At 39.5% G+C, this 103,773-nt stretch overlaps 4 protein-coding genes across 4 annotated transcripts; 1 reads left to right on the top strand and 3 right to left on the bottom strand.

Annotated features, from left to right (window-relative positions):
• Positions 1 to 26,049: 26,049 nt before the first annotated feature.
• Positions 26,050 to 29,583, bottom strand: foxi3a (forkhead box I3a). The gene is made up of 2 exons (XM_057821309.1): positions 27,557 to 29,583; positions 26,050 to 26,725 (listed from the first exon to the last, which is right to left on the bottom strand). The coding sequence occupies exons 1-2, from the start codon at positions 27,966 to 27,968 to the stop codon at positions 26,169 to 26,171; spliced, it is 969 nt and encodes a 322-aa protein (XP_057677292.1). The 5' UTR covers positions 27,969 to 29,583; the 3' UTR covers positions 26,050 to 26,168.
• Positions 29,584 to 31,051: 1,468 nt separating this feature from the next.
• lcp2a (lymphocyte cytosolic protein 2a) lies at positions 31,052 to 76,842 on the bottom strand. The gene is made up of 31 exons (XM_057821308.1): positions 76,555 to 76,842; positions 76,391 to 76,453; positions 76,247 to 76,293; positions 75,092 to 75,157; positions 73,238 to 73,266; positions 73,130 to 73,164; positions 72,870 to 73,047; positions 72,722 to 72,798; positions 66,391 to 66,448; positions 66,254 to 66,319; positions 66,172 to 66,191; positions 66,084 to 66,103; positions 65,927 to 66,009; positions 59,752 to 59,827; positions 59,534 to 59,577; positions 58,760 to 58,794; positions 58,497 to 58,650; positions 58,346 to 58,434; positions 51,235 to 51,280; positions 49,110 to 49,166; positions 49,008 to 49,027; positions 47,503 to 47,522; positions 47,253 to 47,369; positions 47,152 to 47,170; positions 47,063 to 47,078; positions 44,792 to 44,870; positions 44,463 to 44,515; positions 38,453 to 38,505; positions 38,279 to 38,353; positions 33,393 to 33,542; positions 31,052 to 33,323 (listed from the first exon to the last, which is right to left on the bottom strand). Exons 1-31 carry the CDS (start codon positions 76,630 to 76,632, stop codon positions 33,180 to 33,182), a joined length of 2,067 nt encoding a protein of 688 aa, XP_057677291.1. The 5' UTR covers positions 76,633 to 76,842; the 3' UTR covers positions 31,052 to 33,179.
• Positions 76,843 to 80,899: 4,057 nt separating this feature from the next.
• On the bottom strand, positions 80,900 to 88,087 carry zmat2 (zinc finger, matrin-type 2). Its single transcript, XM_057821041.1, has 6 exons — positions 88,057 to 88,087; positions 83,266 to 83,365; positions 81,924 to 82,047; positions 81,776 to 81,849; positions 81,489 to 81,634; positions 80,900 to 81,427 (listed from the first exon to the last, which is right to left on the bottom strand). The coding sequence occupies exons 1-6, from the start codon at positions 88,072 to 88,074 to the stop codon at positions 81,284 to 81,286; spliced, it is 606 nt and encodes a 201-aa protein (XP_057677024.1). The 5' UTR covers positions 88,075 to 88,087; the 3' UTR covers positions 80,900 to 81,283.
• A 941-nt stretch (positions 88,088 to 89,028) lies between these two features.
• slbp2 (stem-loop binding protein 2) lies at positions 89,029 to 100,740 on the top strand. Its single transcript, XM_057821363.1, has 9 exons — positions 89,029 to 89,152; positions 92,332 to 92,487; positions 92,555 to 92,635; positions 92,713 to 92,790; positions 92,862 to 93,002; positions 98,233 to 98,406; positions 98,501 to 98,657; positions 100,018 to 100,144; positions 100,211 to 100,740. The coding sequence occupies exons 1-9, from the start codon at positions 89,052 to 89,054 to the stop codon at positions 100,273 to 100,275; spliced, it is 1,080 nt and encodes a 359-aa protein (XP_057677346.1). The 5' UTR covers positions 89,029 to 89,051; the 3' UTR covers positions 100,276 to 100,740.
• Positions 100,741 to 103,773: the final 3,033 nt, after the last annotated feature.

Below are 103,773 nucleotides of genomic sequence, written 5' to 3'. Positions count from 1 at the left end.
ACCTACGTTCCTACCCTCACCTATGGTCACGAGCTGTGGGTCGTGACCGAAAGAACAAGATCTCGGATACAAGCGGCCGAAATGAGTTTCCTCCGCAGGGTGTCCGGGCTCTCCCTTAGAGATAGGGTGAGAAGCTCGGTCATCCGGGAGGGGCTTGGTGTCGAGCCGCTACTCCTCCGCGTTGAGAGGAGCCAGTTGAGGTGGCTCGGGCATTTGGTTCGGATGCCTCCTGGACGCCTCCCTGGAGAGGTGTTCCGGGCATGTCCCACCGACAGGAGGCCCCGGGGTCGACCCAGGACACGCTGGAGAGACTATGTCGCTCGGCTGGCCTGGGAACGCCTTGGAATCCCGCCGGAGGAGCTGGCTGAAATGGCTGGGGAGAGGGAAGTCTGGACTTCCCTGCTAAAGCTGCTGCCCCCGCGACCCGACCCCGGACTAAGCGGAAGATAATGGATGGATGGATGGAATATTTATATGTGTGTATATATATATATATATACATATATATACATATATATATACATACACATATATATATCGTCATCGTAAATACATTCGGGCGATATTAAATATATATCGCCCATTAACGTGCATTAACGCATACATATATATATATATATATATATATATATATATATATATATATATATATATATATATATATATATATATATGCCACTGCTGGCCAAAAGTATTGGCAGCCCTGCAAATCTGTCAGATAATGTTCAATTTCTCCCAGAAAATAATTGCAATTACAAATGCTTTGGTAGTATAATCTTCATTTATTTTGCTTGCAATGAAAAAACACGAAAGAGAATGGAAAAAAATTCAATCATTATCATTTTACACAAAACTCCAAAAATGGGCCAGACATAAGTAATGGCACCCTTTGGAAAAAGCATGTGATGCTTCTCTAATTTGTGTAATTAACAGCACCTGTTACTTACCTGTTGCACATAACCGGTGGTGGGAATAACTAAATCACACTTGCAGCAAGTTAAAATGTATTAAAGTTGACTCAACCACGGTCTTGTGTCCTTGTGTGTACAACATTGAACATGGAGAAACTAAAGAAGACCAAAGAACTGTTTGAGGACTGGAGAAGCAAAACTGTGACGAAGCATGGGCATCTCAAGGCTAAAAGTCCATCTCCAAAAACCTGAATGTTCCTGTGCCTGTCATTAATAACTGTAAAGCCCATGGCACTGTGGCTAACCTCCCTAGATGTGGACGGATAAGAAAAATTGACAAGAAGATTGTGCGGATGGTGGATAAACCTCAACTAACATCCAAACAAGTTCAAGCTGTCCTGCAGTCCATTGGCGTCTGAATGAAAGGGGACTCTGTGGTAGGATAACCAGGAAGACTCCACTTCTGACCCAGAGACATAAAAAAGCCAGGTTGGAGTTTGCCAAAATTTACCTGAGACAGCCAAGGCATCAACATAGAGTTTACAGGGGAAAAAAACGAGGCCTTCAAAGAAAAAAACACGGCCCCCAAAGTCAAACATGGCGGAGGTTCCCTGATGTTTTGGGGTTGCTTTGTTGCCTCTGGCACTGGACGTTTGACCATGTGCATGGCATTATTTAGTCTGAAGACTACCAACAAATTTTGCAGCATAATGTTGGGCCCACTGTGAGAAAGCTGGGTCTACCTCAGAGGTCATGGGTCTTTTAGCTGGACAATGACGCAAAACACTCTTCAAAAAGCACTAGAGAATGGTTTGAGAGAAAGCACTAGAAACTTCTAAAGTGGCCAGCAATGAGTCTAGACCTAAATCACATAGAACACCTGTGGAGAGATCTGAAAATGGCCGTTTGGAGAAGGCACCCTTTAAATGTCAGGACCTGAAGTAGTTGGCCAAAGAAGAATGGTCTAAAATTCCAGCAGAGCATTGTAAGAAACTCATTGATGGATACCGGAAGCGGTTGTTCGCAGTCATTTTGTCTAAAGGTTGTGCTACCAAGTATAAGGCTAAGGGTGCCAATACTTTTGTCCTGCCCATTTTTGGAGTTTTGTCTAAAATGATAATGATTAAAAAAAAAAAAAAATCATTCTCTTTTGTGTTTTCTCATTGCAAGCGAAACAAATGAAGATATTGCTACCACTGCATTTGTAATTGCAATAATTTTCTGGAAGAAATTGAGCATTATCTAAAAGAATTGCACGGGTGCCAATACTTTTGGCCAGCAATGTATATTTTACTATTACCAAAATTAATCACTTGCCCTAAACTTTTCTTGAATGGCGTATCCAAAAACTTTATGTGATTTAAAAAAATAAATAAATCAAAACAACTAGAGCAAAGATAGAAGAGGAAAGAGATTCAGAGCCTCACCTGCATATTGAAAAATATATCTATATATATATTAGGAGTGTGACGGTACACACAACTCACACTTCAGTACGTATCTTGGTACAGGGGTCACGGTTTGATGCGTTTTCAGTATAACAGGAAAAAACAAACAGGCTTTTTCTCACAGCATTTGAAAGTTAATGTTTGTATACCATTACACTCTTATACAGGTGAAATTTTAAAAAATGTAAAAAGGGTGATCTGTTTTTTTTTTTGCAATGGAAAAGACAGTTCAATTCAATCAGTTAAAAGATAAAGATATTTGATGTGAAAGACTTAATAGAATGGATCATGTAATAACTTGTAAAACATGAAAAGTAACGTCAGCTACTTTGCTGAGTAAATACTTCCTCCTATGTTGAGGTAACTGAGTTACTAACTCAATTACTTTTTGGTAGAAGCAGTGCTAGGTGCCGGAACGCAAAGTACATATGACAGGGCAGGGATGACGAGACAGGCACAGGTCCCAGAACATACGTAGAAAATGGTGCTGAAAACAACACGCAAATGCCCACTTGCCATGCTGTGAGACATACAAGCCTCAATTTCAGATAATATCAATGGTATAAATGTTACAACAATTTACAATTATTTAGGCTATCCTCTGCATAGCATGGGCAATTGCCCAAATAACCACAGGTGGGATTTACAGTACACAGTCAGCAATTAGTTTCTCAACAGGTCTAACTTGTAAAACATAAAAAAAAAAAATCTGACATTACAATAAATAACACAAACCCATTCTTTTGCGAGTTTCATCCCCCCCGTCTTCTCTGGCCTCAAAGTTCCCACTGCCTTACAAATTGTGCAGTCCAAACCTCAATTTCCCATCAGGGTACTGGCCTGTTGCTTCGGCTGTTGTTGGTCCTCCTGGAAGACTGCTGGCACTGTAGCTGGCCCCCACTCCAGAACCTGACCAGCAGCTGCCACAGTAGCAGCCTCCTGCCCCGGCTTGGCTGGCTGTCCGTGAACCTGGCTAGCTGCTGCGGCGCTAGCCTCATGCTGCACCCGTTAGCATCCTCGCTGCATCTGCTCTCATCGCCGGTTGTTGCTTTTCTGACTCGTTTTGAACAGTCTTCCTTCTTTTTGAAAAAGGACCGTAAATGCAACTGTCTGTTGAGCATGTTGAAATACAGTTTGATCCGTTTGGTTGCTGTTTTTTTTTTTTTTTAATGTCAGGTTTGTTGGTCCATATTTCCAGTGAATCAACAAATCTCCGACTCTTTCAAATGACGTTAAGTTTTTATAAACAACATTGTTACCGGCATCCCCAAGGGGCCGCTGTCCCGTTTCAGTGTGACCGGCATTGCCAGTTTGGTGTAGAAGAAGAAGTGGGCGAGCGTAAGGGGGAGAGAGAGGGAGAGTTGGACAGAAGCGTGTTGTTGACTTGCTAACTGTCCCCCGCTGGTTTTTGTATAGTTAATTAAGTCTCCATGCAACGGCCATCTGAGGCGTCTCTGAGTTTTTATACACTACACCACATCCCCGAAGGAAGAACCGGACATCGGAGCGACGACGAACGAGCCACCGAAATCGCCGGTCCACCTATAATTATTATTTTCTATACACGAGAGGTGCCAAATCTGCCCAAATAAGTCCTGGAACACAGGGAAGCCAAAATCAAGAGGTGCCGGATCTTGTTCCGGCAGGATCCGGCACAAATTAACCCCTGGGGAGAAGTAATTTGTAACTGTAACTAATTACTTTTTAAAAGTACGATTAACAACACTGGTTGTGGTACACCTGAATTGGTTGTCATCATATTTTCACAATAGCAGTATTATATCTGAAAAATTGCTCAAGTGCAATGAAAATAAACATGCCCAAAATATGAGCAAAGACCAACACGTGTGGAAGTCAGCAGAGCAAACGAGCTAAAATATTAGCCTGAAGTCGGCGCTCTATTTACACAAAAACATGGAATACTCTTAAATATTAAAATTAGATTTGGATACAGTCTGACAAACTACGCGCACAATAAGCAAAATCAAGGCTTTTAAATACTGACCGCATGAACACACTTAATTTGTACGTAAATGCGAATGAAGCGGCCAAGTGACTCTCATTTGAATTAGCGGTCAACTTGATGACATTTGATTGATGATTTTAGTGTTTCCCACATTTTGCTTATAAAAAGCCTCATTAGAAGAGTGAAAGTTCATTTTTCTGAGCCGAACGCACTTGTCCTCTATCCCAACCGCAGCATTCGAGGATTGCCAATCTGCAGGCGGCGCCTATATCCGCGTGCGAGCGCATTGTTGTCCAATCTGTGCGTTTGTGCACGCTTGATATCATACCGTACAAGGGAGGTGCTGGGAGGCTGCAGGCCATAATCTTGATATTCCTTTCACGCTCTCACACACGCACACATGGCTTATTTCTCGGTGAGTCTTTGTCAGCACAATTTCAAATTAATTGCAGAAAAGCCTGTTTACCACACTGGTACTTATGCACAAACACACACTTACACACAGCGTTATACATTCATTAAGACACAAATGGCTTTTTGGAAGCAATGAATGGAGCATGCAGAGAGGGAAAAATTCTCCACAAATGCATTTCTTGTATTTCTTAATGACTTTCGTCATGGATTTTTTTGTGTGTGTATTAAACTGAAATTCTTTCATTACGAAATGATGTCTTCTTCTGATGAAGCATTGTGGAATGCCTATCCAGAAAAGTTTTGTCCCTGTCCTAGTTTCTATTGTTCTTTTTTTGGGGGGGTTAGGGTTAGTTTTTTTTTTTTTTTTTTTTAAATTCACATTACTAGAGTTCAGATGGTGTGTAATATTGGGAGATATAGGGGCCTATTTTTAAAAATTTTAAATTCCAATATTTTCAAAACAAAAGCCGCTAGCGACCTAAAACCAAAAGAGGCACCTCTCTTCGGCATATATGAGTCTCCATGAGCAGCGACATCAAAAAATTCGAAGTTGTTCCCAAATAAAATCCTGATGAATTCTTTTTTTTTTTTTTTTTTTTTTTTTATAAAAGTGTAACAAAACTTAAAATACAGTGCTGGCCAAAAGTGTTGGCACCCCTGCAATTCTGTCAGAAAATGCTCAATTTCTCCCAGAAAATGATTGCAATTACAAATGCTTTGGTAGTAATATCTTCATTTATTTTGCATGCAATGAAAAAACACAAAAAAGCATGGGGGAAAAATTAAATATAATTATAATAATTATAAATAATAATTATACAAATAATAATTATAATAATAATAATATAATATATTAAAAAAAAACTCCAAATATGGGCCAGACAAAAGTATTGGCACCCTTTGATAAAATCACTTGATGCTTCTTTAAATTGTGCACATAACAGGTGGTGGCAATAACTAAATGACACATGCGGCCAGTTAAAATGGATTAAAGTTGACTCAACCTCTGTCCTGTGTCCTTGTGTGTACCACAGTGAGCACAGAGAAAAGAAAGAAGACTAAAGAACTGTCTGAGGACTTGAGAAGCAATCTCAAGGCTCCAAGTCCATCTCCAAAGACCTGAATGTTTCTGTGTCTACCGTGCGCAGTGTCATCAAGAAGTGTAAAGCCCATGGCACTGTGGCTAACCTCCCTAGATGTGGAGGGAAAAGAAAAATTGATAAGAGACGAAACGAAAGATTGTACGGATGGTGGATAAAGAACCTCAACTAACATCCAAACAAGTTCAAGCTGTCCTGCAGTCCGAGGGTACAACAGTGTCAACTCGTACTATCCATCGGCGTCTGAATGAAAAGGGACTCTATGGTAGGATACCCGGGAAGAACCCACCTCTGACCCAGAGACATAAAACGGCCAGGCTGGAGTTTGCCAAAACCTACCTGAAAAGGCCAAAAACGTTCTGGAAGAATGTTCTCTGGTCAGATGAGACAAAAGTAGAGCTTTTTGGGAAAAGGCACCAACATAGAGCTTACAAGGGAAAAAACGAGGCCCTCAAAGAAAAGAACACAGTCCCCACAGTCAAACATAGCGGAGGTTCCCTGATTTTTTTGGGGTTGCTTTGCTGCCACTGACACTTGACTGCCTGACCGTGTGCATGGCATTATGAAGTCTGAAGACTACCAACAAATTTTGCAGCATAATGTAGGGACCAGTGTGAGAAAGCTGGGTCTCCCTCAGAGGTCATGGGTCTTCCAGCAGGACAATGACCCAAAACACACTTCAAAAAGCAACATTCAAAAGTCAGGACCTTAAGTAGTTGGCCAAAGAAGAATGGTCTAAAATTCCAGCAGAGCATTGTAAGAAACTCATTGATGGAAGTTTTGTACTAGTTTTGTTTTGTACATGAAGTTTTTTGTATGGGCGCAGATATGTCTAAATTTTATGTAAAAATTATTACCAAAAAACGGCCAGTTGGCCGAAAATTACCTGATCATTTGAATGTGAACTTACGCTACTGTGTATAGATACAATGCGGCGGCCATCACAAAACAAAAAACTTTTTAAGTTGAAAATTATTGTAAATAAATGTGTATATCCTGCAATTTCTATAGACATGAACATAGAATAGTCTCGATTCTTGGTGAAAAGAAAAAAAAAAACGGGCAGTTATTATTCATTTTACGTAAATATTTCGAGCTGAAGTTATGCCAATTTTTTCCATGCATTTTTTTCACAACGTTCCAAAGTGCATGCACGTGTCTATTTTATCTAATAATTACCTTGAATCCTCGACCAAATCATTCTTGAGACACTCCTGCCTGCTAGTATGCAGTAAAACTTTCATCCTCTTTCCACCTAGATTCGACATTTGAACGCAGCGTGTGTATGGGTTTATCACAGTGAAAGCCAAATGCTCTGCCTGGGTTGGCCCCCAAGGGGAAGGTGTGGTGCAATGTTTGTAGGAGCTGTCTTGTCAACTGATGGCGAAGTCAATGACCAATCGGCTAGCTATCCAGATTGAGAAATCATTACACCTGCGACTGGTACCATTAGCATGTAGCATGATTACGCGAGGGCCATCTAGGTTTTACTTCGATTTTCACGCAATACTTTTGGCCAAAAATGTTGCACTTTTTTGTTGCATTTGGAGTGGGAGGGCTAATTCGTGAGTCAACTATCACGTTGCTGTTTTCACACTTTTCTCAACGCTCTTCCCATTATCAGTTTTCCATTCGCCGCCTCTACTAAGCAGCATTGCCACATGATATTGCTTTTCTTCACAATGTCAAGTGCATCAGATAGCGTGTGAAGTGTGGACAGCGTCTCCAAATTCCACGAGGAAAAAAAGCTGCAAGGCACATAAATATGTTCAGGCAGAGCCGCAGTGCAACACTCGTGCAAACACAGTATGGCGAGTCCACTCGCTTCCAGTACAGTAAACAATGCCGTGCTTTGACTGCCGCTCGTCAAACAATTTCAATTTCAAACTTAGCTTCCTAAAAGTCTAAAAACAGTTGAACGAAGCAAGTGCTATTCATTTTTTTTTACCTTTTTAAAGCAGAATACTGAAAAAAATCACGCTGTCCACCATTTGTTTCTATTGTCAGAACCACCAATTCCATAATTATTGCTCCGATCGATCGTGCGCCAACCCTCAGGCCCTGTGATATATACACGCAAGTTTGCATGACACACAAGTTAACGTGAACAAAAGGCCACATGTGATTGCACCCACACAAGATGAACAATGCGGTTCCTAAGCAACTGATTCCGGCTGTGTGGGTTTAATGCGTGGACACACTGTGGAACGCTGCGGGGATCCTTTCGCCCAGCCGTGGGAGCAAAACATTGCCTAAAAGACCCCCCCGGTGAACTGTGTTAAAGGCTGATTAGGTGATGTGGGAGGAACTCACAGGGAGATGTTGTTGCTTTTAAACAAGAGGCTCGGGAGAGCTTCACGATGAGTCAAGTGGAGATGTTGACTTTGAGAATGGAGTACTTTTGGAATTTCTCGCATTTCTGCATAAAATCACCATCAAATGTGATCTGATCTTTCTCAAAATCACACAGATGAAAAACAGTGTCTGCTTTAACTACAACCACCCAAACATTTATATGTTTTCAAAATTTAATGAGGATAGTATGCAAACAATGACAGAAGGAGGAAGAATAAGTAAGTGAACCATCACGTTTAATATTTTGTGCCCCCCACTTTTGGAGCAATAACTTCAACCAGTCGCTTCCTGTAGCTGCAGATCAGTCTGGCACTTTGATCAGGCCTAATCTTAGCCGATTTTTCTCTACAAAACTGCTGTAGTTAAGTCAGATTCCTGGCATGAATCACTGTCTTTAGGTCATGACACAGCATCTCAATTGGGTTCAAGTCTGGACTTTGACTTGGCCACTCCAGAAAAGTGTATTTTGTTCTTCTGAAACCATTCTAAAGTTGATTTACTTCTGTGTTTTGGACTATTCTCTTGCTGAAGTATTCATCCTCTTTTTAGCTTCAACTGTCTGACAGACGGCCTCAGGTTTTCCTGCAAAACATCCGAAAAAACGTTTGAATTCATACACCCATTAGTGATTGCAAGTTGTCCAGGCCCTGAGGTAGCAAAACAGCCCCAAATCATGATGCTCCATCCACCATGCTTCACGGTGGTGGTGAGGTGTTGATGTTGGTGAGTTGTTCCATTTTTCCTCCACACATGACGTTGTGTGTTTCTCCCAAACAATTCAACTTTGGTTCCATCAGTCCACACAATATCTTGCCAAAATTTCTGTGGAGTGTCCAAGTGCCTTTTTTTGATCGTTAAACGTTTTTTTTTTAGACAGCAGTGGCTTCCTCCATGCAGCCCTCCAATGAACACCATTCTTGGCTATAGTCTTACCTATAGTTGATGTGTGCACATAGGTATTGGACTGTGCCAGTGATTTCTGTACGTCTTTAGCAGACATTCAGTTTTTTTTTTTTTTACCTTTCTGAGTATTCTGCGCTGACACTTGGGCTTCTCTTTGGTGGATGGCCACTCCTTGGGAGAGAAGCAACAGTGCCAAACTCTCTCCATTTGTAGACAACTTCTCTGACTGTCGAGTGATGAACATCCAGTCTTTAAGGATGGGTTTTTATCCTTTCCCAGCTTTATACAAATCAACAATCCTTGATCGCAGGTCTTCAGACAGCTCTTTTGACCGAACCATGATGCACATCAGACAATGCTTCTCATCAAGACATTTCTTACCAGGTGTGTGTTTTATAGTGGGCAGGGCAGCTTTAAACCACTCATCAGTAATTGGGCACACACCTGACTTAAATTGTTTGGTAAAAATTGGTTTCAATTGCTTTTTAAGTCTCTTTAGACAAAGGGTTCACTTACTTATTTTCCCCCCTTCTGTCACTGTTTGCATGATATCCTCATTAAATTATGAAAACCTATAAATGTTTGGGTGGTTTTAGTTAAAGCAGACATTATTTTTACATTTGTGTGATTTTGACAAAGATCAGATCACATTTGATAGTGATTTTATTCAAAAATGTGAGAAATTACAAAAAGTTCAGATACTTTTTCATACCACTGTATCATTTATTAGCATTGTTTATTTCATGTCATTAAATGAAAACCCCCAAAATTGCGGGCACAGAGTCTGATTTTAACACTAATTTTGTTTTAAAGCTATAATGCTATTTCAAAAATGAACAACTGCTGCCATTGAAGGCAGATTGACATCCAGTGCATTCGCCTCTTCCAGTCAAAATGCATTGGATGTCTATCCCCGTCAATGGCACTAAAAGATGATCAGTAAAAGACAGCCATCGCGGTTAAGATGATTTAACAAGAAACAGCAATCAGTAACTAAAACAGCTTTAAAAGGGCATTTTATGCCTTATATGGGTATGTTCAATGCAAATTGTCTCAGAAACCAGATTAAACAAAATCCCAAAGGTTTTAGTAAATGATCAGCAAAAACAGTTTCTGATAAAATAGGGATTTGTTCAGATTTATATCTCAGGAACTTTTTTCTCGCCCTGAAAAATAGAAAACTTCCCTTTTAATTTCATGTCTTTTCAGATTTTTGGTCCATCTTCTATTAAAAAACATAAGCATCCTTGTTGTTCTTTTTTTTTTTTTTTTTTTTTTTAACTTTCCTGGCCATATTTTTCATGGAACCCAAGATTGAAGATGGCTCGCTTTTAGTGGCCATTTTCATCCGAGAAGTAGATGCAATTTAACTCTCAGCTAATCCTGACTGTGTGCCCAGGCTTCAGAGGCCCATTACTGCCCTCTTCAGGAATAGTTAAAGACACACATTGTGATGCTGGTTTGCTTCCCACAGTCATTTTCTTACTAACGTCGACCTCTCCTTCTGGTCCGAGTCATTGGTTGGCAGGTGCGTTAGACAGCGAGCAGGTGTTATCTGAGTGGAAAACTACAAGGGAGGCACCGGGTGGGAACAAGGGGAGGGGGTCTGTTCGGTTACTGGTTGGGTCGGATGAGGTTTCACGTTAAGTGGCAGCATGGGGGTCACTGCTCTTCAAGCTGTCACCGTACCAGCATGACCACGTCACGTTCCGTCGATAACAATAACACACCGTCACTTTCTTCCATCCATACCTTTAAGCAGAAATCAGTTTTATTTGTCGGCTTCCGTACACAAAAATGAGTTTAAAACAGCAGTGAGGCCTAGCGCAATAGAATTTGCGGTTCCAAGTATTAGTCTTCAATTAAACGTGACAGCCCTATTACGTATGAGTATAAAAAAGGGCGATCACTGTCCCCGAAATGGATGCCCGAAAATGTCATCACTCTTTCCCTTCTTAACACATCAAGTTATCGTAAAATTCCTTTTCTGACCTTCGTGACCTTTGACTCCATGACCCCAAAATGTAATCACCGCTTAAATTTCATATTACAAACATATCCTGCATGCAGTGTTGTTTTTGACAGCCCTTTTAATTTTCGTCTTAGTCTTTTGGACGAAAATACTTATTAGTTGCTACTGAATGAAATAAATTTAAACAATCTGGTGCACACCAGATAGTATGAGGTGCGCACTAGAAACATTCTGATGCACATCAGATAGTATGTGGTGCGTGCTAGAAACTATGTGGTGCACACTAGAAACAATCTGGTGCGCACTGGAGACAATGGTGGGCACCAGATAGTGTATGGTGCGCACCGGTGCGCAACAGATTGTTCCCAGTGCGTTCCGAGACAATGTAATGGTGACGATGTGCAAGTTATGCAGTAGTATCTTTATAGATGAGTCCAAGATTGAAGTAAATCCTGTAAAGGGATCCTTGGCTACTTCGCGCTTCAAACCTCACGCCCTCAATCCATCACAGACCCCCCCCCCAAAAAATAAATAAATAAATGCAGTATTTTATAGAGCTGTCCCGATCTGATCACGTTGTCTCACACTTTCGCTCCTGCCGCTTTTCTTGGTCAGGCTGGAGTTTATTCTTAAAGTTAACGATGATTGAAAAACGTTAAGGTTTGATCTTGCCATAGACGCTTGTGAGCCAAAACTTCAAAGCGCCGCATATGTCAATCATCGTTTAACTTGTTAAACAGTTGCTGTGGCAACTCATTGTGTGTAAGTGAGCAGCTTGAGCGGCTTTGAGTGGACTCACTTAATGAAACATTTAATAAAGAAAAGCATTTTTCTACTTGATTTTTGTTCTAAAAACAATAATTCGGTGGGTCAGTAAGATGTTTAAAACTTTTCATAATTATAAAATTTGAAGTGTTCAGAAACCATTTATTTATATATATTTTCATAAAAGTTTTTTTTTTATTATACTTTGGGAAAATAAGTGAAAAAAACATGTCTTATATGTATCTCTTTCCAATGCTAAATCTGAATAAATACATTGAACACACACACACACACACACACAATTTAAAGGGACATCAACAGAAATAAAATAAAAACTTAAACAATCTGGTGCACACCAGATAGTCTGTGTTGCACGCTAGAAACTATCTGGTGCGCACCACATAGTATGTAGTGCGCACCAATTTTACAGACAAAAACATTTTTAGTAATCATAGACTAATCGTCGACTGGTGCGCACCAGAAACAATCTGGTGTCCACCAGATAGTCTGTGGTGCCCACCAATTGTACAGACAAAAACATTTTTAGTAATTATAGACTAATCGTTGACTAGTGCGCACCAGAAACAATCTGGTGTCCACCAGATAGTCTGTGGTGCGCACTAGAAACTATCTGGTGCGCATGACATAGTATGTAGTGCACACCACAGACTATCTGGTGCACACTAGATTGTTGCTGGTGTGCACCAGATAGTTTCTAGTGCGCACCACAGACCATTGGTTGTGCACCAGATTGTTTTTGGTGCGCACCACATAGAATGTAGTGCGCACCACAGACACCAGATAGTCTGTGTTGCACGCTAGAAACTATCTGGTGCGCACCACATAGTATGTAGTGCGCACCAATTTTACAGACAAAATTTTTTTTTAGTAATCATAGACTAATCCTCGACTGGTGCGCACCAGAAACAATCTGGCGTCCACCCGATAGTCTGTGGTGCGCACTAGAAACTATCTGCTGTACACCATATAGTATGTAGTGCGCACAACAGACTATCTGGTGCACACCAGAGTGTTTCTGGTGCGTACCAGATAGTTTCTAGTCCGCACCACACACTATCTGGTGTACACCAAATTGTTTCTGGTGCGCACCAGATACAGTGCCCTCCATAATTATTGGCACCCCTGAAAAAGATGTGTTTTTTAGCTTCTAATATTTTTTTATTCAAATAATATGGGACCTTAATGGAAAAAAAGAGAAAAATCCAACCTTCAATACAAGTGCATTTATTCAGTGGGGAAAAAATTCCATATAAAGAAAAAATTATTTGACATCAAATAATGTGTGTCACAATTATTAGCACCCCTGGTGTTAATACTTTGTACAACCCCCTTTTGCCAACAAAACAAGGTCTGGGGACTGAGATGGCCATGGGAGGAGCTTGATTTTGTGTCTGGTGAACCATTTCTGTGTAGATTTGGCCATATGTTTAGGGTCATTGTCTTGCTGAAAGACCCAGTGACGATCCATCTTCAGCTTTCGGGCAGAGGGCAACATATTTTGATTTAAAATGTCCTGGTATTTCAAAGCATTCATGATGCCGTGCACCCTAACAAGGTTCCCAGGGCCTTTGGAAGCGAAACAGCCCCACAGCATCACTGACCCACCCCCATACTTCACAGTGGGTATGAGGTGCTTTTCAGCATGCGCATCTTTCGTGGCACGCCAGACCCACTTAGAGTGTTTGTTGCCAAAAAGTTCAATCTTGGTCTGAATGTGAATGAGGTCTTGGTGAATGAATGCACCTGTATTGAAGGTTGGATTTTTCTCTTTCTTTCCATTAAGGTCCCATATTATTTGAATTAAAAAAAAAAATTAGAAGCTAAAAAACACATCTTTTTCAGGAGTGCCAATAATTATGGAGGGCACTGTAGTTTCTAGTGCGCACTACATACTAACTGGTGAGCACCAGATAGTTTCTAGTGCGCATTAGTAAAAATGTTTTTGTCTGTAAAATTAAAAAGTTTTATAATATTAAAAATCATTAAATCAAGGTTTCCAACAATTTCGAACAAACAGACAAGCATCCGTTGTAGCCGACTTCATGATATCACACACTCAGCAGGAAAACAGTATATTATTTTCAATTAATTCAACCCAACTAGATGCCATGAACCGTATGTAAAAAAAAAAACAACAAAAAAAGAGAATTTAAGAAGACGCTCGTCACGCTAAATGTTAATTGTCAACGCAAATGCTATGCTAATGCGATGAGTAGGGATGGGAATCGAAATCCGATTCCAATTCGGAACCGGAGTGTTTCGAGGCCTCGACATCAAAATGAAAAAGCCTTAACGATCCCTTTAACGATTCCTAAAGACGCGTATTGCGTCGTGACGTGTCTTGTTGTCCAGACGCATCAAACTAGCATGGCGCCAAGAACCACTCGCTCCAAAGTTGGACTACACTTCACCAGGAAAGAGTGTGAAAATGAAAGGTTACGACGGGTAAGCATGAGCATTGCAGCCATAAACATAACAATGACAGCACGTAGGTTCAAACGGTCGAAAGTGTGTCTTCACTTCACGAGGAAAAATTACAACAAAGCGACTTGCAGTCATTGCAAGGTGGAGATAACTGCATCGGGAGGGAATAGACTGCACTGTCCTCACCGAGACAGCTATACAGCTAGCTAAACTCCGAAATGACGATACAGAAGACGTTGGGAAATTTGCTGACTTTATTCAACCATCACTTGAAGAGTGAAACTAAAAATAGAAATGAAACAAATCAATTTCGTCCCCAATAACAAACAGGTTTGCATCAACGTAAATCAGCGATGATTAGCTGCTAATAACAGTATGGTTAGCATTCGTTCGCTAGCATTAGCACATCGTTCAAACCACTACACAACTGGATTTAAGTGTCCGATCGCGAGTGGAAATACAACAACAACAACACAAAAGATTATACATACAGGCGTTGCCTCTGTAGATATTAACATTAACAAAGAACGTAGGCTCATAGAAGTGTTTCCCTCTCTCACTTCGCTCGTTCACTCGCTTGGATGCGGCATTTCTTCGGGTGCCCAAACTGCGGCCCGCGGCCCAAATACGGCCCGCCTCCACATTTGGTCCGGCCATTTTGAAATTTTTTTTTTCTCAATCGTGTTATTTATTTCCTGGCCTTTTTCCTTGAAGAATTCAGAGAGGGTTATTTGGTTATTATCTATTTAATTAATAGTGTTTTTATTATTAATTATTATTATTATCATTATTATTATTATTATTATAAAGAATCCAGAAAGGGTTATTTGATTGTGGCTTTCTGAAAAACAATAATTTTTTACATTTATGCACTTCTGCAATCGTCACACTTTTTCTGTTACAAACTGACCCCGGCCCCTCATCAGAGAAGGGAAAAGTTATGTGGCCCTCACAGGAAAACGTTTGGGGACCCCTGCTTTAACACATATTGCCAAAGGCAGAACAAAAACCTATCTGCCAATATATACCAATATTTTTTATTTCTATTAGATAAATGTTTCAGTAAAATGTTACACATTCTTGTGTATTTGCCACTTATTGCCACAGTTAACATTGAGGCTTTGGGCCTCTTTTGATGTTGTTGTGAGTTTGTAAGGTTGTGAGTTCTGATTAAACAAACTCGATGCCAATCAAAACGTTTGTTGTTCTTTTTCCCCAAATTAGAATCGATAAGAGAATCGATAAAGAATCGAAGCGTTAAGCAAGATCGATAATGGAATCGGAATCGTAAAAATCCTATCAATTCCCATCCCTAGCAATGAGTTACATTTAGTGTGTGAGGATCACTCAACACAGACCTTTAAAGGCTAAAGCAACATTGCATAATCTCTCTCGCCGAGATTTGAAAAAAAATCTTACCGTGTGTTTCAAACCACCGATGAGCACTGCTACAAAGCAGGCTGACGTGCTTCATGTACAATATGAAAATATCGGGCATTGTTAACATATGTTTAAACTAAGTCACATTTTCGTCTCCAGACGAAAAGTGGCATTTGCCTCGTTATGTTTTAGTCTCCCAAGATACGTTTTTAGCTCGTCGTTGTTAAAAAAAAAATTGTTGTCAACGAAACATTTTTGTTATCGTCATCGTTGACGAAAACAACAATGGCTGCAATTTTGACAGTATCATCTTGAACATAAATTGGAAAGTAATCCCTTTATTCATTCTTGTGTTATCTTGAACCCCCCAAAAAACATGAAATTAAGCGAACACCTAACCTAAGGTTCACTTAGTTTTCACCTACTGGTGGGGGATAATAAAAAATAATCCAAGAGTGCTCGTTTCAGTGTGTGCAGTTGCTGCAAGTCTCAACAACTTACGCGTGACATTATGCAAATGCGCGCCTGCCAGCCAACATTCTGTCGGTTAGCAGGTCGACCGCACACATTGCAATCCTGCCCCTGCCCTGCAGGGATCCTCCTCGTTTCTAATCTACATCTTTATATACATAATGATTGAAGTCATTACTGACCTTTTTTTCAATTTATTGCACCAATTTCTCTCAACAAAGCAGTTATATTACATGTTTAATTGAAAGTTAAACGCGTGCGTGTGTGTTTGTTGTTGCATAAACAATTTAATGATGTGATTTTAGTGAAACTACATGATTGACGTGAGCACTTTTAACCCTTTACAGGTCAGTGATTAGCAGCCATTGACGCCACTAGACTTCCAAGAGTTAAACTTGAAATTTTCCAAGGTGGGAGTTTGTTCATCAGGCATTTAGAAATGAATTTAATTACAATGTAACTCATTAAAAGAAGACTATAAGGGAATATTACTGACGGGGAATTAAGTCACAGACCATGTTGCGTGGTGGTGGACCTAAGGGGGTCCCGGAGGCGCGACAAACGCACGCGGGCCGTAAACAAGACGCCACACTCTGCCGATTGTGTTGTAAACACTTGTCGTCTCTCGGCCGTATTGATCTTCTGATAGTATCAGCGCGTCTGCGTGTGCCGCCTGTTTACGCACACGCCCACATCAATGGACGACGTGATGACTAAACACTCGGCGTGGAGACACGCGCTCCCGCCGGGGCCATTGGCGACACATGCCAAAACGGGATGCGGATTCACTATCAAATACACGATCATGATGTGGCCCATCATTCTGTGACTACTGCCACATTTCGAGCACTAAAATTCATGTGACGTGTGAGGACAACATAGAAAAAGACACATTTTGTGGATTAAAAAAAAAGGCATATACAGTGGGGCAAATAAGTATTTAGTCAACCACTATTTGTGCAAGTTCTCCCACTTGAAAATATTAGAGAGGCTTTTAATTGTCAGCATGGGTAAACCTCAACCATGAGAGACAGAATGTGGAAAAAAAACAGAAAATCACATTGTTTGATTTTTAAAGAATTTATTTGCAAATCATGGTGGAAAATAAGTATTTGGTTAATACCAAAAGTTCATCTCATTACTTTGTTATGTACCCTTTGTTGGCAATAACGGAGGCTAAACGTTTTCTGTAACTCTTCACAAGCTTTTCACACACTGTTGCTGGTATTTTGGCCCATTCCTCCATGCAGATCTCCTCTAGAGCAGTGATGTTTTGGGGGTGTCGTTGGGCAACACGGACTTTCAACTCCCTCCACAGATTTTCTATGGGGTTGAGATCAGGAGAATGGCTAGGCCACTCCAGGACCTTGAAATGCTTGTTACGAAGCCACTCCTTTGTTGCCCTGGCTGTGTGTTTGGGATCATTGTCATGCTGAAAGACCCAGCCACGTCTCATCTTCAATGCCCTTGCTGATGGAAGGAGATTTTCACTCAAAATCTCTCGATACATGGCCCCATTCATTCTTTCCTTTACACAGATCAGTCGTCCTGGTCCCTTTGCAGAAAAACAGCCCCAAAGCATGATGTTTCCACCCCCATGCTTCACAGTGGGTATGGTGCAATTCAGTATTCTTTTTCCTCCAAACAAGAGAACCTGCGTTTCTAACAAAAGGTTCCAGTTTAGTTTCATCTGACTATAACACATTCTCCCAATCCTCTTCTGGATAATCCAAATACTCTCTAGCGAACCGCAGACGGGCCTGGACGTGTACTTTCTTCAGCAGGGGGACACGTCTGACAGTGCAGGATTTGAGTCCCTGGCGGCGCATTGTGTTACTGATAGTAGCCTTTGTTACTGTGGTCCTAGCTCTCTGTAAGTCATTTACGAGGTGCCCCCGTGTGGATCTGGGATTTTTGCTCACCATTCTTGTTATCATTTTGACGCCATGGGGTGGGGAGGGACTTGAAAGTCAGTGTTGCCCAACGACAGCCCCAAAACATCACTGCTCTAGAGGAGATCTGCATGGAGGAATGGGCCAAAATACCAGCAACAGTGTGTGAAAAGCTTTGGCCTCCGTTATTGCTAACAAAGCGTACATAACAAAGTATTGAGATAACACAGTCCCTAAAAACTGATTTCCTCGTTGCCAGCAGATAGATTAAACGACATTTCTGTTTCCAGCGGCTGCGTGTGTCATGTTTGTGTGTGTTCTCAGCTTTTTTTTTCTTTACTCAGCACCTGATTGAGCCAGACTGACGGGGTAACGCAACACACCTGTGCTTGATTAGGAAAGCTCAATATTTAAGGAAGCCTGTCACCATCTGCTAGTGTCGGACTATTGCTTGCTACCTGCCTTGCTTACCGCTGCGTTCTCATCGTCGTCCTTGGTGCTTCCCGACATTCTACGGTCGTGGTCTGGTTTGATCATTTTTACGTTTGTGGTCTTTTGTACTTTGTAGTTAGAATTTTGTACTCTGTTATATTCGCGCCTTCTAGCGTGCTCTCTTAGTTACACTTTGTTATACTCGCGTTTTCTTGCGTGCTCTCTTAGGCTACGTTCATACTACAGGTCTTAATGCACGAATCCGATTTTTTCGTGTTTTTCCGACTCGAGTGAGGCATTAACTTGACGGTCTGAACGTGACAAGTCGCATAGAACTGGACCATTTCAAATCCGATCTGGGTCACTTTCGTATGTGGTTCAAATCCGATCTGGGCCACATTTTTCCAGACTGTTGCGGCGGTCTGTACTGTCCAGTCTCTCAAATCGGAATTCATGCAGCAATTATGTCATCAAAAAACGAGCGAGACGCCGCTTTAGCGGTGCAGCTGTGCGTTATTAGCGCCTAGCTTGCCTTGAACACGGCTTTTTAGGAAGGGTCAGACTTGACAACAGTCATAAAATAAAAATAAAAATGGGTTGAGGATAAGCCTGAGAAGGATCTGTTTTCTGTCTGCTCCATATAAGCAATATTTCAACATTGCTTACCCGGCCGAGAGTCGGGGCGGACTGCCCGTATGTGTGTGACATGCACAGACAGTGCGTGCATGCTATCGATCCATATACTTTGAATATAAGCCTAAACTGGGATTATTTATGTCTGTTATTTGTGTCCTCTTTTTAAAAAGCTAAATATATTATCCCTGGAATGACGGATGACAGCCAGCATGTGTGGTCATTTGTTTTGATGCTTCTGCGCATGCGGGTCGTCTTGCTCAGCGCGTGTCGGACTGCGAATTAGTGCGCATGCGTAATACTTGAATGGTCTCAATGGACAAAGGCAGTCTGAACGGGCACGCCAAAAAACAGATATGACAAAAAAATAGGATTCGTGCATTAAGACCTGTAGTATGAACGTAGCCTTAGTTGTACTTTGTTATACTCGCGTTTTCTAGCGTGCTCTCTTAGTTGTACTTTGTTATACTCGCGTTTTCTAGCGTGCTCCCTTTGTTGTGCTTATTAAAAACAAACATTCACTCTACCTGATCTTCTGGTCTGTGTTTGGGATCCACATCAACGGCTTGCCGTTCATAACAGCGTGAAGGATGAATAGTATGAGTATGGTATAGTATAGTATGAGTTATTGAATCCAGTTATGACTAAACAATAGCATATGACGATGTTGAAAATATGGAACGTTTGCTTTTGTACCGTATTCCCCCGCTGCCACCCCCCACTGGCGAGTTCGGTTGAGAGGGTCACGCCAGCGCGTGACAGCTGGGCCAATGTTAATTCTTTAGTGTCCTTATAAGCTGTCAGCCTCCCTTTTATTTATTTATTTATTTGTCACCTCAGACAAAACTTTTTGTCTCTTTTGTTGCTCTGCCATCTTTGCAGAATTCACACTAAAGCATTCGCGTTGACTTCCGTCTATATAATGAATGGGGAAAGGAAGAAGTGACGTATGCCGTAAAGCAGTCAGTAGTTTTTTTTGTGTGTCAGGTTTCCTGCCACCCTCCTCAAAGTTAATTAGTGCTGGTGAAGGCGATACAGACCCCGAGGGCGAAGGTTTGCATAGGGACGGTAGGGACATAACACTACCAACTTTTCAGGATGCTGAAATTGTCCCCACCAACTTTTAAGCAACCTTATTTTCATTATATAATGAGTTCAGTAATATAGGTAATTTAGATTGTCTCCCCATATGTGGTAAGGATAGACTTAACCCTACCATTATTAAGTGAATTATTTTCATTATGTTAAGAATGACATTTACCCAGGTGTGAAAGTGGCTAGAATTTCTTGCCGGAACTGCCCGACGTGAAGGTCGCCACGGAGCCAGAAATGTTATTAATTTTTTCTTTCTTTTTTTTTTTGTGGGGGGGGGGGGGGGGGGGGGGTCAAACCTCTTAAACTACTGAAATGCAAAGAAAATTGTTTTAGCACAGTTATTTCTATAACGCATACAAAAACGTATTTTTATTCAAAATTGTATTTTTTCAATTATTTGCAAAATAAAATCCAACAAAAACAGCAATAACCCCAACCTCCATCTCGTAATTTTTATAATCCCTAATTTCCTCACATATTAAATGACAAATCTCAATTTTAACTACTTTTTTTAAATAATAAAGATATAAGTAACATACATTCAGAAAAATAAGTACAAATGACTTATATTATGCAGAGTGAAATGGAATATATTTTGAAGATCGCGCAAACATTTACTTTTTTTTTTAAATCATAAGAAAATGAATAAGTAGCCTAACATAAATGGACAAATATGTCCAAAGTGCACATTGACAGCTAAGATGTTTTGAACCTCCCCGTCAGAGCAAATAAAAATAAATATGATAAATAAGCCTCCTCAACTCTTTCGTTGCTCTTAAAGATTTGATCCATTTTATGTCGCATTGCCCTTTTTTTGTCGCATCAATTCAACCTTTTTTTAAATTTTATTTTATTTTTTGCTGTTCCGGAAACATGCACATTTGAACCAATCAGAACTATCTCTGCTGATCACATGTCAGTATGAATGGATAAATGAGTCTAGGCGTTTTGCTTTGCTGCGTGCATTCGCACATTGACGTGACTCATCATCGTCAGACTCAGATAACTGCAACAGCTGGGGAAACCTCCATGCCGTCCGTGGGATAAAATAAAGAATAAATATTGGTGGAAACGGGTAACGCTACACAAGCTATTATGCTTGCTGTTAACACTTGTGTATGTAAATCTGATGTTGGTAGATTTTTTTTCTTCTTGGAGATGTAATGCATGTGTGGCAGCTTAGCATTTTTAAATTTGTAATTTAAAAAAAAATTTTTTACATAGCATTTTGACAATTACCGTCGTATTTTAGGAATCAAAGAACCGTGTACCGGAACCTGAATCTTATACCAGAACTGCATTCTGGCCCTGAATCTTATACCGGAACTGCGTTCTGGCCCTGAATCTTATACCGGAACTGCGTTCCTGACCGTTCTGGCCCACTTTCACCCCTGCATTTACGCCTTTTCACTTACTGAATGTGATGGTCCACTTTTTCCCCCTCAAACACACGTTTGATTGGCTGATGACTTGCATTTATTTAAAATGTATTGGGAGGAGGTCATGGAGGTCATGCTGTTATATCGTCCCTACCAATGTTGAAACCAAACCTACGCCCTTGACAGACCCCCTCAAAATATGAAAGAGGTGTCATTCAACTAGTTGTCAGTCGACATATCATCACAAATGTTATGAAGATATTTGATGAAGGTTGAAAAGTTACCTAGCGCTGCTTTAAAAGCAGGATAAAAGGAGTAAAAAAATCAAGAGGTCAAGTTAGAACAGAGCTAAGGATCACGGAAAGAGTGAACAGGTGTGTTTTGAGTCAGGATTTGAAAAGTGAGAGGGTAGATATGCAGCGAAGATCAGGGGGTAGGGAGTTCCAGAGCTGGGGAGCACAGGGACTAAAAGCTCTGGAACCCAAGGTGGTGAGACGAACACGAGGTACTGAAAGGTGGAGGATAGAGGAAGAGCGAAGTGAACGGGGGGGACGGTAAATACGGAGGAGATTGCATAGGTAGGGTGGGGCGGGGCCATGAAGTGCTTTGAAGGTAATAAGGGCAATCTAGTTGTTAATTCTTTGTCATTATTATTTTTTAAAATTTATTTATTAATTGTCATCATCTTCGGTATCATTGACAGTTACAAGATGTGATATGATTAACCCGAGAGAGAAAGAACCGAAGAAAGACATGGGCTGACGGGAGAAGCATATGCTTATCAAGTCCCGTCCCCTGCAGCCAAGGACGCACAATCAAAACATGGTAAAGTAGGCATTATACATTGCATTACATGAGCACATGGATTTTCTTCCCAAAAGTTCTTGATTTGCCATAACACTTAGATACATGGGCGTTGGTTCGATGTAGGTCGCATTGTTGAAAAAAATTCTCTCCAGTGAACTCAGAGACCAATTTCGCAACTCCATTGTATACAGATGTTACAGTTCATAACAGTGGGCAGCATGCACATATGAGCAGTTAATATTCTGCTATTAGTATGCTAATATTCTGTTAACTGGGAGCCATTGAAGTTGACGGAGGATGGGGGTGATATGGTGTGAAGTGGGGGGTGCAAGTGATGGGGCGTGCTGCTGGGTTTTGTAGGAGTTGCAGTTTCTGGAGGGACTTATTTAGGGAAACTGAAGAGCAGTGAGTTACAGTAGTCAAGCCGGGAGGTGATTAGACTACAAACAAGAGTGGAAGTGGTTTGAAGAGTGAGAGACGGGAAGAGGCGAGAAATATTACGAAGGTGGAAGTAGGCTGATCTGATGATGTCGCTGATATGGGAGCAGAAGGAGTGCGTGCTGTCGAGGATAACACCCAGACTCTTAACACTCTACTTAGAAGAGTTATTAGGGGTCATATCCAGAGTGAATTTCTATTTTTCTGTTGTAATTTTAATCTAATTATGTTTTTATTGACTTTACATTAATTATCAATTTAATTCATTCATAAAAAAATCATAAAAATACATACATACAGTAAACAATGTAAAATATTAAAAAACAACAATTATTAAAAATACAAAATTATATTATTTATATTTATTATATAATTGAAGTATTCATATAGAAGGAGTTATGGCTGCAGCTATCGATTATTTTTAGTAGTCGATTAATCCTTCATATAGTTAGTTCGAATAATCTAGTAATCGGATTAGGAACATTTAATGTGTTGCAAAATAATTTTTAGGAGATGTAAAACAAAGGCTTGCTAAGATCGCACTTTCAAAAGAGCATTAATGGGAACCCAAAATAACTTTCCCTAGTGTTTCTTCAAGCAATGCAGGACTGCACTTTCATTTAAAAATAAATTCAGATACCTGAGTCTAGCCTCAAACAGTATAAATAAATAAATAAATAAATGAGGATGCAAGTACAAAAAAAGAACAACTGACTAACTTGCATCGCAAAAGTCCGCTAGCTTAAATGCTACAAAATGCTAATGATTTTTTTTTACAATACTCATAACAAATCGTTCAAACACATATTCCCACAAAAAATGCTAAATATACCTATAAACTAAATTAAGAATGCTAAAAAAACAAAACAAAAAAACAAACACATTAGCTCCAGCAAAAACTTACAACCTTATGTTGGTCTTAACAGGGAGCGGCTGGATCCAGCCATGTCAGCTGAGTTATTTCATATTAACTGTTGCCACTTAAGGGCAGTGCATCCACTCAAATCAATACAATTAAATGCAAACACTTTCAAAACAAACCATTACAATGCCACTCCTAACTAAACGAATACTCGAAGCAGCAAAATTAGATTTGAAGCTTTTTTCTAATCAAATTACAGTGATCCCTCGCTACTTTGTGCTTCAAACTTCGCGCTCTCAGCCTATCGCGGATTTTTTTTCCAATTGAAAAAAAAATGCAGATGAGCTGTCCCGAGGATCGCGCAGTCTCCCTCTCACTCCCTCCCTCTCCCTGCGCTGTGTTTGTCAGGCAGGCAGTGCACGTGCACTAGACTTATTAAAGTTAATGATGATTGACAGATGAATGTGTTTGATCTTGCCAGGGTCGCGTACTTCTGAAGCACCGCATCGTTTAACTTCGTTAAACAGTTGCTGTGGCAACTCATTGTGTGTGAGCAGCTTCGAGCGGATTTGAGTAGACTCACTCAGTGAAGCATTTAATAAAGCCAAGCATTTTTCTACTACTACTTTATTCTTGTTTAAAAATAATTCGGTAGGACAGTAACACATTTAAAACTTATCATAATTATTACATTTGAAGTGCTTAAAAAACATTTATTAAAATATACTGTATATTATGTATACCGTAGTTTTCGGACTATAAGTCGCAGTTTTTTTCATAGTTTGGCTGGGAGTGCGATTTATACCCAGGAGCGACTCATGTCTGAAATTATTAACACATTATGATATCATTTCACATGTTATTTTGGTGTTTTGGAGTGACACTGATGGTTTGGTAAACTTGTTAGCATGTTCTTTATGCTATAGTTATCTGAATAGCTCTTAATAGCTATGGCCCCATTCGCGTCCTGCCTTTGGCAATGTGTGTTCAATTATATTATTGACTTTTTTATATTGAAGTGCATGCTTTTAGTTTGTGGTGCTTTCACGCCCAGGCGGGGGCGCACTCGCACTTCTTTACGCGAAGAAGAGCGCTCACACCCAAGAAGAAAACGGACAGCTACGCAGCGTCTCTGAGCGAGTGGGCAAGAGAGAGAGAGAGACACGGCTGCGAATCTACGTTCATTGTTTATGCTTGTAAAATATCTCTACAGAGGCAACGCCTGTGTGTATCATCTTTTCTGTTGCTGTTGTGTGTTTTCCCCCCGCGATCGGACACTTAGAGCCAGTTGTGTGGTTGTTTGAACGACGTGCTAATGCTAGCGAACGCATGCTGACTGTTTGTGTTAGCATTTATTTACGTTGATGCGAACCTATTTGGTATCGAGTACGAAATTGATTCAGCTAATTATACCGACGTCCAGCATCGTCATTTTGGAGTTTAGCTCCCTGTATAGCCAGGACCGAGCCGTAGCGTTCTGGTGAGGACAGCATAGTCACATTTCGTTGTTCATGCATCATGTAACATCATACTGTACACTTATTCAGCATGTTGTTCTCTATTGTATTTTTATATTTAATAGCCTTTCAAGATGACATATCTGTTCTATGTGTTGAATTTAATCAAGTAAATTTCCCCCCAAAATGCGACTTATACTCCAGTGCGACTTATATATTTTTTTATCCTCTTTGTTGGGCATTTTATGGCTAGTGCGACTTATACTCAGGTGCGACTTGTCCGAAAAATACGGTACATATTTTTTTTTAATTACACGTTGGGGGAAAAAATGTGAAAAAACATGTGTGATATGTATCTCTTTCCATGCTAAATCTGAATAAATATATTGAGCACAAAAAAAAAAAAAAAAAAGTATTTTTTTCCGGGAGGGAGGGGTGCGCTACTTTGCGGGTCTGGTCCCCATTAACCACGAAAAACGTGGGATCACTGTACTCAAGTTAATCAATTAATCGTTGCAGTACTCGATGTCGTATACCAAATGTTAATATTTTGGCCAACATGACCAAATCACAGGGTTTATTGGGTTTATCTGTTATTAGGTTTTTCTTTTTTTAATAATGAAAAATAGTCACTTGCCCTCTAAAGGGTTAATACGTTAGTATCAATGAACCACAAGTAGTTCTAATGTGTTTTATCCCATTTGCAAATGAATAACTGGAAAACACGTGATTATACGGTATATATAGTTCTTTATTTTTTATTCCCCCCCAAAAACTTTTACATACAAACTCATGAGCTGCCATTGATGATAATAGACATCCTGTCCATTTAAACTTGGAGGGCTGGCAGCGGATGAACACTCATTCGCTGCCAACCCTCCAAGTTTAAATGGATTGGACATCTACAAGTGGTAACTCATTTAAATTCACAGCAAAATGAATGGACGTCTATCATCGTCAAATAGTAAATAGTAAAAAAACACCCAAAAAACCCCAAATAATAAATAGAGCATTCACGCCGTGATAACAGACATTTGAATGTATCAGAAGGATGTCAGAGTCTGCTGGAAACCCAGCGAGTCCAGCGGCAACTCCTCCGTGAGTCCTCCTAAGATGTTAGCCTGGAAGGGGTCCCTCTGCCCCAACTGCTCCTCCTGGAACTCCAAGAAAGGAGCGCATGTCGTCTCTAGGTCGGCGTAGAGCGACGATGGGGAGAAGTGAGGAGGGCTTGACTGAGAAGGGAAAAACACGCCGGGAGCCTCACGAGAAGAGCTACAGTTGTCCCACTGAGGCACCACAGCTCCTGGAGAGTAGACAAACCCCTGAGGAGGAAGGGGAGGAGCAAGCAGAGAGGACTCATCCGGGACCTGCGTGAACACAGTCTGAGAGGAGCTACGCCAGTCAGGCGTGGCAAGAAACTCCAGACCGCATTGGCCTCCGAGACACGTGGGGCTGGGCTCGGATGATGAGTCGGACGAGGAGCCGCGACGTTTCTTAGAAGATGTCACGGTGTCTGTTTTCCTCTTCCTCTTGCGGCAGAAGTTACCGTTGTCGAACATCTTGTCGCAGTTTGGGTCCAGAGTCCAGAAGTTTCCTTTACCTGCAACACAAAACATGATGATCAATTTGCAAAGAGTTCAAATTTTCCATTTGCAACGGTGTGTAAAGCACCTCTCTCTATTCAACTACCCTCAGTTCCTAGTTCATTCCATGAAATGCCCATAGTTCCCTGCTTCTGGAGGTACGACTCACAATGGTATGATTTCTTCTTCACATTATCTGTTGGTTTTCAATGCTACCGAACCAAGGGACGCTTGTACTGGAAGAAGACTTGTATTGTCAGTATGGGACTTTTCAGTAAATGGCCTTCTTTTGTCATTCAAAGTACTCAAAGATCTTTTGCCTCAGACTCTTCAATAATCTACTGAGGACCTAGCTCTAGGAGTAATTTCAGGTTCAAAGGCACTTGGGTATGCTCTCAGGATCTTTCATCATCAGGGTCTTTCTTTGTGAGGATCAGGATCACTCTCAAGATCAGAAACACTTTCTAAGGATCAGGATCTCTCTCTCAGGATCAGGATCTCTACCTCTGAGGATCATAATTGTTTTCAGGATCAGGATCTCTCTCTGAGGATCAGGATCAAGATCAAGATCTCTCTCTCAGGATAGCTTTCACATGATCAGGACATTCCTCATTGAGGATCAGGATTGCTTCTTCAGGACTTTCCCTATCAACATCAAAACCTTTGTTTTTCTGACTTTTACTGTTAATATTGCGACTGTGGTGGACAATTACATCCAATCCATTTCAACTGAATTCCAACAAATGTTCATTCACCTTCAGCCTTCCAAATTCAAATGGATTGGACATCTAGCGCTGTCAATCGCAGCCAATTGCAGCCAATGAGTTAAATTCAGTTCCAAAACTCACCAGGATTGTTCTCCTCACGAGGCACCTTCCGGAAGCAGTCGTTGAGAGACAAGTTGTGCCGGATGGAGTTCTGCCAGCCAGCTTTGTTGCGGCTATAGAAAGGGAAGTGCTCCGTAACGTACTGGTAGATCTGACTCAGGGTCAGCCTCTGCAACGGCGCGCTCTGGATGGCCATGGCGATGAGGGCCGAGTAGGAGTACGGTGGACGGGCCTGACCCAACGGGATCTCCGTGGAGTACCAAGGCCCCCCGGGGATGTAGGGACCTTGTAGATTGTAGTAGGCTCCTCCAGAGTTGAGGTCTGGCGGTGAGGAACGGCTGTGCTCGGGTGGAGGCGGTGGACTGTATAGGCTGAAGTCACCCAGGGACGGAAGCTCGCAGTTGGGTGGGCCGCAAGGGACAAAGGACGCCATGATGATTCTGTTGAACACCTGTCTACAAGGTTTCCTCACCTGCACTTATACTCAAAGGCACTGCCCACATGTAAGCTGATTGGCTGATCGGACACACACGCACACACACACGCAAGCACACACCTAGTGCTTGTTTTGAATAAGGGCAGCTTGAATTCCTGCCCAGGGGCAGACGTCAATAACTGATTGGATCTCTTTTTACAGTTTCAGTCGTTACTCATTCATCATTTTCTTTTTTAACACTTCACACTTCACACCCTCTAAGATTAACATAATCATTCAATCAAGAGTTGACACTTTTAATAGCTTTTTCATGAGTGTGACAAAGCTCACAACATAGACGTTCACTCAGTTCCATTATTTAAACTTTCATATATTTTTTCTGAAGCGTTCTCAAAGTAAATTACCTCATTGGCTGCCAGGAAAATAGGACAGTGAATTTAAATGAGGTTGAGTCACGCGGACGTCTAATCCATTTGAACTGGAGCCCCCACAGTTCAAATAGATTGGACGTCTATAGCCGTGAATGGCACACATAAAAAGAGAAACAGACAAACAACTACAGTATTGTACTGATAACAAAACTGAAGATTGGACTAACCCCTAAATCCCTGCGCACTGACGCGTGACCAGTGCAGGACTGTAAATCTACAGACAAAACTGATGCTCTGCCGTCTTATCAGTTCATGTTCACACCTGCGACACTGTGACGGGGGCTGTCTCGCACTCTTTTTCGGGGTCCCTGACGAGCCAATGACATGGTGCGCGTCTGCGTCAGTTGGCGACAGAATTCAATCTGCAGCCGACGTAGACAAAACATGACGGGCTGAGCTGTAACTGATCACTTGAATTATACGGGTGGCAACGATGAAAACTAAACTGTGTGACTGGTCGCTTTTTTTTGTTTTTCTGCCTAATTTCTGAAAACTATTTCTGCTCATGCTGTTTAATACCTTCGCTTGTAGGTGAAACCTGTAGGACGACTACAGAACAAATAAAGGTGCTATCGAATTTGCAGGATATGTTTGTAATATAACACTCAAGAGGCGATTCAATTTTGGGGTAATGAGGTCAAAGGTCAGAGAGGTCAGAAAACGGATTTCTGGTAACACAATTCTTGTGTGGTTCACAGGTGATAGGACATTTCCTAGCAATGATATAGAAATTTTTGTTTTGAAAATGTTTTGGGACATGTTTTATTTGACATGTGTGTGGATTTGTCTATGATTTTAAAATGGATGGATTAATATGGGCACAACTCTTAAAATGTGTCTTAGGTGTCTAATAACACTGGTTAACGAGAATTTGTTGCATTGAAGCAAACAGTTGTTCTTATGTAATTCTAGGGCGCTGAATTCAGATCTAACCTTAGTTTTTTTCTTAACGTCTATTTTTTGCAAATGAAGATTTCATTTTTTGTGCAATTCAAAATTATTGCAAACTCATATTTTTATAAAAGCGGGTAAATAGCTGGCGAGTAAAAATAGCCCATAAGTAACAATATGCAGCAAAATAATACAGTGGTATGAAAAAAGTATCCGAACCTTTTGGAATTTTTCACATTTCTGCAAAAAATCACCATCAAATGTTATCTGATCTTTGTCAAAATCACACAGATGAAAAAAACAGTGTCTACCTTAACTAAAAGCACCCAAATATTTATAGGTTTTCATTATAAAGAGGGTAGCATGCAAACGATGACAGAAGGGGGGAAAAATAAGCAAGTGAACCCTCTGCCTAAGGAGACTTAAAGATCAATTGAAACCAATTTTTTAACCAAACAATTTAAGTCAGGTGTGTGCCCAATTACTGATGAGTGGTTTAAAGCTGCCCTGCCCACAATATAAAAACACACCTGGTAAGAATTGTCTTGATGAGAAGCATTGTCTGATGTGCATCATGGCTTGGTCAAAAGAGCTGTCTGAAAACCTGCGATCTCGGTTGTTGATTTGTACAAAGCTGGGAAAGGATACAAAACCATCTCTAAAAGTCTGGATGTTCATCAATTGACAGTCAGAGAAGTTGACTACAAACGGAGAGTTTGGTACTGTTGCTTCACTTCCAAGGAGTGGCCGTCCAGCAAAGATGATGCCAAGAGTTTAGCGCAGAATTCTCAGAGAGGTAAAAAAGAACCCTTGAGTGTCTGCTAAAGACTTACTGAAATCACAGAAGTCCAATATCTATGTGCAATATGTATTTTCAATATCTACATGGGAGGACTCCACGGAGGAATCCACTGCTGTCTAAAGAAAACATTGTTGCTCGTTTAATGTTTGCAAAAAGGCACTTGGACACTCCACAGAGGTTTTGACAAAGTATTTTGTAGACTGATGAAATCAAAGTTCAATTAATTGGGAATAGCACACAACGTGTGGAGGAAAAATGTAACAGCTCACCAACATCAACACCTCATCCCCACAGTGAAGCATGGTGGAGGGAGCATCATGATTTGAGGCTGTTTTGCTTACTCAGCACCAGGACAACTTGCAGTCATTAATGGAAGAATGAATTCAAAAGTTTATCAGGATGTTTTGCAAGAAAACCTGAGGCCGTGTGTCAGACAGTTGAAGCTAAAAAGAGGATGGATGCTGCAACAAGAAAATGATCCAAAACACAGAAGCAAATCAACTTCAGAATGGTTTCAGAAGAACAAAATACACGTTCTGGAGTGGCCAAGTCAAAGTCCAGACTTGAACCCTATTGAGATGCTGTGGCATGACCTAAAGACAGCGATTCATGCTAGAGATCCCAGGAATCTGACTGAACTACAGCAATTTTGTAGAGAAGAATGGGCCAAGATTCGTCCTGATCGATGTGCTAGACTGATCTGCAGCTACAGGAAGTGTCTGGTTATTGCTAAGTTATTGCTGCCAAAGGGGAGGGGGGGGCACAAAATACTTCACTTACTTATTTTTCCCCCTTCTGTCATTGTTTGCATACTATCCTAATTAAAATATGAAAATCTATAAATGTTTGGGTGGTTTCAGTTAAAGCAGACACTGTTTTTTTATCTGTGTGTTTTTGACAAAGATCAGATCACATTTGATGGTGATTTTATGCAGAAATGTGAGAAATTCCAAAAGGTTCAGATACTTTTTCATACCACTGTACCTACTATGCTATGTTTTAGAAACCTGCAGACACAGGAGACCAACTAAAGGGACAATGCCACATGTGCTTTACTACACTGCTGCAAAAATCCCCCAGTATGTGAAAATCAGTCAACTATGATAATGTTGACAACCATTCTGAAAAATGTGTAGAACAATGCAAAAGACTAAAAACTGGTATTGGTTGAAAATACTGTATTGTATTAAGGCCCAACTAAAAGCCTTACATTTTCTCAAAAGCCAACAGTGCACCTTATATAGTGGGACCTCGACATACGATCCTTTCAACATCCGACTTAAAATTGGACTCGTCATTCGTCTTGACACATGACGACATGCTAGAAATACGACGATTTACAACAGTGTCGCTATTTCATTGTTTTCCTGCAAGACGGCAGCACGCAAGATTTCCTTGGGAGAGAAATCAACATGGGTCCCAAGCAGTGTTGTTAATAACGGCATTAGAGTATAACTGCGTTACTAATAACGCCATAACCTGCCGAGCAAACCTAAGTAACTTTTTATCTAAAATACTCCTAAATCGGCAAAATCTTGACTTGAATCTTTAAATGATGAAAGTTTTAAAACCGTCACACAAATGGCGTTATTTTGCTTGCAATGAAAAAACACAAAAGAGAATGGAAAAAAAAAAAAAATCATTATCTTTTTTACAATAAAACTCCAAAAATTGGCCGGACAAAAGTATTGGCACCCTTTGAAAAATCATGTTATGCTTCTCTAATTTGTGTAATTAACAGTACCTGTTACTTACCTGTGGTGGCAATAACTAAATCACACTTGCAGCTAGTAAAAACGGATTAAAGTTGACTCAACCTCTGTCCTGTGTCCACCACATTGAGCATGGAGAAAGACCAAAGAACTGTCTGAGAACTTGAGAAGCAAAATTGTGAGAAAGCATGGGCAATCTCAAATTGACGAGAGATTTCAACGAAAGATTACAATTTCAAGCTGTCTTGCAGTCCGAGGGTACAACAGTGTCAAGTGTCCTACTATCCGTTGGCGTCTGAATGAAAAGGGACTCTATGGTAGGATACCCAGGAAGACCCCACTTCTGATCCAGAGACATAAAAAAAGCCAGCCCAGAGTTTGCCAAAACTAACCTGAGAAAGCCAAAAACGTTTTGGAAGAGTGTTCTCTGGTCAGACGAGACAAAAGTAGACCTTTTTGGGAAAAGGCATCAACATGGAGTTTACAGGGAAAAAAAACGAGGCCTTCAAAGAAAAGAACACGGTCCCCACAGTCAAACATGGCGGCGGTTCCCTGATGTTTTGGGGTTGCTTTGCTGCCTCTGGGACTGGACTGCTTGACCTTGTGCATGGCATTATGAAGTCTGACGACTACCAACAAATTTTGCAATTTATTTTTCATTCTCTTTTGTGTTTTTTCATTGCAAGCAAAATAAATGAAGATATTACTACCAAAGCATTTGTAATTGCATCGATTTTCTGAGAGAAATTGAGCATTATTTGACAGATATATAGGGGTGCCAGTACTTTTGGCCAGCACTGTATACAGTACTTGAAAAGTTTGAAATAAGCCATTCATTGAAGTTTTGCCTTTACACTCTGATGCGTCGTATATTGTAGAAAATACGGTATATGAATAATCTGTATGAAAGACCACTAAAATAAGAAAATCCAAAATCCTAGTTGTATGAAAACGAAACCACGCAGAAAAATCTGATGGTGGATTTTATATCAGCGATCAGAAATAGTAAATAATCAGTTAAAACATATTCATGCAACTGAAAATTGTTTACCAGTGTAATAATAGTTGTAAATGTTCTAACATTGTAATTACAATATTGTCTTTTTTTTAAAATTCATTGACTGCCATTGACGGCAACAGACGTCCAATCCATTTGAAAAGGGAGCCCTCCCACTTCAAATGGATCGGACGTCTCCTAATGATAAACTCATTAAATTCATAGTAGAAGTATGATTGGACGCTACATTTTTGGGCGTCTATCATCAAAAAATAAAATCATAATGATTACAAAGAGACGGCTTGTTTCCCAGGAAAAATAAGGCAACAATTGAACCAATTTGGACCAGCATGAGTCCAAAGTATTTGGAAGGTCTCACAGGCTTTCGGTCATGTAAATTCCCGCTGGCTCCGACAGCAGACACTGATTCTGTTGGCCCGAGGAGCGGTTCTTGGCATCAATGAGCAGTAGATGACACTGGGAGTGATATTTGATGATGTCACACACTGAGGGGAAGGACTACACACACATACAAGTTACATTTTAATTTCATATTATGGTCATTTTTACGATCATCGTTGGCTTTACCTCCTGGGCCTTTAGTCCTGTCCCGAGTTGAAATTTTTTATCCTTGTGGCGGATTTGAATGTTGAAAACTTTGTTGTTGAAGAGGACCATCAGGGTGTACGGCTGGTTGGACTGCTTTTGCGAACTGTCCCGCACTAGGTACGCCCCGTCCTACGCGCACACATACACAGACAAGTCTATGTAGAGCACAGGAGTCAAACTTGACGTCTGGTGGTCAATTTTATGACTTCATGTTTCTTGCTAAAATAAAATATACAGTGATTCCTCGTTTTTCACGGTTAACAGGTATCAGAACCCGCTGCGGTAAGTGAAAAACCGCAAACTAGCGGCCCCCCACACCCCCATGATAAATAAATGGTTTTTAAGCACTTCAAGTGTAATTATAATACATATTAAACATGTTACTGTCCCACCGAATTATTTGTAAACAAGAATAAAGTAGAAAAATGCTTGTCTTTATTAAATGCTTCATTGAGTAAGTCCACTCCAATCTGCCCAAGCTGCTCACTTACACACAATGAGTTGCCACAGCAACTGTTTAACAAGATAAACGATGATTGACACATGCAGCGCTTTGAAGTTTTGGGTCTCTGGCAAGATCAAACCTTAATGTCTGTCAATCATTGTTAACTTCAATAAGCAACTACAGTGCACTGCCAGGCCAAGAAAAACAGCAGGAGGGAGAGGGAGACTACGTGATCGGATCGGGACAGCGCATACGTATTTATTTATTTTTTTAAAAAATTTTATTGAAGGGAAAAAAAATCTGCTATGGATCACTGTGTGTATATGTATATATATATATATATATATTTTTTTTTTGTCGTCTTTGAGATTTGCCCCTGATTGAGAAAAATGTTAAATTACTATTATTTTTTAAACCCTGTGGTCATATGTACAGTATCATATTTAATACATGAATTTTGGGCAAGGTATACATAACTTTATATACCATAAAGATAAAAATTTATGAGAAATTATATTTGACATTTTTTTTTACTTTCTTAGTTCTGCGGGAATATTAAAGATGAATTCTAATTATTCGGCTTGAAAGTGTTAAATTTTGGAAAAAAAATACAGTTTTTTTCACCCTTTTTTAAATATTAAAAACAAAAAAAATGTCTCCTCTTTTTATTAAAATGTGAATCAATTCAAAACTAAAATAAAAAGGAAAAAATAAACATTTGAAAAAATGAAACGCAAATATTAAACTTTTCCTTTAATTGAAATACAATAAACTTAAAAGCTAAATTGAAAAGGATATTTAGTGAATTTTCCCCGTTTTGTTTTTCCTACTCAAAAAAATTTCGATTGAAAAATTAAAAAAAATATATAAGATGTTTGCTACTTAGAAGATCAAAAAAGAGGTTTTACAAAATTTTTAGGTCAAAGCTGTCTCGACTATCAAAACAGGTGTCGAGTCAGTCGATCGTGAATTAGTCCATTGAAAATGACCTGGTTTTAAAAAAGAACACAAATGAGTGAATACAATGGAAAGACAATTCAATATACATGCTCTATGACTATAAGTAGCAATACAAAGTAGTCATGACTAGCGTTGGGCATCGATAGGATCCGAGACTAACACTCCGATTCTCCTGGAATTGTTTGAATTGATTTATTCCGATGCCCTGACCGCCGACCGGAAAAAATAGCTGACGAACACTACAAAGAAGAAGCCACATGTGGTTTGTGTTTGTGCATTTCAACTTGATTTCAATTGTAGACACTGTGCGGCGGCGCTCAAAGGTTTGGCTCAACTTCACAAAGAAAAATGACCAGTCAGCTCAGTGCAGTATTTGCAACGCAAGCTACAGTGCCTTGCAAAAGTATTCGGCCCCCTTGAACCTTGCAACCTTTCGCCACATTTCAGGCTTCAAACATAAAGATATAAAATTTTAATTTTTTGTCAAGAATCAACAACAAGTGGGACACAATCTTGAAGTGGAACAAAATTTATTGGATAATTTAAACTTTTTTAACAAATAAAAAACTGAAAAGTGGGGCGTGCAATATTATTCGGCCCCCTTGCGTTAATACTTTGTAGCGCCACCTTTTGCTCCAATTGCAGCTGCAAGTCGCTTGGGGTATGTTTCTATCAGTTTTGCACATCGAGAGACTGACATTCTTGCCCATTCTTCCTTGCAAAACAGCTCGAGCTCAGTGAGGTTGGATGGAGAGTGTTTGTGAACAGCAGTCTTCAGCTCTTTCCACAGATTGGATTCAGGTCTGGACTTTGACTTGGCCATTCTAACACCTGGATACGTTTATTTTTGAACCATTTCATTGTAGATTTGGCTTTATTTTTTGGATCATTGTCCTGTTGGAAGATAAATCTCCGTCCCAGTCTCAGGTCTTGTGCAGATACCAACAGGTTTTCTTCCAGAATGTTCCTGTATTTGGCTGCATCCATCTTCCCGTCAATTTTAACCATCTTCCCTGTCCCTGCTGAAGAAAAGCAGGCCCAAACCTTGATGCTGCCACCACCATGTTTGACAGTGGGGATGGTGTGTTCAGGGTGATGAGCTGTGTTGCTTTTACGCCAAACATATCGTTTTGCATTGTGGCCAAAAAGTTCAATTTTGGTTTCATCTGACCAGAGCACCTTCTTCCACATGTTTGGTGTGTCTCCCAGGTGGCTTGTGGCAAACTTTAAACGAGACTTTTTATGGATATCTTTGAGAAATGGCTTTCTTCTTGCCACTCTTCCATAAAGGCCAGATTTGTGCAGTGTACGACTGATTGTTGTCCTATGGACAGACTCTCCCACCTCAGCTGTAGATCTCTGCAGTTCATCCAGAGTGATCATGGGCCTCTTGGCTGCATCTCTGATCAGTTTTCTCCTTGTCTGAGAAGAAAGTTTGGAAGGACGGCCGGGTCTTGGTAGATTTGCAGTGGTCTGATGCTCCTTCCATTTCAATATGATGGCTTGCACAGTGCTCCTTGAGATGTTTAAAGCTTGGGAAATCTTTTTGTATCCAAATCCGGCTTTAAACTTCTCCACAACAGTATCTCGGACCTGCCTGGTGTGTTCCTTGGTTTTCATAATGCCCTCTGCACTTTAAACAGAACCCTGAGACTATCACAGAGCAGGTGCATTTATACGGAGACTTGATTACACACATGGGATTCTATTTATCATCATTGGTCATTTAGGACAACATTGGATCATTCAGAGATCCTCACTGAACTTCTGGAGTGAGTTTGCTGCACTGAAAGTAAAGGGGCCGAATAATATTGCACGCCCCACTTTTCAGTTTTTTATTTGTTAAAAAAGTTTAAATTATCCAATAAATGTTGTTCCACTTCACGATTGTGTCCCACTTGTTGTTGATTCTTGACAAAAAAATAAAATTTCATATCTTTATGTTTGAAGCCTGAAATGTGGCGAAAGGTTGCAAGATTCAAGGGGGCCGAATACTTTTGCAAGGCACTGTATATCATGCAAATGTGGCTGCATGACCAATATCATTAAACACTTCCGGCTTCATGGAATGCTAGTGCCGAGTAGTGCATAGCTAAGTACCGCGATTTTGACACGCTATGCCAGTCCTCTAACCAGTCAGAACCAGATAAGAAAACCAATAAATTACATCTGTCTTCTGCTGCCCCCGCGACCTGTCCCCGGATTAAAAGGTAGATGATGGATGGATGGGATCGTACGAGAATAAGTCGTGTTATTACGTCGGGCTAATGTAGCTATATAAGCAGCTGCCTACTTTACGTAGCGTGTTGCCGCCTCCGTTAAAATCAACAGTATTATAACTATCTTGCGTTTTAGAATCGGTTTTACAAATAAGAAAATCCTTATTATTTTGCCTCATCTACATCAAATTATAATCAATAGAAGAATTTATACTAATGCTCCGTTGTAGCTCCCAGCTACATGTATGTTTACATGTATGTAAAGTGTGTAGCGGCTCCCAGCTACCTTACCCCTACGTAACATTTGCAACTTTTTCTCTTAGCAATAGTTCTACTAATCTCGTAGTCCTTTTTAAAAAATTATTAATTTGACCCTAATACTCTGTCGTATCAACGTGCATCATTAAGGTTTTTTTCACGTACTTCACTACAGTGATACGTGACATTTATTCATCTACTCTGCTGTGTGTATCAGCCACCAGCTGTTTGGTCTGAGGAGGACCCTGCTGCATGGTGGTGGAATGAAAGAAAGACTTATCTTTTGCTGTCAGATCTCGCTTTCTCATATTGATGCATTCAGGCTTCATCAACACCCAGTGAACGTGTGTTCTCCACTGCAGGAGACTATCTGTCCAGAACGCTCAAGCTTACTGCCTGAGAAGGCATTAATGATCGTTTTCCTCAACAAAAACTGTTTCTAATTTCAGACTGTACCCACTGCAAATCTGGACTGGGTTTTACAAATTGTTTTTTTGTTTGTTTGATATTCTGTACTAGGTTAGCCCATTACTGGGCGCTCAATAACTCTTAAAAATACCTGTAGAATATGACACTCTAATACATAAGCAAAAGAATATGTGTAAATGTTTTCTCTGTGAACTTTTGAAAGTGCACTCCCGTGTAAAAAAACACTTCATGATATTCAAGTTCAAGGACAGATATTTATATTCAAGTTTAAAAGCCTGTTAGAAATTCATAGCCAAGTTAGTTGAAAGTTCATTTTATTAAAAAAAAAAAAAAAAAAAAAAAAAAATCGAGAATTTAAGACATGAATATCATCTATGCAATTTTTTTCACCCTGCTTGTTAAAAGAATCGGAACCGGAACCGTTAAAATTCAAACGATGCCCAATCCTTGTCATGACATTATTTACCAAGGGGTCACCCTGTAAGGAAGGGTAACATTGGAAATACAAGCGAACAAATGCTTTTTATGGCAAGTTGTGTATGTGTGTGTATTACCTTGCTGACTTGTTTCAAGTAACTTTCAGCTTGGCCCCTGCTCATTTTACCAACATACCAGCGAGGGTCCATGCCCTAGACGTGTCACAGTTTCTTTTTTAAAATTGGATTGCTTGACTATTATTTATTTAAAAAATGCTATTCTTAAAATATAATGTAAATGAGTAAGCTTACCTGTTTGGATGGAGGGTTTTGTGGTGGAGGACGAAAGCGGTTGCTACTGTTATCTGCACACACAAACATGTTCACACAAAGATGATGCCCACGCAATATTTGTAGTTTTTCTTCCTGGAGAAGGGTGACCTCTAGTGGTCGCATAACCAAATTGGCAAAAAAGTGGACGCATTTGTTTGAGATTATGTTTTAATGACTCATTCGCCACAATCAAGCAAGGGCGAAGGTTTGGTCTCAATATTGGTAGGGACGATATAACAGCATAACCTGCATCTACACTTTTTGCTGGGAACGGGACATTAATAAGACCTTTGGTTAGGGCTGCATTTCTCACGAATATGAATCTAATTAATTGATAGGCTAAATGATCAATGTAAAATAAATCTGTATTGATTTAAACTAACTTTCACATTGCAAATTTATAACGTCTTAATCTGATAATTTTTTCTTAAATCTCGTCGAATAATTTTTTCTATCTTGCTTTGAGTGTTAAAAACTAGTTAAGGGATTAATACGTCAGATTATTCCATTTAAATCAAGTAAATATTACTATTTGTTCTTATTGAGCCCATACATCTTAAAGTTGGTCCTTTTTAACCTGAATCCAGAAAAACTTGCTTTCAAATAATGTTCTGAACAATATCTATTCATGATTTAAAAACATTTCCGACAAGCTTTTTTTTTTTTTTAAGATTAAATATACTTTTTGCTTAAAATAACTCTTAAGTTTATTTTCAGCTAGCTATTTTTCTTATTTCAAGAAATCGAAGTGAGTAAAATTTACTTGATGCACTGGCCGATCATTTCACTTATTTCTCGTAGATTTACACTGAAAACAAAGGAATTGAACCTAGTTTTATGGAGGTGTGTTTTTGCGGTGCATATGTGTTGGTTCAGGTGATACATGGTTCGAGTCAAACCTTTGTTTTCAAAAACTACTAGAGAAACATTTGGAAAACTTCCAAAATAAATGTCTGGATTTTAGTGTCAAATTTAAATTGCAATATTTGAACATAACTTAAATCATATTAAAATACACAATAAATACAAACCTGTTAATAATCTCTTAACTATCCATGAATGCAAAAAATAAAACATTTGTCTTAAGACCACTCAGCAATGTCTGTCTAAATAAATAAATAAATTAAATATAACTGAAAAATCCTCTTAGTGTCTAACAAAAATAAATAAGAATGGAGCATTCCTTCAGGTAAAACACTATTGGTTTTGTCCACCAGTTTAACAAAAAAATGACAGCTTCTTTGGGCTGCTTCAAGACCACATAAATAAAATAAAATGAAAATGGGTTGGTTCACTACATTTCTCACAGTTTAATTAACGCTAACATTAGAAAACACATACAGTAGGATATTTCTCTCAAAGCAGCTTCCTACTCGAGTTCGGGAAATTTACAGTGATTAATCATGTTATGCTAACTCTGATGCAGGTCGGGCTTTTAGTAGCATAATTAATGGTGTGTTCCCCACCTCCACAACATTGACATCTTTTTACATTAATTACAGTGGCTGCTGCTAGCGGAAAAAAACTAATATTCCTTGTCTTCGAAGGGAGCGGAGGATGTGGCATGTTGTATTTGTGTCAAGGCTGGGATTGCATGTGTGTGTGTGTGTGTGTGTGCATTTGATAGGGAAAAAAATGGACTGGCACATTCAGCAAGTGAAAAGGTGTCAATGAAAGTCTGAACATAATGAAAGTAATTATCTTAATAATGTTGACCCTACCATCATTAAGTGAATTACTTTCAACTAGGGCTGTCAAAATTATCGCGTTAACGGGCGTTAATTTTTGAAAAAAAAAAAAAATTAATCACGTTAGAATATTTGACGCAATTAACGCACAAATGCCCTGCTCAAACATATTACAATGACAGCACAGTGAAACGTGTACTTGTGTTTTTCGGAGTTTTGGCTCCCTCTGCTGGCGCTTGGGTGCGACTGATTTTATAGGCTTCAGCACCACCCCATGAGCATTGTGTAAGTAATTATTGACATCAACAATGGCGGGCTAGTAGTTTATTTTTTGATTGAAAATTTTAAAAAAATGTATTAAAACAAAAACATGAAGAGAGGTTTTAATATAAACTTTCTATAACTTGTACTAACAGTTATCGTTTAAGAACTACAAGTCTTTCTATCCATGGATCGCTTGACAGAATGTTAATAATGGCAATGCCATCTTGTTGATTTATTGTAATAACAAAGAAATACAGTACTTATATACCGTATGTTGAATGGATATATCCATCTTGTGTCTTATCTTTCCATTCCAACAATAATTTACAGAAAAATATGGCATATTTTATAGATGGTTTGAATTGCGATGAATTGTGATTAATTACGATTAATTAATTTTAATTAACTCGATTAAAAATTTTAATCGTTTGACACCCCTACTTTCAACACAAAGTCATGTACCGTATATTTCAGACTATATGGCTACGTTCATACTACAGGTCTTAATGCACGAATCCGATTTTTTCATGTTTTTCCGACTCGAGTGAGGCATTAACTTGACGGTCTGAATGTGACAAGTCGCATAGAACTGGACCATTTCAAATCCGATCTGGGTCACTTTCGTATGTGGTTCAAATCCGATCTGGGCCACATTTTTCCAGACTGTTGCGGCGGTCTGTACTGTCCACTCTCCCAAATCGGATTTCATGCAGCAATTACGTCATCAAATAGCGAGAGAGACGCTTACCGGTGCTGCTGTGCGTTATTAGCGCCTAACTTGCAGTGAGCACGGCTTTTGGGGAAGGGCTGGGCTTGACAACAGTCATAAAAAATAAAAATGGGTTGAGGATAAACCTGAGAATGCTCAGTTTTCTCTCTGCTCCAAGTGAGCAATATTTCAACATTGCCTACACGGCCGAGAGTCGGGACAAACTGCGCGTACGTGTGTGACATGCAGGGACAGTGCGTGCATGCTATCGATCCATATAAACTTTGAATATAAGCCTAAACGGGGATTATTTATGTCTGTTATTTGTGTCCTCCTTTTGAAAAGCAAAATATGATATCCCTGGAATGACGGATGACGTGTGTCATTTGTTTTGATGCTTCTGCGCATGCGGGTCTTCATGCTCAGCGCGTGTCGGACTCCGAATTAGTGCGCATGCGTAATACTTGAAAGGTCTCAATGGACATAGTCAGTCTGAACGGGCACGCCAAAAAAACGGATTTGACAAAAAATCGGATTCGTGCATTAAGACCTGTAGTATGAACGTAGCCTAAGTCAGTTTTTTCCCCATAGTTTGACCAGGGCTGCGACTAATACTCTAGAGAGATTTATGTTTGAAATTATTATTAACACATTATTATTTCATTTCACATGATATTTTCACATTAAACCGCAAGAGGGTGTTCAAGGCCTGTGTTTCAATATTGGTGGTAACTTATAAAAACAAATAAAACAGTCAAGAAGGGCTTAAAAAATGTTACCGAAAAGAAAATCATACTCTGCAGATTAAAAACTGCAAGTAGTGAAATATGCATCCGAAACTGGTAATCGAGCAGCCGAAAGAAAGTTTGGAGTTAGCGAGAAAGGGACTGGCGAAATGCGGAAGTTCTCTACTTTATTCTCATTTTCAATTGCCTTTCAAGATGACATGTTCTGTTGTTATCATATAAAATGTCACCAAAAAATGCCACTTAGATACCGTAATTTTCAGACTATAAGACGCACCCAACGCACCAAATTTGACACGAAAACAGCATTTGTTCGCAGATAAGGTGCACTGGACTATAAGCCGCAGCTGTCCTCACTGTATTATGGGATGTTTACACCAAAAGATATTAACTGGTAATGCTATATTTGACAGCGGTATCATAAGACTGTCATAAGTTCAAATGAACCACCGTGAAGCTTGAAAGCAATTGGCTGCAAAGCTTCATTGCTTCAAGAAGCTTCATTTGGCCATCACTGGGGTACCCTTGGGGTAGACATTTAACCTCTGCTACCACCTGCTGTCAACACTGTTGTTTTCCAACATGCCTCCTAACATGCATTGCAGCGTTACAGGTGTAAATTGAATTCAAACTCCTGTTCTGTGCAAATTATTTCTTTAGTTACAGTTATTTCATTAATTGCTAGTTATGGTATTTGGTAACAATTTATTTGACAGTGGCGCCATAAGACTGTCATAAGATGATCACATGACACTTTGTGTCATCTGGCAAATTTTCTGTTTTGAATGGATGTAAAGATCCAAGCTGGACATACAGTTGTGGTCAAAAGTTTACATACACAATTGTGAAGAACATAACGTCATGGCTCTCTTGAGTTTCCAGTTATTTCTACAACTCAAATTTTTCTCCGATAGAGTGATTGGAACAGATACTTCTTTGTTACAAAAAACATTCATGACGTTTGGTTCTTTTATGACTTTATTATGGGTTAACAGAAAAAGTGATCAAATCTGCTGGGTCAAAAAAATACATACAGCAACACGAATTAGCAATTTCTTGTGAGTGATTATTGACTTGAACAATCATTGACTTGAACAAGTCAGGAAAGTCACTTGGAGCCATTTCAAAGCAGCTGCAGGTCCCAAGAGCAACAGTGCAAACAATTGTTTGTAAGTATATAGTGCATGGCACTGTTTTGTCACTGCCACGATCAGGAAGAAAATGCAAGCTATCACCTGCTGCTGAGAGAAAATTGGTCAGGAGGGTGAAGATTCAACCGAGAAGCACCAAAAAGCAGATCTGCCAAGAATTAGAAGCTGCTGGAACACAGGTGTCAGTGGCCACAGTCAAGCGTATTTTGCATCTCCATGGACTGAGAGGCTGCCGTGCAAGAGGGAAGCCCTTGCTCCAAAAGCGACACCTTAAGGCTCGACTGAAGTTTGCTGCTGATCACATGGACAAAGATAAGACCTTCTGGAGGAAAGTTCTGTGGTCAGACGATACAAAAATCTAGCTGTTTGGCCACAATGCCCAGCAATATGTTTGGAGGATGGAGGAGAAAAGGTGAGGCCTTTAACCCTAAGTACACCATGCCTACCGTCAAGCACGGTGGTGGTAGTATTATGCTGTGGGGCTGTTTTGCTGCCAATGGAACTGGTGCTTTACAGAGAGTAAATGGGATAATGAAGAAGGAGGATTACCTTCAAATTCTTCAAGGTAACCTAACGTCATCAGCCCGAAGATTGGGTCTTGGGCGCAGTTGGGTGTTCCAACAGGACAATGACCCCAAACACACATCAAAAGTGGTAATGGAATGGCTAAATCAGGCTAGAATTAAGGTTTTCGAATGGCCTTCCCAAAGTCCTGACTTAAACTTGTGGACAAATCAGAAGAAACAAGTCCATGTCAGAAAGTCATCAAATTTAACTGGACTGCACCAATTCTGTCAAGAGGAGTGGTCAAAGATTCAACCAGAAGCTTGCCAGAAGCTTGTGGATGGCTACCAAAAGCGCCTAATTGAAGTGAAAATGGCCAAGGGACATGTTACCAAATATTAGCGCTGCTGTATGTATATTTTTGACCCAGCAGATTTGATCACTTTTTTCTGTTCACCCATAATAAAGTCATAAAAGAACCAAACTTCATGAATGTTTTTTGTGACAAAGAAGTATCTGTTCCAATCACTCTATCGGAGAAAAATCAGAGTTGTAGAAATAACTGGAAACTCAAGAGAGTCATGACATTATGTTCTTCACAAGTGTATGTAAACTTTTGACCACAACTGTATATCGAGTGTGACATAATTCATAAGGTCATTAATGCCCATGGTAGTGTCATGTATCAAATACGACAGTCTTATGGCACTCTTATGACACCGCTGTCAAAGAAAGTGTACCTATTAACCCAAATAAATCAACAAATAAGCCTCTCTGGACTGTAAACTGCAGGTTTCAAAATGAAGGAAAAAAGTAGCGGCTTATAGTCCGAAAATTACGGTATGTTTTTTTCCCTCTTCATTACACGTTGTTGGGCTGGTGAGACTTATAGTCAGAAAAATACGGTACATATTTTTGTTGTCTTACCGGGATGAGTATTAAGAGGCAGCGACCCAAAAGGAGTGGCACCAGGAGGTAAACTGTTAAATAGCAAACAAAACAAACACAATTAAAGTAATACTAAATGAAAAACAAAGTCTACATACCACTGTTAGGCTACGTAAAAGGCTGTCAATAATTGACTAATCACATTCAAATTCACATTAAATTCAGAATTCCAAAAGGTACAGTTTGTTTGCTACGAAGGTCAAATTTATGGTGAAAAAGGATTTGAAATGACTTATCTCGGTATCATATTTGTACAAAACAAAACCTAGCGTTTGATTTTTTTTCTACCCACTGTCAAGTCACGCTACCTGTCTCCATGGCGACTGGGAGGTGCCGAGTGTGGCGCCAGATTTTTGTGGCGCAGCGGGAACGTGTTGTGTTTGGGTGCTGTAAGAGAAGATCAAGTTTTTAATATTTTATTTTGGAGCAAAAAAAAAATTAATATACTGTATAACTTTTAACCCTTTATAGGACCTAATAACTTTTTAGTGTTGTAAGCGGAGATTTTATCTTATTTTCTAGTTCATCAAAATTGTATTTACACGTTATAAATTTGTCAATGTACTTATTAATAAAACAATGAAAAATACAACAATTACTCATAGAAAATAGTACAGTAGAATAATAATTTTAAAATAATCATACAGTGCTACCTCCACATACGATCCTTTCGACATCCGAAGTAAAATTTATCTCGACATATGACGACATGCTCGAAATATGATGATTTATGACAGCATGACAATTTCATTGGTTTCTTGCCAGACGGACGCAGTCTTCTGTCAAAATTTTCACCCTTATACGAGGGGCATTCAAAAAGTAATGCACTCAAGTGCATTGCTCGTACAGGATTTTACCAATCTTGTTTATATTTGGCACAAACATGATAGGACACACCTTTTTGCGATGTTTATATGTGTTTTTCTTATTTTCTGATTTTTAAAGCTTAAACTAGCTTCCAAAATGGCTGGCCCTCTTGAAGTTCATCAAAAACAAAGAGCTGTAATCGAATTCCTTGTTGCAGAGGGAGAAACCCCTCTGAGGATTCGCAACCGGCTGGGAAATGTCTACAAGGATGATACCATAGACTATTGTATTGTAAAAAGATGGGTACAGCGATTTAAAAACGGTACTGAAGACCATGAAGAGGTGGGTAAAGCCAGCATAGCTGATAAGCCCCTTAGTGGTTGCTCGTTCACCTCTGACGAGCTTCAAGAGGGGCAGCCATTTTGGAAGCTAGTTTAAGCTTTAAAAATCTGAAAATAAGAAAAACACATATAACAATCGCAAAAAGGTGTGTCCTATCATATTTGTGCCAAATATGAACAGGATTGGTAAAATCCTGCACGGGCAATGCACTTGAGTGCATTGCTTTTTGAATGCCCCTCGTAATATTCTGCTCTCAAAGCTTTTGTGGCGGTAAATTATCACTTTTTTACACTTAGTTGGACTCTCAATGTTATCCAAAGGTGCTAAATAAACAAGTTGTATCATAAACCTCAATGTGCAACATGAATATAGCATAAATGCTTAACGGCACGGCGAAGACGTTAACAGTGAGAAAGCGGCATGCAGTTGAGTTGTGTGCAGATGGCACGTGGCAAGATGTGTCTGAGGATAACTTTTCTTCATGTCCGTCCATGATCAAACGTAAATAAATATACCTTTCTTTATAGTATGTTTGTAGTGTTCACTTTGGAACCGCTATTTGCGGCCACTTTTAACAATAGGCGCATGCGCAGAATCGCAAAGTTGCCATTTCTGATGGGGTGAAAAATCTGACAGAACAACGGTGTATTTTCTTGCGAGAGAAATCAACACTGGCCCAAGAAGGTTAGTGCAAGTGGTGAAATAAGAAAAAAAGGTGGTGTTTACCATTGAAATTAAGATGGAAAAAATTAAGATGGAAATGATAGAAAAATATGAGCGTGGTGTGCGCGTCGGTGAACTGGAATATGTCTACGAACTCGACGGTCCTCCTCCGTTCCCCAATCTTAGGGTTAGGGGAAGTTAGGTGAGTAAGTTAAGGTGACAATTATTATAATTTTAACATTGACAAGGAAGTCGCCAGCTTCGTCAAGTTTTTAATCATTTATTTCATAACTTGTGCAACACAACATGGCTACTATCTGCCGTAGCCGAAAGAGAAAGTAAAAAAGTCCCACTATTCCGCTCAGTCACACGGCGCATTCAGGAACAGCATACAAAACACAATCGCCACATGAGAACCCGATTTGTGACATCACCATTATTATCATTATTCCGATTTGTATTTATATTTTATTTATTTTGCTATGTGTAATTGCTATTTGTATTTGTACCTGCAGTATTTATTAAGGATTCAGCGTAGGTTTTTGGGCTCTGAAACGAATGAATCGAATTATAATGTATTCTAATGGGAAAATCCCACTCGACATGCGATCATTTCGACTTACAAACCAGGTTCTGGAATGAATTAAATTTGTATGTACAGGTACCACTGTATAAATGTTTTTCAAATCAAACTATTTAGGTGCCTAATAAAGGGTTAATATATAATTTGAAAAAGTTTGATTTGCTAGAGAATGAAAAATTCTCACCGTCACTGTTTGTTTGCTAGACGGAGGAAATAAGATGATTAAAATACTTGTCATGTAGTATTTTTTAAAAATTAAAAATAAAAACGTACCCCTCTCGTTCCTTCAAACCTGTGACCAAAATTTAGCAAAGAAAAAAAAATTGGTATCATCCAAAATTGGACTGATTATGAACGAGTGGATGTCGAGCTACCTGTTTGGAAGAGAAGGCGTGACGGAAGAGTTGCTTCTACTGACACTGACCGACGAGGGAGGCGGGCCTCCGAGATGCCTGGGCCTGGCGGGGGGTTCCGGAGCGTCCGCCGGAGGCCTGAGGGCAAATACGCTCATCAGCCTGACACATTTCCGACCTCAGGATGAACTCTTATCACATGCTGAGTGACGACCATGGAGTCATTTTTACTTCCTGCTTTCAAGTGCGGCTTTTTATGTGTGTGTGTTACCTTCGAGAGGGTGCAGGCGGCTGTAACATACAAAAAAAAAAGCCTGATCATGTACCGGTAGTTACGTAACTCACTTGCTGCCAATGATGGTGATAGACATACAATCGGGTGTAGGTTTGCCCAGGGACGATAGGGACAGAACACTACCAACTTTTCAGGATGCTCAAATTGTCGCTACCAACTTTTAAGCAATCTAATTTGCATTATATAATGAATTCAGTTATATAGGTAATTTAGATTGTCTTCCCATATGTTGTAAGAATAGAACTGACCCTAGCATTATTAAGTTAATTATTTTCATTATTTTTTGAATATATTATTTTATATATTCAATATCTTCACACTCACATTTACCCCTTTTCACTTGCTGAATGTGACAGTCCATTTTTCCCCTCTCAAACACATTTGATTGGCTGATGACTTTACCCCCCCTCCCCCCCACCACCACACACACATGCGCACTCGCAGCCCTGACAGAAATACAACATGTCGACAATATGCCGCCTCCTCCGCCCCTTCAAAGAGGAGATGGATATTCTAAGTTTTTTTTCGCCCAGCAGCAGCCACTGTAAGTAATGTAAAAAGACGTCAATTTTGTGGAGGGGCCGGTGGGGGGGGGCGGAACACCACTAATTTTGAAGCTGAAAGTCTGATCTGCATCAGAGTTAGCATAACATTAAACTGTGTGAACTGGCTAACCTGCATAACTCGCGTAGGAAGCTGTTTAGAGAGAAGTGTCCTCTTATATGTGTTTTTGACTGTTAACGTTAATTGAACTGTGAGAAATGTGAACCGAGGTTTATACCCTTCTCCCCCATTTTCATTTCATTTTATTTATGTGGTCTTAAAGCAGCCCAAAGGAGCTTTATTATTTTTTTAGTTTGGCTGTGCTTGTGGGTAAAAGCAGTAACCTGAAGGAAGGCTCCATTTTTATTTATTTTTGTTATTCCCTGACTAAGACGTTTTTCAGTTACATCTAATTTCTTTATTTAGACAATGTTGAGTGGTCTTAAGACAAATGTGTTTTTTTTTTTTTTTGTATTCCTGGATAGTTAGAAGATTATGAGCAAATTTGTATTTATTGTGTATGTTAATATTATTTATGTTCAAATATTGCAATTTAAATTTGCAAATAAAATCCAGACATTTATTCTGGAACTTTTCAAAATGTTTCTTTAGTAGTTTTTGAAGCAAAGGTTTGACTTGAACTGTGTATCATCTGAACCAATACATATTAAAGTTCGTAAATACAGTCAATACAGATTTATTTTGCATTGATCATTCAGCCTATCAATTAATTAGATTCATATTCGTGAGAAACGTAGCCCTCACCCCCATTCACCCAATCTGTTTGGTCTTATTGATGTCCTGTCCCCAGCAAAAAGTATACATGCAGGTTATGCTGTTATATCATCCGTTATATTGTTCATTTGTCCCTCCCAGTCCAAATGGATTGGACGTCTATCCCCGTCAATGGCGGCCAAAGAACTTTAACCAACACTCACCCTCTCTTCAGTGTTGGTACCTAAAAACGAAAGACAAAAATGATGTTTAACGTAAAATCAATTTAACTCGAGCAAGAAATCATCTTGCTGGCTGCAAAATACCGCGAATGGGAGACATGTTTCGACCCGGTTTGTTGCCACGGAAGATTTGAGGGGGCCCTTGAAGCACAAAAGAATAAAAATAGAACATTCAGGACGTGTATGATAAAGGGTGACACAAAAAACGGGAACTTTGTAGCACTCCAATACAAAAACCAAGAATGATGGAAGAAAAAATATTTATTGACAGTACAGGTAGTCCCCAGGTTAGGAACGAGTTCCATTCCTAAACTGGCGACATAACCAGAATTTCCGCGTAAGTCGGAATTAACTCTTTAAAAGTCCAAAATAACAACCCAAAAAGTCCAAAAGTATTGTATTTTGTTTAACGATGAAGAATTTTTTGGTCAACATCAGGCTGTTAGTTGTTTCAGCTAATATATATTTGTGTATGGATTTGTAATTAAGTTTAGAGCTACAGTTTTAGGATTTACAGTGGGGACAACAAGTATTTGATACACTGCCAATGGGAAAACCCATTGGCAGTGTATCAAATACTTGTTCTCCCTACTGTATGTGTGAGTGATTTGCTATGAGAATTGTAAATATAAACACGTTAGCATACGTAGCATTTAAGACAGAGGACGCTTGTTTGGCAAATTAGGCTAATTTTATCTACTAAATTTACATATTGATCAGACTAGATGGACGTTTGAACACCACTTGTTTTGTGTCATGTGTTTTATTGTTAAAATGCGTGTCATTTTGAACATAAGTGTGCATATGTGTGTTACAGCTTTACAAATTGTCAAAAATGAATGAAGTAAAACACTTCAAAAAGCACAATTGCTTTGTTTGCTGTCTGTAAAGCTGAACAACTTCACGTTTAGTGAGGACAGAACACATCATATTAATAAAGTAAAGTAAAAAACAAGATACTGTGGGGTACAATAAGGTACTGTTTATACGACTAAAAAATAAAAACTAGGGCTGTCAAACGATTAAAATTTTTAATCGAGTTAATCACAGCTTAAAAATTAATTAATCGTAATTAATCGCAATTCAAACCATTTATAAAATATGCTATATTTTTCTGTAAATTATTGTTGGAATGGAAAGATAAGACACAAGACGGATGTATACATTTAACATACTGTACATAAGTACTGTACTGTACTGTACTGTATTTCTTTATTATAACAATAAAGCAACAAGATGGCATTAACATTAACATTCTGTTAAAGCGATCCATGGATAGAAAGACTTAGTTCTAAAAAGATAAATGTCAGTACAAGTTATAGAAATTTTATATTAAAACCCCTCTTAATGTTTTCGTTTTAATAAAATTTGTAAAAATTTCAATCAAAAAAATAAACTAGTAGCTCGCCATTGTTGATATCAATAATTACACAATGCTCATGGTGCTTGAACCCATAAAATCAGTCGCACCAAAGCGCCAGCAGAGGGAGACAAAAACACAAGTAACAAGTGGACATGACACTGTGCTGTCATTTTAATCTGTTTGAGCGGGGCATGTGCGTTAATTGCGTCAAATATTTTAACGTGATTAATTGAACAAAAATAATTACCGCCCGTTAACGTGATAATTTTGACAGCCCTAATAAAAACGACTGGAGACAAAATGCTGGACGAGACTCCGGCGTCGTAAAGTCGAAATCGCGCAAGTGAAGTACGTCGTAATTGAAACTTAAAAAACATCCCATTTAAGAAACAATAATGGAATTTTCATTCGTTTCAAAATTAAGTCCTTAAAAGGTATCCTCCTGTACGAATGTATTCTCAAAATCTGCTGTGGACCACTGTTAAAAAAATGGGAATTTTTAAAGTGCAGACATGAGCAAGTGCATTGCAACATGGTGACCTAAATACTCTGAAACGTCAGTAACCATAGTGAATTTAGGATAAAATTCATAGTCAGTCAATGAGGAATCTCAAGAGTAGATTTGAAGAATGTATTTGTTCAGGAGAAAGCCATTTAAAGGACATGGATTTTTTTTTTTCAATAAAAATTCTGTAATTGTTTCCTAAATGACATGTTTTAAGGTTTCAATTACCATAAATATTTTTTTTTCTTCCATCAATTTTGGTTTTATTGGATTGTTAAAAAGTTGCCATTTTTTGGGGGTCACGCTGTATAATGATTGTTTTTTGAGCAATCACTACTCACGTTTCCCTGGCAGCGGAGGATCTCGACCGGATGGAGACTCACTCGGCTACAAAATACACAAAAGATTAGTGCTGATTGATTATTATTACCATTTAAAAAAAAAAAAATCTGTATTATTGAAATCATAAATGGAGGTGGGGGGATTAGGTCGATCAGCTGCGTCTTATTTAATCGGCCAAACATGGTCGAGTTTCAAATTGACCTTACTTTAGCAGACAGCTAACAGTCCCTTACAAAGTGTCCAATGTTGATGGTTTTTAAGCAGTTTATTACAAACATGTTGCGCTAAACTGTAACAGTAAACACAAACATCATGAAAATTACACATACTGTGCATTAAAACACATAATACGTGACATTTTTTAAACATCCACTATCTTAATGCTAATATACAATAGAAGAGGCCATTCCCACACTAACAGAAATGATCACAATTTTCTTATTTAACTTTCAAATGTAAAATGGAGTGTCACATAGAACAAAACAAATATAGGCCTATGAAAATAAAGCCCTATTATTACCACATTTTACATCATAATATTAAGAGATTAAAGTCATAATACTTTTTATTTTTTTACCTGTTGAGTTCAGCGGTGTAAACACAGAGAATAGGATTGTGAGTGTCCTTATTGTCTGAACAGTCTTAATGGATCACGAGTTTGATATACAGTGATCCCTCATTTTCCGTGGCTAATGGGGACCAGGACCCGCCGCAATAAGTGAAAAAACGAAAAGTAGCGCCTCCCACCCATTTTTTTTGTGTTCTAGGTATTTATTCAGATTTATCATTGGAAAGAGATACATGTGACTTCTTTTTTTCACTTTTTTCATAATTAAAAAAAACTTTTATGTATATTACCTTCCCACCGAAGTATTTTAAACAAGAATAAAGTAGAAAAAATGCTTGTCTTTATTAAATGCTTCATTGAGTGAGTCCACTCAAATCCACTCAAGCTGCTCACTAACACACAATAAGTTGCCAAAGCAACTGTTTAACAAGTTAAACGATGAATGATGCATGCAGCGCTTTAAAGTTTTGGCTTTCAAGCATCTCTGGCAAGATAAATCTTAACGTCTGTCAACCATTGTTAACTTTAATAAGCAACTTCAGTGCACTGCCTGACAAAGAAAAGCAGCAGGAGGGAGAGTGAGACTGATCGGATCGGGACAGCTCATTTGTATTTTTTTTTTTTTTTAAACTGGGAAAAAAATCCGCGATGGACTCAGGACGCAAAGTTTAAAGGGTGAAGTAGCTAGAGATCACTGTACTCTCATTTTGGTTGGTCTTTATGTTTTATTTACGAAGAGAATGCAGCGAACAGGAATGGGTTGTGGGGGAACAAAAAGGAAGGAAGCTTACAGAAGAGAAGAAAAAACAACAACAAGAAATACACTATGGAGCATACACAATTCAGCAATGTGAGATGCGGAACCCTGTAAATGTGGATATGTTGACATCCTATTCTATGCTACCTGATCACTAATCCTGGCGCCGACAATCTCTCTACTTGAGTGTGTCTAATTGCAACCAGTCATGATTGAACCCACTCTTTCATGTCATAGCCCTGCAGAAAATGGGAAATTCTGTGCGAGGGTGCCCCAGCAAAGTTGTAATACTATGAGAAGAACATCATAATTTTAAGAGATTAAAACTTTATATACTTACATACACAGAAAATTACGAGACATAGCGCCACGGCACTGAAAGATGAGCAATCACTTCCATCATGCTATCATAGACAATGATGCATACCTATTAAGTTGTGGAAAATCAAAATAGGGAGATTTTTTTCCCACGCCCGACCTTGCGCGCACGTGACAAAGATAAAACATGCATATCGGAGTCTAATTTTACATTTTATTGTGTATTGAACCTTCATATGAATACAATGAGCACAGTGAATGATTAAAACGTTTTTTAATCACGCATCATAATCGTTATCACCAGTGTTGGGCATGTTACTTTAAAAAAAGTAATTAGTTATAGTTACTCACTACTTCTTCCAAAAAGTAACTGAGTTAGTAACTGAATTACTCAATAGTAAAAGTAACTAGTTACCAGGGAAAGTAACTATTTCCGTTACTTTAAAAAGAAGTTGTCGTATGTCAAAGAATTTGAAATTTTCTGAGCAGTATTCGAGTCAGTTGAATAGAGAAAAACAGACAGGTAGTTGTGTTATAGAACCTTGTAATATTTATTGCACCTCACCAGCAACAGATTTATCCTACACTTGAAGTGCAACAAAAATAAACAGATTTGAATTGCTTACCACAGATGTCGACAAAAGCTTTGCCCCTTGACATAAATTACACTTTACATGCATGTTCTTTCCTTTAATTTCGACCAACTTTAAATAGTGTTTCTATCTCCACCTCGTAAAGGACAAATTTTCCTCTGAATAATCTGCCATCATATCCCTCTGCATCTGTTTTGCGTGTGTGTGTTTGCCGCATGTGCATTTCCGGTTTGTGTGTGAAAACACCGGCTCAAGTACAGTACGTGCGCTATTAGGCTCGAGCGTGTACGTCACAGCATGGGGGATCACGTGAGATTTGACAACAACGCAGCCATATTGGAAGCAGGTCTGGCTCGCGGGACATTAAACCTCAACTTGCCAGTTCGATAAAGAGACAAACTCGTTACTAAGGCGAAGAACAGATATGTGATCAAGCTTAAGGATGTGAACAATGTTGACCTTTACGAGCAAGCCGAAGACAAATGGAGTAAAGATGTCGACGGGCTTCCACAATTACGCAAAATGGACATTCTGCTGTATTTATTATTTGGTGTATGTTACTAAACTCATCAGCGATTCCGAAATTACAAATCGCTACAAAACTACGAACAGTTTTGCTGCGGATGGGTGCAGGACCTGCACATTATGTCCGTATCAAATGGCAACTCCATCGTTCTTGCAAAGGTAGGCTATGTGTGTTTACTATTTTCATTGCCATGAACCTGAACGCACCCCAAGTCTTGGATGACAAATAAACAGAGCAGAGTAGACTCGCTAAGGCTGGTAGTTTCTTCAATTCATTCAAAGTAAGTAACGCACTGCTTTTGACCGTCAGTAACGGTAACGGCATTGTAACGCGGAAACGGAAAAAAATAATTAGTTAGATTACTAAGGGTGTCAACAATAATCGATGTGGCGATGCATCCCGATGCGGGGCAGGGACGATTCGATTCGATGCGGGCAACACGCTGAATCGATTCAGCGCATTTTAAAATATATAAGTACTTTAAAGAATCTTCCCTGCGCAATTCCGGTGATGCAATGGATTTGGTTTCCCCATTTGTATTGTTATTCTCATGTTTACCTGTAGAGAGAGCTACTTTACATTCAAAGCAAGCCCGTAGAGGTTCGATCGGCCTAAAAAATTCCAGCCCAACCCGACACGGCCCGCTGGGATTGAAGCCCGACCGGCCAGATCAATTAACTATAGATTTGCATACCTGAGCCGAGTGATGCGGAAAAAAAAAACGCAGCAGCAGCAGCAATCTATTTTCATTTCTTCTTCAAGTTTTCTTACTGTTTAAATAGTCTACATATTTTTATAAGAGTTATAAAAGCATTTACACAACGAAATAACGCTGGGAAAGTTTAATATAAAAAAAAAACACGGTTTTGCAGACACACAGAGGAGAAGATTCGAAACGATCACATTTGCCTTTGTGTGCATAAATAAAAGTGTCTTTCCTAACAAATTCTCAGTTGGCAGACAAAAAACGCAAGTTTACTCAATATTTAAATAGTCTACATATTTTTAAGAGATTTATAAAAGCATTTACTCAACGAAATAACGCTGGGAAAGTTTAATATAAAAAAAAAACACGGTTTTGCAGACACACAGAGGAGAAGATTCGAAAGGATCACATTTGCCTTTGTGTGCATAAATAAAAGTGTCTTTCCTAACAAATTCTCAGTTGGCAGACAAAAAACGCAAGTTTACTCAATATTTAAATAGTCTACATATTTTTAAGAGATTTATAAAAGCATTTACTCAACAAAATAACGCTGGGAAAGTTTAATATAAAAAAAACACGGTTTTGCAGACACACAGAGGAGAAGATTCAAAAGGATCACATTTGCCTTTGTGTGCATAAATAAAAGTGTCTTTCGTAACGAATTCTCAGTTGGCAGGAAAAAAACGCAAGTTTACTCAATATTTAAATAGTCTACATATTTTTATGAGAATTATAAAAGCATTCACACAACGAAATAACGGGAGGAGAAGAAGAAAAAGAGGGCTGCGCCACAGCCCTCTGCGCATTTTCCGGCGCGGCGGCCCGACCCGACCCACCGAAACGTGAATGCTTAACATTTCGGGTCGGGTCGGGTCGGGTCGGGTCGGGTTCGGGCACAAGATCTAACCTCTATGCAGGGGGGACGAGGAACCCAAATCCGCTTCCTCACCGGAGTAACGTCACAGACAAGCGCAGTTGTAATCGAGAGAGCAGAGAGATAGGACATAACATAACAGTGGCTGAAACGGAGAAAGCGGGAGCGAGAAATATTATAGATATAAGATAGGCTAGGCCTACATTTGACTTTTGTTCTACATTGCAATTTAGTTGTTTTGTTTGCAACTGAACTGATCCCTGGATTGATATTGCGATAAAGATGCTGCTGCACTACAATATTTTCTTTGTCGTTTTCTTTAATATTTACTTGAATATTTTTATTGATGGGTCGTTGTGACTAAAATACAGTGACTGTTATTACTGATTTTGCACAGGAGTTCAGATGTTGCACTGTGTGAAAGGCTGCTACTGTGTGTAAAAAAAAAAGAGAAAGCCCTGGTCTCATTCAAAGCACTAATTAAATGCTGTGATCTGATTTTTTTTTTTTTTTTTTTAAATATATATGAAAATATACTATTTTCATTTGACTTCAACCAGGAGCAACACAACACAACGCAACACAAGAGCCAATAAAAAGTTGTTTAATGTCTGTCCGCTTGTGTTGGCTCATGATTCACGAAAAATATGCTTTGCTTTAGAATTTTAATGCATCCCAGGCTTTAATGCATCGCAATGCATTGCCGAATCGAACCGAATCGAATCGTGACCCTCTTAATCGAATCAAATCAAATCGAATCGAATCGTGGCCCTCCGAATCGTAATCAAATCGAATCGTGAGGGCAGTGTCGATGCACACCTCTATAGATTACCCCGTTACTGAAAAAATAACGCCGTTATGTAACCGCGTTATTCCCAACACTGGTTATTACATAATCTTTCTTACTAGTTCTGCTCTTTGAAATAGTTCCATGTGGCTGTCTTTGCTTTCTGAGCCAACTCACAAGAAATTTTGTAATTATAACAGTCACTGTCTATGTTGAACTTTGTGGCCAGTAGAGCACAGACTGTTTCATTTGACAGATTTGATCGGTAGCTGGTATGAATCTTTTTTACCATAGAGAATGCCCTCTCACTGTCACTGTTGTAAGTGTTATCGTGCTTCATTTTATTTGCCGACTGAACTCTTGTACTATCCATGTGCTGTGATGTTTTTGCATGCTTCGTCAAATCGTTTTTTCCTCCACTACTAACCGATATATGCACACAGCACAGTGAGCAAAAAGCAAATGTCACTCCTCCATCCTTTTGCCAAGCTGCTTGATATTTTTATTCATATTTTATCTTCTTTTTGCATTGCTTTTCATCAGCCATCATGCTCGTCTGCCACTTCGACAATAAATGAAGTCACGTGGGAATATGCATGTCTCGCGGGCAGATCTTTCACTCTCAGACACAATTTTTCCGGTTTGTGAATAGAATCTTTGCCCCCAAAAAATGTCAGATTAAGTTGAGAACTACAGTAATTTTTTTTTTTTTTTTTTTTAAATTGAGAGATTTTACTGGTAAATCGGGAGGCGGGAAAATTAGTAAATAATCGGGAAATTCCCGACCAAATCGGGAGACTTAATTGGCGTGATGGTGGGAAATTATTTAAACTCTTTTTTTTTTTTTTTTTTTTTAAATCAACTTTAGAGTGTTTTTAAGGTGCTGTATTTTTGTATTTTTTCTTGTATTTTTAGTTTTTATGAACATTTTATTAATGTATCGATTTGTTTATTTATTACAGTGATCCCTCATTTTCCGCGGTTAACGGGGACCAGAACCCACCGCGATAAATGAAAAACCGCGAAGTACCCCCCCCCCCCCCACCCAAAAAAAATGATTCATTTTTTTTTTGGTTCAATGTATTTATTTAGGTTTAGCATTGGACAGAGATACTTATAAGACATGTTTTTCACTTTTTTTCCAAAGTATAATAATAAAAAAAACTTGTAGTGGAAAACCATTTACCATATATATATATATTTTTTTTTAATAAATGTTTTTAAATACTTCAAATGTAATAATTATGGTAAATTTTAAACATGTTACTGTTCCACTGAACTATTTTAAACAATAATAAAATAGAAAAATGCTTATCTTTATTAAATGCTTGATTGAGTGAGTCCACTCAAATCCGCTCAAGCTGCTCATTTATACACAATGAGTTGCAACAGCAACTGTTCAACAAGTTAAACGATGACTGACGTATGCGGCACTTTGAAGTTTCGACTTCCATGCTTCTCTGGCCACATCAAACCTTAATGTCTGTCAATCATCGTCAACTTTAATAAACAACTCCAGTGCACTGAATGATCAAGAAAAGCAGCAGGAGCTAGAGTGAGAGACTACATGATTGGATCGGGACAGCTCTATAAAATACTGCATTTATCTATTTATTTTAATTGAAAAAAAAAAAAATCTGCGAATGACTGAGGGCGCAGTTTGAAGCGCGAAGTAGCAAGGGATCACTGTATGATACATAAAAATAACAATTAAAAAAATACAATAAATGTTAAAATTTAAAGAAAAATGTAGGAATGATTACTATTATAATATGTGTTAAGAATTTTTATATTACCAAAAACGGTCACTTGCCCTATAAAGGGTTAAAATGCCCACTTAAACCTTAATAGCAAACTTTATCTGAATTTTACAGCCTTGATTTTTAGACTTTTTTTTTATGCACGCACTCATGGTGCACATGCCAAACAAATTTCATGCTTTGAAATGTTCACATATTTAAATTTCGTATTTGAATCTTACCAAGCGAGGCGCAAGGGTTGGAAGTGGAGAAACTGGTGGGCGAGGACTCACTGCTGGTGGTGGGCCTCTGCAGTCCCTGTCCCTATTGTCTAATGGGGAGGCACATCACCCAAAATAGACTTGTACCTTATAAAGGGTTAACACATCCTACCGATGTAATCGCCATCTCCGCATGGCAGAGCCGGAAACAGCTTGTGAGGCAGGTCCTCCGAGGGTTCCGTGGGAGGCGGTTCGTAACTCCCATCGTCATTCGGCGCCTCGTCCTCATCGCTGATGCTTTGATTCTCGTAGTCGTCGTCATCATCCTGAAACGGTTTGAACCAGATGCATTCGAAGTAAAAGTCCAAATTGTTTGCATACTTGACGTTTGGGTAACTCTTATGTCCTTGAATTGAATATTATAAATAGACTCACAAACTCGTCATCATCCCAGCCTTCAATATCAGGAGCTGCCAGAAAAGAAAACAGTTTGCAAAATATGTTACACAACTAGAAGATTTAGAAATTGCATGGGGGTGCTTTGCTATGCTGATCGATAAACACCCATGGGTCACTTCCTGTTGATTTTAGGGCATTTTTAGGTCACTTTCTATTATTTTGGGTCAGTTCCTGATGATTTTGGGGCATTCATGGGACACTTGCTGTACATTTTGGTCACCCCCTGTTAATTTTAGGGCTTTTCTGGCTCACTTTAGTCATTTTAGACTACTTTCTATTGATTTTAGAGCAATTCTGGGAAGTGTTTAGTCAAAAATAAGGTTTTTGTAGGTAGTGTATGTGCCATTGGAAATGAATGTGGCCATTGAAAACATTTTGTCAAATTTCGGTGTAAACATACTTTGGAACCACACTTTTTGTTTTTAACAAAAAAATGGCATATAACTTTTCAACGCCTTGAATTTGTGAATTTTGGGATCCGCAAATTATGTGAATGGGACAAAAATGTTAGGACAAGTAGCGTTTCAAAATTTGAAATTGTACATTTTTACCACTGAAAACAAATGGGGCTCTTTTTATCCCAAAACGCATATTTGTGGCGTAACATGAACGTTAGGGGCGGAATCGGAAGAGTCTTTGTCACGGGAATGGAACATTTAAAGGTTTTCAAGCTGTGTGGCATGCCGAAAAAGTTGACTGGGAAAAATGTGATTAATTTATCATTTACAATAGTGAATAAACTATTCTTACCAGAGGAGACAGTGAAAGGCTGTGATCCAACGCTAGGAGGCAAACTGTCAAATAGGAAATAAAAAAGTTAATCTTAATTGGCTGCCATTGATCACTAAATGTCCAATCTAAATTCACAGTAGAGGATGATTAGCTGTCACGTGATTTAAATAAATAATATATGATAAATGAATATCATCATCAGTGGCATTGAAAGAGTTCAAATCATGTTTTTTCACCTGTCTGCAGGGCGCCTTGGAGGTTTGGGGCGGGGAGGCAGAGTCTTATTGAAGGGGAAGGTGTTGAATTTTGATGCTTGAAAGAATGGAAAAAAGAAAGTTTATTTTCAGTAAATCAATTTTAAATTAATTTTAAGCATTAATTTAAAGCAGTTAATAAATTATTAGTTGATTTTTTACAATTTTTATCCCAGACAGTTGTTTTAGGTGGTTTCGTTTACCTGACATGTTTCGGAGGCTACTTCCGCCTTCATCAGAGTGTCACTCATTTTGGTTTGTCGCGTCTTTATCAGCTGATGGATGAAGGCTTGATTCACCTGTCAGATTTGAAAGGCGAGTCACGCCTTCTGCTGACCTTTCACTCTTTCAGGATGCTGGCCCAGGTAGTAGAGAGCATGTAAGCCCCCTCGTCCCTGTTGATGGTCCTTGGGCCCCGCTTGCTAATTTCAATGGCCTCCCTGATGCAGCGCTGATGTTTGTTTTCTTCGGTGCGGATGACCCTGGCCTTTTCCCAGTCCATAATGTGATTTTCCCTTTTGCAGTGGTAGGTGATGGCTGACTTGTAGTGTTCCTGTTGTGCTTGTTCTTTTATTGCCCCTGTTTGTCTTATTGCAGTCTCCTACTCACATTCCTTCTTGTGTTCTGTTTTTCTCGTAATAAAGCTCCTTCCTGTCTCCGACGAAGAAAACAATCAGCGCTGGATCAGGGAGGCCATTGAAATCCGCATGCGGGGCCCGAGGACCATCAACAGGGACGACGAGGCTTACATACTCTCTACTACCTGGAACAGCATCCTGGAAGAGCGAATGGTCAGCAGAGGGCGTGACTACCCTGGCAAATCTGACAGGGGAGTCGCGCCTTCATCCATCAGCTGATAAAGATTCATCACACCAACATCAGTGACACTCTGATGAAGGTGGATGTAGTCGCCGAAACATGTCAGGTAAATAACACATCCTAAAATAATTGTCTGGGATAAAAGAAAAAAACTTAACTAATCTAAAAGTAGGGACAAAATGAATTCAGTACAGCAATTAATAAATTATTACCCTTCAATTTACAATGTCTTTTTACAGCATGAGAGCAAGCTCATAATTTCAAAGGATTTGCTAACTTTTCACTACCTAAATTTCATATGACTCGTAAAGGATGTGTCTGTATGTGGAGTAAAACTCTGGAACAGTCTGGATTTACAATATAAGCAGTGCCAAAGTATTCAGAGATGCAAATTCTTTTATAAACATCAGGTACGACCACAATATACAGAAAGAGGGTTCTAAATGTCTTAGGTATAAAACATTTAATTATATTGCTAATATTACAATGTATCGTGTATATTGTAAATATATATACAGTGAGGAGCAGAAGTATTTGCACTCCTTGTGATTTTGCAAGTTCACCCATTTAGAAAATAGGTAGAGGTCTGAAATTTCAATTATAGATGTATTTCCACTCAAAGAGACATAATCTAATAAAATCCAGAAATCACACTGTATAATTTTTAGGGCTGTCAAACGATTACAATTTTTAATCGAGTTAATTACAGCTTAAAAATTAATTAATTGTAATTAATCGCAATTCAAACCATCTATAAAATATGCCATATTTTTCTGTTAATTAGTGTTGGAATGGAAAGATAAGACACAAGATGGATATATACATTCAACATACGGTACATAAGTACTGTATTTGTTTATTGTAACAGTAAATCAACAAAATGGCATTATTAACATTCTGTTAAAGCGATCCATGGATAGAAAGACTTGCAGTTCTTAAAAGATAAATGTTAGCACAAGTTATAGAAATTTTATATTAAAACCCCTCTTAATGTTTTCGTTTTAATAAAATTTGTAAAATTTTCAATAAAAAAATAAACTAGTAGCTCGCCATTGTTGATGTCAATAATTACACAATGATCCTGTGGTGCTGAAACCCATAAAATCAGTCGCACCGAAGTGCCAGCAGAGGGCGGCAAAAGACCGAAAAACACAAGTAACAAGTGTGACACTGTGCTGTCATTTTATTCTGTTTGAGCGGGGGCATGTGCGTTAAATGCGTCAAAAATTTTAACGTGATTAATTTTTAAAAAATTAATTACCGCCCGTTAACGCAATAATTTTGACAGCCCTATTAATATTTTAAATAATGTATTTGTAATTGACTGGGGTTCATAAGTATTTGTACCCCTGAGAATCAGCAATAATTATGATACTTAAAGAGTTGTCAGTCCACCTTAAAAAAACAGTCCCCCTTTTACCCCTTTACCCGCCACCAGTTTGAGCTCAATATTGTCACGTGTGCACCCCAGAGCTTTCCAAAGACACCAGGGAAAAAATGTTGAGCTCCACAAAGCTGGAAAAGGCTATAGGACAATTGGAAAGCATCTTGGTAAGAATATAAATCAACAGTTGCAGCAATTGTTAGAAAATGGAAAAGGCTAAACATGACTGAGTATCTACCTCGGACTGGGGCTCCCCATAAAATCTCTCCTCGTGGGGCATCATTTGGTGAGAATACATCAACAGTTGCAGCAATTGTTAGAAAATAGAAGAGGCTATACATGACTGATAATCTACCTCGGACTCAGGCTCCATGTAAAATCTCTCCTCGTGGGGCATCACTCATGATGAGAAAAGCGAGAGCTCAGCCTAGAACTACACAGCAGGAGCTGGTCAATGACCTGAAGAGAGCTGGATGCACAGTTTCAAAGGCAAGTGTCAGTAGAACACTACAGTGCAATGGTTTAAAATCATGCATTGCTCAGAAGGTTGAAGCCATTACATGTAAAGGCCCGTCTGATGTTTGCCAGGGACCATCTGAATAATGCAGAGTGGTCATGAGAGAAAGTCATGTGGTCAGATGAGACCAAAGTAAACCTTTTTGGTGCAAACTTTACTCGTTGTGGGTTGAGGAAAAAGAAGGATGTGTACAATCCCAAGAACACCATCCCCACTGCGAAGTATAGGGGTGGAAACCTCATGCTTTGGGGCTGCTTTCGGCAAAGGGGACAGGACGACTGTACAGTATAAAGAAGAGGTAAATGGTGAAATGTATCGTCAGAATTTGAGCCACAGCAGCCAATTGAGCCAATGCAGATTCTTGACTACTGACACCTTGTCCAATGCAGATTCTTGACTCTTGACAAGGTGATGATGCTGGAACATTGGTTTGGTGCCTTTCCAGTGAGATATACAAAGATGACTGCCTGAAGAAAACAACAAAATTCCCTCAGTCTTTGATGATATGGGGCTGCATGTCAGGCAAAAGCATTGGGGAGATGGATGTGGTTAAATCTTCAATAAATGCACAAGTTTACATTGAAATTTTAGACAGCTTTCTTATCCCTTGAATTGAAAATATGATTTTCAATTTCCAAGTTGACAATGTACCATGCCACAGAGCTAAAACTGTTAAAGCATTCCTTGGAGAAAGACTCATCCCGTCAATGTCATGGCCTGCAAATAGCCCAGATCTCAACCCTATTGAAAACCTGTGGTGGAAATTGAAAGAAATGGTCCACAGCAAGGCTCCGACCTGCAAGGATGATCTGGCAACTGCAATCAAAGAGAGTTGGCACCAAATTGATGAAGAATAGTCATCAAGTCCATGCCTCAGAGACTGCAAGCTGTCACAAAAGCCAGAGGTGGTGATACGAAATACTAGAGATGTGTTTTGATTGTTATTTCTTTGTTTGTTTCTCATGATTCCATATTTCTTTCCTCAGAATGGAGTGATTCCGTATATATTTCCCTGTACTTGCTCTATAAAAGTAACATTTACTGACCATAATGTTTTTTATTCATTTCTTTTAGTGTTTCTGAATGCCAAAGAGTTGCACTTTTGAACAAATTCTTTTTTTTTTCCCAAGCTTTTTATCTGAGTTTGTTCAACATGATAAAATGTCTGAGTGAGTGCTCGTCCGAGACTGGTGATTCCATACTTTTTGCTAGGGATTGTAGAATGGGTTGCCTTCATTATAAGGCTTATATAAGAGTTATAATGAAGGCCAAATTTTTTGTGGCTCCAGACATATTTGTTTTTTTGATCCAGTATGGCTCTTTCAACATTTTGAGTTGCTGACCCCTGCAATATAGCCTTGAGTATAGGGCTAGCAAAGAGAAGCTCTGATGCTGGAGACAAACCCCTTGGTGTAGGCTCCCAAATCTTGTCTTTTAATGCACAGTTAGGACAAAGTAATGGGTGGTCCTGTCGCCCCAGGGGTTGCTTCCATCTGGCAGCAGGTCCACAAATAACATTGGATAATGAATAATACACACCTCAACAACAATGGATGTCACTATGAGTACCAGTTAAGCTGTTACTATACAGTGGGGCAAATAAGTATTTAGTCAACCACTAATTGTGCAAGTTCTCCCACTTGAAAATATTAGAGAGGCCTGTAATTGTCGACATGGGTAAACCTCCACCATGAGAGACAGAATGTGGAAAACCCCCCAGAAAATCACATTGTTTGATTTTTAAAGAATTTATTTGCAAATCATGGTGGAAAAAAGTATTTGCTCAATACCAAAAGTTAATCTCAATACTTTATTATGTACCCTTTGTTGGTAATAACAGAGGCCAAACGTTTTCTATAATTCTTCACAAGCTTTTCACGCACCGTTGCTGGTATTTTGGCCCCTTCCTCCATGCAAATCTCCTCTAGAGCAGTGATGTTTTGGGGCTGTCGTTGGGCAACACGGACTTTCAACTCCCTCCACAGATTTTCTATGGGGTCGAGATCTGGAGACTGGCTAGGTCACTCCAGGACCTTGAAATGCCACTCCTTTGTTGCCCTGGCTGTGTGTTTTGGATCATTGTCATGTTGAAAGACCCAGCCACTCAAAATCTCTCGATACATGGCCCCATTAATTCTTTCCTTTACACAGATCAGTCGTCCTGGTCCCTTTGCAGAAAAACAGCCCTTCCACTTGCTTCATAGTGGGTATGGTGTTCTTCGGATGCAATTCAGTATTCTTTCTCCTCCATACACGAGAACCTGTGTTAAAAGTTCTATTTTGGTTTCATCTGACCATAACACATTCTCCCAGTCCTCTTCTAGATCATCCAAATGCTCTCTAGCGAACCGCAGACCGGCCTGGACGTGTACTGGCTTCGGCAGGGGGACACGTCTGGCAGTGCAGGATTTGAGTCCCTGGCGGCGCATTGTGTTACTGATAGTAGCGTTTGTTACTGTGGTCCCAGCCCTCTGTAGGTCATTCACTAGGTCCCCCCGTGTGGTTCTGGGATTTTTGCTCACCGTTCTTGTTATCATTTTGACGCCACGGGGTGAGATCTTGCATGGAGCCCCAGATCGAGGAAGATTATCAGTGGTCTTGTATGTCTTCCATTTTCTAATAATTGTTCCCACAGTTGATTTCTTTACACCAAGCGATTTACCTATTGCAGATTCAGTCTTCCCAGCCTGGTGCAGGTCTTCAATTTTGTCTCTGGTGTCCTTCGACAGCTCTTTGGTCTTGGCCGTAGTTAGGAGTGTGACTGATTGATGTTGTGGACAGGTGTCTTTTATACCGATAATGAGTTAAAACAGGTGCCATTAATACAGGTAACGGGCGGAGCCTCGTTAGACCTCGTTAGACGAAGTTAAACCTCTTTGACAGCCAGGATTCTTGCTTGTTTGTAGGTGACCAAATACTTATTTTCCACTCTAATTTGGAAATCAATTCTTTAAAAATCAAACAATGTGATTTTCTGTTTTTTTTTCCACATTCTGTCTCTCATGGTTGAGGTTTACCCATGTTGACAATTACAGACCTCTCTAATCTAGGAGGAGAACTTGCACAATTATTGGTTGACTAAATACTTATTTGCCCCACTGTATATATACAGTATTTGACTATTCAATGTACGATCAGTATATGAGGACGGTGGCGATGACAGTGATGATGGCGGTGGTAGTGATGGTAATGATGGCGATGATGATGACGATATTGAGAAGTGACTGTATACTAATGGAAACTTTAATGAGTAAATAGGTGGTGGGACCCAAAAAAGGCTTGGCTTCTTCCCACCCCTTTATTACATATGTATGTGTTTTGCTATTATTTTGTTATAATCATGATTACTAATATTATTGTGTTTTTCCCCGCTTGTTGTTGTATTTCCTCGTTACAGCTCGAAATCAATAAATGAACTTGGAATGACATTTTCTCACTATCATTGTTTGAAGGCCTGACAGAGGAGTTGCTTCTGCCGATGGAGGTTGAGGAGGAAGGAGGTGGGACCAGAGGTTTGGACCTGCCGAGATGAGCCAGGACAACGTTAACCAAGACTATGTAAGATGGCGTTTGTGAGTTTATGTGTGAGCTTACCTTTGCGAGGGTACACTTGGCTGGAACACACAGTCAATAATAATTTACACACAAGTCTAATTGATATATATTATACAAATACACTCACCTTCTCTGCTAAATTGGGACCTGTGAAGAGGAAAAGAAAATCTCAAGTTTTTATGTACAGTAGGAAATAACAAGAAGTTTACCTCGAATAGGAGAGGAATTGCGGCCCGGCTTGTTGCTGCGGAAGATTTTCGGCGGTCCCGGAAGCACTGAAAATCCCAACATGATGCAATTATGATGAATTCTGATACAAGAAATGATGATTTGAAATTTTACTTACACTTCTCGGAACATCGTCTAGAAAATTGTGGTGAGCGCTCTCGACTAGGATTTACTGCCTGAGCAAACACACCAAAATATATTCAATCAATCTGTGAGTGCCTCATTGATTGCCATCAAATAATTGATTATCATCATATTTCAAATAGTGGAAGTGAATGTTTCTGAAGTGGCCGTTTATTCACAACACTGTAAAAAAAATTAAACGTCCTATTAGTCATGCTTACTAAAAAGTTTAAGTATTAAAAGTTTTTTTTGGACTATAAGTCGCACTAGCGAAAAAATGCACGAAGAGTGGAAAAAACATAAACAGTACAAGTTGCACTCGAGTATAAGTCGAATTTTGGGGAGGTCATTTTATTTAATCACAGACCAAGCACAAATATTATACATGATAGTTGTAGTAAAGAAGAGAACAAAGTGCAAAATAAGTTAACATATTAACAGTTATTCAGATAAAGATAAAACAAACTCCCGATCTCACTCCAAACCACTACCAAATTGATTCAAGCAGTGTTGTTTTTGACAGCCATTTTAATTTCCGTCTTAGTCTTAGTCTTTTGGATGATAATACTTATTAATTCTTGGTTATATTTTAGACATCTCAAAATGGGTTTGGCTTCTAGTTTATGTTGACGAAAAGCCAAGACTAATTTCGTCTAGTTTTAGTCGATGTTTACAAAGTTATGTTTTCATCTGTAAAATAAATTATAAAATATACCAAAAAAAAAAAAAATGTACAGATAGATAAAGGTTTCCAACTATTTCAAATGAACATTGACAGACAAGCACATATTGTAGTATCTACAAGTGCAACGCCAACTTGGTGATAATACTCACTCAGCAGGAAAACAGTACATTATTTGCAATTGATTAAACCAGTGCTTCTCAATTATTTTCTGTTACGCCCCCCCAAGGAAGACGTAAATGTTTCGCGCCCCCCCCAACTCTCTGCCGCCACTGTAAATAGTATCATTCGTCTATATTACTATTATAAGTACGCCTCAGCCTAACATTGTGTCCTTTTTTTTCTATTAAAGAAAAAAAGTAACATAGATCAACTTATAATAAAGTATAACTTTTTTAACATTGTGTTGCTTGTAACAGAAAAGACTTAATGCGCATCAATTTGCCTGAAGTTAAAAAAAAAAAAAAAGTCACATCCAAACTGTAAAAATACACTCAAGGTACATTTTTGACCATTTGATACTGAAAAATAAAATGTAATAAAATCAGTAAATAATAACAAATTCAAATTGATTAGAAACATTTACTCTTCAGGACAACATGCCAAAAAATTTGACCGAAAAAAAACAAAACTGAATAGAAGGGGGGAAAAAGGTCTCTGGACAGAAGGAAAGTTTTTATTTTCGCTGATTCACCACAGTGCTCACTGGTTTACTGATATAACACTGACAAAGCGGGACGATTGTGACAATTGGCAATATTCGGCACATTTTCGCTGAAAAACAATCAAGCGGCCTATCAATGAGATTGAGGTCTAATGTCTTTAAATGGCGTCTTAACTGATTCGGCTTCTCCGCTATAATCATTTTTAGACTCAGTAAACAGTGGTCTTTCCTCATTTCCCACTATATTAAAAGTCAAAGGCAAACGGCCCGAAAAAAGCGCATTCTCGGCGGCCGAGGGAGAACCGTAGGTGAGGGCGGTGGTCGTGACGATCCCAAGCCGAAAACGGCACTTCTCGGCCGGACACGTGAGAAAGACAGTGGGTCGCTGTGTGAGTCCAGCTCTGCATGAGTCTCTTCCGTGTGCTCTTGCTTACTTCAAAAATACTGCACGCACTTTGAAAATGAGAGCGCCACTGCCACCCACGGAGTGGATGTGCAAGTACACTTTATTCTAGTACGGCAAAAAAAAAAAAAAAAAGCATGTTCCCCGAGGTCACTCGCGCCCCCCCTGGCATCGCTCTGCGCCCCCCTGGGGGGGCGCGCCCCACCATTTGAGAAGTACTGGATTAAACCCACTTGGGCGCCACGAACTGTATGTAAAAGAGGTTGTCCAAAAGTTTAAGAGGATGCTTGCCTTTAGCATTAGCCTAATGTGAATGCTATGTTAACGCTACAAGTTACATTTAGTGTGTGGTGATCACTCAGCACTGACCTTTAAAGTGTCTGTGACACGAAAAAGCATGTTTATTTCATAATACACGCGGTATTTTATGCCCCTGAATGATATGGGCCGCTTGGATGTGTGTGGAAGCGATCGCTATTTTTATTTAGTTTTTTGAATCCCGCGCCATGAAAATGAGTGACTTCCGGCTTCGGTCTTGCATTGAGGAGGAGGGCGCTGTGACATGTACGGTAGAAGACGTCCTCTTCACGCTACAGTGTACTGTTGTGTATGAGGACGAAGGATTCAGCTGATTTTGTGGATTAATACGTTTATTTTTCGCATCACGCCAGCCAAACGGCTGCAGAAAAATCATTCTGTATGAGGGAGAGGCGTATGCACCTTTTGGGAGTTTCAAAAGGTTCCCATTCACCGTGGATATTTACTGTGGGACCAATGGACTTATGAGGAAGTGAGTAAACATCTTGTTTTGTATTATGTCAAATACGAATACAGCGATTACAAAGTAAACACTACAAACTTCCTTTAAATGAAGGACTACTTACGTTTGATCATTGATAGGCATGTAAAAAGCTCTCCTAATGCTAATTAGCAGCAGCACGTTAGCTGCACAACAAATCCAGCCACCCTCCTCCGGGGAATGAACTGTAAATTGCTCTCCGCCGGGCGGTTTGCCGATCCACTAAAACAATCGACAACCGGGTCGTCATGTCAAATAATCCAGGATAGTTATGTTTGATTTTCCACTTCGAAGACTTTGAAACATCACTCGGTTCGGGTTAGCATGTCGGCTAGCTGTCATGGCTTCTGGTTTGTTTACATTTTCCGAAGCCGGGGAAGGGAAATGACATATGTCCGATTTAGGTGTCATAAAATATCGTTCGGGAGGTGCGACAGTAAAGGTGAAGTCGACATTTTTGACCATTATGGAGTAATTTTGCCATGTCGTCCTGAATAAATGCATTTTTATTATTTCATATTCCATTCAGCACAAGACTGTTATTTGTCATGAACATGCCATTTATTTAGCAATTGGGGAAAATACTTGGATAAAAAGAATATCCTGTAAAAATATTGAAGTAAAGAGACAGAAACAATGACATTTTGCCGCTCTCTTCGTCGCGTTTTCCTCATTGTGAATAGTTCCCCCTCGATGGGCTGACTGGTCCTTCTCAAGCCATTTATATAGCTATTGGGGAAAATACTTGGATAAAAAGAATATCCTGTAAAAATATTGAAGTAAAGAGACAGAAACAATGACATTTTGCGGCTCTCTTCGTCGCGTTTTCCTCGTTCTGAATAATTCCCCCTCAATGGGCTGAATAGTAAAACTGATGAGCCCAGTCTACCGCTGACGTCATCCACCTGTTGGGGACGCTAAAGCCCTATAATGGTAGGCGTGGCTAACCGGCAGATTAAAAAACTAATTTCTCGTCATCTGTGCTTTTCTAAATTGTTGTATATAGTCGAATCGTCTCAAAATATGATTCTAATTCACATAATAATGCCATTTAAGACTTTTTTTCTCGTGTCATATGCTCTTTAAAGGCTAAAGCAACATTGCATATTCTCTCTGGCCAAGATAAGAAAATAAATCTTAACTGTGTGTGCCTGGAGAGTAAAGAGGACACTGCACTGGTGAGCGGGGGGAGGGAGGGCGCAGCACGTCACATGAGTGACAAATAGACACTGCTAGGATGCAGGCTAACTACACATAAAATGTCACACATTGTGAACATGTGACGGGAACTATTGCATATTTTCGTCTCGTTCTCGTCTTGTCAGACAAAAACTGGCATTAGGCTCGATATGTTTTATTCTCCCAAAACTTGATTCTAGTTCGTTATCATCTCATCATGAAAAAAGTGTTCATTCAACATTTCGTTATTGTCATCGTTGACGAAAACAACACTGCATTGGAGTCTTCATTTTTAGAATCATTTCGAATTCGATTCAATTTCGAAGAACTGCACCAAATTGAAGACAAGGGCATACCTCGAGTATAAGTACATTGATCCCTCGCTACATCGCTTAAAATTGCGGATTTTTTTCAATTAACAAAAATAAATAAATAAAGACAAATTAGCTGTCCCGAGCCAATCCCGTCATCTCACTCTCCCTCCTGCTGCTCTTGTTGGTCAGGCAGTGCACTGGAATTGCTTCTTAAAGTTAACGATGATTGACTGACGTTAAGGTTTGATCTTGCCACAGATGCTTGGAAGCCGAAACTTCAAGCGCCACATGCGTCTATCTTCATTTAACTTGTTAAACAGTTGCTGTGGCAACACATTGTGTGTAAGTGAGCAGCTTTAGCGATTTGAGTGGACTCATTCAATTAAGCATTTAATAAAGACATTTAATAAAGCATTTTTTTACTTTAGACTTGCTTAAAAATAATTCGGTGGGACAGTAACATGTTTAAAACTTACTAATACTAATTATTACATTTGAAGTGCTTAAACCCCATTTATTAAATAGTTTAAAAAACGTTTTTTTTAAAGTGAAAAAAACATGTCTAATATGTATCTATATCAAATGCTTAATCTGAAAACATCAAACACAAAAAAATATATATTTCTTTTCTTCTGGTGCTACTTCGTGGTTTTTCACATATCGTGGCGGGTTCTGGTTCCCATTAACCGTGAAAAATGAGGGATCACATATCAATATATAAATCGCACCTGACGGGTCAGAATCGACCTTCACCGCGCAACGCCTTTAAGGAGGGGGCCGCTGTCCAGTCAATCGCTGAGTAAAAACATGCAGAATTTTAACACGCCGGATTTAAAAAGTACGAAAGCTGTTCCGCATACAAACAGGAAGGTTTGTCTCAGGAGTGATTTGTTCGAGAATTCAAGGTAATTGAAATATTTTTCGTACCATACATGTATTTTGAAATGTTGTGAAAAAAATCAATGGAAGAATGGGAACCGCTCCGGCATTGGCGTCATTCATCGACATATGCTCTTTCAACAAAAAATCGAGACTGTTTGACGTTCATATCTATAAAGAATTCAGGCATTTAAGCATTTATTCACAAGAATTTTCAACGGAAAAAGCTCTGTTTACAAATGGCGGCCGCCACATTGACTAACAGACTAGCATCATTCTTCAACATAGTTACATAAAATAAATGCTAACTACCAGTTTTTTTCCCCTTTTAACAAAAAATGAAAACTGTTTTACATTCATATCTATTCATTCACAAGAATTTTCAGTGGAAAAAGATCTTTGTGATTCCACTCAGTCAGCTTTGACAGCCACGCCAACAATGCAGGCCCCCTATTAATCGTCCCGGCGCCCCGTGTCCCATCAATAATTATGAAGTCTATGCCTGACTATAAGTTGCAGGCAAAGCCATACTATGAAAAAAAAGTGCGACTTACAGTTCGGAAAATATGGTAGTCATTCTACCTAAAAAAATTAAGTAGATGTAATTCGAATTCTTGATGTGTTTAACAATATATTTTTAGAACCTTGGATGCCATTTTACCAGTTTTGCACACCAAGCTTCACCCTCCCACCAATACATTTATCACTAGTAGACATTCATTACATTTGAAACGGGAGGCTGACCCCCCACTTCAAAGTGATTGGACATCTAGTTCCGTCAATGGCACCCAATGAGTTGAAAAATAAAATTGTTCTTCCTCTGGCCAAGATGCACCCTCACACCAATTAGTTTACCACTATTAGATACCCAATCCATTTGAAGTGCGAATGCGAACCCTCCCACTTCCAATGGATTGGACGTCTATGGCTATCAACGGCAGACAATGAGTTAGGCAGTGTCTGACCTGAACATGAGAGCAATTACTTCAGTCCATGGAGTATGCAGTAATATTGCAGTAGTATTTAGAAAATGTATCCCATGTTTTTTTCAAAAAACGTATCGTTATTCAGTGCGCTTCTCAGCATACAGTATGTGCCCCCGACACGTCACAGAGATTCCTTTTATACTGTAATACCAGACCCACAGGAAGTGCACACTATGGCAACAGCAGTGTGACATAAATATGTTACAGGTACTGTATCGGCATCTGCTGATACCACACAGGAATGGGTATCGGGAGCCATAAAATAGTTTTGGTGCAACACTATTACTACGACTTCAACTTAATTTTCAGTTTTTTTAGTCTTTCATCTAAACATGAAAATTCAAAATCAGTTGACCTGACATTTCAATTTTTGTGAACTTTTTTTTTTCCCTAATACTGTACCACTACTTATATACTCACTGATAGTGATGGTACAGGTGGGCGCGGACAAACAGCAGGGGGCGCATCCCTGGACGACTCGCTTTTATTCCTCGTGTCTGCAAGGTGACAGTAGATTGGCGGACTTGTAGATGTAATGTTTGTCACTTCGGTCGACCTCAAATATTACCGATGTATTGGCTGTCTTTGAGGTTGACTGCATCGCGCAGCTTGTGCGCCAATAAATCCCCCGGCCGTTCCGAGGGGGGCAGTTCGTAATGCCGGATCACGTCGTCGTCAGGTTTCTCGTAATCGCTGTTGTTGCTGTCCTCGTCATCGGGGTTCTCGTAATCGTTGGCGTCATCGTCCTAAAATGCGACAAAAAGGATTTAAAGACGATTCTGTAAGGATGGTTTAGCTGCAACTTTGGCGTAAAAAACATGAACTTACAGAATGATTGTCACCTGAACTTTGAACATCACAAACTGGCGAAAACAGAAGATTATTTGCAGCAGGAAAAATCCAAACATGTTGCATTTACGAGATGATTAAACGTACCTGGTTCATGAAATTTAGGCGTCATGCTTCTGTGATGGAGATAAATAACATTCAGTTTATTTGCTTTAGTCATAAAATCAAAATAATTTGGAATAACAGTAACAATAGCACATGTTCGACAAATATAGGGATTTCCCGATCCGATCACGTGATCGGAAATCAGTCCGATCGCGCCATTATTCAGAGGATCGGAATCGGGACAAAAGGATCGGGTTTTTAATTTTTTTTTAGTTTTTCTGCTTCATGCTCGTACAGCCTCTCACACTCCCTCCTGCTGCTTTTCTTGGTCACCAGTGCAGCTGGTGTTTGGTACTTTTAGTACGTTTAGTTACTTTGAGTGAGTACTTTGAGTTAACGATGACTGACAGGTTTGTAGCTTTGATCTGGCGAGTAAAGGCTCGGTAGCCAAATGTGTTAATCATCCTTTAGTCAATCTTCGTTGTCGAGAGGCTGCTCTTGTTAGCGTGAGCGTCAAAGGGTGAGTGGACTCGCTCATGAATTATATGAATGTTAATGAGAGTGATTAAAGTATGGCGTTAAAGGTGAAAGTGTGGAGCTTTGGCAATATACTGTATATTGCAATGTTAATTTTTTTTCTAATATCGTTCGGACGTAGTTTCTAATTTTTAAAAACTTTTTAATGGCTAAAAAGTAACAAAATAATCCAGAAATACAATGCCATTGCCAAAAGATATAAAAATATATTTTTTTACTCTGCAATACAGTAAAAAGTACAATAATGTAACATGTTTGGAACGTTTGTTCAAATAAAAACAAAAACAAAAAAAACCTTTTTGGAATATAAGCCACTACTTTTTCCCTTCGTTTTGAATCCTGCGGCTTATAGACCAGTGCGGTTTATTTGCTGATTTATTAGGGTTAATAGGCAACACATGCCTCCTAGCATCCATTGCAGCGTTTCAGATGTAAATAACAATCAAAATTCATGTTCTGTGCTAATTATTTGTTCAGTTACTGTTCCAATTGTTTCATTAAGACTGTCATAAGACCATCATAATTATGACAGATATGACACTGCCATGAGCATGAATGAATGCTTATTACAGATGTGATTTTAAACTCCATTTATGTCCAGTTTGGATATTTTACATCCATTCAAAAGTGAGATAATTTGCCGGATAACACTAAATTACATTTTTATAAGCATTCATTAATGCTCATGACAGTGTCATGTCATAGTTATGATTGTCTAACGACAGTCTTATGGCGCCAATGTCAAATAAAGTGTAATAAAGTGTTGCCAAATACCATAAGTAGCAATTAATGAAACAACTGGAACAGTAACTGAATAAATAATGATCACAGAACATGAATTTTGATTATTATTTAGATCTGTGGTGCTGCAATGCATGCTAGGAGGCAGGTTTCACAACAACGGTTTTGACAGCAGGTTGCAGAAGAGGTTGAATGTCTCCCCAAAGGGAGCAGTGATTTCCAAATGAAGCTTCTTGAAGCAATAAAGCTTTGCAGACAATTCGTTCGAAGCTTCATGGTGGTTCATTTGGTCTTACGACGGTCGTATAATGCCGCTGTCAAATAAAACGTAACCGGTTAATATCTTTTGGTGTAAATATCTCATAATACAGTGAGGACAGCGGCAGCTTATTTATTAACAACTGCCGTTTTCGTGTCACATTTGGTGGGTGGTGGCTTATAGTCAGGTGCGCCATTATAGTGCGAAAACTACAGTACTCTTTCTTTTTTGGTATCGGAGTGGGACTGGATATCGGCAGCCTCTCAAAATCAAGTGACTCGGACACGTGTGCAAAACTATGCAATTGAGACATCTCTAGTCAAATTTATTTATATTTTTACCACAAAACAAGGACTTACATTTTACCAAACAGGCCTCGTTTTTCTTCGTTTTTGCTGATGTCAGCACTCAGTTTGAAAATCATACTGTAAAAGCACACAAACACAGTTTACAATGTCCATTTTACCATACCATATGGCGGAAAACACTCAGGTGACTTGAAGTACCGCTCTGAGACCCCCAATTTGGCCAACTTTTAAAATTGTCCGATATGCATGTGTGACACATCATTGTAAAGCTTAAAATTTTTAATTTTCTGGGGGGGAAAAATTTTGAACAGGAGGGCATATTTTAAAAAACATTTTTTTAAACAGCAAAACGTTTACTGGAGGTGAGAGCACGCGAGAGCATAATTAAAGACACCATGATTTTAACGAGATGTTATCGCGTACTTACCTCTTTTCGATCCAAAAATTCCATGTAGCATGTATCACAGAGTGTCAAGACACAGCTGTGAATGGGTACAGCCGGATTTTTGGGGGATTTTATGGGTGAAACATGGTACTATAACAACGATGCAGAAATCGCAGACATCGAGGAGTAATCGAGATTTTCATTTCCATATATTTACCCTATTAAACGTTTTTTTTCCAATTGTTATTTGTCTGGATTGATTATTTATCATCTAAAATATTGGGGAAAATGCGACAGTAACGGAAAAAAATATAATTAAGCGATAGTTATGAGGTAGATATCCATGACGTTTTACAGACACTAATTGTTTCATTGTGCCATAATTTGTTTAAAAGTTAAAAATATGCGAGTGAATTATTTTTTTAAGTCGTTTTTTTTTTTCCTAAACGAAATATGACGAAATGACAGACATTTTGAATAATCAATATAATTAATTACCTTCGCTTTATTGCTGGGTTGAAACAAAAGCGGTTGTGCGACGTCTGTAAACGGGGGTTTCCAGGGTAAAACGGAAAAATAAAAAATAGTTCGGGGGCTTAATGCGCCATGAATCTGCTATGGCAGCATATAGACGTATTGCTGTATCAAACACAACAGTTCTTTTGGCTTAAAATACAGCAGTTTATTATAAGGAGGGGTGCAAGAGCAGAAACTGCGTTTTCAGTCTTGTCTGTGTTTTCCGCCACATATATTTTTTACAGCAAATGTATGAAGTGCTGCCCCCTTAAGGGAAATGCAAATATTTCGTTAAGTGCGCTTACGGTGTTAGAAGTTTAGGGAATTTCAGCAGGTCATTCTCACTCAAGTTCTGCAAACAGAAAACATTCCTTTGTTGTCAGCCCTTCCATTTCAAATGGATCGGACGTCTATCACGTTTTATCTACTTGCGTACAACAAAAACTCACCACAAATCGCTTTCCGTTGATGGAGTTCTTCAAAACAGTTCTATCACAGTCTGACAGATTCATCTGCAACACACGCATCGATTCAGTCTTTTTTTCGGCTTGAGTTTCCATTTTTTTTAACAAGTTTGTTGCGCGTTATACACATCTTAAAAATCGAGTCTGACCTTCCTCAGGTAGTCGGCCAGTTGCTGAGGGCTCCACTCCATGACCTCAGACCGAGATGGCATTCGGCCGCCGCTCATCCTGCGTGTCCCCCCTTTACCGCAGAAGCCTTTCAGTTACGCTTTTTCAGTGGTTCCTCTTTCAGGCCGGTCTAAACTAGACTTTCATCCAGTGTTTGGACCTTTTAAGGCGGGAGAAAAACGATCATGTCAAAGTGGAACCAAGATGGCTTCCTTTCTTCTTCCTGTCTCTTTAGCTCCGTACGCTTGTCGAGGTCTCGCTCTCTATTTCTTAACCTCAGAGGAAGTGACAGAGAAGAGGGGAGACGAAAACGGCGTCTTCCTTCTTCACCACAAAGCGGAACAGCCAGTGGGTGACTGATGGCACTGAGTCAGCGACACGAGGGACATTTTAGACTCGTTTCCATTTAGAGTTCTGAGAATTTTCAGTTCTTCCTTCCAAATGTGTCTGAAGTGAATTCCCAAATTTTTGCAGTATAGCATTTGCACGGATTCGATCCTCCTTAATTTGCTGAAGATCGCGATTATTCGCCAAAGAAAATGTATTACTTTGGCGCCATCAGGTGGAATCTTCGTGTCAGTTTTCGTTCATTGTCGGCATTATTTTCAGTTATGTGAGTGTGTGGGGTGAATGCACCATGCTTGCCACTCGGGTTGTCCCGACTCCCAATCACATATTTTTGCAACTGTTTTCGATTCACAGTCACTAGATTTTAAGGATCTGCCAATATCGAGTTCTGATCCGATACCTCCGTAATGTATTGAGGGGGAAAAAAAGCACATCTAAATAAAAGCTAATTGCATATTATAAAAATTATCACTCAACCATGATGCTATCTTTCCCGTTAGCTTACCACGACAGCAAGCATATCATTCTTCTACAGGCGGTGTTAACATTTTTTTGTTTCCTTTGACATCTTGTTGCTTTGTAGACCTTAGAAATTAAAAATTATACTAAATAAATACAGTGATCCCTCACTACTTTGCGCTCCAAACTTTGGGCCCTCAGTCCATCGCGGATTTTTTTTTTCAATTAAAAAATAAAATAAAATACAGATGAGCTGTCCCAAGCCCATCGCGTAGCCTCTCTCCCTGCTTTGTTGGTCAGGCAGTGAGTGCACTGGAGTTGCTTATTAAAGTTAACAATGATTGTGTAGATATGCAGTATATTTCCATTTTTTCCACACAAGTACATATATCTGTTCATTTCACATCATTTTTTTTTTGTTTTGTTTAATGAATGTATATATCTTAGGTGATTAATGCTTCCTTTTTGTCCCTGAATTGTGTGTCATCTCCTGTGTCATCTGCCGTTTGTTAAGATAATTAAAGAACATGTAAAAAGGAAAAATCTTTTCCTTAAATTGACAGACGTTTAATGTTTGATTTTGCCAGAGAAGCAAACTTCAAAGCGCCACATCATGCAGTGCACTGGAGTTGCTTTTTAAAGTTAACGATGATTGACAGACATTAAGGTTTGATTTGGCGAGAGAAGCATGGAAGTCGAAACTTCAAAGTGCTGCATACGTCAATAATCGTTTAACGTGTTACACAGTTGCTGTGGCAAATCATTGTGTGTGAGCAGCCTGAGCGGATTTGAGGGGACTCACTCAATAAAGCATGTAATAAAGCCAAGCATTTTTCTGCTTGATTCTTGTTTAAAAATAATTCGGTGGGACAGTAACATGTTATCATAATTATTAAATTTGAAGTGCTTAAAAACCATTTATCTATGCATTTATAAAAAAATAAAAATAAAAAAAATTACGTAAAATTTATAGTTTGGGAAAAATCTCTTATATACAGTGGGGCAAATAAGTATTTAGTCAACCACAATTGGTGGTTGACTAAATACAAGTTGTCCTACTTGAAAAGATTAGCGAGGCCTGTAATTGTCAACATGGGTAAACCTCAACCATGAGAGACAGAATGTGAAAAAAAAAACAGAAAATCACATTGTTTGATTTTTAAAGAATTTATTTCCAAATTAGATTGGAAAATAAGTATTTGGTCACCTACAAATAAGCAAGATTTCTGGCTGTCAAAGAGGTCTAATTTCTAACGAGGTCTAACGAGGTCCGATGAGACTTCAATCGTTACCTGTATTAATGGCACCTGTTTTAACTCATTATGGGTACAAAAGATACCTGTCCACAACCTCAGTCAGTCACACTCCAAACTCCACTGTGGACTAAACCAAAGAGCTGTCGAAGGACATCACAAACAAAATTGTAGAAAATGATAACAAGAACGGTGAGCAAAAATCCCAGAACCACACGGGGGGACCTAGTGAATGGCCCACAGAGAGCTGGGGCCACAGTAACAAAGGCTACTATCAGTAACACAACGCGCCGCCAGGGACTCAAATCCTGCACTGCCAGATGTGTCCCCCAGCTGAAGCCAGTACACGTCCAGGCCCGTCTGCGGTTTGCTAGAGAGCAATTGGATGATCCAGAAGAGGGCTGGGAGAATATGTTATGGTCAGATGAAACCAAAATAGAACTTTTTGGTAGAAACACAGGTTCTCGTGTTTGGAGGGGAAAGAATACTGAATTGCATCCGAAGAACACCATACCCACTGTGAAGCATGGGGGTTGAAACAACATGCTTTGGGGCTGTTTTTCTGCAAAGGGACCAGGATGACTGATCTGTGTAAAGGAAAGAATGAATGGGGCCATGTATCGAGACATTTTGAGTGAAAATCTCCTTCCATCAGCAAGGGCATTGAAGATGAGACGTGGCTGGGTCTTTCAGCAGGACAATGATCCCAAACACACAGCCAGGGCAACAAAGGAGTGGCTTTGTATATAGCATTTCAAGGTCCTGGAGTGGCCTAGCCAGTCTCCAGATCTCAACCCCATAGAAAACCTGTGGAGTGAGTTGAAAGTCCGTGTTGCCCAACAACAGCCCCAGAACATCACTGCTCTAGAGGGGCAGATCCCCTCTAGAGCAGTGATGGAGCATGAAGGAATGGCCTTCGTTAGTGCCAACAAAGGGTAGATAACAAACTATTGAGATGAACTTTTGGTATTGCCAAATACTTATTTTCCACCATTATTTGCAAATACATTTTTTTTTAAAAATCAAACAATGTGATTTTCTGTTTTTTTTTTCACATTCTGTCTCTCATGGTTGAGGTTTACCCATGTTGACAATTACAGGCCTCTTCAATATTTTCATGTGGGAGAACTTGCACAATTAGTTGTTGACTAAATACTTATTTGCCCCACTGTATATATATATATAAATATATATATTTATTTCTTATATATCTCTTTCCAATGCTAAATCTGAATAAAGACATTGAACACACACACACAAAAAAAATTTTTTTTGGGTGGGGGGGGGGGGGGGGCGCTACTTTGCGGTTTTCACTTATCACAGCGGGTTCAGGTACCTATTAACCAAGAAAAACGAGGGATCACTGTACATCTTAAAAACCTGATTTTTTCCCCATCGGAATCCCTGCAAAATGATGTGATCGGGGCAGTCAAAAAAAAAAAAAAAGAACAGTATTTTTCAGCTTGCAGCTATTGTATTCTACTTTGAAATTACAATTTACCTGTATGGTACTTTGTGTGTCGTGTTTAAAGTCTAAAACGGTTTATATTTGTTGAAATTTTAACTCACTGGCTGTTGTTGAAGGTAGAGTTGTCCAACATTATCAGGTAGCCGATAATATTGGCCAATAAAAGCTGAAATGATATGGGATAATATTGACATCAGTTTTTCATTATCGGTTTTGGGCCAATATGCATATTGAATTTAAAGTGAATGTAGAAGCCTTCCGAATTTATCCAAGGGCTGGTCACAGCCACAAGACTTGTCACAGCTTAGCACAGCAGTTATGCTTATTGGCCATTAGATGTCTTTAAACTAAAATGCTTGGATATGTGATGTGAGCCGACCATTTGCATTCATTGTGCAAAAATTAAATGAAGAATAAATTAATGAAAAATAATGAATGTGAAGTCCACAACCACATACTGTATATCGGTATCAGTTTGTCATTGGTAATGGATTAACAATATCGTTTAATAATTATTTATCCGGCAACTCTAGTTGATGGTGCTAGCTCTTCAATCCATTTTGACTGGGAGGGCTAGCAGCAATTATTCACTGCCAGAATCTCTCAGTTAAGTTAATTGGATGTGTTAAATAATTAATTAGCAGCCAGTGAGTGTTAGCAATGCACCGTAGAAGGGGTTAGGGTTATGAACTTATGACTAACAAGCTAATGTTATAATTAGTCATAGGTAATTTGCGTACAAAAATCAGATTACTCCTTCCAAAAAATGAAAAGTACTGAAATAGTGAATAATACAGTCAAAAACTCATTTATTGTAAAGAACACCTGACAATATACAACAAATAAAATGTCTTAATGACATGAAAAACATGTTGTATTCACTGACAACTGTTTCCATTGATGAGAATGTATTCTAATAAAGAACACAAAATATTACATTTCAATAATTTATTGAACGTGGGTCTAAATTTGGTTAAACCGATGAGCTCACCTGCAAACGAACAGTCTGTTCACTTCAAACATGCAAAACGGGGAAATGAATATTAAAAAAATACGGACTCTGAACATAAATGCCATCAGTGCAACAAGATTTAGTCGTCCCATCATCTTGCGCGTGCCCCCACCAGGGCTCTGATGATATTACAAGACGTGCTAGCTCAATCCAGTCACATTCTCGGGCTGTCAGCGGTTCTTTTTAGATGTTCCAAATCCTGAGAAACCCATAACGGCCGCCATTTCGTCGTCATCCTCGAAGTCGCCGTCGTCCTCGGCCCGCCGCTTCCTCTCTTTCTGTTTCTCCTTCTTGTAAGCTTTTGCCTTGTCCTCCTGCACAATAACACACGAGCAATGATTTTGCACTTTACTAACAAGCGTAACTTCTTCTCACCTCTTCTCGCAGCTCCTTCATGCGCTCCTCAAAGTCGTACTCTTTCTGCTTCTCTTCCATCTTTTTCTTGTTCACCTCAAAGCGCTTTTTCACCTGATCCAGAGACGACCGCTCCACCCTCATGGACATGCCGAGGTTCCTCTGATCTGAACGCGCGAGTAAGCGGATGGGAAATTCTAATTAACCCCTTGGCTGCCATTGACGGCGATGGATGCCTGATCCATTTTGAATGGAGTGGCGAAAGAATGAAAATGGATTAAACGTCTGCTTACGCTGAAGTCACTCACGTTTTTTGCCATTGATGTGATCCAGGAAGTTGATGGAATCTTTCACCACACAGTCACACACGTTACAGTAGTAGCTAAAAGAGGAGGAGGTTGAAATGATAACAAGAAAACGGCATGCGTTCTGATGATGCAATTCAATTTGACGTACCCGCCCATTTCAGCCTGGGGCGTGGTCTTGGTGATAACGATGGTTTTCCCGAGTTTAGACTCCAGGTCCACTTTGTAGTCCCGATGACGCAGATTTTCTCGCTTGATCGGGGGTGCGGGTTTCCCTAAAACGTGACATGTTAGTATTCAGGGTTTCCCCCAGAAAACTTGCAAAGCCTGGTGTTAGAAAAGCCCACCATGTTTAAAATAAAATAAATAAATATTAAGTTGAAAGGAATTTTGTAACTACTGGGTCATACAGTATATTTTATAGGGTGTCATTTGGATGTAACAGAGTGGACACTAACTGAGCGGACATTTTGTGCTAAAGTTAGCCCTCACCCTAGCTTTGCTAGCATAATAGCTAACATGACTTTGGATACTTGATGAAATCTATAGTTTTACAAATAAAGTTTTTGAAAGGATTCAATTCAATTTCTTTGATAAGTAGCTTTAAAGGAGTGGACACGTTATAATGAACCATACTTAATGTACTTCACAAAAAAGCAAAATATGATTTTTTATTCTATAAAATATAAAATTCCTTACCACAGTTGAATTTCCCGCCATTGGTGTGATGTTATCGCAGAAGTGTGATGTCATTAATAAATGGGGAATTTTCTTAAAGGGAGACTGACACAACAGAGTGGACAGTGACACTGGGGGCGGACAGAAAACCTTTTTCTTTTAAATTAAGTAATATATTTTAATTTTAAAACAACACATGATTTGGGATAGTTTATCCGCGACAATAAAATCATAATTATTTTGGATTCTTTTTTCTAATTATATCAGTTATTTTATAGACTGAATTTCAATGAAACATACAGGGGACATAGCAAAATTCCATAACAACCTATTACCAGAAGTAAATTAATTTATAAAGAAAAAATTTTGGAGCCTGCACCCTTGAATTTATAATAGATGGCAATTGATCGTAACAAAAACATAAGTTGAATGAGTATTTGTCCAACTTTAGTGAAAATACAGCTTAATTTATACTGGGGACACAAATGACACCCCATAAAAAATGACCCTACTATGTTTTATTGTAAGCCATTCATTTAACAACACTTAAAATGTAGAAATATAGCTTTAAAAAACTATTAAAAATATACTGTAATTTAGTGCAATCGCAGAGAGCCGATGGGTTGTTTACATATCGACCATAAAATGTTGCCAGTGCGCTTTTACCCGAATCACCAGATGTGGTTAAAATGCGGTTAAAAAATGTGTATACATTTTCTGCATTTTTCGCTTGATGTTTTTTTCTTTTGTTTCAGAACGGAACTGATGCGAATTAGAATGTTATTCAAATAAGTTGTAACAAAAAAAGAACTCACCATCTTTGCTCTCTTTTTCTCGTTCCTCAGCGATACGCTTTTGAGCGAGGTTCTCATACTCGTCTCTGTCCCACTTCCGACGGAAGTCATTTTTACTCGACTGAAAAAGAAGTATAAGCCACAGTTAAATGTCTGATTTTGGTTTACGATAGCGCTGCAACTAACGATTATTTTCATAATCGATTAACCAGGCGATTAATTCAACAATCGGATAAATGTCACTTCGTTCAATTTACCTTGAAGTTCTATTTGGCATGTTGTAAGTAGCAATGAAGACAAAATGGATGACTATTTCCTTCAACTGTATCTATTATCAAATTTGTTGGAAACTAATTTATCAATCGATTTACAGTGTATCACAAAAGTGAGTACACCCCTCTCATATCTGCTGATATTTAAGTATATCTTTTCATGGGACAACACTGACAAAATGACACTTTGACACAATGAAAAGTATTCTGTGTGCAGCTTATATAATAGTTAATTAATTTTCCCCTCAAAATATAGCCATTAACATCTAAACCCCTGGCAACAAAAGTGAGCACGCCCCTAAGAAAAAACGTACATCCTTAAATGTCCAAATTGAGTACTGCTTGTCATTTTCCCTCAAAAATGTCATGTGACTCGTTAGTGTTACTAGGTCCAGGTGTGCATAGGGAGCAGATGTGTTCAAATTTGTAGTGCAGCTCTCACACTCTCTCATACTGGTCACTCAAAGTTCCAACATGCCACCACATGGCAAAGAACTCTCTGAGGATCTTAAATGACATATTGTTGCGCTACATGAAGATGGCCGAGGCTACAAGAAGATTGCCAACACCCTGAAACTGAGCTGCAGCACAGTGGCTAAGATCAGCCGGCGTTTTAAAAGACCAGGGTCCACTCAGAACAGGCCTCGGGTTGGTCATCCAAAGAAGCTGAGCGCACGTGCTGAGCGTCACTTCCAAATGCTTTCTTTGAAAGATCGTCGCAGGAGTGCTGCCAGCATTGCTGCAGAGATTGAAGAAGTCGGGGGTCAGCCTGTTAGTGCTCAGACCATACGCCGCACTCTACATCAAATTGGTGTGCATGGCTGTCACCCCAGGAGGAAACCTGTTCTGAAGACTGTGCACAAGAAAGCCCACAAACAGTTTGCTGAAGACATGTCAACAAAGCACATGGATTACTGGAACCATGTACTATGGTCTGATGAGACGAAGATTAATTTGTTTGGTTCCGATGGTCTCAAGCATGTGTGGCGGTGACCAGGTGAAGAGTACAAAGATAAGTGTGTCTACAGTCAAGGTGGTAGGAATGTGGTAGGAATGTCATGGTCCGAGGCTGCATAAGTGCTGCAGGTGTTGGAGAGTTACATTCCATTGAGGGAAACATGAATTCCAACATGTACTGTAAAATACTGGAGCAGAGCACGATCCCCTCCCTCCAGAAACTGGGTCGCAGGGCAGTGTTCCAGCATGACAATGACCCCAAACACTGACCACTGCTTTACTGCAGAGGCTGAGGGTAAAGGTGATGGACTGGCCAAGCATGTCTCCAGACTTGAACCCAATAGAACATCTTTGGGGCATCCTCAAGTGGAAGGTGGAGGTGCGCCAGGTCTCAAAAATCCGGCAGCTCCGCAATGTCGTCATGGAGGAGTGGAGGAGCATTCCAGTGGCAACCTGTGAAGCTCTGGTCAACTCCATGCCCAGGAGAGTAAAGGCAGTTCTTGATAATAGTGGTGGCCACTAAGCCTGTCGCAATATGCAATAATTCCATTTATCGCGCGATATATAAAAATGGAGGCGATAACTTTTCCGCTGCGATTTATCGCCTCGCGTGCACGTGTGTGTGCGCGTGCGGCAGACGTGCTGTTAAAAGTTCGTTACCAACTGCGCAAAATGCATCTTCGTTCCAGGTCCGCCAAAAACTAGCGCCAGAGCCAACTGTTCCCATTATATCCTATTGTTCAACGTATACCGGCCGCGTCAGTGCTCCGGAGTGACTGTGGACTATCTATGGCGCGCCGGTGTTCGGCCATTCCTTACTACGCGGCGAAACGTCCTACACAATGCTCAGGGCGCTTGCGCATGCATTCACACGCATGCGCACATCTGTTAGAGGCGGCGATTACTCACTATTTTTGTTTTTATTTAGTTATTTAGAACCTTTTCACAGCCTCAAAGATACTTTTTGCATGTATTACCCTCTCATACTTTTAACCATTGTGTTTTTTTTGTGTTAGCTTTGAAGCAGTTGACCACATTAGTCACGTAGCGTGTTTAAACCGTCCTTATTTGATATAACTACATTTAAGTATTTTCTGCAGGCATTTTTTTAGTACCTTATTCCTGTATGCATCTAAACAAAACAAGTTTAGAGCGCACGGTAGTACTTTAGGTCTCAAATTCGACTAATGTAGGACGTTTCGCCGATGTAGGATATTTTGGCAGAACACCGGTGTTGTTGACGTGCGGGCGCTCCCGTCAGGAGTGACATTTCACGCGGGGCGGCTATTTTTCGGCACAACGCTGGATATTTACAATTAAGTCCGCCAAAACATTGTTACCGACTTGGCTGCTACGAATAACCTCACTTTGACAAAGAACAGCTGAATGAAATTACCGGTAAGAGCGCTGTGCTTCAAACTCGTCCTGTATATGAAAGCCCTCATATGCTGGTGTTGTGTAGTAATGAGCAGACGTGACTTCAGCGGCGCTTGCTAACTTTTTTAATGCGCGCACACACTATATCATGAAATGGTAAACTAGATGTGCTACTTCCCATGCCATTGGCTACGTGAGCCCAGAGTGAATATGGGACATGTAGTCCATATATTACATCTATGAATTCTAAACTGTCATTTGTCACATGAGATTAAGAAGGCCAAATCAATCCATACCAGTGCCTATAGATAATGTTGCAAGTATTGTTAATTCAGTAAGTGACACAAATGGATTCGGACCATAAATAGGATGTCTTGCTCATGTAGTAAACCTAGCTACTAAGAGAGCTGTAGCAATCAACGGTGTGCCCTGCCTCACTTTACAAACAGTAAAGATTGTTCTCAGCACTTTTATGCAATTTTTTTTCATATCAGTAAGAAGTAAGCACATAAATATTATGCACTAAAATGCATGTTTATATGATGGCAATTTAATTTTTGCTCGTTAGCAAAAAAACCCCAAAAAATACAATTGTTTTTTGTTTTTTTTACAGAGCATTAAATGTATTGAATCGGATCGAAAATCATGTCCCTCGTATCAAAATTTGTACCGAACCATGACTTAACTGTATCATTGCATCCCTATGGAACACCATTGCAGAAGCTATGACAGGAAAAATTTTTCTAAATGCTGAAGTTGTTAAGTGCATTTTTTTTTTTTTTTAAACACATTTTATTTATTCTGTGTTTCTGTGCGGTATAAATATTGTTGTTTTTTACTTAAGAGGTATGGTCTATTGTTTTTAGTTGTGATTTCTTAAAAAGTAGATTTGAATTTAAGAGTAAATATCGCGTTTAAATGGGTGTACTTCATCTATTAATATATACTGTATTCGCACTGTGTTATTGTAAATTGGTTTAAAAAATTGGGGGAGGGGGGGGCGCAATAATATCGCATATCGCAATAATTTATGAGAATAATTATCGCACACTAAAATTTGTTATCGCGACAGGCCTAGTGGCCACACAAAATATTGACAGTTGACATGCTGTACATATGTTAATATTGACAACTTTCACTAAGGGGTGTACACACTTTTGTTGTCAGGGGTTTAGATATTAATGGCTATATTTTGAGTTATTTTGAGGTGAAAATGAATTAACTCTATTATATAAGCTGTACACAGACTACTTTTCATTGTGTCAAAGTGTCATTTTGTCAGCGTTGTCCCATGAAAAGATATACTTAAATATCTGCAGACATGCGAGGGGTGTACTCAGTTTTGTGATACACTGTAATTGATGAGTTGTTGCAGCCTTATTAGGAAGCTAGTTAAGACAGCAAGATGTCAGAAAATTGGCAAAAATGTGAATTGTTGTTTTCCAAAGTAAAAGCAGCTTTTTGTTCATGTCCTACTTTGACTTAACAAAAATATAATGCAGAAATATACGTTATAATTTCAAGAATTTAGACAGGCTCAAGTTGAAGTAGGTCCTAAATGATTAATCGGTTATAATTAATTAAAAAATAGTTGTCGATTAATTTGCCAATTGATTAGTTGGCGATTAATCGATACATTCTTACACCTCTAGTTCACAATATACAGAACGACAACACTGTAAAAGAATATTCATGGCCTTCAATAGTCTTCCTTGCTCGCTGAATTATGCTGTTTTCATTCATCAAAGAAAAAAAACCACATTTCATATAATTTTTAAAATATTACTTATTTAGTATCGAAAATTGTATCAAGTATTTTTCTTTGCTTAATGATATGGAGATGAGAATTTAAGAATCGGAACAGAGCAAACTCATCTGCAAGAGTTAGTTAATTTAACCTTTGACAAAGACATGGGTCTCCAAGCAACAGGGTAAGTAAGGACATACATACTATGCAACGTAGCATACTGAGCGTCGTATATTTTGTACGCGAACCGAGTAACTGCAGCTACGAGCAGATAAAGTCAATTTCGATATTGACTATTTGCTTTAGTTCTTTTGCTCTTTAGCGACCGGTAGAGTAGATTTCGAGGCTTGAAATGGAGAGAAAAACACACAAGTCAACACATAAGCCGAATGTATAATAACTAACACATCACTAGTGAGATTTACAACAATATAAACAAAGCAGTGTAAAAATACATACCCCACTGCCAGACGCCATGTTTACAACTATTTCCGGTATGGACATGTAGTATTTCTATTTGAGAGGACGGCGCTACCTGGCGTATCGGAGAAAAATTGTTTTGGATTTTATTTTCTTTCTTTCTTTCTTTCTTTCTTTCTTTCTTTCTTTCTTTCTTTCTTTCTTTCTTTCTTTCTTTCTTTCTTTCTTTCTTTCTGTCTGTCTGTCTGTCTGTCTGTCTGTCTGTCTGTCTGTCTGTCTGTCTGTCTGTCTGTCTGTCTGTCTGTCTTTCTTTCTTTCTTTCTTTCTTTCTTTCTTTCTTTCTTTTTTATATGCAAGATATGACGTCAAATTTTGGGAACAATGTAATTTTTATAGTTGTAAAAGGATAGAAACATTTTAAAAGAAAATGATTTAATACTTGACCCATTATTGTATCACTCACTTAAATATAATGAAAAACAAAATCTACTTTAGAGTTTTACTGGTGGCCATGATCAGAGTGTAATTTTGGTAATATTCAATTTTTTTGGTATTCATTTTCTTTTTATTAAGACTGAATGAAAACGAAACAACGAAAATACTGCCAGTCCTCCCAGTTCAAATAGAATGGACGTCCATCGCTATCAATGACAGCCAATTAGTTAATTTTGTTTATTAATCTGACATTAAGCTATAATTTTAATTAATCATAAAAATATATAAAGAGAATATCATTTATTTACATCCATTTGTATTTTCCGGCAGTCTGGGTTCGCAAGTGGTATGATGCTGCTATTCACAGGTTAGTCTAAGTATTACATCTAACATCAGCACATTCAATTACTTTTTCTGTGACATGTGTAGGGTTTCCCATATTATATTAAAAATAATGATAATGATCAAATAAAAGTTTCAGCCTATTTTGAGTGAATTTAAGACGCTTCTTTAAAAAAATAAAAAATAAAAAATGTGAAAGGTGTGGAACGCCGCCCCCTGACAGGTGCCGCTCATTTAGGACGCCGCTAAAATGGAACATGGCGTCATTCTGTCACGAGCGAAGGCACCAATTTAAATCTACTGGTATGTCACGCAGTGGAGTAGAACCTCCTGTTCAGAGCCCGCTTCTCTCCTCCAGGTCGGTAACGCGGCTTTACTAGTATATGATGCATTTCTGCCTTACCTTATACAGTATCTTTAATTAAATGGTCGCGACCTCGCATTTTGAGATTAATTATTACGGCTCGTGGAAAACTTTACGGATCACGTATTTTCTTTTTGAGGTAAGACTGGGTTTAACGACGCAGTGACAGCTAGAAAGCCATTTGAGAGTAGGGTTTGTGGGTTACAGTACTGCACTACTAAAACTCCATGAATTTCTCTTGCGCAACTGGTTTCAAAGTTTTGGTTTGGTCTCAACATTGGTAGGGGCCATAACCTGCATGTACACTTTTTTGCTGGGGACGGGACATTGAGACCAAACAAATTGGGTGAACGGGGGTCAGGGCTACATTTCTCCCAAATATGAAATTAATGGATAGGCTAAATAATCAATGCAAAATCTGTTTTGACTTATACTAACTTTCATGTTTATAGGTTCAGGCATGGCCGTATTAGGACCGGGCCAGTGGGGCCGGGGCCCAAGGGTCCAGGGGCCCGGGGGGGAAATGGCAGTGTGTGATTTGGGACAGAAAAGGTGTTCCGTGTTACAGATGTGAAACTCACCAGAAATCTTTGTCAGGTACTCGCTGGGGTTCAAGAGCTGAATCAACAAAGGCTCTTTGGAAATATTATGCACAACTGAGAGAGGCATTGAACAATATTTCCAAAGATTCACAGGAGTGAATGTGTGGCAAGCTGGACACCTTAGAGATAGCTTTCATGGCCCACTTTTGGGATACAATACTGCAGTGGTTCCAAACCATGAACCTGCAGTTGCAGAAACTTGACCTTAACATCCACATAGCTGCACAGCTTCTCCTTTCACTTCATGACTTTCTGGCAGCACAGAGAGACAATTTTGCCTTTTTTGAAGGGTCAGCTTTAAATGCTACTGATCGTCTCCCATGACTACAGACAATACCTTCAACGTACAAAGAAGCGCAAATGTATGGCTGATGAAAGTGCAGAGCCAGGTGTTGAATTTAGTGGAAAACAAAAGTTTCGGATTGAAACGTTCAATGTTCTAATTGACAAACTTGTGTCCTGTCTTAACCATCGGTTAACTGCATACAAACACTTGACCAATCTTTTTCATGTTCTTTTCATGCCTAATATGTCCAACAGTGAGCTCGTTTTAAGGGCCAAATCTTTTGCTGCAGCATATCCCACTGATCTGACCATGAGCTTGGCAGATGAATTTGTTCAGTACAAATCATTCATTTCATAGGAACAAAAGTGTCCAAATACAATGCTAAAGACCATGATGAATTTGGATTTACAGTCCACGTTCCCAAATGTTTACATAGCACTCGGAGTATTTTTGACCCTGCCAATAACAAACTGTGAAGGGGAACGGTCATTCTTCAGACTGGCTCGTATTAAAAATGAGCTCAGGATGAAAATGTGCCAAAATCTGTTGAATTCTCTCCCTTCTTGCAATATAATCAGTTTGTTCGACAACTCAACTTTGATGAGTTAGTGGACAACTTTGCAAAAAGGAGAGCAGAAAGAAACTTTTTGTAGGATCCGTAGGTACGGTAGGTTGGCGTGGGGGTTGGGGGGTTTGCAAACTCCTGGCCCTGGGGCCCAGACCCCCCATAATCCGGCCCTGGGTTCAGGTGATACATCATTTAAATCTTTCAAAAACTACTAAAGATGCAGTTTGAAAACTTCCAGAATGTCTGGGTTTTATTAGCAAATTGAAATTACAATATTTGAACATAACGTAAATTAACAAACCCACACACAATGAATGCAAACTTGTTAATAATTTAACTATCCAGGAATGCTAAAAATAAACATTTGTCTTAAGACCACTCAACATTGTCGAAGTTAAATATAACTGAAAAAAAACTTCTGAATCGGAGTATAACAAAAATAAATGAAAATCGAGCCTTCCTTCAGGTAAAACACAACTGCTTTTGTCCACAAGCACAGCCAAACTCAACAATTAAATTACTTTTTACATCGATTATCTAGAAAAAATGTTTGCATAAGCTGCAATAACATTTTTTTAAATCGAAATTTCAATAAGTGCAAGTAATCAGCCAATCAGATGAGCGTTTGAGGGGAAAAAAATGGACCGGCACATTGAGCAGGTGAAAAGGGCTAAATGTAAGTCAGAACAATAGGGGTGGGAACCTCTCGTTATCTCATGATAACGATGATGTCACAATATGGCGATAAGATTATTGAGATATACTAATAAACAAAAAAAAACTTCATCCTTCTGCTGTAGGTTTATCAATAGTAGACGTCCAATCCGTTTGAACAGGGAGAGTGGCAGCCAATGCCAGGCAACAAGGTAATTTTGGGCCATGTCGGGTCATTACCCTTTGATTTTTAGTCACTTCCTGTTGATTTTGCCAAAAATCGAAGGAAGTGGCTAAAAACACTCACAGGCCCGAAATTACCTTCTTGCCTCTCCGAAATCTCCCAAATGAATAGGCAGGGATTCAAACTCAACAGGAAGTAAGCTGTAAATGCCCCGAAAATCAAAGCGTAAATGCTCTAGTTTCGAATGAACGAACGTACATTCGCCCTTCCTATTCTTAATGAATTGGGGGTGGAGTGCAGTGAATGGCAGCCATAGAGTTAACACACTATTATGATGGAAGATTTTGGTGGCAACATGTGGGTTCCTTATTTTTTTTTTAACATTGACACCTTTTTAAAACGATACCTCAATTCATGAGCGTATCGATAACCTTTTGGGATGCAAAGTATCACGATATATCACCATTTCGATATTTTGTCACACCCCTACTGAACATAATGAAAATAATTCGCTTAATTATGGTGGGGTCAATCATATCCTTACAACATTAGTTTGCTTAAAAGTTGGTGGGGACAATTTGAGCATCCTGAAAAGTTGGTAGTGTTATGGCCCTACTGTCCCTATGCGAACCTACACCCTTGTGTCAAACATCTGTCATGCCGCGGCCTCAGTGCAAAGCCTTTTACAAAGAACATGTGTAATGACAAAAATGAACAGTCTTTCGTTGGTGTTTGCAAAGTTAAGTACATCAAGATGCAAAATTGATGTTGCATTTATTTTTGCTTTTTGAGAGCTCTAGATAAATTCTATCAACCTCTTTATTTTGTAAAACCCTCACGTTTTGATTCTGAATCCGCTGGTCTGACTTGTGCTCTCAGTTTCTGCTTCAGCCCGCGGTCATGCGTTTGTGCGAAGGGCTGGTCATCGGCCGTTTGGAATGGCCTCCCCGAACCACTTCTGACTTCTGCTGGATGTGCTGCGCCTGAGCCTTGGCTTCTTCCCGGCTGCAGCTCTGTCTTTGACAGCCTCGTCAGGTCAGTCTCTTAGACTGGCACTGTGAGTGCTTTCTAGTCATTGCGTTGACGCTTGTCATGGTTACAGTAACGTCTCTCCGATCCCGATGTCTCCAGCAGCGATCAGCCCGCGAGGGGGGGAAAGATGTGCCAGCCACAAACCACGCAGGTTGATTGGCGTTCGAGCTTCAGGAAGCTCATATCTTTTAAAAGTACAGTATATCTAACATTGTTGTTTTGGTCTAGGACGTCCATCTTGGAGAGGTGCATCCTAAAAGTGTCCTCCAGCAGTGTTGCTGTAGGGACAGACGATCTGGACAAGAGGTGTGGCACCGTGGCGCCTCTATACTGTCGGAGGAGGCAAACAAACCAGGTTCATCTGGCCATTTCTACAGGGCTTCTCTTGCTCGCTGCTACCCTCGCATTCCAGACCCGAACACGGAGACCAACGCCGCGGTTCTCAAGCGCAGACGGAAGCAGATCTTATACGGCAAGAACACCAGTGGCTACCAGAACTACCTTCAGCAAGTCCCAAAGTAAGACCTGCCAACAACCAGTTTTGCATGACTTCATTTGGTTGTAAAGCCTTTAAAGGGCACCCAATTAAATAACAAATTATTAAAAATGTAATTGGGGGACATAACAGGTTATTCTCATGGAAGTGACCCGGAAATGGCCCAAAATCAACAGGAAGGCTTCATCGCAAGTCTCGTAATTGCAATGTTCCTTGCTCCTCAAAGTATTGAAGGCAACCCTGATGTTCTCGCACTGCCATATTAAGAAGTCTAAAGTCCCTCAAACGCACGTCAATTAGCTTTTTGGGCGCTCTAGCGTCCCCAATAGGCGGATGACGTCAGCAGGGTCATGGTTTCATCTGATTTAGAATTCAGCCCATTGAGGCGGAATTATTCAGAACGAAGAAAATGCGACAGAGAGCCACAAAATGTAATTGTTTCAATCTCTCAATATTTTTTATAGGATATTCTTATCCAAGTATTCTCTCCCCCCATTGCTAAATAAATGGTATGGTCATGACGAATAAGTCTTGTGCTATATGAAATATTAAAAATGCATTTATTCAATATGACATGGCAAAATTACTCCATAATGGACTTTCCTGAAAGATATTTTATGCCACCGGAGTTGGTCCGGCTTTGTCCAGAATTATCGCTGGACAAATCGCCTGACTTCGGAGGAGCGCGTCGCTGCCACATGGTCAACATGAATATGGCATAAATTAATGCTTAACTACACGCAGAGGCGCAACAAGGGTCCCCAGGGGCCCCAGGCAACAAGCAACATGGGGCCCTTCGAGCGTGTGCAAGTAAGGGGGACAGTTGGACTTGAAGCAATAGCATATCTAATATAAAAGTATAATAACGCCTCTGTCTCAGAGAGCGCTTTTTAGGACACTCAAAGCGCCTGGCTTCTACTACATTAGGACATAAAACTACAGTAACATAGTACACTCACGGCTGTCTTTCTTCCTTATCTCTTATATCTTTTTTTTTTTTTCTTTTGTCGTTTCCAGAAGGATAACTTCTCTTCATTTTGGATATACGCCAATTAAAAAAAAAGCCAAATTGCTTCTCACTGTCACGTGTGGGGGGGTAGTGTAGAGCGAGTGAAGGGGCCCCTTCAGGGAACTCAGACACAAGGCTTTCACTGGCAGTAAAGCTGCGTGTGCTAAATCTGTTGGCCCTCTGGGGGCCCCTGCTGGCTGGGGGCCCTAGGCAATTGCTTGGTTTGCCTAATGACTACACGGTGAAGACATAAACTGTGAGAAAGCGGCGTGCAATTTTGCAGCTAACTTTTCTACTTGTCCGTCCATGATCAAACGTAAGTAGTCCTTTAAAGAAAGTTTGTAGTGTTTACTTTGTAATTGCTGTATTCACGGCCATTTTTAACACAGTTGCAATTTCTGATTGGTTGGAAAATTTGACAGAACACCGGGCACAGAAAGAAGGCAGAGTACAGCGCTCTCCCGGCTGGCACGCAAAGGATCGAGGGGTGTGTGCAACAAGCCGTCAGCCGATTGGCATTCTCGGTGGACAAGGAGCATTGTCAACCACAAAATGCAAGCCACCTCCATATTAAAACGTGTGCCATGATCCCAGTATTTGACATAATACAAAATACGATGTTTACTGGTACGCACTTCCTCGTAAATCCAATGGTCCCACAGTTGTCGCACACTTGTTTTGGCCGATCTCGGGGTGAAAGGGAACTTTTTGAAAGCCAAAAAGGCTCACACGCCTCTCCTGGTGCAGCGACAAATCCCTGCAGCACATAAGGCTGGCGTGATGCGAAAAATAAATTAATCCGCAAAATCAGCTGAATCCGCAATCAGTCTGCATGCTATAAAGCCATGCTGTATTGTGAATGCTGACCCCGGTGACGTCACATTCGTATTCCTTCTCAAAACAGTAGGGATGGGAATCGAAATCCGATTCCAATTCGGAACTGGTTCAGAGTGTTTCGAGGCCTCGACATCACAATGAAATAGCCTTAACGATCCCTAAAGACGCATATTGCGTCTTGACGTGTCTTGTTGTCCAGACGCATCAAACTAGCATGGCGCCAAGAACCACTCGCTCCAAAGTTTGGCTACACTTCACCAGGAAAAAGGGTGAAAATGAAAGGTTACGATAGTTTAGCATGAGCATTGCCGCTGTAAACCTAACAATGACAGAACGTAGGTTCGAACGCTCCAAAGTGTGTCTTCACTTCAGGAGGAAAAATGACAACAAAGCGACTTGCAGTCATTGCGAGATGGAAATAACTGCATCGGGAGGGAATAGACTGCACTGTCCTCACCGAGACGCTAAGGCTCAGTCCTGGCTATACAGCTAGCTAAACTCCCAAATGACGATGCAGAAGACGTTGGTATAATTTGCTGACTTTATTCAACCATCACTTGAAACTAAAAATAGAAATGAAACAAATCAATTTCGTCCCCAATAACAAACAGGTTTGCATCAACGTAAATCAGCGATGATTAGCTGCTAACACAGTAATAACAAACAGTTAGCATGCGTTCGCTAGCAATAGCACATCGTTTAAACCACTACACAACTGGATTTAAGTGTCCGATCGCGAGTGGAAACACACAGCAACAACACAGAAGATGATACATACAGGCGTTGGCTCTGTAGATATTTTACAAACATTAACAAAGAACGTAGGCTCGTGGCAGTGTTTCCCTTTCTCACTAACTCGCTCACTCACTTGCATACGGCATTTCTTCTTCGGTGTAAGCGCGCTCTTCACGTGAGAGCGTTCTTCTTCGCGTGAGGAAGTGCAAGGGTGCCACCACTTGAGCGTGAAAGCACCATAAAAACTAAAAGGCATGCATTTCAATATACTGGTAAATAAAAACAGGGGTCCCCAAACTACGGCCCGCGGCTCCATATTTGGTCTGGCCCCCTGAACAATTCCAGAGAGCATTTTGAATTTTTTTTGTTTTTTTCTCCCTCAGTAGTGTTATTTATTTCCTGGCCTTATTCAGTGAATAACTCAGAGAGGGTTATTTGATTATTATCTATTTAATTAATAGTGCTATTATTATTTATTATTATTATATTATTATTTTTATTTTATTTACTTTTGTTCTGTGAAGAATCCACAGAGGGTTATTTGATTGTGGCTTTCTGAAAAATAATAATTTTTTTACATTTACGCACTCCTGCAATCGTCACTTTTTCTGTTACAAACTGACCCCGGCCTCTCATCAGAGAAGGGAAAAGTTATTTGGCCCTCACAGGAAAAAGTTTGGGGACATCGCCAAAGGCAGAACGACCTATATGCCAAAATATACCAATATTTTTTATTTCTATTAGAAAAATGTTTCATTAAAATGTTACATTCTTGTGCATTTGCCACTTATTGCCACAGTTAACATTGAGGCTTTGGGCCTCTTTTGACCTCGTTGTGAGTTTGTAAGGTTGTGACTTCTGATTAAACAAACTTGATGCCAATCAAAATGTTTGTTCTTTTTTCCGAAATTAGAATCGATAAGAGAATAAATAATCGAATCGTAAAGCAATATCGATAATGGAATCTGAATCGTAAAAATCGTATCAATTCCCATCCCTACAAAACAGGAAGTTATCCATTTTCATGGTGCGGGATTAAAAAAATGGAATAAACAAAACAATCGCTTCCATGCACATAAAGCGGTCCATTTCATTCAGGAGCATGAAATAAACATACTTTTTGGTGTCATATGCACTTTTATGGTGTTGTCAACCAATCGCAGTTCGCGAAAGTTACATTGGACTTGAGTTTAATACCACTTGAAATGTACAGGGTGAATAAATGTCCAAAAATCATCATGCGATATGTCAAAAATTAAAAACATGACAAACTTCAGGCTTGGTTACGTGTTGAGCATGTTTAACATGGAATTCTTTACATGCCTTAGCATTTTGCAGTCCACCATATTGATTTGGGAGGACTTCTCATTTAAGCTTGATGTTGTCCGTGCTGCTGGTGATGGCCACATTTGAGTACTGTACTAGTAAAACTTATAAAAAGTTATGTTCAACATGTGTCCAAGCATGAATTTTCCCATGTTTTTGACATATCGCATTATTATTTTTGAATCGCTCTATAGAAGGCATGTTTTGTGGTTATAGCAAAACTTCCATGCAGACAATTCATTTGTGACCAGCTTGGAAAATGTGTCAATTGCCACGTTTACATGGAGCCAAATATTCCAATTACAATCGGAATATTTGTTCAAACCGAATAAATGTGTTCCATATAAACACCTCATTCGGAATGAACAGGCCCAAACCGAATGGAATTTCATTCCGATTCACAGGGGTGGAATATTCCTTTTCCCAAACCGATTAGAAGTAAAATTATATCATGTAAACAGGGAAGCGGAATGGTGTCTGGTTGCGTTCTTTCTGCACATGCTCCGTACTGACGTGGTGACGTCACTTTGTGACGTGAGTAACGTCACTTGCAACATGGCTTCCAAGCACAGCGCACCTAATTGGAGTCCGGCGGAAAGATTGTATTTAATTCAAACTTTAAAAGAATTGAATATAATTGCTCGCTTAGACGGGCGTAAAACGAGGAACAGTGAACTTTTTTTTTTTTTTTTTAAAGTTCACGAGAGGTTACACGAAGCCGGAATAGACCGGAGCGTTGACCAGATTAGAAACCGGTGGAAAACCGGCTACTACAAGGCAAAACAGCAGAAGCGGATACGACCCCACAAACACAACAAGTGGGTTAAAGTTAAAACAGCAGCACTCCGACGATCGATCTCCATGTTTTGCAACGTAACGCTTTGTTTTGATTAATCTGCGCATGTCAGACGGCAGTTGTCAAACGTCCTTTCGGAATAAAGGCTGTCACATGTAAACGCTGGATCGGAATAGATGAAGTGACATGTAAACAGCTGATGTGAAATTTCCATTCGGAATGATTTGAATCGGTATGAATAAGTCAGCATGTAAACATGGCTATTGTCATCGTGGAAGGATTTTCATTTTTATAAACATATGAACCTCGCCAAGCTTCTTTGTCACTATTCTAGTCTGCTCGATGGAATTTCTGGTGGGAGGAGTGAGGACCTAGGAAGTTGCAAGTAGAGATGAGGTGAACCTGATGTGACCCCATAAATGCCCCCAAATCAACATGAAGTGACCCAAGGGAGTTGACTGACCAGCATAGCATACCAACGCAACTTCTCCAGAAATTACATTTCCTACTTCTGTGGTATTTTAATAACATTTTATTAAATTTCTTCAGACACTTAAGGGACCCCCAAATCCACCCAACCACCCCCAACAAGTACAGGAAGTTCAGCAGACGCTCATGGGACATGCAAGTTCGTCTGTGGCGACGATCGCTGCACCAGTGGGACCCGCCTTGCGAAACCCCATCAGACACCTGCGACCTTGCGCTCGACCCTGTTGAACAACTGTGAGGCTCAAATTGGATTGGAGTACCCCTGGTGTTTCATACTTTGCGGTCGTCAGTGTTTCTGTGTTTTGGTTGTGAAATTACATTTTGGCAGGCAGAAACAGCTGGCCAAGATGACCTCTGACCTGTGTGATGATGGAGAGAAGCGGAGAGAGAGGGAGACCATTGCGGCCCCAAAGGCCTCTCTGTCTCCCCTGTCGGCTGACATGTCGCCGGAGCTGCCTGGCACCTGGAACGTTCCGCTGTCACCGGTAATGTCACACATTCAATTTTGTGCGCATTGTGCGGACTAAATTTAACCCTTTTATAAGGCACTCATGTGATGCCATTGACGGCGCTAGATGTCCCATCCATTTTATTTTATCAGGCAGTCTCATTGAGGTTGATCTTTTACAAGAGAGGCGTGAGCACAAAGAAATTCACAAATATCAGACAACACAAAATACACTAACGGAAACGGTTACAATAATCAGTAAAAACATCAGACCAAAGAGATTTAAAATCACCAAGATGAATGATTGTAGTTTAAGAGTAGATTGCAATTAGTTCCACCTTAAGACAAAGGTGTCAAACCAATTCCAGAAAGGGCCAAGTAGGTGCTGGATTTTGTTCAACCGATACAACGCCGAGAGTTTAACAAATGAACTTCCTGCTGACACGAGCATCACCTGACAAAGTTCAACTGATTACACATGTAAAAGCTCTAATTGGTGAAAAGGTGTCCTCTTCATTGGTTGAAAAGCAAACCTGCACCCACTTGGCCCTTTCTAGAATCTGTTTGACACCTGTGACTTAATAGGAGCATAATGGCTAAAGCCAGTTCTGCCAACATTAGTGCGTGTGAGTGGAATGTTTAGGGGTCGTTGATCGTGTTTTGTAGTTACTGGATTTGAATGACAGATGTGAGGTAGTTAGGACGTTTGCACAGTAAAGCCTTATAGATGAATAACATGAGGTGGATATTCCTTTTTGACTGTAGTGAGGACCATCCAATGCATGACAATACAGGATGTCCCCAGAATCAAGAACAGAAACAAAAGAACACAATGGTTTTTCGGTTAGAAGTTGACAGCCTTTGATTCTACAGGAAGCGAAGTTTTAATTTAAGTTTACGGATTAGATGATGAATATGGGTTTTGTATTATAAATTACTGTAAATCCAAATTCCTAAGTATTTGTATGAGTCAGAGTAATTTGGGTACCATTTAGGGATTTGATTCCGGGTCAGTAATGGTGTAATTGGAGAAAACCATGTATTTAGTTTTTTCAGCATTTAAAACTAATCTGTGGTTATGAAGAGATTTGTAAAGAATCAAAAGCAGTCTGTAAATGAGTCTGAGCTGGGGAAGAACCGGGAGCAAAAAATGCAATCAGCAAAAAAGTGTACATTACAATATTGATTAGGAAGAATAATGTTATGTTTAACGTAAAAAGTGGTCCAAGGACGGACACCTGCGGCCTGGGAGTGGCGGATGATCGCTCATCAATAGCAGCTATTAAGTTGAATGAGTGCTCTATAAAGGGTTCCATCATGACATTTGAAACAAAAAATGGCACATATTCGAAATTCAAATATTTGTTCACATCTAAGTGAAATTCTCTCAACCCCAGGAGCCCGAGAGGAGTCGCCGACCTCCTCGCTCTCCCCCTGGCCTCAGCTGCTCCCTCAGAATTCAACTGACCAACCAGAACATGGCCGACTGGCTGCACCTCCAGATGGAGGGCGAGCATACGGAAGGTGAGAACACTTTGAATCGATGTCAGGTGCCCACTGACGGTACATATCTATTTTTGCATCTTGTAGATTTTGGCGTAGACGATCAACAGGTCCCGATGGTTTCCGATGAGTTCTTATGGAATCCCTACTGATCTCTCGCTGCAGCTAGCCCTGATAGGTCATCTCGGAGCGATCGTGTCTGGATTTGAATTTTGTATGTCTTTCAGTGTACTTGGCTTTTTTAAAACACTGAGGACTTGAAATGGTTACTGAGCTTCTTTGCTCTTCAGCCAAGCGGGAATGGATTTCTCTGCTAATCTTGAAAGCTGTCGCGGTGTTTACAGACAAGGGTCAACTTAGCACTTTGACCCGAGCATATTTCTATCAATTGCACTCTTGTTAACTGCACTTGGTCACTTGTTCCCTGTATACTGTACACAAAAGGTCCTAGTTTGTGTTTTGTCACTTTTTTTTTTTTTGTGCTGTCACTTTTTGGTCTTTATAGAGGCTACTTTTTGTTGTCCACGTTCACGTCTGATATAGCTGCTTACATTGTTTCCTTTTTTATTTGTTACATATGTGCTGCTTTAAATGCTGAAAGCAAAGCTGAAATTAATAAAGATGTAAAAGTGTTAAATGAATTGGTAGGTTTTTTTTGTCTACTGGTGAGAAACTGGAGGATGAAAAGGGCCACATCAGGCATGAAAATCTCACCTTTCGGCGAAATTCGCAGTTTTGAAGTCAAACAGGAGGACCCACGTGAATTGTGTAGCTCTGAGAAAATTTTGGGGGGGGGGGGGTTGTCGGGAGAATTAAAAAATTTTTTTTTTATTTTTTATTTTAAATGTTGGACGCCTGCTATGCAAGCGCGGATAGTGCCACAAAGCCAGAAAAAGCGCACCAGAGAGGCCAAAACATTGACTTATTTCAACAAAACTGAGGGTACACCGTTGTCATGTCTCTTCAATGCCAAGCTTTGCTGCACGTCTGCTGTGAATGAACACCTACAGCACAGTCACCCAGTTGTAATTTTGGAAGACTGGAGATGATTGCAAGCTGTTAGAGCGTAAGTTCATCTGTTTTATTGAAGGTGCTAAGACTCTCAATATGCAATGAGTCATTTATTGCACGGTAAATAAAAATGAGGGCGGTAATTTTCACGGCTGCGTTTTATTGCCGCGCGTGCATGCATTTGTGTGTGCGTGCTGTTGGCATATGAGACTCCAGTTCCTTTCATAGATGTTTATTGATCATCAACACGCCATAGAATTAAAGTTCTGACATACAAAATAAGGAGACACATCTATGTTAAACACTAAAAGTTAGGATTGCTACATTGAGGCTAATGGGGAAAAAGATAACCTATTTTAGCCTGCTATACCATTGGCAGTCTTCTCTAAAACGCAAACTTGTGGTTAAAAGGTGACACTTCAAATGTGAAAAATCGCTGGTAAACAGCATTTGCAAACGAAAATTGATTATTGACACCACATGCATTGACAATTTTTTTGCGGGAGTGTAAATCTTAGCGGTTTAGCGAACGTACTTCCGGTGAACATTTCAAAATCACATGTTGATCATAAAACAATTTCTGGAGTTAATCCCACATACTTCAGAATTCAGATACTTCACAGCTTTTAAATGACACCTTTTATGAAAAATCTGATTGGCAATGAATAATTATACTATTGTATGGAGTAGTATAGTATATAGTAGTATAATATTAATGGTAGAAATTTTTTAAAGAATTGTTATGAATCATGTTGGAAAGGCGAAGTCAGTGTTCTGAATGTTTACATTCCATTCTTTAGCACTAGTTAATGCTATCAGCATTTGACCTCATTGTTTATTTGATTTATTGTTATTTGTTTATTTGTACTTTAAGTGTTCCAAAGTGTTTTTGTGAATTAATAAGCGTCATCAAAAATTTCATTTCTAAATTAGTAAAATAAGGGGGAAAAAAATTATTAGTCGACTAATTGTAGTCTGCTGAGTAATGGGGAGAAAATTAGTCGTTTGGGACAGCCAAAGTTGTACAGTGTACCGGTACATATTTCCTCCACACCCTTCTCACCTTTTTAACCCCTGACCTAATTTTTATGCCTGCCACATGATTGGACGTCTATTATTGTCAATGGCACTGAAAGTTGACAATTGTTTTAGGCAGCCCTCAGTGCAAATGACGATAGGCGTCCGATCCATTTCTGATTGCCCCCCCCCCCCCCCACATGAACGTCTATTCCCGCCAATGGTAACGAACGAGTTTACCCAGGGGTCTGTAACCTTTTATACTTAAAGAGCCATTTCGACCATATCTCCACAGAACAGACAACATGGGGAGCCTCACACACACATTGACACTTGAAATGATTGATCCTTTTAGTAAGCAGAATAAATAGTCACTTGTTACTAAGGGTGTAACGGTACATGTATTTGTATTGAACCGTTTCCGTACGTGGTGCTCTGTTCGGAACGGAGGCGTACCGAACGAGTTTCTGACATAATGTAACCCTTACTTTTCGAGGCTGTGAGTGGATCGGGTTACAGATTCTTTGTGTAGATTATATTTACTCAGTCTTCTCTACTATAATGAGGACCAACACGGTACGACAGTATAACCCAGAAACGTCAACGGCGCGACAATGTGGCCCCGCGAGAACGCAGTGAAACGCGGGCGTTAAAGTCAATCAGCCAATGCACACAAGTCGCACTGCATCCACACGCATGCGCACATACAGTGCCTTGCAAAAGTATTCGGCCCCCTTGAATCTTGCAACCTTTCGCCACATTTCAGGCTTCAAACATAAAGATATGAAATTTAATTTTTTTGTCAAGAATCAACAACAAGTGGGACACAATCGTGAAGTGGAACAACATTTATTGGATAATTTAAACTTTTTTAACAAATAAAAAACTGAAAAGTGGGGCGTGCAATATTATTCTGCCCCTTTACTTTCAGTGCAGCAAACTCACTCCAGAAGTTCAGTGAGGATCTCTGAATGATTCAAAGTTTTCCTAAATGACCGGTGATGATAAATAGAATCCACGTGTGTGTAATCAAGTCTCCGTATAAATGCACCTGCTCTGTGATAGTCTCAGGGTTCTGTTTAAAGTGCAGAGAGCATTATGAAAACCAAGGAACATACCAGGCAGGTCCGAGATACTGTTGTGGAGAAGTTTAAAGCCGGATTTGTATAAAAAAAGATTTCCCAAGCTTTAAACATCTCAAGGAGCACTGTGCAAGCCATCATATTGAAATGGAAGGAGAATCAGACCACTGCAAATCTACCAAGACCCGGCCGTCCTTCCAAACTTTCTTCTCAAACAAGGAGAAAACTGATCAGAGATGCAGCCAAGCGGCCCATGATCACTCTGGATGAACTGCAGAGATCTACAGCTGAGGTGGGAGAGTCTGTCCATAGGACAACAATCAGTCGTACACTGCACAAATCTGGCCTTAATGGAAGAGTGGTAAGAAGAAAGCCATTTCTCAAAGATATCCATAAAAAGTCTTGTTTAAAGTTTGCCACAAGCCACCTGGGAGACACACCAAACATGTGGAAGAAGGTGCTCTGGTCAGATGAAACCAAAATTGAACCTTTTGGCCACAATGCAAAACGATATGTTTGGCGTAAAAGCAACACAGCTCA

This window comes from Corythoichthys intestinalis, chromosome 18, assembly GCF_030265065.1.
Source record: "Corythoichthys intestinalis isolate RoL2023-P3 chromosome 18, ASM3026506v1, whole genome shotgun sequence".
In the NCBI taxonomy this organism is placed as follows: domain Eukaryota; kingdom Metazoa; phylum Chordata; class Actinopteri; order Syngnathiformes; family Syngnathidae; genus Corythoichthys; species Corythoichthys intestinalis.
This window is presented reverse-complemented; position numbering and strand designations above follow the sequence as displayed.

Excerpts from the sequence above, each read along its gene's own strand:
- foxi3a (XM_057821309.1), bottom strand. The coding sequence starts at position 27,968 with ATGGCGTCCTTTGTCCCTTGCGGCCCACCCAACTGCGAGCTTCCGTCC. Across the intron at positions 26,726-27,556 it reads TCGTGAGGAGAACAATCCTG|GTAAAGGAAACTTCTGGACT; the intron begins GTGAGTTTTGGA and ends TTTGTGTTGCAG.
- slbp2 (XM_057821363.1), top strand. The coding sequence starts at position 89,052 with ATGGCGTCATTCTGTCACGAGCGAAGGCACCAATTTAAATCTACTGGT. Across the intron at positions 92,636-92,712 it reads GCCAGCCACAAACCACGCAG|GACGTCCATCTTGGAGAGGT; the intron begins GTTGATTGGCGT and ends GTTTTGGTCTAG. Across the intron at positions 92,791-92,861 it reads ACAGACGATCTGGACAAGAG|GGCTTCTCTTGCTCGCTGCT; the intron begins GTGTGGCACCGT and ends CCATTTCTACAG.
- zmat2 (XM_057821041.1), bottom strand. Across the intron at positions 81,850-81,923 it reads CCCCAGGCTGAAATGGGCGG|CTACTACTGTAACGTGTGTG; the intron begins GTACGTCAAATT and ends CTCCTCTTTTAG. Across the intron at positions 81,635-81,775 it reads TCACATCAATGGCAAAAAAC|ATCAGAGGAACCTCGGCATG; the intron begins GTGAGTGACTTC and ends TCGCGCGTTCAG.
- lcp2a (XM_057821308.1), bottom strand. The coding sequence starts at position 76,632 with ATGAGCGGCGGCCGAATGCCATCTCGGTCTGAGGTCATGGAGTGGAGC. Across the intron at positions 75,158-76,246 it reads TTCCCTAAACTTCTAACACC|TATGATTTTCAAACTGAGTG; the intron begins GTAAGCGCACTT and ends GTGCTTTTACAG. Across the intron at positions 38,506-44,462 it reads GCCTCTTAATACTCATCCCG|ATAACAGTAGCAACCGCTTT; the intron begins GTAAGACAACAA and ends TTGTGTGTGCAG.